Source organism: Thamnophis elegans, chromosome 14, assembly GCF_009769535.1.
Source record: "Thamnophis elegans isolate rThaEle1 chromosome 14, rThaEle1.pri, whole genome shotgun sequence".
In the NCBI taxonomy this organism is placed as follows: domain Eukaryota; kingdom Metazoa; phylum Chordata; class Lepidosauria; order Squamata; family Colubridae; genus Thamnophis; species Thamnophis elegans.
In genome coordinates this window covers 36183837-36324517 of record NC_045554.1, presented here as the reverse complement: position 1 = coordinate 36324517, position 140681 = coordinate 36183837, and the positions used below count along the sequence as shown (strand labels likewise).

Genomic DNA, 140681 nt, shown 5'->3' with positions numbered 1-140681 from the left:
GTTGTGCTTGACTGACCTTCCTTGACAGGCAGCAACCTTTGTTGTTGTTGTTGGGGGGGGGCTAGTATTGTCTGTACTGGCAGATAAGCTCATTTTGGGTGTGTTTTGGGATCTAGAATTTTTGGCTTATCCATGAGTACATTCAGTATCTGGTTTCCCACCATAAAATAACTGTAACACGCTCTACATGGGCTGCCCCTGAAGAGTGTTCGAAGACTTCAGTTAGTCCAGAACGCAGCCGCAGAGCAATTGTGGGTGTACCTAGGTACACCCACGTTACACCTATCCTCCGCGAGCTGCACTGGCTGCCCATTGGTGTCCGGACACGCTTCAAGGTGCTAGTCGTTACTTTTAAAGCCCTACATGGTATCGGACCTGGCTACTTGAGAGACCGCCCTGCCATTACCTCCCAGAGACCATAGATCGCACAGATTAGGCCTCTGGATTCCATCTGCTGGTCAATGTCGGCGCGACCCCCCGGGGGAGGGCCTTCTCTGTAGCTGCTCCGGCCCTATGGAACGATCTCCCCATTGAGATCCGGACCCTTACTACCCTTCCGGCCTTCCGCAAAGCGACTAAGACTGGCTGTTCCGGCAGGCCTGGGCTGTTGATTCCCAGCCCCATCTTAAGTTATGAATGTTGACGAATTTTAATGTCTGTATTCTTTGTATGTCCCCCCCTCCCACTTCCCTTTTTTACCTGTAAGCCGCCTGAGTCTTCCGAGATTGGGCGGCATACAAACCAAATAAGTACAATACAATACAATACAATAAGATTGTTCTGGTTCTCAACCTTTAAGCCCTGGTTGATTCAACGGCTACTGCTCTACAGTAATAGCACTAGCACAATAGCACTTAGAGTCAAGTGCTCAGAAAGGAACAGGTTCAGAAATAAAGGGGAAAGCCATCAAAACGGAAGGCCTGCCGACTTCGAGGAAGAAAAATAGCCCTCGACTTACAACAGTTCGTTTAATGACCGCTGAATGGCACTGGAAACAGTGACTTAATGACCTTTTTTCACACTCACGACCGTTGGACCCCATGGTCTCATGATCAAAATTCAGATGTTTGGCATTTGACTCTATTTACGACGGTTGCAGGGCCCTGGGGTCACGTTGATCCCCTTTTGCGACCTTCGGACAAGCAAAGTCAATGGGGAAGCCAAGATTCACTTAGCCACCGTGACTAGCTTAACAATTGAAGCAATTCACTTAACAACGGTGGCAAGGACGTCGTAAAATGGCAAAATGACAAATGTCTCACTTAGCAACAGCAGTATGGGCTCAATTGAGGTTGTAAGTCGAGAACTGCCGTGTTTCTCTAAAAATAAGACCAGGTCTTATATTATTTTTTCTCCAAAAGACATTAGGGCTTATTTTCTGGTTAGGTCTTATTTGGGGGAAATACGGTACTAATTGCATCCGTCTGGCTGATGACCTTAACTGGGGCTTATTTTTGCGGTAGGCCTTATATTACGAGCATCCTGAAAAATCATGCTAGGGTTTATTTTCCCGTTGGGTCTTATTTTGGGGAAAACAGGGTATATACCACTTTACGGGGCTTTATAGCCCTCTAGGAGGTTTACAGAGACAGCCTCTTGCCCCAAACAATCTGGTCCTCATTGACCCACCTTGGAAGGATCAACCTTGAGCCTGGTGAGATTCGAACTGCCAAATTTACAGTCAGCCTATTTCCCCCAACAATCTGGGCCCTCATTTTACCCACCTCGAAGGATGGAAGGCTGAGTCAACCTTGAGCCTGGTGGGATTCAAACTGCCAAATTGCAGGCAGCCAGCTCAGCAGAAATATCTTGCAGTATTGCACGCTAACCACTGTGGACCAAAGAAGGAAGAAAGGAAGGAAGGAAGGAAGGAAGGAAGAACAATAGCAATAGCACTTAGACATATACTGCTTCAAGACCTCTTTAAGCAGTTTACAGAGTCAGCCTCTTGCCCCAAACAATCTGGGTCCTCATTTTACGAAGGCTGAGTCAACCTTGAGCCTGGTGAGATTTGAACTACCAAACTGCAGGCAGCCGGAGGCAGCAGAAGTAGCCTGCAGTACTGCGGCTCTCAATGAACACAATTTTGACACCCCTGGCGTAGGGTAAGTTTTCCACACCGTGCCAAGGTTGTCAACTGAACTCTGGGCAGGTCAGTGAATTCAGACAGGCAGGTGAGACAGTCGGCAGCAGGAGGAGGAACAGCTACAATTAGGCGCTCTCAGGCACACTTGGTCTTGCCAAGGCAAAGGGGGCAGCTCTGGAGCAGGAACCAAGATATTGCTGAAAAACAGGTTGGTATTCTCCGGAGAACTTGAGGATTCTGCACCATGATTCCCAGCACGTGATTGCAGATTTCTTTGGAAATGTCGCCCCGCAAGTAGAAAACATGGAAATGTGGTCCTCGCTGGAGAAACAAGATGAAAAAGGTCCCAGAAAGATAAGCGTGCTACATGTTTTTACACCCAACATGAGAAAAGACTTCAAAACCAACATTATAATGGAAGCTTGTATGTGCCACAGTAAGAACAATTCACCAATGGAATAGAACAGTGGTTCCCAAACTTGACAACTTTAAGACTTGGACTTCAACTCCCAGAGTTCTCCAGCCAGAAGAGCTAGCTGGAGAATTCTGGGAGTTGAAGTCCACAAGTCTTAAAGTTGCCAAGGTTGGGAACCACTGGAATAGAAGTTGCCTTCAGAAGTTATGGGAGCTTCATCATGGAGACTTTCTACATTTAGGCAAGAAAATGAAATGCAGTATAGGTGGTACCTTGCTCAACAGTAGTAACTGTGAAAGGGATCTTGGAGTCCTAGTGGACAACCATTTAAATGGGAGCCAGCAGTGTGCAACAGCTGCCAAGAAAGCCAACCCAGTTCTAGGCTATGTAAACAGAGGGATAGAATCAAGATCACGTGAAGTGTTAATACCACTTTATAAAGCCTGGTAAGGCCACACTTGGAATACTGCATTCAGTTCTGGTCACCACAATGTAGAAAGATGTGGAGACTCTAGAAAGAGTGCAGAAGCAAACAAAAGGATTAGGGGACTGGAGGTTAAAACATATGAAGAACGGTTGCAGGAACTGGGTATGTTTAGTTTAAGAGAAGAAGGACTAGGGGAGACATGATAGCAGTGTTCCAATATCTCAGGGGTTGCCACAAAGAAGAGGGAGTCAAACTATTCTCCAAGGCACCTGGGGGTAGAACAAGAAGCAATGGTGGAAACACAATCAAGGAGAGAAGCAACTTAGAACTGAAGAGAAATTTCCTGACAAATCAGTGGAACAGCTTGCCTCCAGAAGTTGTGAATGCCCCAACACAGAGTCTTTAAGAATGTTGGATAGCCATTTGTCTGAAATGGTATAGGGTTTCCTGCCTAGGCAGGTGGTTGGACTAGAAGACCTCCAAGGTCCCTTCCAACTCCTCTATTGTATTGTAAGGACTGGACTGCCGTCTGTCAGAAATGGTGTAGGGTCTCCTGCTTGTGCGGGGGAGGATGGGTGAGTTGGACTCAGAGTGGGTTCCTACCAGTTCGCACCTGTTCGGTAGAACCGATTTGTCAAATCTACCGAACCGGTTAGAAGAGGTTCTACCAGTGGACCCGAAAACAGGCCACACCTACAGAAGAGGTTCCAAATTTTTGGAAACCTACCACTGGTCCTTGGATAGGATTATTCTACACTATCATGCTCCTATTTATAAAACTCAGTGCCTCTGTGAAAGGTAAGGATGACTCCTGCGTTTGTGGTGCAATCAGAACATTGCGTGTGTTGAAGTTGTTTTAACGCAAACCAAAGATGCCTTTTAAAAAACAAGTTTACATCATATTCTGATGCATGCCAGTGCTGTGTGGGTAATTTAAGTGGTTCTGACAAGGGTCGTCGGCATCTTCATATCCGGTCACATGGGGCAAGCCACTCCCATCCAGTCACATGGACAGCCAGCCACTCCCACAAAGGAGCCACACCCACAGAGTAGGTTCGAACAATTTTTGAAACCCACCACTGGTTGGACTAGATGGAATGCTTAGATCTGGCCTGCGGAGCCATCCTGGAAACAGCAAAGGACCAGCCCAGTGTATCTGCCAGGAATATAGAGCTCAGGAAGGCTGTGCGTGGCGCCCCTTCCCCACCTCCATTTTCTCTGGCAGAGCCCTAGCAAAACCACTAACAGCCAAACAAAAGGGGAAATGTCTCCCCTTTTGCACTTGAGCATGCAAGAATGGAGAGGGGATGATAAAGGGAAAGAGGAAAGACAAGAAAAAGAAGGGAAGATGGGAAGAGAGCAAGGAAGGAAAAATAAGAAAGAGGGGAAGGAAGAAGAAAGGAATGAAGAGGGAAGGAAAAAGAAGAAAAGGAAGGGAGAGGGAGGGAGAGAGGAGATTATAATGAGAATGAATGCCTCAGACATGAGTGATGTCAAGCTGGCCAAAGCCCCCCTATCCATCCCCCCCTGAGGTCAACACAAGGTAAAGGTTCCCCTCACACATATGTACTAGTGGTTCCCGACTGAAGGGGTGGTGCTCCTCTCTGTTCAAAGCCAAAGCCAAACGTGGTCATGTGGCTGGCATGTCTAAGCATTGAAGGCGCACGGAACGCTGTTCGCTGTTACCTTCCCACCAAAGGTGGTCCCTATTTTTCTACTTGTATTTTTACCTGCTTTTAACTGCTAAGTTGTCAGAAGCTGGGACAAGTAATGGGAACTCACTTCATTATGCAGCGCTAGGATTCAAACCGCTGAACTGCTGACCTTTCTGATTGACAAGCTCTGCGTCTTAGTCACACTACTGATGCCTAATGATCTCTCTTGTCCTAGTATACCAGTCCTGAGTATCTGTGTCAAAAGAACGCTTATAGCAGTTTCTGAGTTTCTCGTTCAGTCCCCTAATGCAGAGGATTTGCAATCAGATGATGGGAAACGGTGCCTTTTTTCCCACCACTTGGGTGTCCTACCTGATATCAGGATATTTTGACATGAATCCCAACACTTCCAGGCCAAGCATAGAAGGGTCCTTGACACTGAGGATCTGCTGCAGATCTGCAATGACTTTGAGGGAAAGTTTGTCCTCCTCCAAGCCCTGGGATGAAATGAACCGTGTAGCTCAGAGCCAATACCTTCACTTACTTTCAAAAGACAGCAAAACTCAACGCTGAAATCTCATACCCGCAAAACAGAAGTTTGAAAGGGATGTAGGGGAGAATTGCAAAAATGCAATCAAGCAAGACTGACAACAGTTGGCGTAGACCAAAAGAAACTAGAACCAAGTGTCCATGCTCTAGAAACCGTCAACTAGAACAGTGTTTCTCAACCTTGGCCACTTGAGATATCTGGACTTCAACTCCCAGAATTCCCCAGCCAGCATTCGCTGGCTGGGAATTCTGGGAGTTGAAGTCCAGACATCCTCAAGTAGCCAAGGTTGAGAAACACTGAACTAGAATGTCTATGGAGATTCTCAATCATCCAGGTCATGGTTTCCCGAAGGTGCTTTTTTTCAAAAGGCAACTGGACTTCTTTGGGTTTTCTTTGAAGACGTTTTGCTTCTCATCCAAGAAGCTTCTTCAGCTCTTGAGAAGACGCTGAAGAAGAAGCTAAAGAAGAAGCTGAAGCTTCTTGGATGAGAAGTGAAACGTCTTCAAAGAAAAACCAGAAAGTCCAGTTGCCTCTTGAAAAAGCAGCTTTGGGACAGTCAACCAGAAATAAAATTGCACATACTTATTTATTGGATCATCGAGTAAACGTTCAGATACATTTGGAATCACAAATGTGATTCAATTACTTCTAGTTGCCTGATTTTTATACCATGGATATTTCATTGGGTTCCACCACAATACCATGAAGCCCTTATCCGCGGAGACATAAGCGTGAACCCTAATCCGCGCCGTCCGAATCGCTAAAGCAAATGCGACCTTACCGCACTGACATAAGGGCGGAGGGCAAATCCGTGCCTTCCGAAGCACTCAGCACCCTAAACCTAACCCTAACCCTAACCTAACCTAAACCTAACCCTAAAGCAAACCCTAACCTAATCCTAACCTTAATTTAAATCGGCTTTCTGCCGCCGCGCTGTTTTAAAGCGCCCTTCTGTCGCCGCGCTGTTGTTGCGGCGGTGATGACGCACGGTAATGACGTCGCGGCTTTAGCGACGCGGTTTTAGCACCGCTGTTTTGACGAGCGTGGTTTTGTCGTGCCACGATTTCATTGTAGTTTATTTTGGTCTATGCCTGCTGCCAGTCTTCCTTGATTGTAGTGGCTACAAATCTTTTTTTTTTTTTTTTTTTTGCAATTCTCCCCTACACCACGTCTGTTTTGTGCTCTGCGATTGCAGTGTTGAGTTTTAGTCTATTTTTAAAAGGGCATAATTAAACCATGCAGAACTGAACCAAGAAAACATTTCTGCTTAGATTGCCACACAGGTTGTGTAGTAGTCATTCACCCTTGCCTTTGTTGGGGCCAAATTAGTCTGTCTTTCCCCAGAGATTCCCATCCCCCCCTTTTTGCAGCATTTCTACCCAGCCTGTAGAGTTGTTTCCCCCCTCCCCCTCTCTTTCTCACCAGGGCACAGAAGAGTTCCTTCAGCTGAGAGGTATCCTGCAGCATCCTTGTGGACATTCTGGTCCTCTCCTCGGCCGATCGACACGTCATCCGTTTCTGCAAGAGGGACTTCACATATTGGCTCATGACCAGATGTTCAGCTTCTGACAACAGGTACTGAGTGGGCATGAGAGGAGAATGGGGGAAAAAACAGGTGCAATGTTTCTGGATCCATTGGTGAATATGTGCCCTCCAGGGGTGGGCTTCAAAAATTTTAGCAACGGGTTCTCTGCCCAATTGCTGGTGGGTGTGGACAGAGTGGGTGTGGCCTAGTTGGCCTCCTGCACCACGGTGGGGGCGTTTTTTTCCCTCCCCGCACTCCGGAGCCTTTGTTTGAGCCTCCGGGAGGGCGAAAACGGCCTCCCCAGGCTCTGGAGCCCCTCTGGAGATCTGGAAATGGGCCCAGAACTTCTGATAGGCCTGTTTTTCACCCTCCCCAAGCCTCCACACATGTCCTGCACTTACCTGCATCCAAACGGGCTGTGTGGGGTCTCCTGGGAGGGGAGGGTAGTGGGGCCAGCCAGGAGTGGGATTTAAGGGTTCTCCAAACTGCTTAGAATCTTAGCTAGAGGTTCTCCCTATGAATCCCCAGTAGCCCTCCCCCGGTGCCCTCACTAACTAACCTGGATTGTTCTGAGCTGAAATTTAGGAAACGTTGCTTTAGGGTCATGATTTGTGTCACGTTCTGAGCATGCGCTAAAATAAAGAATTTAAGCGGGAAGCGCTCGACACCTGATTGGCTGGTTGTTTGACAGCTCCTGTATAAAAAGGGAGCTGTCCAAACGAGCAGCGCGCATTCCTGTCTAAAAGCCGTTCTGAAGTTAGCCTGTATTTGTCAGGGAATAAAATTTGTTAGCCTTTATTCCCGTCTCCGCCTCAGTTCTTCTGGCTACCCACAGTCCTTTGGTACACACCAATTTGTATGAAAAAAAAAAAGATTCTGTCTTCACTCTTGGCATTTCCAGATAGGACAACATGGGCACCTACAATGCTAAGATCAGGGGTAACCTTTGACTGAATTTTAGGTATCCCTCTGCACGTCATCAATGATGTCTCTTTCTGTAGAGCTTGGTGAGAGAGAGAAGGGCATGTGAAAAATAGGGCGTACGGGGGGAAAAAAGATTATCTAAAAGCGGGAAGGAAAGAATCAGAGCTGGATTGCTGCCGGTTTGGCCCAGAACGGGCGAATTGGTAGTAGTGGCAGTGGGAGGCTCCACCCACCTGCCTGGACACTTCTGCACATGCGCAGAAGTGTTGCGCGTGCGCATACACGGGAGCGCACCCAAACCGGTAGTAACAAAATTGACAACCCACCACTGGAAAGATCGATTGAAAAAAGGCGATTTCCAGCTTCCCTCCCCCCTCCTCTGTTCCTCACTGCTGGTTTTTATCCCCTCTGTCATACGGTATCTTACAGATTATCTTTGCAGGAATTCAATTTTGTATAGAAAAAGTCTTTCCACTTTAATTTGGAAGGATTAAAGGCAGCATTCAGTGACATCCTTGTTCCCCTTTCTCTCATTTGCAATGTCTAGACTCTCCTTCATTCAGCCGCGGTGGCGCAGTGGTTAGAGTGCAGGACTGCAGGCTACTGCTGCTGCCTGCCGGCTGCCTGCAATTTGGCAATTCAAATCTCATCAGCTCAAGGTTGACTCAGCCTTCCGTCCTTCAGAGGCGGGTGAAATGAGGACCCAGATTGCTGGGGGCAAGAGGCTGACTCTGTAAACCGCTTAGAGAGGGCTGTAAAAGCACTGTGAAGTGGTATGTAAGTCTGCTATTGTTAGTACCCTCCGTCCCTCCCTTCTTTCCTTCCTGGCACAGGGGTTAGAATGCAATATTGCAGGTGGATTCTGCCCATAACCAGGAGTTCGATTCTCTCAGGTCTCAAGGTTGACTCAGTCTTCCATCCTTCCGAGGTGGGTAAAATGCGGACCCAGATTGTTGTGGGGAAGAGGCTGACTCTGTAAAATCGCTTAGAAAGGGCTGTAAAAGCACTATGAAGGGGTATATAAGTGCTATTGCTATTTGCCTCTTGTCTTGCTAACTGACTGATCTGCCATCGGGCTTGTGATGATCTCAGGATGATGCTCACCCTGGGATTTCAGTAGTGGACAGATCTTCATCCCCATCCCTGATGTTCCCAGCGATGGCCAGGATCTTACCATGCTGACAGGTTTGTGAGTTCTGCCGAAACCTTCTGCATGCTTGTCAATCACCTCGCAGATGTTGTTCGTCAGCTGACAGTCATCCAGCAGCCACTGGCGGAGGGCAACTGGGCCAAGAGTGGCTGGAACAGACCAGAAGAGACAACAAGTCTTCTCTCCTCTAATAGTTAGAGGAGCTCAGAACAGCATGCCAAGTAGCAAAAAGAGAAGAAGATGCTGGTAGCTTTTAATAAAAGTTAGTCTGCAGCTAGTCCTCAACTTATGACCCCAACTGAGCCCAAAGTGTCTGTTGTTAAGGGACATCTACTAACTGAGTTTTGTTCTATTTTACAACCTTTCACACCACCGTTGCTAAGCAAATCACCGCGGTTGAGAAGTTAATGACCCGGTTGTTAAGTGAATCTGACTTCCCCCTTGATTTTGCTAATCAAAAGGTTGCAAAAGGGGACCACGTGACCTTGGGACACCCAGCGTCGTAAGTGTAAACCAGTTGCCAAGTATTGGAATTTGGACGTAAGTGTGAAAAATGGGCATAAGGCACTTTTTTTCCACTGCCGTTGTAATTTTGAACGATCACTAAATGAACTGTTGTAAGTTGAGGATTACCTGTATTTGAGATTAATGCTACTGTGTTTCCCCGAAAATAAGACACGGTCTTACTTACTTTTGACCCCAAAATATGCACTTGCCGTTATTTTTGGGGAGGTCTTATTTTTTGAGGTGCAGGAGTCGGCGAGCGTGGTCACCTCATGGCTGCTGCTGTGTTTAAATATTTTCAGGGAGGGCTTATTTTAGTGCATGCGCTCAAAGCCCGATTGGGCTTATTATACGAGGAGGGCTTATTTTCAGGAAACGGGGGGGGGGTCTCAATATGAGATGCAAGGCTATACAAGTAGACTCGAAAAGAGCAACCAGTACAGACAGATATAGAGGCCTAAAAACCCAATTGGTTTGCTTTGATCTATATTATAATGGGGCTCAGAGGTTAAAGATGCTGAGCTTATCAGCTAGAAAGCTGGCAGCCAGAGGTTCGAGACCCGAGTGCCCCATGACAGGTGAGTTCCTTTATTTATTTATTTATTTTATTTATTTATTTATTTTATTTATTATTTTTTATTTATTTATTTTTATTTTATTTATTTTATTTATTTTTTATTATTTTATTTATTTTATTTATTTTATTTATTTTATTTATTTATTATTTTATTTTTTTATTTATTTTATTTATTTTATTTATTTTTTTATTTATTTTATTTATTTATTTATTTGTTTGTTTGTTTGTTTGTTTGTTTATTTATTTGGAGTTTTTATATGCTGCCCAATCCCGAAGGACTCTGGGCGGCTTACAAGAATATAAAAAAACACATACGACAAACAATTTAAAACAGACACCCCTCATACATTCATTCTAGTCGGGGCCGGACCTCAACAGTGAGGTCAACAGCCCCAGGCCTTCCAGAATAGCCAAGTTTTTAACGGCTTTCCTGAAGGCCATCAGAGGGTATGGTCCGTATTTCCGAGGGAGCTGGTTCCGAAGAGTCGGAGCAGCCACCGAGAAGGCTCTCCTCTGAGGGCCCCAGCCGACATTGTTTGGCCGACAGCATCTGAAGGAGGCCCAATCTGTGGGATCTTACTGGCCGCTGGCTTACTGCCCCAGCTCCTGCCTACCTAGCAGTTCAAAAGCATGCAAAGCGAGAAGATAAATAGGTACCATTTCAGTGGAAAGTAAACTCTCTTCAGACAACGCTGGCTCTCTCCGCTAAGAATGGAGATGAGCATTGCCCCCTAGAGTCAAACACAACTGGACAGGGGGAAACTTTACATTATAACATGCATGGGAGTGACTGGATGAACTGTTTATATCAACATACAGCAGAGTTGGTATTTTGCCAGTTCACCCTAGTTCGGGCGAACGGTAATGGCGGCGGGGGAGGTCTGCCTACACACTCAGGCATCATCATGGATGTTCTGTTCATGCGCAGAAGGTTCTGCACATGTGCAGAAGCACTGCGCATGCATGAAGCGAGCGTGCGCATGTGCGCGCTCCCGGTTCCGATCCAGTATCAAATGTAAGAGGATTTCATGCCTGACATCCAGTGAAATACACTTTTGACCATTGGTTTGTCTCACCCTTATTAAGGGTGCAGCTTTCGCTTCTGAAGTTTGGGGTATATTTGTATGAGGCAGCTGGAATCTGCTCTGTTTTCCAGCGGTTTGTGCCAGATGTGTAGCAATCAGTAACCTGGTTCAGGTTGCAAATTAAGCCATGAATCGTTTTATCATGGCATATCAAATGACCACTATTAGTTAGGTTCTCCAAGCACCCTAAGCCAGAACCAAACCCACGCTGTGCGAATGAGGAGTACCTTCAAGTCAGCCAGCATCTCCTCCTAGAAGTTGGCATGCCTTCTTCTGAGTCTTCTCTAAAGCCGCGTGTAGAGATGGTAGCATCCTGGCAGGCTTCGGGGGGCAACCCATTAGCACGCAAGGCTGAAATGGAGGAGCTGCCAGCAAAGGAAGAGAAATAATTAAGAAAGAGCCTTCTGGCTGATGGCTAAGAAGATGAAGAAAACAGGCCTGGACAATGGGGGAGGGAGGGAGGGAGAGAGGGGGGAGGGGAGAGAGAGACATGAGAGAGAGAGAGAACAGAGAGAGAGAGAAACAGGGAGAAGGAGAAAGATGAGAGATAGAGAGAAACAGAAAAGAGAGAAAGAGAAAGAAAGAAAGAAAGAAAGAAAAAGAAAGCGAGAGAGAAGATGATAGAGAAAAGAGAGAACACAGAGAGAAAGGGAGATGAGAAGATGAGAGAGAGAGATGAGAGAAAAAGAGAGATGGGAGAGAGAGAAGAGAGAGATGAGAGATGGAGAGAAACAGAAAAGAGAGAAAAGAAGAAGTGAGAGAGAGATGAGAGAGAAAAGAGAGATAGAAAGAGGGAGGAGAGATGAGAGAGAACAGAGAGAAAGATGAGAGAAAACAGAAAAAGAGAGAAAGAGAAAGAAAGCGAGAGAGAGAGAGAAAGAAGATAGAAAGAGGGATAGAGACGAGAGAGAGAACAGAAGAGAGAGATGACAGAGAGAAACAGAAAAAGAGAAAGAAAGAAAGAAAGAAAATGTGAGAGAGATATAGAGAAAGAGAGACAAAAAGAGAGAGAGAAAGAGAAAGAGAGGAGAGTGGTGAGGGAGGGAAAGAGAGAGGAGACAAGAAGGAGAAACCGAGAGAGAGAGAGAGAATAGAGAGAAACAGCGGAAAGAGAGAAAGAAAGTGTGAGAGAGATGAGAGAAAAGAGAGACAGAAGAGAGAGAGAGAAAGAGAGAGAGAGGTTGGGGAGGGGGGAGGGAGAGAGAGAGAGAGATAAAAAGAAAGGAAAAAAGAAAGAAAGAAAGAAAAGAAAGAAAGAAGAAGAAAGAAAGAAGTACTGAGTACCAGAAACGCCTTCAGGAATACCTGAGAGCCAAGCAGTTGTTGACAGTGGACAGCAATCTCGCTCTGTAGTACTTAGATGCTATGGGCTCTTGCTGATGTGCTCTGCAAAATTCCACCAGTTTCTCATACAGCCTGCAGGAAGGAAAGATACGTTTATCATGAGGGCCTTGCTCACCCAGAAGCCTTTGGTGCGTGCTAATCGTTCCTGACTCTAGGGGGCTGCTCATCTCCATTTCAAAGCCAAAGAGCTAGCACTCTCCGAAGACGTCTCCGTGGTCATGTGGCCGGCATGACTAAATGCCGAAGGGGCACAGAACGCTGTTATATTCCCACCAAAGGTGGTTTCTATTTTCTACTCGCATTTTTTAATGTGCTGCTGCTGTGGCCTAGAGGTGGAGCTCACCTTACAATCAGAAGGTTGTGAGTACGATCCTAGGTAGAGGCAGATGTAGGGTCTCCTGCTCGGCATGGGGTTGGACTAGATGACCTGCAAGGTCCCTTCCAACACTGTTAATCTGTTAGCTGCTAGGTTGGCGGAAGCTGGGACAAGTAGGGAGCTTACTATGTTACGTGGCGCTTGAGATTCGAACCGCTGAACTTCCGACCGTCTGATCAACAAGCTCAGCATCTTAGCCGCTGAGCCACCGGGTGGTGAGTTATAGGGGAGTGAAATGATCCATGCAGTTGTCATACTTCCAGCTTGCAAGCCAACCCCTTTCCCCACACTGATGTACAACCACCAATAAGCTGACGTTATGGTGGACAGGACCAAGATGGATCCAATTGCGAACTAAGTATTTTCAGAAACGAACTTTCAACTTGATTCAGCTCAGATGGCCTACTGGTTGGACCCAAAGATCCTTCTTCTACTGAGATGTTGAGGTTATAAAGGGCAGCACCATCCTGGTTGTTGTTGTTTTTTAATTATTGGCATACAAGATGAAACTAACCTGCCCAAAAAGGCTTCCAACTTCCCAAAGCCATTTCAAGGACTTTCTGCTGGAAAATACCAGAAATGAGCGATACCACTCTAACGTTTTCATCAAGCATCTGAGGTATGGGAAAGAGAGAAAAGAAGAACAGATGGGGGAATCAAACTCCTGATTTGGCTTCTACGATTAAAAATGTCTTCTTTGTTCAGCTAGTAAGTCCCTCCTTGCCTCCCCAGTTCCTCCTAACCTTCATGACGATGGTAGGCAGAGTAGTCTGGAAGAAGCCTTGATAGTCGGATTCAGGTTCTTTTCCACAAAGCCATTCCTCAAACTCCATTTCTAGAGCCTTCTGCATCCATTCTGCAATGCTATCCTACAGGAAGGAAACAAAATGGGATCAGGTAATCCCGAGCCCTTTGGTAGGAGAAAAGAATTTGCCTGAAACTTTTCTCATAGTAGCCTACAGACCAGTGGTGGGTTTTCAAAAATTGTTCGAACCTACTCTGTGGGTGTGGCCTCCTTTGGGAGTGGCTTGCCGCCCATGTGACCGGATGGGAGTGGCTTGCCGCCCATGTGACCGGATATGAAGATGCCGACGACACTTGTCAGAACCACCTTAAATTACCTCACACACAGCACTGGCATGCTAAGAATATGATGTAACTTGTTTTTTAAAAGGCATCTTTGGTTTGCGTTAAACAACTTCAACACACGCAATGTTCTGATTGCACCACAACGCGTAGTCCTCCTTACCTTTCACAGAGGCACTGAGTTTTTAAATATGAACATGATAGTCATAGACAAAGACCAGTGGTGGGTTTCAAAAAATTTTGGAACCTCTTCTGTAGGTGTGGCCTGCTTTCTGGTCCACTGGTGGAGCTCTTCTAACCGGTTCGGTAGATTTGACGAACCGTTCTACCGATAGGTGCGAACTGGTAGGAACCACCTCTGCTACAGACTCAAGTTCAATCACTCCTAAAGACATCCAGACCTCCTTCCGTGCCCACAGATGATTGGATTTTCCAAATCCTGACCCTGGTCTTCTAACTCACCTGCACTTTCCCCAGATAAGACTCTTCCAGAGAGCTTATTGTATCTGCTGGAAGCAGAGGGCCCATGGTTGATATGTCCACTTCAGGAAGCAGATCTGGGTGAGCCATCATTTCAGAACTGTTTAAAAAAAAGGAGGGGGAGTCAGGACCAAAAGGCAGAAGAAAACTCTTAGCAGTCTCCTTCAACATTCCAGGCTAGATTGGTTATAGTAAACCATGAGTAAAATTCTAATATGCACCCATGTTGGATTCCTTCTACTGAGACCTTACGTGTATATATCAGAGGTGGTATTCAGCGGGTCCTGACCAGTTCTGGAGAACCGATAGCAGAAATTTTGAGTAGTTTGGAGAACCGGCAAATACCACCTCTAGCTGGCTCTGCCCCCATCTATTCTCTGCCTCCCGAGTCCCAGCTGATTGGAGGGAATGGGGATTTGCAGTATCCTTTCCCTACCACATCCACCAAGCCATGCACACCAAGCCATGCCCATAGAACCAGTAGTAAAACAAAATGGATTCCCACTACTGCTCCAGAGGTTGCTGAATGTTAACTCTTGAGACCCAGTACACAGGGCCAATGGGGAAGGATGCTTGCAGTCACCCTTCAGCCTCGAAAAGACCATATTTCCCATCTATGATTCATGTGGGGATTCACTGATACTTCTCCCATGCTCTGTTAAACCTCAACTCTGGTTCATCGCACAAGAAGCAACTTCCTGCCCTTCCACCATTCGTATATGTGGATGCTACAATCATCAATGAGCCTTGGTGGTGCAGTGGTTAGAATACAGTACTGCAAGCTACTTCTGCTGACTGCCACTGCCTGAAATTTGGCAGTTCGAATTTTACCAGGCTCAAGGTTGATCAGCCTTCCATCCTTCCGAGGTGGGTAAAATGAGGACCCAGATTGTTGGGGCAAATACACTAAATCTGTAAACCGCTTAGGAGGGCTGTAAAGCACTGTGAAGTGGTATGTAATTCTAAGTGCTATTGCTAGTACCCTCCCTCCCTTCTTTCCTTCCTGGCACAGGGGTTAGAATGCAACATTGCAGGTGATTCTGCCCATAACCAGGAGTTCGATTCTCACAGGTCTCAAGGTTGACTCAGCCTTCCATCCTTCTGAGGTGGGTAAAATGAGGTCCCAGATTGCTGGGGGCAAGAGGTTGACTCTGTAAACCACTTATAGAGGGCTATAAAGCACTGTGAAGCAGTATATAAGTAGTATTGCTATTGCTATCAATTTCACTTCTAGATCTTAGCAATAGCAATAGCATAGCAGTAGACTTATATACTGCTTCATAGGCCTTTCAGCCCTCTCTAAGCGGTTTACAAAGAGTCAGCATATTGCCCCCAACAATCCGGTCCTCATTTTACCCACCTCGGAAGGATGGAAGGCTGAGTCAACCCTGAGCCGGTGAGATTTGAACCGCTGAACTGCTGATCTAGCAGTAGCCTGCAGTGCTGCATTTAACCACTGCGCCACCTCGGCTCCTCCTTCTTCCTAAAAAGGTTTTGGACTTCAGCACCATTAGCAACGGCACCCACCTTGGGTAGACATGGATTGCCCAGTGGAGGAAGCAAAGATCTCTTGTTTGTCTAGGTCCCTGGTAAGTATCGATGCAGGTGATGGGTGAGGCCTTGGTGGAACATGGTGGCGAAGGTCGTGAGGATGTTGTAATGAGGGGCAGCACTGGACCATCCAATCTTTCACGACGCGTAGTTCAGCCAGGATGCTACCCTGCAGAGATACCAAGTGGCTACTAAGCCCCTGGCCTTGAGTCTCCTTTGGCTCAGCCTGGAAAGAAGAAGCTACCACACTGTCTTGAATGACTCGGAAGAATTTCCTTCTCCAGTGTTTGGGCGTCCCGGGGAGGAAGCCATGAGGTTGGGACCTCAGCAGGATGACGGCATCTATATTTTCTTCTCTCTCAATGATCCGTACGGCTGACACCAAAAGAGATGGGTCCTCCAACACCAGTTTTGTGGCTCGGGCAACTGTGCGCCACAGGTGCTGGGCCAAGGCATCGTTCAGCTCCAGGAGACCTCCGAAGTAAGACTCAATGCTGGTCCGATTCAAGGGGCTGAGCAGGTTGCGGTTATGCACCTGGGACAGGATGCTATCTCGTAAATTTTCCAAGTCCATGAGCCCAAGATGAGCTTTCAAGAGGTTCTGGCTTTCTAAGAGACCGAAGCCTTCCGAAATGAGTTGAGGTACTGCAGGGAAGAAGAGCAGAGGTGGTATTCAGCCAGTTCTAACAGGTTCTGGAGAACCGGTAGCAGAAATTTTGAGTAGTTCGGAGAACCGGCTAATAGGCTGGCCTCGCTCCCGCTGCCTCCAGCTGATCTTCTTTTGTTGCCCTGAACAGGAGAATGGAGCTGGAAAGCAGGTTACTGAGATGGGGAGGGAATGGGGATTTTGCAGTATCCTTCCCTTGACACGCCCACAAGCCATGCCCAACAGAACTGGTAGTAAAATGTTTTGAATCCCACCAATGGAGAAGAGTAAAGGAGAGGCAGGGATTGAGTTTAAGCTTTCCAAATTGAACCTCTAAAAGGAAAGGAAATAAAGGTAATTGACAGTGGTTGGTCTACTGAACAGAGTATACATATTACTTTCCTCAATCCTTTAGAATGTCCAATCTTGGCAACTTTCAGACCTGTGAATTTCATCTGCCAGAATTCCCCAACCAGGCTAAGTTGCTAAGGTTGGTCACCCCTGCCTTAGAAGAAAAATAAATCATCACCTAGAAAGAGAAAATCGCAAACACAGTAATTAGCCGTTCCCTTAACTTGGCCACGATTCTTGGTTTCACGCCCCCTCCTTCCATCCTCACTTTTTAACTGTGACATTTCCTACAAAATGTTGTATTTCTTCATGGCAGGCAATTAGAATTTCTTTTTGTAAATTATTATTTTTTAAATCAGCATATAGTTAAGTTGGCCCTTTAATTTCATGTTAGATTTCCACCTTTTTTGGCAAACTTGATATAAAAGCGGCAGATGAACATTGGGCTCCAGTGGAGAAATTCATTCTCGTACTTTTAAAATTGTACTTAAATTTGCACTGATCAAGACAGCAATGAAAATAATAAAGAACAAAGAAGGAAAAAAACAGAAACCGTGCCGGTATAAAAATGACTTAGGAGTATATAAACTTCCATTCCTGGTTTGGGGCAAGCATTTAAAATATGCACATGCAAAATTTTGGAGGCTGAAATTTGGTCTTTGAATCAAGAGTCTCACTCTGGAAGACCGTTGGGGCTAAAGAAGATTAAATATCATGTTAAAGGTAAAGGTTTTCCTCGCACATGCGTGCTATTGTTCTCGACTCTAGGAGTACTTATCTCCGTTTCAAAGCCAAAGAGCCAGTGCTGTCCGAAGACGTCTCCATGGTCATGTGGCTGGCATGACTAAATGCCGAAGGCACACGGAATTCTCTTCCCTTCCCACCAAAGGTGGATCCTATTTTCTACTTGCATTTTTACATGCTTTCCAACTGTTAGGTGGGCAAAAGCTGGGACAAGTAACAGGAGCTCACTCCATTACACAATGCTAGGGATTCAAACCGCCAAACTGCTGACCTTTCTGATCAACAAGCTCAGCGTCTTAGCCACTGCACCACCGTGTCCCTTACAAATGTCATGTTACTGACATTTAATTGAAACCAAAGTAATAATAACATTCAGTTAGTAAGACTATTTCTTCTATTCTTAACATTTCCCCCTTTCTGAGACAAATGTATACATAATACAGGGACTATATCAGGAGTGGTATTATTTACTTTCCCTACCCGGTTCACAAATGTGAGCAAGCGTGCCCATGCATGTACTTTGTCTTTTGTGCTTGTGCTGTGATCATGTGTGGCTTGAAAATGTGCCTAAATAGAATGGCATAGAGCTGGGGCAGGTAGAAAGGTGCATGGGCCCACCCGCAATTTCCACTACCTGTTCAGGTGAACTGACCCGAACTGGCTGAATACCACTTCTGGACTATATGTGAAAGGAATTAAATCTAAGGTTTTTGTGGGGGCTAGGAAGAGATCCAGAGTATTATGCTTCTGCATTAAGGCTTTCCCCACCTGGCATGAATTTATTGCCTGGCATAAAATTTTGCAATGGGTTTTGGAAGCAAGATGGTGGGATCCCGCAGTGCCCAAGTCACTGAGAAAAGCTGGGGCAACATCTGGACCACTGCCTCCAGCTGGTCATGTTCCGTGGCCAGTTCTCGTAGCTCCTGCAATCTCGCAAAAGAATCAATGCATGACGTGAGATCCTTCTGAATGGTCCCCAGGGCTTCCTCCACGTGTTGGACGTCAATGAGGGCAGAATGCAGTTCCTCGAGGCCTGTGTTCATTCCTTCCAGATAGGACTGAGCGGTGGACTGGAGGCGAAGCCAGAAGTAAGTCCTCACAGGTAGTCCTCGACTTACAACACTTCGTTTAGCAACCGTTCAAAGTTACAACGGCACTGAAAACAGTGACTCAGGGACATTTTCACACAACCGTTGCAGTATCCCCATAGTCACGGTTCACCGACAAAAGGGTGCCCGAAAAAGCGCGCCCGACTAAATCGCGGTGACAAAACCGCGAGTTCTAAACCGATGAATGAGCGCTAAAGCGCGCCGACAACAGCGTGCCGACAGAAGCGCACTCTAAACCTAAGCCTAAGCCTAAGCCTAAGCCTAAGCCTAACCCTAACCCTAACCCTAACCCTTACCCTTACCCTAACCCTAATCTAACCCTAACCCTAACCCTAACCCTAACCCTAAATCTAACCCTAACCCTAACCCTAACCCTAACCCTAACCCTAAACCTAACCCTAAATCTAACCCTAACCCTAAACCTGACCCTGACCCTGACCTTAACCCTTACCTTAACTTAAATCAAGCTTCTATCGGTGCGCTGTTGTCGGTGTGCTGTTGTCGGCACGTTGATGACGTCGCGATTTTGTCGGCGCGGTTTTGTCGTGCGCGCATTTGTCGGGTCACGCATAGTCACGTGGTCACGATTCGGACACTGGGCAGCGGGTTCACACTTATGACAGTTGCAGTGTCCTGGGGGTCGCGTGGTCCCCTTATATGACTTTCGGACAAGTAAAATCAATGGGGAAGCCAGATTCTGTTCACAACTGCAAGCGATTCGCTTAACAACTCTTGACAAGGAAGATTGTAAAATGGGATTACATTCATTTAACAACTGTCTTGCTTACCAACAGAAATTTTGAGCTCAGTTATGGTCGTATGTCGAGGACTACCTGTACAGTTTATGGGCCCTGTAAAAGACAGGCTTACATTTCCTCCTCCTCTTCCCCCGCTTTTGCCTCTATTTATTTGTTTATCAATTTTGTGTCACACCCATCATATTATGTGACTCCAGATGGTTTAATTTTAGAGTCCCTGTTTATAAACTGCCAGGTTTTTTTTTTTAAAGAGAAAGGTATATGTAAGCTCACTGTAGGTAATAAATAAATGTGTTTGACGATTCGATCCCAAGAATAAAATTAAATGGATAAGGAGTTTGGGGGGGGGATTGTTGTGTGAGCACCCAGTTCCTGCCAGTATTAGAAAGTTTTGGAAAGATTCTCCATTAGAGAAATTCTCGTCTTAATATAAAATTATGGCTAACTTCAAAAAGGATTCAAACAAACTGGAGCAGGCTTGTTCCCAAAAAGGCAATAAATATTAGTTGGAATATAAGCTAATTCTAACTGGAAAGACTGACGGAATAAGCTATTCTTAGCCTGAAAGAAAATAAAACTCAATACAGATCTTATTTAGCAATTGCCTCGTTTATCAACTCTTTGCTGTTACAATGGGATTTAAAAATAGTCTTATGATTAATCCTCACATTTGCGACCTTCGCAGGTCTCTAAAGCAAGGGGAAGCTACAGTAAGATCACCAAAACCAATTTCATTTAGCAACCACTTTATTTAGCAACCGAATTGCTGGCTCCAAGTATGGTCACTATACAAGGACTCCAGAGGTGGGTTCCTACCAGTTCGCACCTATTCGGTAGGACCGGTTCGTCAAATCTACCAGAGGTTCCACCAGTGGAGCCGGAAAGCAGGCCACACCTACAGAAGAGGTTCCAAAAATTTTGAAACCCACTACTGCTACACACACACACACACACACACACACACAGAGAGAGAGAGAGAGATGAGAGAGGAGAGAGATGAGACGAGAGAGAGAGAGAGAGAGAGAGAGGAGAGAGAAAGAAGGAAGGAAGGAGAGAAATAAAGAAGAAATAAAGAAAAAAGAAAGAAAAAGAGTGAGAGAGAGATGAAGAAAAAAGGGACAGAGAGACAAAAGGAAGGAAAGAAAGAGAGAGAGAGAGAGAGAGAGAGAGAGAAAGAAAGAAAACACATGGCCGGCAAGCCACTCCCACCAGGTCACATGGCCGGCAAGCCACTCCCACAAAGGGGCCACACCCACAGAGTAGGTTCCAAAATTTGTTGAAACCCACCACTGAAGGACTCCCTGCCAGGGGTGGGTTGCTCCTGGCATTAACTGCCGGTTGTAGCACTGATGAGGTTACCTATTTGGGTATGAAACGTCTGCAGAAAACAAGCAAGCTCAGAGAGCACCAAGACCCCCACAGTCCTCCTCCTCTGCACAAACCCAACTCCTTTCTAGCACTGATGAGATTACCCAGTTGGGTAATGAATCGTCTGCAAGAAAACAAGCAAGCTCAGAGAGGACCAAGGACCTCAAGATTTGATGAAATTACCCTGCCACGCTTTCCTACCTTGATGCGGGATTCGATGAACCTGTTACGCTGCATCTCCCGAACCTGGTACTGCGGAAGGCTATCCAGCTTGTCGGGTTGGTAAAACACCCCTGATGCCCACTTCAAGGCAGCCCTCTTGCCAGCTTCTCTGCTTTTTCCAATTCTGGCCATTCTCCCACTAAGGCAAGAACAATGAAAGGAAGTAAAATTCCAGGCAGTGGAAATGCTTCATCTAAGGATGCAGAAAGGAAACGGGAAACGAATGCATAACTTTGCCAGCTGGTGGAACGTGGGCTCTGGCTTCCCCAGACTTGAAAGATCTCTCTGGGAGGGGCTCCTTGCTACACAGAGGAGGTTGGGGATTTTAGGGAGCTTTGAGGGAGAAAAAAGTGATTGTAGAATTGGAGTTATTCCCACTGTGGCAAAAAGGCAATGGAAGTGGAGCCTCTCAAAACCGTTCAGCCAAGTTGGTCCCCAAACAGAATGAAATGATAGACAGGAGCATGGAGGACCCTGTGCTGTAGAACAGGGGTACCCAACCTATGGGCCACAGCCCACTAAAGGCCCATGGCCTCTTGGCCACCGGGCCACATGATTGGCTTGTGTTAGCGTCGCTAAGTTGGGAAAGTGCTGAGGAATATCACGGAAGAAGCCCTATCAACATTGAATCATGAAGAAGTTGTGGGAGCTTCAATCCCTGGAAGCTTCAAGAAGAGACTGGAATGCCCTCTGTCAGAAATGGGGTAGGCTTTCCTGTTTGGGCGGAGATTGGACTCGATGACCTACAAGGTCCCTTCCAACTCTGCTATTCTGTTAAAACGTGGTGTTACAATCAACACCTTGGATTACACACCCGGCTCAGGCTGAGTTGTCCCTAAACCGACATTTTTAAAAGCGAGATGGAGGGGGATTTGTGGAACCTCGCCAAATTAAAGTAGGTTGGACTTTCTGCTCCAATATAAACCAGATTCCAGGTTTGACCTGGCTGCAAACCACAAAGTTTGGGAATTGAGTTCCTGCGTCGTCCCCCTGTAGGAATAAAATGAGCCTTTGGCTGCGACAGCTGCGGAAAGCGTGAAAGGAAGGAAGAGAGAGATGGACGACGTAAGTGGGTGGCTTACGTATTGGGCTGTTGCTTGGTAGAAAGGATTACATATCCCATGCTGCTGCCCTAAAAATAAAAATCCCCCTGCCTTCATTTCTTTCTTTCTTTTAAAGAGTTTTATTATTTTTTCGTTACAAAAATAAACATTCCATTTCCTTCTGCAGTGTGTCATCTGGGTACAAACATCTCTGTGCAACTTCTTTCCTCTTTTGCCACATCTTTCACCTTCATATTAACATTATTTCTCTTAAGTTTCGTATTATAACATATTGAGCATTAAAACGTTATGGAACTCTCAATTCTTCTTAATATCTTCTAGTAATAATATATCAACGTTAAACATCATTATTCTCATCATACACATACTAACAGTTTTCATCTTCATTACATCTCCATCTAAGTGTATTATCTACTCATTTTTTTTAGCTTTCTTCATTTCCAAACTCCTTTTCCCCCACCTCCAACCTTTGGTAAAATACTTCCCAAATCATATAACATTCAGTTTGCTCTTTCTCCTTAATCCCCAGCCTTCGTTTCTCAATTGTTACCTCTGGGACGAGTGGAATTGCTCTCCTTGGCAGACATCCCCATGACTTCAATGCAGCAGGATCCCTCCGGCTCAAAGCTTAGGACTGGATGGGGCTGAGCAGAGGAAGGCGATCCAGTGAATAGCGTTTCCGTCAGTTAATATCCTCACATCTCCTTGGGGGGGGTTGCTCTGTAACACTGAAGCCCAAACCCTCAGGATGTTGGAATAGGAAGGCGGGGAAAACAGCAAATCTACCGGTCAGTTTCATTCTTTGGGAACGCAGATGAAACAGCACAAAAGAGCTCAGTGCATCAAGGCGCTGCTGGCGTTTGACCACAGCAAGAATCCGTGCATCCTGCTTGCCACGATCCAGAGAGTTTTCTTATTCTGCTCTGCCTGTAGATGCAATTTCTTCGGGAACATTTTGTTTTTATTTTGAAACATTCAAGTCAACTAATGCATTATTCAAGAGGCTGCATTGTTGGATGATGGCAACTCTGGAGCTGAGCTAATGCATCCATAGGGGAAAATTGTAAATTTCCTTCAAAGGTGCTTTTTCAAAAAAGGCAACTGGACTGTTGTTTTTTCCTGAAGGAAGTAAAAGAAGATGACATTTTGCTTCTCATTCATCAGTATAGACCGGAAGTCTTAAGTGATGAGTATTTGAGTCTCTCATCTGTAGCTCTATTTTGTTCTGTTCTGTGCTGTTCTGTTTTACTCTACTCTACTCTATTATCTTCTGCTCTATTCTATTCTAACTTTAAAAAAAGTTTTTTATTAAACACAAATTAAAACATTGGACATAGTGTAACCGTCCTTTCAGTGTCTTAGCCATACATACTAGAATATAAAGTTAAATATTATAACCACCATTCTGATTTACAATTGGTCTATTCAGTATTTACAAATATAAGGATATCGTATTTCCATCCACGTTGCTTTGTTCTTGTCTTATACATTTTCACTGTTATGATTTCATACATAATTCTAATCCATTCTATAAATCTTGGTCATTGCTTATTTTGAGATTTTCCTTTTTTGTTCCATCCATCAATAAAATTTATCCCAGATCTTATAATATTCTGATTCGTCTGTTGTTTAATTCCCACATCAATTTATCCATTTCGGCACAAATCAGAATTTTCCTAATTACTTCCTCTTCTTGTACCTCTATTCTGTTCTGTTCTGTTCTGTTCTGTTCTACTCTACTCTACTCTACTCTACTCTACTCTACTCTACTCTACTCTACTCTACTCTACTCTACTCTACTCTACTCTATATTCTATTCTATATTCCCTTTCATTATTCTATTCCACTTCTATTCCATTATATTCCATTCCATTCATTCAGCTTCTTGGATGAGAAGTGAAATTTTTTCTTATTCTTCCTTCAGGAAAAAAACAGTTCCAGTTGCCTTTTTGAAAAAGCACCATTGAGACAATTATGACCTGGATGACTGAGAATCTCCATAGACATGTAAATTTTGTCACGTTTATCAAGTCATGGGATATGTGTCCCATGTGCTTTATCACCAAATATGCTTATTTCTTCTCAGACAGAATCATGATGTGCTCCTGAAAACCATGTTGGTTTCCTCCTTTCCATTCTTGATAAAAATTTATTCATGTTCTTTTCTGAAAAATCCCCCAGGGATCATCAGTCACAGTAGATTCTAAACCAAAGATTTGAAAATGTCACAGCATTCGTCAATTACAAGGGTAGAGTGGTCGATGCCGAGTTTAGCCCAATGTAGAAACATCCCATATATGCCTACTTTTTCAGGAATAAGCACATTTTCCTGGAAGCAGAGTGCTTTCCAATGTATTTGTTCCCAGAATCTATATAACACTAAGGTTGCAAAAATTAACAGGGTAAAGAGGTGATACTTTATGTGGAACTATTACCGTACATAGCAATAATAATTCCCAAAGAGATTTCTAAAACAGCAATATTTTTCAAATCCAATATCTTATTCCCTGAAGGTATTTGCATCACAGCAGAGAATACTCTTTGGAGTTTTGTATTTCAGCTATCCCCAGAAATATGTTCTCCTCTCCTCTCTTTCTCTCTCCCCCTCCTCCCTCTCCCCTTTCACTCTGTCTCTGTCTGTCTCTGTCTCTCTCTCTCTCCCTCCCTCTCTCTTTCTCTCTCCCCCTCCCTCCCTCTCCCCCTTTCACTCTGTCTCTGTCTCTCTCTGTCTCTCTCTCTCCCTCCCTCTCTCTTTTACTCTCCCCTATCTCTCTTTCTCTCTCTCTCTTTCTCTCCCTCTTTCCCTTCCTTTCTTTTTCTCTCTCCCATACACCCACAACATCCACACCCTGTTAGTATGCATGTTTTTCAATTATCAGTGTTCTCAGACATTAGCTGTTTCCGGCTGACTTGAAGATCAATAGTTCCAAGCCACGGAAGTCTGATTATCTGACTAGATAGCAGTGCAATTCAGTTGCCGTCTGAAACCTAATTCCCAGATAACTCTTAAGGCGGTGTGTTTGTGTGTGTGTGTGTGTGTTGTGTGTGTGTGTGTTCAAACTTCATTTCATTGAGGACCGCAGCAGGGTTGTTTGATCTTGCGGGGCTGGGGTGCGTGAGGCCAGGGTGGGCATGACCAGCTCGATGTCACTTGTGTTGGGGGCGCCTGTGTTGGCCCAAGTGCCCTGCCAGCGAAAACAGGTTCCCAAGCTCCGTTTTCAGCTGCGACAGCCTCCTGCATCCCTCAGCCAGCAAAAACACATGTAGCCCTTGAGCTCTGTTTTCACTGGTAGAGGACCGCGGGCCGGTCCTTCGCTGTTTCCAGGGTGGCCTCGCGGGCCAGATCTGGGCCCAGGCCTTGAGTTTGACCCCTGCTCTAAGGCAATTCACAAGCTAATTATTTGGGTTGCATTTCAGGGTGTGAAACAGAGCTTTGAAATATAAGAACGGTCTGGAAAATAACGCAGGGATCCCTATGTAGAAGGGGCTTCCCTGAGATTATTCACATATCGTGTGGTTCTGTTTTGGAGCTTTATTAATTCGGATTGATTAAATTATTCTGAGAAAAAAAGCATTTTTGACTTATATCCTAATAGAATGCATGGGATTGCATATCTGGTGTCTTGATAAAAAGGGAGGGAATTTGCAGAGGTTGAGCAGGGTTGACTGTCTCAAAGTCACCGAGCTGGCTTTGTGCTTAAAGTAGGACTAGAACTCAGGACTTCTGGGTCCTATACAGTGGTGGGTTTCAAAAATTTTGAACCTACTCTGTGGGTATGGCCTCCTTTGTGGGAGTGGCTTGCCGGCCATCTCTCTCTCTCTCTCTCTCTCTCTCTCTCTCTCTCTCTCTCTCTCTCCTCTCCTTTTGTCTCTGTCCCTTTTTCCTTTTTTTTTTCATCTCTCACTTTTTCTTTCTTTTTTTCTTCTTTTATTTATTTCTTCCTTTCTTTCTCTTTCTCTCTCTGTGTGAGTCTGTGTGTGTGTGTGTGTGTGTGTGTCAGTGGTGGGTTTCAAAAAATTTTGGAACCACTTCTGTAGGTGTGGCCTGCTTTCCGGGTCCACTGGTGGAACCTCTTCTAACCGGTTCGGTAGATTTGACGAACCGGTTCTACCGAATAGGTGCGAACTGGTAGGAACCCACCTCTGGTCCTATATCTTTACCACTACATTATTGCTTTCTTTTTTTGTATTTGTTGTTTTATTTACAACTATTATTGTTTTTTTAAATTAATTGTACCTCAGTGGCTAAGACGCTGAGCTTGTCGATCAGAAAGGTCGGCAGTTCGAATCTCTACTACAGGTCTCCTACGTGAGCAGGGGGATTGGACTAGATGACCTCCAAGGTCCCTTCCAACTCTGTTACTGTTTACTGTTTTTTTTTGTATTAATTGTATTATTTTATTTTTTTCACGCTTTGCAGTCCACATAGTCTTGCCAGCTATGCTGATCCATGTGTGTGTGTGTGTGTGTGTGTGTGTGTGTGTGTGTGATGAGAACTGTAATACAAAGCAACTGTGCTGGCTGGGGATGATGGGAACTTTGCCAGTAGCAGCCACTCACTTCTCCCCGATCAATAATTTGCAAAGAGGTTATGTTATGTTTTGATTATACGTTAATGAAAAATGAATTAATCATATAACATATAATATATAACCTATATTAATATAACATATAATAACATATAATGAGGACTATATGTTAATGAAGAATATGTTAATAAATAACTATATGTTAATGTTGGGGCATGCATAAGCGCACCAGTGTGCCTTCCGTCCCTGTCCTAATGTCTCCATTGATTTGTCCCCATTTCCTGTGTTCTTATTCATGCTATTCTTAGTCCTGTTATCTTGTACATGAGTGAGAAACTAAGTAAACAAACAAACGAACAAATAAGAATAGGTTGGAGAGGATATGGAAAACACTTTTTGAGAGACATTATTTATTATTTTTTAATACAGAAATGCAATCCCTTTTGATGTAAAGAAAACACTGCAGCAAGTTTTCCATAAAGAAAGCTGAAGTTGGCATTGTAAAAAAAAAAAAGAGAGAGAAGAATTTGCAATGAAGGGAGGGCTCCACCGTGTCTGTTCGTCTCCTGGCCAGTAGGCGTCGCTACACCCAGAGAGCATTCGCCAGCCATCTCTGCCGGCGGAATGCCGCGCAAGAAAACCAACCAAGAAAAGCCGGCTGGAGGGGGGGCGGAGCTTGGAGAAGAGGGCGGGAAAGCCCCCCCTTCTTTCAAGATGGAGCGCCTTGGCTCCTCCCCCTCCCGTCATGCCCCGCGGCGGCCGGAAGCGGCGGCGGCGGCAGAGTGGACGGGGGGCCCGCGACGGAGTGAGCGCTGGGATCCGCACACCGGCGGCAGGTGTGAGCCGTCCGGATGGCGGAGTCCGGACCGCAGCCGCCGGGCGGCGCACCCAGCCGGCACGAGAAGAGCCTGGGGCTGCTCACCACCAAGTTCGTCTCGCTGCTGCAGGAGGCCAAGGACGGCGTGCTCGACTTGAAGCTGGTGAGCCGGGGGTCGCTGGGGAGGTGAGGGGGGGGGGAGGGCAGGACTCTCGCCTGGAGAAGCACAAGTCACCCTCCTATCTCCCCCTCCCCGAGGAGAGGCAGCCTGCCCGCAGGTTTGCATGTGTGTGTGGACTACAAAGCCCATCCGCCTGCTTGGGGGGGGGGCTGGGGGAGAGGAGGGGGAAGGGCAGGATCCTCGCCTGGGGAAGCACAAAACCCCCCAAATCCCCCTCCTCGGGGAGAAGCAGTCGGTCCGCAGGTTTGCAGGTGTGTGTGGACTACAAAGGCCATCCGCATGCACCCGCGGGGGTGGGGGCTGGCAGCGCTCTCAATGCCTTCCCCGGCCAGGAGAGCTTTGGGCAGCTTCAGCTTCCAGGGAGGGGACTGTCTCCCCACCCCATGTGGGTCTGTCCCCCCCCCCCCCCCCCGCTGGTGGTCTTCTCTCCTTCCACCAGCTGCGAGGCGAGGACTACAACACCCATCTGCGGCCGAGCCTGGGGAAAAGAGGCTGCCACCTGGGGTGCTAGGGGATTGCACAGCCGGGCGAGAGAGCAAAAGAGCATCCTCAGCCTGCTAGGCAGCATCCTTTGCCCTGCATGTGTGTGGCTTTCTTGTGTGTTGCACGTGTGTGCGGTCCCTGCACATGCTCCCTATTTGGTCACATTTGACACACGGCTTCTGTTTGGAGCATGACTCAGACATTTTTGGGGGGGGGGTGCGGTTGGGGTCTTCCACCCCATCTCTCCCTCCAATGAGTCCTTCCTTCCTTCTGGCTTGCATCCTGTCTGTCTGTCCGTCCATCCATTTATCTTTCCTTCCCTCCCTCCCTCCTTCCTTCCTTCCTTCTGGCTTGCATCCTATATCTGTCTGTCTGTCTCTCTGTCTATCTATCATCATCATCATCTATCTATCTATGTAATCTTTGTCATCTATCATCTCTGTATCTTATCTTTCTAATCTCTTATCTGACTGGTTATCTATCTATCTATCTATCTATCTATCTATCTATCTATTATCTATCTATCTATCCTTCCCTCCTTCCTTCTTCCTTCCTTCCTTCCTTCCTTCCTTCCTTCTGGCTTGCTGTCTGTCTGTCTATCTATCTATCATCTATCTATCATCATCATCTATCTATGTAATCTTTGTCATCTATCATCTCTGTATCTTATCTTTCTAATCTCTTATCTGTCTGGTTATCTATCTATCTATCTATCTATCTATCTATCTATCTATCTATCTATCTATCCTTCCCTCTCTTTTCCTTCTTCCCTTCCTTCCCATCTCCTTCCTTCCTTCCTTCTGGCTTGCAGTCTGTCTGTCTATCTAGCTATCTTTCCCTCCCTCCCTCCTTCCTTCTTTCCTTCCCATCTCCTTCCTTCCTTCTCTCATCCAGCATCAGTAGGGCAACGGGGTGGGGGAGATGGCGTTCAGCTTTTTGTCCTTACTTTCCCTCCATTCTGCCAGCTGGTGGGAGCCCTTTCTTCCCCTTTTCTCCCCCACCTCCCTTCCGCTACCTGGGTGCTTGCAAAGGCACGACCTCACCACAGTGGCTGTGTTTTGTGTACAGGGCTTTCTTAGGCATGCTTGGGAGGGTTTAGATTTCTGCAGAAGATTTGGGGGGGGGGGGAAGAGTCCCAAACTTCTTGAAACTAAGGACATTTGGTAGCAAGGCACAGCAGGGTTTTCCCCATACATAAGAAACCTAGAGCAAAGTCCCAGGCAGGAAGTTGCTTTTGTGCTGTGAACCACAACTGAGGTTTAACAGAGCATGGGTGAAGTATCAATGAATCCCCATGTGAATCATAGATGGGAAATAAGGGCGACTCCGAGCATCCTTCCCATTGGCCATGCGGATTGTGTCTCAAGAGTTAATGTTCAGCAACATCTGGAGGGCTGCAGCTGTATAGTCCTCTGTTGGATAAATTAACAGCAGCAACCTATGGTTCCTACACAGAATGGATAGTTCTCGACTTTTGGATCATAGTATAGTCTTTATTGTCGTACAAAATGAATACAACGAAATTGGTTACACAATCACAATGGAGCTCATCATTTCTATTGCTAAGTGAGACAGCGAAGTGAATTTTGCTCCATTGGCAACCTTTCTTGCCACAATGAAGTGAATCACTGCAGTTCTTCAGTTAATGACACGGTTGTTAAATGAATCTGGGTCTCCCCCCCCTTCTTTTTTTGCAACCGTCACAAGTACGAACCAGTTGCCAAGCATTTGAATTTTGATCACGACCACGGGGATGTGGCAGTGGATAGACTTGTGAAAAATCCTCATAAGTCACTCTTTTTCAGTGCTGTTGTGACTTCAAACTGTACAACTGTTGTAAGTCATAGGACTATATGTATTTATTCCAAAAGGAAGCAGTGATTGGAAGTGTTGCTACAGCATTTATACATATCACAGCAGTACAGTCTGAGGAGTTGTTTATTTAGAACAGCGGTGTCCAAACTTGGGAACTTTTGAGACTTGTGGACTTCAACTCCCAGAATTCCCCAGCTACCTTGTGGGAGTTGAAGTCCACAAGTCTCAAAAGTTCCCAAGTTTGGACAGCCCTGATTTAGAAGTAAGCTCACCTACATTCAGTGGGATCTACCTTTAAGGAAGTATGGACAGGCTTTTGTCAAATCCAAAGAGAAGGAATGTTACTTCTCCTGCAGTGAAAACAATTCTTCGGCATCATAAAAATGCATAAATCCTGTACATGGGTATTTATCTGTGGGTCATTCTTGTTCAATTGAAAAAAATGTGCTGTGAATAGCCATGTGCAGGATGGTGCTTTCATCTAATATATTGCAGGAAATTTAAAAATGGGTCAAAGTTCACTAGCCCAGCACTGCCATTACAGTATTTATCTATATAGGCAAAATGAAAGAGAAATGATTTAACCATGTCAAATAATGAAATAAATTTGCAGGAAACAAGAGCAGAGGCATGCAGTGGCCTAGAGGGGAGCTCTCGCCTCACAAACAGGAGTCTGTGGGTTCAATCCTAGGTAGAGGCAGATATTTCTCTCTCTGGGCACAATGAGAATATATCTGTTGAACAAAGCTCCGCGTTGGCGACAGGAAAGGCATCCGGGCAATAAACATTCGGCTAGCTCCATTCAGTTGCCTAGACTCCACCCTGCAAGGGATCATGGGGTCGTTAGATGATGATGATGCAGGACACAAATTAAAATGGAATGCAAACAAATAAAGAGAAGGCCCAAGAAACAAGATTGTGAGCCATTCTTGATTAGCAACCATTGTTGATGAATTGTCGAAGCAGTAAGCACATTAGCCTAATCTGAACAATAGTTAATTTTTGCATAAGGCGCTCTGTTTTTACAGTTGTAGCAGCCGCTTTGTACAGTGTTAGATTTGGTGATGAGTTTGACAGTTTCACCCCACAATAACCATTCATGAAAGAGTTTGGCACTTTTCAGTTTTAAAATAGACTGTCCTGAGCAATTGAGAAAGTTCACAAACAGGGTGTGATGTAATTAACACAGCTTTTGTGTTGTGACGGTCCAGGTATTTTTTTTTTTTTTTAACACCGTGGTACTTTTGAACTCACCTCTTTTTTGTTGGTTCGCCTTTGCAGGCAGCAGATACTCTGGCAGTGCGGCAAAAGAGACGGATTTATGATATTACAAACGTCCTCGAGGGCATCGGGCTAATCGAGAAGAAATCGAAGAACAGTATTCAGTGGAAGTGAGTAGCAGGAGACCGAAGCCCTGACACTAAACTTCCATTGGAACGGCTGCAGTTGCATCCATCGTTAAACAGTCGGACGGGTGAATCAGAACAATTTCTCTGAACAGCTGCAGGGTGTCTGTGAAGTTTCTCAGTTCTCAGTCATCCAAGTCATGGTTGTCTCAAAGGTGCTTTTTCAAAAGGCAACTGGACTTCCTTTGTTTTTTATTTGAAGACGTTTCACTTCTCATCCAAGAAGCTTCCCCAGTTCTGACTGACTGAATTGAGTCAGAACTGAAGAAGCTCCTTGGATGAGAAGAGAAACGTCTTCCTTAAGGAAAAACCAAAGTCCAGTTGCCTTTTGAGCAAGCACCTTTAAGACAGCTGGGGTGTGTATGTGTTTCCCTGAAGCTGGCTTTGGAGGAACTTTATCAGTAACTCTCCTGAGTGACTGTAGATATACATACATACATACATACATACATACATACATGTTTCGTGTTGTAACGGCCTGGGTGGTGGGTGGGGCTTCTTTGTTGGCTGGTTTCCAGATGTCTGGTAGGCGGGAAGTATCGGCATGTTTATTCATGTTGTGGGGTGATACCTCCCGCCTACCAGACATCTGGAAACCAGCCCCAGTCAACAAACGAGCCCCACCCACCACCCAGGCCGTTACAACACGAAACAACAACGGACACAGCCAGCACAATCTACCAATCATGATACAACCACACAACCAATCATTCCACTTACTGAAACAAACCCAGTACACCACACACACACACAGCAAGTTTCATAGAAAGACGGCAGCTCCGCCCACGCTTTAAGCCCAAAACTCAGCCTGAAGATGGCGAGTGGGACTTTGCCGAAACGTTGCCAAGACAATCTCAATTTTACACGGAAAAAGACCCGAATACAACAAGACCAGCATACCTACACCCGTGAAAATCTACGAAAACGCACACATGCACCCTCTGGTCACGAACATAATTCGCTCCATAACTTGGGTCACAAATCAATTTAGTCATGACCCAAACCTAATTTAGGAAATTTGGCGCTTATTAAAAAAATGGTGTGGAAGGGGAAATTGGCTGAGAAAAAAAAATCGATCTTCCAGGGATGAGAACTTTTTTAAAGATTTTTTTCTTTTCTAGCAAAATATTTTTATTTTTTTCATTTTCATTTTCATACACTCACATATATACTGTGCATAGCCAACACCATACAGCATTAAACAACAATCGCAGCTATTCCTCTTGTCAACAATACCCCAGAAAATAGAAACCCAATATACCTCTTCCACTCTCCATACACCTCTTTCTTCCATCCCCTCCAACTTTCTATCTTCCCTCCATCATCCCCCTCTACCCTACTTCCCCTCCCCCTCTACCTCTCCTTTCCCGATCCACTCCCTCCTTCCTTCTCACCTTCCCTCCCACCCTCTCCCATAGGGATGAGAACTTTTGAGACTTTTACTACCGGATTTTCCCACCCACTCGGGGAAAATATGAGGCAGAAGAAGAACTCTGAAAAGGGTCTTTGAGTTCTCTCTTGGGTGCATTAAATGTGTCACTTAATTCTCTCTGAAAAGATAGAACTAAAACAAAGAAAACCTGTAAAAGTTTCCTTCTGCGGGCAATGTGTGTGATTAAAATGGCCATTTGTCTCTGGTATCGGATTCTTAATACGCTGTGGAAAAGGCCGATCCCTTGATTTCTCTTGTTTTCTTGGCAGAGGTGTGGGGCCTGGCTGTAATACCCGAGAAATTGCCCACAAGTTGATTGAGTTGAAAGCAGAGATTGAGGATCTAGAGCATCGGGAACGAGAACTGGAACAACAAAAGATGTGGGTGCAGCAAAGTATCAGAAATGTCACCGACGATGTACAGAACAAAGAATATCCTTGGAGTCTACTCTTGATTCTTCCTGCCTTCGGGTTTCTTTGAAGCTAAAACGCAGGTCTTTTCTGATGATTCTGCTCTGGCCTAACTTTATGGTTCTTCCTCCCGGATATTTGAGACGGCAGTGCCCAGAATTCAGTCATGTTGCCTGGGAATTCTGGAATTTGCAGTCTCAGAGTGAGAGCATCTCTCATCTTTATATCATTGACTAGCTGATAACTCGGCGTTGCCCGGATATTATTTATAAGAGGAAAATGTCCGGACCAAACGTAATTCTAATGTTGGATTTTCCCCCTTACCAGAGGGAGTACTGGTGAAGCCGTTACCATGGCAACTCCACTGCATTGTACAGTAGAAGCCATTTTAAGGCACAACAGGCTATATCTTAATAGAACACATACTCCCAAGGGGTTATGAGGGTGTCTTACCTCCATAATATTTTTTTTTCCAGAGAGTAGGTCATCTATGTACCAAGTTTGGTTGAAATTGCTCAAGGCATTCCAGAGTTATGCTAGAACATATACACACACGGAGCCATTATATATAGCTTTAAAGTGCCGGTGTGGCTTTCCGCCATAGAGCGGGACACGGGGCTTTGGGGGTGGCTTCGGCGGGGGGGGGGGGGAAGAAGGGGAAACCCGCGGCTAGGCAGTCCGCTCATATACGCGCGCCCCCGGCCACACACTTCCCCCTTTGCAAAAGCGGGGAAAGCAGAGCCAGACCTGAAGGCCGTTTGAGGGGGTTAAAGAGAAAGCGAGGGGCTGGAGAGGAGCGGGGTGCAGCGCTTCTTACCCGGCTTGGATAGGCATGGATGGTTGGGGGGGGCTCCCAGCTCAGTCCTCCTCCCTCAGCGGCCTCTGAGTCAGGGCGGAAGGACGCCGGAGAGACTCAGGCAAGCAAGCCGTGCAGAGCACTCCCGAGAAGCAGTGGCACAAGGGGCGCCCCTGCCGCCTTCCAGCCTCCCTCCATCCGTCTCCTCCCAACTCGCAGGGCAAAAAGAGGGTTTAAAGGGATTGGCAGGTGGCAAAAGAGAAAGCCGCTCCCGCTCCAACGTTCTTGGTTGCAAAAGCGGGGTGGTCCTCTGGGCGTGTGCAGAGTGCCGCCTTCATTAAAGCCAAGTCGGGCCGAGTTTCCTTTTTTTTTTAACTGTGAGGCAGTTTAACGGGATGGAGTGGCTGCACTGAATCGTGAGGGCGCACGCACGCCGCTGTCTTTAAAGCCATGCCGCCACACCGGCCATACAGCAGGACGTGTCCCACTCTGGCGGGGCGCGGCGACATGGCTTTAAAAAATAGTGTCAGCCCGCAAGCCAACAGAGGCGGATAAAACATACATACACACACAAATTAATTACAATAATACAAATTACAATGACTTACAAATTACAATAATTTTGAATTCCTCCCTCCGAGTCACATACCTTTTCCAGCTGTGTCACAGAGGATTTCAACTCTCCTCTTGTCTGCCATGATGAAAATGTAAAAAATGTAAAAGGAAAAAGGCAAGAGCTGCTGAACCAGGTTGGGTTAGCTGCTGCCCAGAGTCCCCAATGGATGACTCTGCTTCACTGTTTTAAAAAAAGCCTCTAAAAAAAAGTGCCCTCTGCTGGAGGAGGCAAGAGAACCCTGTGCCTCCTCTGCATAAGGAAGTTTTCGCCTTTTAACCCTTGTTTAACTCTGCTCAAGTGATCATAAAGATAGACTAAAGGAGGCACGTGGTTTCTCTCGCCTCCTCCTGCAGTTAAGCACTAAGTAGAATAATCCACTGTAACTCTGGCAGCAACTAACTCAGCCTTTTTCCTTTTAATTTTTTTTTCTTTTCATGATGACAGTGGTGAGGCCCTGCCTCCCCTGACTGCACGTCCCTTATATATATATATGTGTGTGTGTGTGTGTGGTGTTTTTATTTGGCACAAATATAACAAAAAGGCAACAGTAAAAATATTGGGTTTCTGTCGTGATGGACTCTTGTGACGAGCCGATTGACAGATGTTGGAAAGCAGTTAGCTTCCTCCCATAATTGGGGCTTACCAGGGGTTGTGACACTAATACATATATATATATATATAATATATATATATGTATGTATGTATGTATATATGTATATATGTATATATGTATATATGTATATATGTATATATGTATATATGTATATATGTATATATGTATATATGTATATATGTATATATATATATATATATATATATATATATGTTTTTGTGTGTGTATGTATGTATACACACATACATACACACACCAATGTATGTATACATTGGGATTATATATATATAATGCCATTTGTATAGGACAAGTTTTTTTATGCAAGCTATTTCTAATAGAAATGTTTCTAGCAGGTAACCTAATTTGCACAGGATAACAGAAAAACAGCTAACGTCAAATTAGAAAAGGCTCTTTTATTCCGCTGTCCTAATAACATGAAATAATAACGCTCCTTGTGTTTCAAATTAGTATCCTTTTTCCTAGGATTGAGACTTTGGGGTGCATGCTACATGTTTGTTTGTGTATGTCTATCTTGGAATGGCAGAAAACTACTGCTGATTTTCAACAATCCAGGTTGTGAGTTCAATCCTAGGCAGCGACTGATGTTTTATCAAGGCACAGAGAGTAAATATCTGCTGTGAACTCTGCATAGGCCACTGGAAGGGCATCTGGCCAGTAAATGCTCAGCTCTGTTCAGTCGCCCTGACTCCATCCCGACAAAGGGGATTTACTGGGTTACAGGGCCGTAAACAGAAGAAAAAATACTGGGTGGGGAGGGGGGGGGGATAATCTTGCAGAGTTTCAGAGGCAGTTGGTTTTTCCCTTAACTTCAGGAACATTAGCATATGTGACAGATGAGGATCTTTGCAAGTGCTTCCCAGGTAAGAATGGCGCGTCACTTCATCCCTAAAACCTCTGCCTAATGTAATCCCACCCTTGCCAAATCTTCATAAGAAGCTGGTCCTTCCCTGGATCAACGTACTTTTGATTTGCATTGTGGGTAGAATTGGGAGTGTGGGAGATGGGAAGAAACTTCCTGGCAATCAGGGACTGAAAACATCGTGCCCAGCTGGCGCGGAAGAACTGAGCAATGCACAATCTCGTGTTGCTCTCTGCTTGGCTCTGTTTCCTGAATGCAGCCTTTTGGTTTCTCGTTACAGGCGACACTCTGCTGGCCATCCGGGCTCCATCAGGAACCCAGCTAGAAGTTCCTGTCCCTGAGGTGGGTGTTGATGTTTGAAGATGCTAGCAGAGAGCTCTCTTCAAGTCAGCTTCGATGATCAAGGGTAGAATAGAATAGAATTCTTTATTGGCCAAGTGTGATTGGACACACAATGAATTTGTCATTGGTGCATTGGTACATAAAAGAAAACATATTTGACAGGTTACAAGCAAAAAATGAAGAGGAGGAAGCCCTCTGCAAAAAGTTACCAATCGAACATGGCATTCCAGAAACACTCAGTTGATAGTTAGATACAATCAAGAGCAATCTGATCTAGCTCACTTCCTGGGGAATCAAGATGCAAAAGGAAGACAAGAAAGTTAAGAGGGAAAAAAATGGAGACTAGAAGAAGAAAAACAGCAGTGAAAAAGAAATCAATTCAGTAATCCCAGCCACATGAAGGATTACTCCCAAGGGAATATTGCTGTGATAGAAATACGCTGTATTTTTCGGAGTATAAGATGCACGTTTTTCTCTCAAAATCTGGGTGCGTCTTACACACTGAATTCAGCATTTTTGACCTCCCGAAACTCTGCCCCCTTCACCAAAAGGCCGTTAATAGCCTCTAGAATCCTTGCAGAGTGCTCCTGGGGGCTGGGGAGGGCAGAAATGAGCGAAAAACGGGCCTTTTTTTTGCTCAATTTTGCCTCCCCCCAGCCCTCAAGAGCACTCTATAAGCTTCCTAAAGGTTATGCATTCAATTTGTTTGACAAAAAACAGGCCCGTTTTCACAAAAATAGGCCATTTTTTGCTCATTTTTGCTCCCTTCTGGAGCACTCTACAAGCCGCCTAAATGCTATTCATGCCTTAAAAAGAAACGGGCCCGTTTTCACGAAAAACGGGCCATTTTTGGGAGGACTGCAGAGTGGAAAAACTTTTTTAGAAAATTTGCCTCTTCAAACCTTGGTGCGTCTTATACTCCGAAAAATACGGTATTTGGCTGGGAGGCAAGATTTCCCAACAAGAGCAACATGGGCTTCCAACTCCCAGAGTTCCCCTGGCTGGAGAAGCATGGGAATTGGAAGTCCTTGCATCTTAAAAGTGGGGAAACCCTGGCCTAAGGGGTCTTAGTGGATACAGTTCTGTGCAGACCACGTGTTCAAATTCCCTAGGGTCTCTAGTTAAAACAACGGCCTGCTCTAAGCAGGGGTCTGCAACCTTGGCAACTTATGGACTTCAACTCCCAGAGCTTTGCTGGCTTAGGAACTCTGGGAGTTGAAGTCCATAAGTCTTAAAGCTGCCAAGGTTGCAGACGCCTGCTCTAAGATGTCTGGAACTGTGTTAAGCTCTCTCACACACACACACACACACACACACACACACACACACACACACACACACCTATTCCACTTGGCACTCTAGGCTACTTTAATCCACGGAGCATGTTGCTGAATGTGGGGCTCAACAAATTGTGAGGGCCCTCTCTTTTCATGGGGACAGAGAAGGTTTTTTGGGGGGGGGTGTCACCTGAACATGGAGAATACCTGGAGAAAGAATTCCATACTGACATCGATGGCTTCCTTTCAGTCTTGTGTGTTCCTCCGATTGTGATGACACCAGATAATGTTGTTGCACCAACATTGTCTTCATATACTTGCATCCATGCAACCTCTCTTTTTCTTCCTCTCTAGGGCTTAAACGGCCAGAGGAAATACCAGATCCACCTGAAGAGTAGCAACGCTTCCATTGATGTTCTTCTAGTGAACAAGGATGCCTGGAGTTCTCCTCCGGTGGTGCTTCCTGTCCCTCCCCCCGAAGACCTCATTCAGTGCCAGCCAATCACACCCTCCACAAAGCCATCCGTTGCCCCATCCCAAGAGACCTCTCTTCCCAGCGGTGCCCACCCTCCTGTATCTGTACCCAACAGCACGCAAGACCACAGATCCCCAGTGCCCAAATCGGCCACCGGGACAGGTGAGCTGTTCAAAGGGACGAGTGGAAAGCACAGAATTTGTTAAGTTTAAACGCACATTTTAAAGTGTGGACCGGTAGCTACGCTATTAACATTGGCTGACTCAGAAACTTTGGTTCCCAGGGCACCTCCAGAAGGTGAGGCTGATCATGGTTAAATTAGGTTAATTTTATAGAAACCGTCACAATGAAATCAAGGGCCAAATTTAGGAACCATGCCCTGTTTTCCTTGCCACTGTATAAACCAGTGGTAGTCAACCTGGTCCCTACCGCCCACTAGTGGGCGTTCCAGCTTTCATGGTGGGCGGTAGGGGTTTGCTGTAACTCTGCTTTATAAATTTTATAAAGTAAAGTTACTTCCCTACTTTATAAATCACTATTACTGTGGAACCGGTGGGCAGTTAGAAAATTTTACTACTAACAGAGATACAAAAGTGGGCGGTAGGTATAAAAAGGTTGACTACCCCTGGTATAAACCTTTTATCCTCATTTGAATCTCTGCTATAGCCAGAATCTGAGTTTTAAAAAAATCACATAATGGCATGTCCTTCCTTAGCAGGAAACAAGCACATTGAGCAAAAAGTTTGTTGTTGATACTTTCCTATCAAAATAATGAAATCTTCTCTAGAAGGTCCCTTCCAACTCTGTGAATACAATAGAATAGAATAGGAAAGAAAAGAATAGAATTAGAATAGAATACAATATAGAGAATAGAATAGGAAAGAAAAGAATAGAATTATTTTCTAAAGCACTAGAAGGCAAGACAAGAAACAATGGATGGAAACTAACCAAGGAGAGAAGCAACCTGGAATTAAGGAGAAACTTCTAACAGTGAGGACAATTAACCAGTGGAACAACTTGCCTGCAGAAGTTGTGGGTGCTCCATCAATGGAGGTTTTTAAGAAGAGACTGGACAGTCACTTGTCTGAAATGGTATAGGGTCTCCTGCTTGAGCAGGGGGCTGGACTAGGACAGCGGTCACCAACTGGTGGTCCGCAAGAAAATTTTGATGGTCCGAAGAAAAAATATGTGCATTTTTTTATATTGCACTAAATACCATTTATCTTTTTAAAAAATCATATTGGTGATTTGCGGGATTCAAAATTATGAATTTAGTGGTCCCCGAGGTCCGGAAGGTTAGCGACCCCTGGATTAGGAGACTTCCTAGGTTCCAGCTCTATTCAGATTGGTTGAACTTGAAGTACTTTTCCTGACGGTTGCTATGAGCTTGCCAGCTGCTTTTCCCCAGCTGTGTGGAACCCGTCCAACACAACAGGCCATTGAGTGGCATCCGTTTAAATAATAATTTATCTTTAGTTTAGTTTAGTTTATTTGTCTTATATGCCGCCCACTCCCGAAGGACTCCGGGCGGCTCACAATAGACAAGGGAAGGGGGATAAATAGACAAAGACAACACTTTAAAAAACGCAACATTCACAATTTCCATGGGGCTGGATGTTTCACAAAGCCCCCCAGCCTGCTGGAGCAGCCAGGACTTGGGAGCTTTGCGGAAGGCCGGGAGGGTAGTAAGGGTCCGGATCTCCACAGGGAGGTCATTCCAGATGGCTGGAGCTGCAACAGAGAAGGCTCTCCCCCGGGGAGTCGCCAGCCGACATTGGCTGGCAGATGGGATCCGGAGGAGACCAAACCTGTGAGATCTAATCGGTCTATGGGAGGTAATCGGCAGGAGGCGGTCTCTCAGGTACCCAGGTCCGATGCCATGTAGGGCTTTATAGGTAACGACCAGCATCTTGAAGCGGGTCTGGAGACTAATGGGTAGCCAGTGCAGCTCGCGGAGGATAGGTGTGACGTGGGTGTATCTGGGTGCACCCACAATTGCTCGCGCGGCTGCGTTCTGGACTAACTGAAGTCTTCGAACACTCTTCAAGGGCAGCCCCATGTAGAGTGCGTTACAGTAATCCAATCTTTCCGCCACCCTCTTTTCCCATTGCAGAGACAGGCACCGCGAACGCAGAATCAAAAAGCAGTGGGGAGCTGGAGTCGCTTACCCCTTCGACTGTACCGGCCAGCCCGCCGGCTGGGCTTGATACGCAGCCTCTTCAATCCTCTGCCTTGCTGGACAGCAGTTCTGTCCTACCCAGCTCCTTTACCTCTTTTGAACCAATCAAGTCCTTCCCCACAGAAAGTAAGTGCTCTGATTTCTCAGCTACCGGGTGGGCGGTTGCGATGGATCAAAACAGACAGAACCAGTGGCTCTGACCCCTGCATTGTACTTCGATGGGCTGCTTTCCGTTCCAAAGTCGTTGGGTGTGTTTGACTTTGCTCCTTTGCTGGCTCCTTTTCTCAGAAGACCTGATAAGAGGAAGTGATCAATAACCAGGAGAAACGAGCTGTGTAGATCCAGTGTTTCCCAACCAGGACGACTCTTAAGCTGTGTGGACTTCAACTCCCAGAATTCCCCAGCCAGCATGAATTCTGGGACTTGATGTCCACACAGCTTAAAAGTTGTAAAGTTGGGTGGGAAATAACTGGGGTAGACAGTGGAAATCTCAAGAGTGATATAAAAACAAGAACTCTTAGCAGACTGCGGTTTCTGGAATGGTATCTTGGCCTTTTTCCTACCTGGGCTCCCGAATACGTTGGAATTATTGCTTCCAGAATTCCTATTCCGATGGGGAATGGCAGCCCCAAAGGACTTCAGGTTGGAAACAGAGCTGGCCTGTGCCACAATAATTGCATTGGTCTTTAAGATGTGCAACGTTTGTTCTTTTTTTGTTTTCTTTTTCCAGTACTGGAATTTCCCAAAGAGCTTTCAGAAATGTTTGAGCCAACCAGAGGTGCGTTGCTAGTGTCCCTGTAGCAAACCTTGTTCGTGCTTTGCCTTTTTTTCTTTTTTCTTTTGGAAGTTCAAAAAAAAAAGTCAGGCTATTTTAAGCAAACTTGAATCAGGCCCTTCCCTTGTAGAGTAGCAACAGAAGGAAGCACTTTTCTTGGCTTGCGTCTCCTGCGCTGGTTTTCTGCTTGTAAGGAAGACTTCTACCTGCTGAAAGATTATAAAACCTTTAAACCTGTTACTGAAAGGACATTTCATTTGGTTACCTGCGTAGACCAAATCCCCCGGGGAAAGGAAGCAGTAGCTGCTAAATATGCATTGCTTTGATGTTGCTCGTGCAGGAGCCTGCAGAATCTGCCCAATTACTCACGTGACCCGTCAAAACCGCGGTCCACAAAAGCGCGATCGACGAAAGCGCGCATTTGACGTCATCACAGCACGACGAAAAAAATTAAAAATTGAAATAACAATAAAATTAAAGCAAGCCGATTCACATAAAGGTAAGGGTTAGGGTTAGGGTTAGGTTAAGGGTTAGGGTTATGTTTAGAGCGTTAGGGTTACGTTAAATTTTACGTTAAAGGTTAGCGTTAGGTTTAGCGTTAGGTTAAGGGTTAGGTTTAGGGTTAGATTTAGGCTTAGGTTAAGGGTTAAGTTTAGGGTTAGGTTTGGGGGGGTTAGGGTAAGGTTTTCGCTTTATTTTTACATTTTTCCATCACAGCGCGATGTTTTCGTTGCGCTGTGATGACGTCAAATGCGCGCTTTCGTCGACCGCGATTTCGTCGTCCACGGTTTTGTGGTGGAACCATTACTCATACGTAGTCAAGAGAGGAATGAATTATGAGGCAGAAGAATCTGGGCTGGAAGAATAACCCGTCAAATTTGGGGCACGGGGGATATTTTTCACGCATGTAATGTCTTACGCATTCTTTTTCCTCTTCTTCTTCTTCCCATAGAGTGCGTGAATTCCGAGTTGCTTGAAGAGCTGATGTCATCTGAAGGTAGGACTGCATTTCTTCCAACTCCCAAGTTTAGAGTGAAGGCCCCATCAGATAGCAGAGAAGACTAGGGAACGCAGCTGTTACTGTGTTTCCCCGAAAATAAGACAGGGTCTTATTTTCTTTTGACCTCCGGAATAAGCACTTGGCTTATTTTCAGGGAGGTCTTATTATTAAGGTGCAGGAGGCAGTAAGCATGGTCACCTCATGGCTGCTGCTGTGTTGCAATATTTTCAGGGAGGGCTTATTTTAGCGCATGTGCTCAGAAGCCAAATTGGGCTTATTACCCGGGGAGGGCTTATTTTCAGGGAAACAGGATAAACATCTGCATTGTTTTAGTTGACCATGGCTGGCTGGGGAATTCTGGGAAACGCTCATCTTAAAAGTTGGCTGAGGTTAAGCAAGATTGGGCTCAAGAGGGTGGGATTGCCGAGTCGGAAGAGGGCCCGGCTTCCTAAGCTTCTCCTTTTCTCTCCCGGGTAGTGTTTGCTCCTTTACTCCGCCTCTCCCCGCCTCCCGGAGACCACGACTACATCTACAACTTGGACGAGAGCGAAGGGGTGTGCGATCTTTTCGACGTCCCGATTCTCAACCTCTGACTTTGACTGACGGGATGGACTTTGGGATACGGATTCTTCCCCCCCCCCAACCTTTTTTTTTTAAAGAAGAAATCTGTATCGAGGGAATGTGGGGGGCGGGGGGGGAACACGCCCCCAACTCTTCATTTTGGATTTTTTTTTTGTCTGCTAGTGCTTGAGTGAAACACAGCTGCTCTGATCTAGACCGAAAAACCAACGAGGAGGAGACACTCGTCTCCAGCTTTTTTTTTTCCCCTTTCCTTTTCTTCCCTGGCTTATTTTAGTCCATTCCTTGTCCTTCCATGGATCCTGGATGGGCCTCCTCCTTCCCTCCCAGGCACCTGCTTTTGAACCTTGCCGAGCAGCAAAAGCGCTTCCTTGGGTCCGCACCCCTCCCTCCCCCTAGCCTGTTTTGGCATCCCTGCACTGCTGGGGGCACTTTGCATTCCCCCCCCCAATCCTTCCTTCTTCCTTTCTGGTTACCAACATTACAGCCGAATCGTAGCCAGGTGGTTTTTGGGAAAAATGCCACCTCTGGCTTCCCCTTTTTTTTGGCTCGTTTGTAGAATTCAAACACCGGGGCGTTCTCTCTCTAGGCATCGTCTGCTTGTGGCATGATGGAATGCAAGCATCTCAGCCGCTCTCAGGATCGGTTCTAGTTTTTTTTGTTTGTTTTTTAATGTGCTTAGAAGTGGCGTTTCAAGTAACCCTCCTGGTGCATCTCTTAACACAAAGCACGAAGCCCCTTTCCCCCTTTAGAGGGTGTGTGTGTGTGCGTGCGTGTGAGTGAGTGCGTGTTTTTAAGGTGCCAGTTTTGCACAGTCACTTTTCCCTCCAAAGAGTCAGAAGTGAGAAAGGATTTGTAAAAAGGGCGTGCAAAAACCAAGCCGGGGCTTCAAGCAGATGGCGCTCAGCGCAAAGCCCTCTTTTGCATACCCATCCTGGGTTGTCATCCCGTTCACCCTCCCCGTTTGCAGCTGTGCTGCTTCAGCAAAGGAAGAGCTGGCTGGGGGCTAAATTGGGAGGCTCTCAAGATCCCCCCCCCCAAACGTCTCCATCGGGACCCGCCGATGAAGGCGATTTAGTCACACCTAGTGAAGTGAGTCTCGATAGCGTGTCCTCCTCCCATAGCCGCTAGAATAGGGCTTTCCCGGATGCGCTGGGGATGCGGTTTCCCTTCGCGATACGCTAGCAGCATGACGTCGCCGGTCCTGTTGACGCAGTCCTTCTCTTTGGAACTCAACCATGACGTGCCCCTTTCCCGCATTCTCTCCAATACGCTCCGTCAGGGTCCTCTCCTGATCCTTGGGATGTGGAAGCAGCCCTCGCTTCCCCCTTCCTCCCCTCTGCACTTCCCAACATCCTCCCCCTTGAAAGCCATATCCTTTTCAACGCCCGTCAGCCTCCGGGTTACGCCGTATGCAAACCCCGAAGGCTTTTGCGGGTGCTGCCCCAGTGACCCAAAGCCCACCTCCTGCCATGTGGCTGGTAGAGCGGGCAGGGTTTTGATCCGAAGGGGGGAGCTCACGCTCTCACATCCCAGCCCTTGTAACGACCTGGCTGAAAATCTCTGTTCGATGGGGACTGAATGAAGTGTGCTGCTTAGAATTGCGGAAAGGTTCGTGTGAGCGGGCAGGCCTGATCCTGACATCCCCTTCCCCCTGTAATCAGGGAATGTTTCTAATGTCATTAGGGAGACCTAGGCAAAGCTGCTTCCCCCCCACCCCCGTTTCCGGTATCTCAACCTTGACAGCTATTAAGATGGGCGGACTTCCACTTCTGGAATTCCCTAGCTAGCCCTACTGCCTGGGAAATTCTGGGAGTTGAAGTCCCCCCCCCCTCCAATCTTCAAGCTATCAAGTTGAAAACACTGGGCTCTAAAGGATCCACAAAAGCGACTTTTGACTTTTTCTGGATAGGAAATAGATCTAGAGATTTTTCACCACTCCAGGAGCATCTTTCTCGGCCTCTAGGCACAGGACTGTCAAACAAACAAACAAACAAACAAATAAAACCCTCTGGAGCCCCTGTTCACCTGAAGTTTCCTCTTCCAGGATTTCTGAGCTGTTCGTCCAGCTCTTGTGTGGTCATCCTGGACGAGCCATAGGAATTCCTTCCCTGCCTCCATTGCACCCCCTCCCTGCCTATATCGTACGTGGTTTGGGCCTGCTCTTCAGCCGCCGAACCTTCGTTTCTCTTGGCTGTCGCCTCCTTACGCCCGTCTGACCCCTTAGGTGACATTCCCCCAAAGGATGCATGGAGGAAATGTTTTGGGGGTGTGTGGAAGGGAGAGAAATGAGTTTTGATTCATATAAAAAGATTATTTTTATACTTTTTTGCAGCAGAAGAAACTTGCCTGTAATATTTGTACAGTTTTTTTTTTTCCTGAGTGAATAAACCAACTTTCCAAAGCTTCCGGCCTATCGTGTTGTCAAAAAGAGGGCATTTCGTACCCTTCGTTGTACATCTGCCACCTTGTGATGCTAAGGGTTTGAACTACAAAATGCCCTGAGTGGAGATTGTTTTAAGAGTTGGCATCTGACTGCCGGGGTCTTCCTTTCAGGTAGATTCTTTGGGTCCCAGGTGGGTTTATTGTTAGTACTGGCAGGTGAAAGGCAGAAGTGCGATCCCACATAAGGACCGTACAAAGATTTAAAAAGTGCCACCTGCTTGGATTGAAAACAACTACACAAGCCCTTAAAAAGAATTCCAGAGTTGATCTACGTAGCACCAGATCTGGGGTCCAATTTGATGTACGATCAAACCAGCAATTACTACAAAACACACAAACGAGGCTTTTACTACACGTATTGGCCCCGAGTGATGGAGAAAGAACAGTCATTGATTTTGATTTGATTTGTTTGTTTATTATTTATAGGCCGCCCTTTTCCCTGAGGGGACTCAGGGCGGCTTACAATTTGTGGGGAGGGGAATACAGGACAAGACATGAGACAATACATAAGTAAAAATAGAACACAACATTCATTCATCATTCGGGTGGGGACGGATTAGAATCTTTATCCCCAGGCCTGACAGGATAGCCAGGCCTTGAGGGCTGTGCGGAAGGTCTGGACGGTGGTGAGGGTGCGAATCTCCACGGGGAGGTCGTTCCAAAGGGTCGGAGCTACTACTGAAAAGGCTCTCCTCCGCGTAGTTGCCAGTCGACACTGACTGGCGGATGGAACTCGGAGGAGGCCTAATCTGTGTGATCTAATAGGTCGTAGGGAAGTAATTGGCAGGAGGCGGTCTCTCAAGTACTCAGATCCACTACCATGGAGGGCTTTATGGGTGGTAAGTAGCACCTTGAAGCGCACCCGGAGATCAACAGGTAGCCAGTGCAGCTCGCGGAGGATAGGTGTTATGTGGGCGAACCGCGGTGCGCCCACAATCACTCGCGCGGCCGCATTCTGGACTAGCTGAAGTCGCCGGATGCTCTTCAAGGGCAGCCCCATGTAGAGCACGTTGCAGTATTCCAGCCTAGAGGTCACAAGGGCCCATTGCATCCAGAACACATCAAACGGTGGAGATAGCAACAGGATAAAATACCCTCGCCCAAATAATGGTTTATTTTGGGGAGGGTATTTTTTCTGCGTCTCAGTCTTTCCCACTTGACTTGTTCTGGATGCAAGACTCTTGTAGTATATAATTGTAGTATAGTATAGAGCCAAGGTGGCGCAGTGGTTAAATGCAGCACTGCAGGCTACTTCAGCTGACTGCAGTTCTGCAGTTTGGCTGTTCAAATCTCACCGGCTCAGGGTTGACTCAGCCTTCCATCCTTCTGAGGTGGGTAAAATGAGGACCCGGATTGTTGTTGGGGGCAATATGCTGACTCTGTAAACCGCTTAGAGAGGGCTGAAAGACCTATGAAGCGGTATATAAGTCTAACTGCTATTGCTATTGCTATAACCTTTATTGTCATTGTACATCATGTATACAACGAAATTGGTTTTAGCCTCACTGGTGCAATCCATGACAAAAATTACAAACAACATAAATAGCATAAAGAATAATCGCTATGCAAGTAATTAGAAAAAAGAAAAACTAATCCTACATTTCCACGTGCGCGTGGAGTGATTGTGGTTGTGTTTTAAGACTCTGACAATAGAAAGTTATTTTTAAAACCTGTTTTGTTCGGCTGGCTATGCTTCAATGTCTTCTGCCTGATGGTAGAAGTGAGAAGAGACACTGCCCGGGGTGGGAATCATCCCTGAGTGTCTTCCTTACTCTGCTGAAGCAGGAGACCTGATGATGTCAGAGGGCAACCAATGGTTTCTTGTGCTGAATTGATCATTCACCGTAATGCCTTCCTGTCTGCAGCAGTTAAATCAGCGTACCAACATAATGCAGGACGTGAGGCAGGGGTGGGTTTCAACCGGTTCGCGGCAGTCCCCGCGAACTGGTTGGTCGGCGAACCCAGAAGTAAGTAACTTCCGGCAACGGCGAAGGGCCCACCCGCCCGCTCGCGTTCCTTACCCGGTTTTGACAAGTTCGGCACTTCCACGCATGCGCAGGGCGCATACAGCGCCTGCGCGATCCTCCAGGAGCAGCTGGAGCATCGCACAGACGCTAGTACGCATGCGTGCGCTGCGCGCGTGCACGAGGACACCGCCGGCCCCGTTCCAACCGAACCGGTTGGAACGGGGCGAGAAACCCACCCCTGACGTGAGGACACTTTCTATCATGGACCGATAGGAAGAACCAATCGTGTCTGGCTCCCATCACCAGGCACAATATTAACACCTCTACTGAAGGATCCCAAATACATCGTAATTCCTCTCTTAACTCCTCTTTGTGATTTAGCAAAACCCAACATACCTTCGGTGGCAGTGATGCTGTTGAAGAGGAGGTATCCTCTCTCCCTTTGTTTTTGAATCGGGGATAAGCGTCTGCCTCACCGATGCCTCTGATTCGCATGTTCAGAAATGTTTTTTGATGGGCCTCGTTGACATCTACAGTTGTCCAGGGTTGGAAAAAGCCAGAATTGGAATTTGCTTCTCCAAATGGCTGACTTCCTTAGTCATCTCCATGCTCATGGACAGCGGAGCCTCTCCTGAAGTGGAAATACCAGAACTGGCATTCACCAGCTTAGCCATCGTGGGGATATGAAAATGCTCCAGTGTGGGACTCACTGGGAAGACTGGAGAACCTCGAAGGATTGTGGCAAGAAGAGGAAAAGTTCTTTGCAAGGCATCTGAAGCCCTGCAAAGAGACTATCAATGGAGTCTGTGGAAAGTCTGTGACTGGCACACGGCAAGCCAGCTGTCCGTGTTGTTCCTCTGCCAGCCAGAAGCCACATCTGTTGGCCAGTCTAAATAGTTGCCAGGGATTGTTTCTCGGCCCCCTCTTCCTTCTGGCAAAGGGCCAAGAGTTGAATTGTCTTAAGGAGAAGGTGGGCATCGGAGTACAGTTCCAGGATGGAGCAGAATGGAGAATTTGTGGGGAAAGGAGAAGAGGGAGCTAGCCTGGGGAAGGGTCCACACCTCTTTGATGCAGCTGAAGAAGCAGCCATGAGCTCGCTGGACCGACTTTCCTTGGACAGTTCACGTAACCCGCTGAAAAAAAGCCCAAGACTACAGATATTGCTGGCAGGACTAAAGCCCAGAATTTGCATTTCATTGAATTACAATTTCATTTTAATGTATGCCTATTAGCATACATTCAAAGTGACAATAAAGTTATTCTACTTCTGTTTTATTCTGTTCTCTTCTACTCGATTCCTTCTCTACTCTTATTCTATTCTACTCTACCCTACTCCTATTCTATTCTATCTTTTCTTTTCTATTCCATTCTTTCCTGTTCCATCCCATTCTACTCTACTCCTACTCCTGCTGCTACTCTACTCTTTATTCTATTCTATTCTACTTTACTTCTCCACTCTTATTCTACTCTACTCTACCCTACTCCTATTCTATTCTACATTTTCTTTTCTTTCCTATTCCATTCTACTCTACTCCTACTCCTGCTGCTACTCTACTCTTTATTCTATTTTATTCTACTCTACTTTACTTCTCCACTCTTATTCTATTCTACTCTACTCTACCCTACTCCTATTCTATATTTTCTTTTCTATTTCATTCTTTCCTATTCCATTCCATTCTACTCTACTCCTACTCTACTCTACTCTATTCTACTTTACTTCTCCACTCTTATTCTATTCTACTCTACTCTATCCTACTCCTATTCTATGTTTTCTTTTCTATTCCATTCTTTCCTGTTCCATCCCATTCTACTCTACTCCTACTCCTGCTGCTACTCTACTCTTTATTCTATTCTACTCTACTTTACTTCTCCACTCTTATTCTATTCTACTCTACTGTACCCTACTCCTATTCTATTCTACATTTTCTTTTCTTTCCTATTCCATTCTACTCTACTCCTACTCCTGCTGCTACTCTACTCTTTATTCTATTCTACTTTACTTCTCCACTCTTATTCTATTCTACTCTACTCTACTCCTATTCTATGTTTTCTTTTCTATTCCATTCTTTCCTGTTCCATCCCATTCTACTCTACTTCTACTCCTGCTGCTACTCTACTCTTTATTCTATTCTACTCTACTTTACTTCACTCTTTTTCTATTCTACTCTACTGTACCCTACTCCTATTCTATTCTACATTTTCTTTTCTTTCCTATTCCATTCTACTCTACTCCTACTCCTGCTGCTACTCCTACTCTACTCTTTATTCTATTCTACTCTACTCCTTCTCCACTCCTATTCTACCCTACTCCTATTCTATTCTATTCTACATTCCCTTCTTTCCTATTCCATCCCATCCTAATCCTACTGCCTTCCCTTCCATCGCATCGTGGCGGTCTCAGCCCCTTTTTTGGGAACCTCGCTGGCCGCCCCGGAGCTTCCTCCGCACGTGCCGAACGGGCGCAACAGGCTCTGGCCAAGGACCCAGCGCGTCTGGCGGGCAGGCAGGTTCGGGCCAGCATCGCTCGGAGCGGATCTGGCGAGGGAGCGCCAAGGCGGAGTAGAGTGGGCGCCTTGGCGCTCCTCCGCCGGCCAGCCCGCCCGTCCGCCCTTCCCGCCTCCCTCTACCCAGGGGCGGAGACGGCCGTCCTCCTTCGAGGGCGGGCAGCCTGGCCGGCCACCGCCCCGGAACTGCCGGAGCGCCGAGCGGGAGAAGGACGGCGAGCCAAGCGGGGTGGCTGGGTGGGCAGAAGGCGGCGGCGGCGGCGGCTGATGCGTCGCCCGTTTTCTTCGCCCGTTCCCTCGCCTCTGCCCAGCCCCGCTTCGCCAACAGGCGCCCGCCCTCCTCTCCGCGCCCGCCGGCCTTGCGGGAGCCTCTTTCGGGCCGGGGCCGCGGCGGAGGCTGCTGCTGCTGCTGCTTCCTCGCTTAGAGAGCGCTGCTGGCTTCCCAGCCCGAGTCCGGCCAAGGATGCCCGGAGGGAGCCCGAGCTAAGAAGCGGAGGCGGAGGGGAGCGGAGAGCTGCTGGCGGACGCGGAAGAGGACTGTGGGATCCGAGGGAAAGTTTAGGTAAGGGGGGTGGGCAAAAAAAAAAAGCGAGATCGGGCAGGCTTTGAAGTTTTTCGGCTCCTCCTGGCAAGGTCTGGCTTCCCTCCGAAGTTTTGCTCCTCTTTTCGTCCCGGTAAGACGGGGAGGAATCGAAAGCGGGCATCGGTTCTCTCTCTCTCTCTCTGTTTTTGCTAACTCAGCTTTCCTTCCCCGCGAAGCGCCCGGCTGCTCTCAAGTCACCCGTGGAGCCCTGCGAGGTAGCCTGGGCTGGAAACGTCCAAGGTGAGCGCTTGCAAGAACTAAAAGGTGAGCTAAAGGAGGTGTGTGTGTGTGTGTGTGTGTGTGAGAGAGAGAGAGAGAGAGAGAAAAGAGAGGGAGAGAGAAAGAGTTTTGAACAGGGTGAGGGTCAAAGGGATTGCATGCATTTTTTAATTTAAGTGCTGGATTTTTTTAAAAAAAGAGAGGTTTTTTAAAGTAATTGAGATTTTTTAAAAAGTTAATTGAGATTAAGTTTGAGTAAATTGAGATCGACTAAGGGGTTTTGGGGTGTGTTTGGGTGTGTAAGTTTTGAACAGGGTTGAGGGTCAAAGGGATTGCATGCATTTTTAATTTAAGTGCTGGATTTTAAAGTTGATTGAGATTTTTTAAAAAATTTATTGAGATTTTTAAAAATTAGTTGAGATTTTTTTTAAGTTAATTGAGATTTTTTTAAAGTTAATTGAGATTTTTTAAAAGTTAATTGAGATTTTTTTAATTGAGATTTTTTAAAAGTAATTGAGATTTTTTTAATTGAGATTTTTTTTAAGTTAATTGAGATTTTTTTAAAGTTAATTGAGATTTTTTAAAAGTTAATTGAGATTTTTTAATTGAGATTTTTTAAAAGTTAATTGAGATTTTTTTTCAAGTTGAGATTTTTTTTAAGTTAATTGAGATTTTTTTAAAGTTAATTGAGATTTTTTTAAAGTTAATTGAGATTTTTTAAAAGTTAATTGAGATTTTTTTAATTGAGATTTTTTAAAAGTTAATTGAGATTTTTTTTCAAGTTGAGATTTTTTTAAGTTAATTGAATTTTTTTAAAGATAATTGAGGTGTTTTTTTTAAGTATTCAGTGATGGCTGTAATATAAGATGGATGTACTGTACGGGATGGCAGGAAAGCAATCTCGAATACATTACTATATTTTTAGGGGAAGAATGGAATTTATAAATGTTAAAGGATAATGTATAACACTAATAATATTTATGAGAAATGTATATTTGTGAAATGTATGTATGCATGAGTAAGAAAAATAATAAACTTTTCCAAAAACTAAAAGTGTTCAGTGATGGCTCAGCCTTCCATAAGGCGCTGGGTGGAAGAATGCCAAGCACGCCAGCCAGTTCTCCATGGGATTAAGAGGAAGTGGCTTGAATCATCCAAATGACAAACTCTACTTTTAATCATTAAGCAAGGGTCTGTTCCTAGAATTAGATCTATTTGTGGGTTTCTACTTAACTCTCCACCCCTTCCGACTAATAAATCCTTCTCTGCAGTGGCGCCTGTCAGACAGATGTGATTTTGAGTGATTTTTCCTCTTCCTCCTCCCCTCTCTCTTTTTTCGCCCCCACCCAAAGTTGCATGCAAAGTTCTGGGAACAAGGGAGCAATGATGGTTTGCAAGTAAAGCTGTGGAGCATTTCGAATTTGATTCTTAAAAAAAGGCACCCCGATCACGTTTGGTCAGCAACTCTTTAAAGCAGCTGAGTCTTTTCCCAGGATTGGGCCTCTTATGTCAGGGAAGGCGCATTGACCATGCCTCTCGACCCCACTTCAACCATGCAAGGGGAGAGAAATCTCTAGAGATTCTCCGTCATCCAGGTCAGGGTTGTCCCAAAGGTGCTTTTTCAGGAGGCATCTGGACTTACTTGTTTTTCTTTAAAGACGTTTCGCTTCTTATCCAAGAAGCTAGCAATAGCAGTAGCAATAGCAGTTTGACTTATATACCGCTTCATAGGGCTTTCAGCCCTCTCTAAGCGGTTTACAGAGTCAGCATATCGCCCCCAACAACAGTCCAGGTCCTCATTTTACCCACCTTGGAAGGATGGAAGGCTGAGTCAACCCTGAGCCGGTGAGATTTGAACAGCCGAACTGCAGAACTGCAGTCAGCTGAAGTAGCCTGCTTCTTCAGCTCTGACAGGATGGTGGGGAATAGAAGCATATAAGCATATAAGCTTATTAAATTACGAAGTACGAGAAGGATATACACTCCTTGCAGACAGCTGGTCATTTGCATCCTTCTAGAGGGTCATTGAGGCCACTTGGAGTTTTTCTGTGTCTTTAGGATCACCTGAGTGATGCTCCTGGTTCCTATAGTCTTCACTTTTTCCTCTGGAAATCCATTCCTTCTCCCACACCATTCAAAGGCTGTTGATCCCAAATTGTATAGCTAAAAGTCTGTAGAGAGTCTCAGTCATCCAGGGCAAGGTTGTCCCAAAAGTGCTTTTTCAGGAGGCAACTGGACTTTCTTGTTTTTTCTTTTGAAGACGTTTTGCTTCTCATCCGAGAAGCTTCTTCAGCTCTGTCTGGATGGTGGGGAATGGAAGGATGTATACTCCTTGCAGACAGCTGGTCATTTGCATCCTTTTAGAGGGTCCTTGAAACAGTTGGAGGTTTCAAAGGGTGTTCAACCCAAATTGAATCTGATGACTGAGAATCTCTACAGACTTTTTAGTATAGTATAGCCTTTATTGCAGTGGTGGGATATGACCGGTACACCCCAGTACGGGCATACCGGTTCCTGCTGGGAGCACCAGGTACCGATCCGGTACAGTGCTCCGGAGGGTCCACCCACCTGCCCATCCTCCTTACTGGTATTTGAGCCGATCGGGGCTTACGCGTACAGAGTGTACGGCGCCTACGTGACGCTCCGCTGAGTAGCTGGAGCATCACTGGCGATCAGTACTCATGCGGTGTGCGTGCATGTGGTATACGCCCAGCCCCATTGTATCATCCTGGTTGCAACAGGATACGGAACCCATCGCTGCTTTATTGTCATTGTACATCATGCATGCAACAAAATTGTTATCAAATATCTTAAATTAAGATATAAAATATCTTAAGGGACGCGGCGACTCAGTGGCTAAGATGCTGAGCTTGTCAATTTGAAAGTTCGGCGGTTCGAATCCCTAGTGCCACATAACTGAGTGAGCTCCCATTTCTTGTCCCAGCTTCTGCCAACCTAGTAGTTTGAAAGCACGTAAAAATGCAAGTAGAAAAATAGGGACCACCTTTGGTGGGAAGGTAACAGTGTTCTGTGCGCCTTTGGCGTTTAGTCATGCCAGCCACATGACCACAGAGACATCTTCCGAAAGTGCTGGCTCTTCGGCTTTGAAACGGAGATGAGCATTGCCCCTTAGAGTCGGGAACAACTAGCACATAGGTGCAAGGGGAACCTTTACCTTTATCTTAGCAATACATTTTTCCTTTGCCTGGATAGCATATGTGATGAGGGACCTCTGCATGCTTTCGCAGGAAGGACCTCCCGGTCAACCTAGGGAAGGGCTGACCATGCCACCTTCCAAAGATGTGGTCAAAATCGCTGTGCAGATGATGGGGGCGATTCCCCAGCTCATCGAACTGAATCAGGTAAAGGATCCTGACATCCTTTTTTTAAAAAACCCATTTGGCACATGGAAGAATCGTTGCCAGCTCAGAGGTGCCCAATTTTATTCTCCGTGCACCGGCTCGGCTTACGGTTCAAATCATGTGGAAACCCTCAACATGCCATTTATGTTTAATTACAGGCTAAACCTCTGTCAGCAGTTGTGAAAGAAGTCTGTGAAGTGTGAGTAGCTGTTCTTTTTATTTATTTTTTTGCTTTTGCTTTTGTAGCAGATCAGCAGAAAAAGTCTGAGACTAATTCGTAGGGCAGTTTCGGACGGAAGCTGCTGCTGGCTGCCAGATGTTTGCAAAAACTGACTGCCTTTTCCCACGCCTGCTTTAAGTTATGGGAGATCTGCCTGCTTTCTGTTTCATTAATACACTTTAGCTTTCTTAAACTTGAATGTTGAACACATCTTCAAGTTGTCAAAGTTGAAAAGCACGGCTATATATCAACGAAGACCCCAAACTACTGATAGCAGCCATTTATCCAGATGTTTGCCCCTTCACCTCCTCTTCACTCCCTTTCACTCTTTCTTCCTCTCTATCTTCTCTTCCATCCTCCTGCTGGAATTAAAGGTCTTTACTTGTCCATATAATAAAAGAACAACAGAATTGGAAGGGACCTTGGAGGTCTTCTAGTCCAATCCCCTGCTCAGGCAGGAAACCCTACACCATTTCAGCCAAATGCTTGTCCAGTCTCTTCTTCAAAACCTCCAGGACTGGAGCCCTCACAATTTCTGGAGGCAAGTTGTTTTACTATGAGGGAATTTTCTCCTTAGTTCTAAGTTGCTTCTCTCCTTGATTAGTTTCCACCCATTGCTTCTTGTCCTGCCTTCACGATGCTTTGGAGAATAGATGACTCCCTGTCCTTTATGGAAACCCCTTAGATATAAGAACAGTGCTATCATATCGTTCTTCGTATGTTTTAGATGTGTTTTAGATAAGAGAAGGTGATTTGTATCTGTGAAAGAATAGAATAGAATGAATAGAATTCTTTATTGGCCAAGCGCAGGGGTGAAATTCAGCAGTTTCTGACGTATTCTGGAGAACCGGTAGCAGAAATTTTGAGTAGTTCGGAGAACCGTCAAATACCACCTCTGGCTGACTCCGGAGTGGGGTCGGAATGGAGATTTTGCCGTATCCTTCCCCCAGGAATGGGGAGGAAATGGGGATTTGCAATATCCTTCCCCTGGAGTGGGGAGGGAATGGAGATTTTGCCGTATCCTTCCCCTGCCATGCCCACCAAGCCATGCCCACAGAACCGGTAGTAAAAAAAAAATGAATTTCATCACTGGCCAAATGTGATTGGACACCCAAGGAATTTGTCTTTGGTGCATATGCTCTCTCTGTAATAAAAGACAAGATACATTCATCATGAATCATAATGTACAAGACTTAATGATAGTCATAGGGTACAAATAAGCAAACAAATCATACTAAGAAACAATCAATATAAATTGTAAGGATACAAGCAACAAAGTTACAGTCCTGAAGTCATAAGTGGGAGGAGATGGGTGATAGAAACGATGAGAAGATTAATAGTAATAGTAATGCAGACTTAATAAATAGTTTGACAGTGTTGAGGGAATTATTTGTTTAGCAGAGTGATGGCATTTGGGGAAAAACTGTTCTTGTCTAGCTCTTTTACATATTTGCAAGGGAGAGAAGAATCAATTTTACGAATTGGAAACCCATGGTAAAAGAAATGAAGTTTAATTGGCAGTTAGTTCAATTAGTACGAAGAGTTATTTTGTCTTCACTATTCCCTGTTTTGGAGTGTGACTTCTGGTTTGTACACACAGCCTTGTGTGCTGCCTGCACAACATGTTTATGGAGGTAGGAAACCATCTCTAGGAACTGGTAAAGGCTGAGTAGGCTGTTGCACAGAATTTTACACCCCCAGTCTGGGTGTGCATGTGTATATACACAAATATAGGCATGTATAATTTCTCCTTAATTCCATCACCCTTCCCTTTTTTGTGAGGGTCATGTTCCTTTCAAGTAAACACAGAGTTTGATTAAACCTTATAGAAAACTTAGTTGAGTAGCAGAGGAAACATTTGCATGATTCAGACAATTTATCTCCTTGAAGATCCAGGTTTTTTCCTGGGAGATTGAAACACCCAATTGTTTTGGGGGTTTTTTTTTGGGGGGGGGGAATCTCTGTACCCTGGCAAAACTCCAATTGTTTGTCTCTAACATAGGTGGAACCTGAATAATTCCGAGCGCTATGCTCTGCAATACGTGGATGGCCAGCAAGCCTACATTACAGAACTGGTGAGTGGATTTGAGAATGAGTGGTGTTTTTAAAAAAATGCCTGCTGTTCTAACCGAGGCTTCCCAAGAGCAGGAAGCAAACACCTTGTCCCGACAAAAAACCCTTTTATTAATTTACTGTGAATTCTGCTCATTCACATCCAGCAAAGTCTTTCGAGGGAGGATTTATAGTCACAGACCTTATCTGGCTTGGAGAGCTGCCAGGATGATATCTGCAATACTTGGCAAAGAGTCTCGGAGAGTCACAAACCAATGAAGAGAACTAATTGTTTCCTGCAAACTCCACTCCCCTTTCACTCCTCTTTTATTTCCTCGAGGGGGGGGGAGGCATTCATGGTCCACCTGTGGCTTCACCCCCAAGTCAACCCCTGTTCTTTAGCTGTTCTCTTCGTCTGGCAACTCTGCACATGCGCACACTGGGAACAGGCTCCAGCTGTTCATCTGCCTCATGCAGATGTCTGACTCTGAAGCAGCTGATAACTGTCATATGGCCCTGGCCCCCTCTCTGCCTCCAACACAGAGCCCTCCTCAGAGCCTTCCCCAGACTCCAGGACTGGCCCATATTCCTCCCCAACCTCCTCACTGTCTGAATCTGCTGCCAGCTCCGCTAGCCACTGGTGGTGGTGGTGGGGGGGTACAACACCTGCAAGGAAGCAGATTCCTTGCCTGGCCAGGAAAAAAAAAAGATGGACATTGAATGATTACCATAAGTAAAACAATTTTCCCTGCCTTTTATTTTTCAGTTCTCCTAGAAGGCTAGTTAAAATGTTAGCAAGATAGAAATTTGGAAGATTGATTTGAACTTTTTCCTCCCCAGTTCATCTTTGATTGCTTTTATTCAGTATTTTGAGATTTTGACTATGCAATTTTTTTCTTGTGTTGTTTTGTTAGAACCGTGGAGAAATTAAGAATGGGAGCATCCTGCAGTTGACAACTGCTCCGGTAGGTCCTACTGTAAACAGGAAAGCATTCCGAATTTTATCTTTGCTCAAGGACAACGTCTATTATAGAAGCTGTAGATTGCAAGCACGTGATTTCTGCATGCTTTCCCCCCATTATTTTCAATATATATTGGGCTTTTGTCATCTTGCAAATATTGCAGACTAATCATTAGAACAAAACGAGATAACCCCTTTGCATCCTGCTGGCTCCTCCATTTACGCACATCCTTAGGGTGATGATGCATTATTTTATTTTACTTTTTGCAAATACAGGAAACGAGAACGTTTTATCGTTGTGTTATAAAATACTTTCAGAGCGAACTTTCAGACGCTTGCTTCCCACTCGGAAGGTTGAGAGTTCAATCCAAGGCAGTGACGAATGTTTCTCTATCTGGGCACAAAGAGAAAATATCTGCTGTGAACTCCATGTAGGTGTCAGGAAGGGCATCCGGCCAGTGAATGCTCAGCTCAATCGTCCTGATCCCACCCCGAAGCAAGACATCATAAAACGAAAAAGAAAAAAAAAGGATACTTTCACATGAGGCTTTTATTGTAAAATCATGCAATTTCCTCCATTGATTTTCATTTTTTATTTTTAATGATTGGATAGAGAATGTTGATGGCCAAAGACCATTAATTTCTTGTCACGGTAGCTCTTAACACATATTCCGACTGCTTCTTTCTTCCTTATTTGGAGGAAATTCATAGGAAAGTAAATAGTGACTTGCTAAAGAACGCTTTTAAAAAAAACCCACCCACATCCTGGATACTATTTTTGCCTTCTATTTATATCAATACTTTTTGATTGCTTTTTCTTTTTGCTACTCTGGCTAAATTTCACAATCCTTGCTGTTTAAGGTTCCAGGGCTTAGCAGCAAAATATTCTTATGCCCATTTCAAAGGCGGATCACAGAAGCAGCAACGAGATGAGCTGCGGTTGTGTTCCTTTTGATGTTTTGACACGGCTTTCCTCAATCTAGATCCCTCCAGATGTGTTCGTTGGGAATCTTAGGACTTGCCCTCCCTACACATCTGAAAAATGTGAACTCAGCAGCAGTTGCTTTGATGTAACTTTTGCTGTTGCCTTGAGTCAATTCTTGATTTCATTTAGTTATTTTTTGGGTGGGGTAAATCACCTTGATGCAAATGCATAACTTACCTAAGGTAAAGGTTCCCCTCGCACAGATGTGCTAGTCATTCCTGACTCTAGGGGGCAGTGCTCGTCTCCGTTTCAGAGCCAAAGAGTCAGCGCTGTCCGAAGATGTCTTCGTAGTCATGTGGCTGGCATGAGTAAATGCTGTTCCCTTCCCACCAGAGGTGGTCCCTATTTTTCTACTTGCATTTTTTTACATGCTTTCGAACTGCTACGTTGGCAGAAGCTGCGACAAGTCACGGGAGCTCACCCCGCTACGCGGCACTAGGGATTTGAACTGCCAGATTTTCAAATCGACAAGCTCGGCATCTTAGCCACTGAGCCACTGCGTCCTACCTTCCTACGATTCCCCCAAATGTGATGCAAATATATATATATATACCGTAACTAGAGGTTGTGCTGATATTGAGAGAGGAAAAAAGGAAGAGGATCTGTAAACACTTTATCAGCAGATAAGGCAGCTTGCTACGGACTTATCACACCCACCGGGATTTTCAGCCTGAGGGATGTGCAAACAAATTGGGAAAAAGAAATCCAGAAGCATCCGAGGAGACCTTCCTGGGCTTCATGAGCTCACCAATAAAAGGAGGGCTGGGGGATTCCTATCTCGCTTCTCATGCTTTTTGTAATCGGAGGCTTATTTCTTGTTGTTTCAACTCATTTAAAGAATCCTCCTTCCTTGATTGTGCTCTGCAGTTAACCTGGCAGCGTGGATAAATGCTCTTTTAGTGGCATTCAATAATTGCCGTTCATTGGATCAACAAGGATTTTGATTCTGTGGGAAGAGCTGAGTTACCCCTCTTTCCATACATTATTTTAGAAAACCTTATAAAACGCCTTTGCGTTTTATATCAGCATATCTCAAGGACCACTCAAATGAGAAATATAAACTGGAGTGGAGAAGATGGATTGACTATATTCAAAATAAATACGAGACTAAGAAATTCCAGATAGTTTATGACTGAAGAAACAAGGAATGATATAATCTGTTTAGAGTTAGCCTAACAAAAGAGGAGTTAAAGCTCAAATGAAAGATGATACTAACTTTCTTTAAGTTTATTTTAGAAAATCTTTGTTAAAGATTTATACTCTGTATTTGTTCTGGGAAGTCGGGGGGGGGGAGGTTGAGGGGGGGATTGGGTTTGGTTGGGAGGGGGGGAGGGGAGGTAAATATTTGTAAAAGCCTTTTTTTTTTCAAAAAAATTCAATTAAAAAAAAAAGCCTTTGCGTTTCCCCCCCACTCCATGCCATAAAATAGCCATCAGTATAGGTAGCCTGTTTCCCCCAAAATTAGACCCAACAGGAAAATAAACCCTAGGATGATTTTTCAAGATGCTGGTTATATATGCCCTACCCCCAAAATAAGCGCCGATTAAGATCGTCAGCTGGACGGATGCAATTAGTGCCGCATTTTCCCGAAAATAAAATGTAACCAGAAAATAAGCCCGAATGCGTCTTTTGGAGCAAAAAAATAATAATATAAGACCCAGTCTAATTTTGGGGGGAAACGCGGTAGTTCTCGACTTGCGACCACAACTGAGCCCCAAACTGGTGTTGCTAAGCGAGACAGTTGTTCAATACATTTTGCCGCAATTTACAACCGTCCTTGCCACCGTTGTTAAGCGAATCACTGCAATTGCTAAGTTAGTCACGCGGGTGGGTAAGTGGATCTTGGCTTCCCCATTGATTTTGCTTGTCAGAAGGTCGCAAAAGGGGTTCAACGTGATCCCCGGGCCCTGCAACCGTCGTAAATACGAGACAGATGCCAAAGGTCTGAATTTTGATCACAAGACCATGGGGAACCAACGATCATAAGTGTGAAAAAAGGTCAGAGGTGGGTTCCTACCAGTTTGCACCTATTCGGTAGAACCGGTTTGTCAAATCTACCAGAGGTTCTACCAGTGGACCCGGAAAGCAGGCCACACCTACAGAAGAGGTTCTAAAAATTTTGAAACCCACCACTGCTACACACACAGAGAGACAGACAGACAGACTGACAGAGAGAGAGAGAGAGAGAGAAAGAAAGGAAGAAATAAATAAAGAAAAAAGAAAGAAAAAGAGTGAGAGAGAGATGAAAGAAAAAAGGAACAGAGAGACAAAAGGAAGGAAAGAAAGAGAGAAAGAGAAAGAAAGAAAACACATGGCCGGCAAGCCACTCCCATCAGGTCACATGGCCGGCAAGCCACTCCCATAAAGGAGGCCACAGCCACAGAGTAGGTTCCAAAATTTGTTGAAACCCACCACTGAAAAAGGTCATTAAGTCACTGTTTCCCAGTGCCATTCTAGTGGTCATTAAATGAACTGTTGTAAGTCGAGGGCTATTTTACTTCCTCAATGTGGGTGGGCCTTCCATTTTGATGGCTTTTTTTCCCCTTTCTCTTCTGAACCTGTTCCTTTCTGAGCAACATGACCAGAACTGAATGCAACAATATTCCAAGCGTGGCTAAATCATCCTCTTTGATTTCCCCCAAATATCCCCTGGCAGGATCAAGAGGCAGCAAAGTTGCATGGGGGTATTCAAAGCAACAGTGTGGACGTGAAGACCAATTCTTTGAAGAAGTTGGCAAGCCTGTCGCGGGATGTGGCCTTTGCCCAGGAGTTTATTAGCAGAAATGGCCTTAATCAGCTCTTCCTGATTGTGGAAGAAGATAATAAGTGAGTATCTTCAAGGCGGAAGGGTGCTTCACTGCTGCTTTTGGCATGAGTTTGCCTTTTCACCTCTTTCTAGGATATTTTCTGCAGCTCCTCAAGCAGTGGTAGTATTCAGCCGGTTCGTATCGGTTTAGGCCAGTGGTTCTCAACCATCCCAATGCCGCGACCCTTTAATACAGTTCCACATGTTGTGGTGACCCCCAACCATCAAATTGGTGTCTCGGTTCCTAAGACCATCGAAAATATGTGTTTTCCGATGGTCTTGGGCGACCCCTGTGAAAGGGTCGTTCGACCCCCCCCCCCAAAGGGGCCCCAACCCACAGGTTGAGAACCACTGGTTTAGGCGAACTGGCAGTGGTGACTTGAGGGTGGGGATGGGCCTGCTCTTGCCCTGGCGCTATAATGTCCTTTTTAGCCACGTTTTCTAAGCCGCACGCATGTGTGGAAGCCTCTTGTGTGAGCAAACGCCTGCATGGAAGGTGTGCGTGCACTTGAGTTTTCAGTGCACAGCGAACTGGGGGTAAAATTATGTGAAACCCACCTCTGTCCTCAGGTAGCTATGGGGTAGACAATCCATGGCATACAAATGGAATCTGCTCTACAGCAATGCCCTGAAGGCGATTCCTGGAGCCAAGTGAAACATGAAAATGGCTGCGATGTTAAGAACTCCGCTGGTTTTTAAGCTTTACCTCCATGGAGAACAGGTTGCACATTTCCCTTCCCCCCAAAATGTTTTGGTTTTCATGTGGCTTTGTCCACAATTTTCATGCTGGACCCCCCATTTTTTATTGAGTTCACCTGGCTCCAAAACCTCCAAGGTAACCTTGTTTTCAACGCCATGCAAATGCATGCATGCCACCTGCACCAGCAAAGCACATGTACAGAAGGCACGGAACCTGTACAGGCTCACATTTGCGAACCAGTGGCAAACTTAAGTAAATCCCACCACTGGGTGCCACCGTCAGCCAATAATCCTTACGGATAAAAGGAACTGCCCGTCCAATTGAGTTCCAGGAAGGAGGCGCCAATCCATTTGGGGTTTCGTGAAAATTGTGCATCTTAGCTCTCTTCTCCACGAAGTTTCCTCCGTTTTCTCTTTATAACCTGAAGTTGTGAATGAATAATCATAAGTTTCAGGGATCCAACTCTCCCCTGTGACTAGAGTGAGTTATGCAAAAGGTACACACCAGTGGTGAGTTCCAGATCCCGTTGCAATGGGGCCGAGCATCCACCACATGCATGCGTGCATGCGTACTTATCGCCCGCAACACTCCAGCTGCTCAGCGGAGTATTGTGCAGGAACTATACGCTCTGTGTGCACATGCGCAGAAGTCCCGATCGGTTCAAATACAGGTAAGGACGGCAGGCGGGCGGGTGCACCCTCCGGAGCACTGTACTGGAACGGTACCTGGTACTCCCAGCAGGCACCGGTATGCCCGTACCGAGGCATACCGGTCATATCCCACCACTGGTACACACTTATAATACAGCAAGCATTTCTCAACAACAACAGTATTGTGATGACCCTTGAGTTTTTCCTTAGAGTAGTCCGCCACATCTCTTTCTGCTTCCTTGGCCTTTTTTCCCTCCCCGGGGATGTTGGCTTTTATGGAGACATTTCCTTTTTCTTCTTCTTCTCGTTTGTCCCTTCTCTCTCCTCCCAGGTTCCTCTAATGCATCCTTCCTATGGTTTCTGGGTCTGAGTCTTCCACCCGCCCTTTGGCTCTTACCCTGTTTGCTGTCTGTTACTCCAGTACAGGGGAGGTTCTGGCGTATACCCTGAAGGCCTTTGTGGAGCTGATGGAACATGATTTTGTTTCCTGGGAGACCCTCAGCCCCACTTTCATCAAAAAGGTAAGGGTCATGATACACGGAAGCAGGCCCTGTTTTTCCAGAACATCTGGCTTCTAGATTTCTCTTCAGAAGATGGTCAGGATTTAGTGGAGGTGCAAAATCAAGTTTGGCAATGTGGACTTCACAGACGTTTCTTTTTGCGTTTATAAGATCCCTCTTCTCTTTCTCTTTCTGTCTCTGTCTCTCTCTGTCTCTCTCTGTGCGTCTTTCTTTGTCTCTTTCTCTCTGTCTGTCTCTGTCTGTCTCTCTTTGTGTCTCTGTCTCTCTCTCACACACACACACCTCCCTCTTCTTCCTATCTCTTCTTTCTTTTAAAATGAGTGAAGAGGAAGTTAGTGTATTACAAAACCCCTCTCTTAAGCATCAAATTTATTTTCAAGACTGTTTCCGAATCACACCTAGGAACAGTGGCTGACTACATCCATCTATCTGTGGATCTATCTTCTGATCTATCCAGTTAACCATATCTTATTGGTGTGTTTACAAAGTGAGTTGTAAATCTTAAGCATTTAGAAAAGCACCGTAAACGTGTCAAAGTAAGTAGCACAGGAAAGCTTTTTTAAAAGCTCCATCTTTCACTGTAAAATGGGGCACTTAAAGTCACGTTATGCAACATGTGCCAAGGAATTTTACTTCAATTAACTATTATGTGTTGATCCCCCCCCCCTTTTGAATTATCACTGTTGTGGTTTGGCTGACACAAAAGACGGAAAGACTTTGAGATGGGAAGTGATGTGGGAATCCTACAGGAAGATCACAGGCAGCTAAAGGATCCTTTAAGCGTATCTTAGATCCACTTCCAGGAGTAGAGAAGCTTACCAACATTTCTTTAGCAAGGATCAGTGTGCCTAGTCAAGTTCTGGAATAATTAACTTGATGTTTTCCAGGATTAATTCAATGGAAGCCAAACAGAAACTGTATATTTCCAGGAGCGATCTAATTTTCTAGATCACATCGTTTGCTGAGAATTTCTCAGTGTTCACAGACTCTGTGATGCTTAAGAATCAAGACTGCGGTGGCTTCAAAGCAAGAAAACGATTTGTCACAACTGTTTGTCAGATGACTTCCTGCTTAGCTTATACAAAAGCTGCCCAAGGGATTTGACCAATAGGATAGGATAGGATAGGATAGGATAGATAATGGAATGGAATAGAATAGAATGAAATAGAATAGAATAGGGAATGGAATAGAATAGATAATGGAATGGAATAGAATAGAATGAAATAGATTAGATTAGGGAATGGAAGAGAATTGAATGGAATAGAATAATGGAATGAAATTGAATAGAATAGAATGAAATAGAATAGAATAGGGAATGGAAGAGAATTGAATGGAATGGAATAGAATAGAATAGATAATGCAATGGAATAGAATAGAATGAAATAGAATAGAATAGGGAATGGAATGGAATAGAATAGATAATGGAATGGAATAGAATAGAATGAAATAGAATAGAGTATGGAATGGAATGGAATAGAATAGATAATGGAATGGAAGAGAATAGAATGAAATAGATTAGATTATGGAATGGAAGAGAATTGAATGGAATAGAATAGATAATGGAATTGAATGGAATGGAATACAATATAATGAAATAGAATAGATTAGGGAATGGAAGAGAATTGAATGGAATAGAATAGAATAGAATTCTTTATTGGCCAAATGTGATTGAACACACAAGGATTTTCTCTTTGGTGCAGATGCTCTCAGTGTACATAAGGAGAATAAAATACATTCATTAAGAATAAAAAGATACAACACTTAGTGATAGTCAAGGTTACTAAATAAGCAATCAAATCATACTAGTAAACAAATAAAAACAATATAAATTGAAAGATACAAGCAACATAATTATAACCATAAGAGGGGAAAAGACAGATACCAGAAGAATCATAGTAATACAGTCTTAGTAAATTGTTTGACAGTGTTGTGGGAATTAGTTGTTAAGCAGAGTGATGGCATTCGGGGAAAAACAGTCCTTGTGTTTAGTTGTTCTGGTGTGCAGTGCCCTACAGCGTTGTTTTGAGGGTGGGAGTTGAAACAATTTATGTCCAGGATGTGAGGGGTCCGTAGTTATTTTCACAGCAAATATGTCAATTTTTAAAAAAATGAGTAGATATCATTCACGATTGAGTGCCAGCCGTGGTAGAAAATTACAACTCTTATTGTTGCAAAGAAGGAAAGAATCAGAGCAACTAAGTGAACGAAGGTATCAATCCCTCTCAATTTGTCTTAATGATCTGTCATCTGTTCTTTGCTGTAGATTGTGAGTTACATCAATATCAGTCCCCTGGATGCTTCTATCCAGCAGATTTCCTTGGCCATCTTGGAGAACATGGTGCCCACCAGTCGGGCTCTTTTTGAGCTGGTCAAGCAACAAGTGACTTTGGATCGCCTCATTGCCCTCTTGCAAGTGTAAGCATAGGATGAACCGTAAGGAGCAGATTTCCAGCAGTCCAACCTCCAAAAAACCCCACAACCCACAAGATTCGCAAAGGGTCCTATTGTTTCCCAGCAGTGGGTCTCATTTACTGGCAGAAGTGGGGAGAAGTCACACACAAAAAATTGCAGAACGAAATGCAGCATTTTAAGGTTACGGCTGCGACGTTCAAGCATTCTGCCTGTAGAGAGGGACTGCTGATGGTGTATCCACATCTGTCAATCACCTGCAGTTTTGGGATCATTACCATCTCCCAGATGTGGGGTTTCCAACACCACACACCCCTCCCCCCCCAAAAAAAACCGCCATATTTTTCGGAGTATAAGATGCACCGGAGTATAAGACGCAGCAAGATTTTGAAGAGGCAATTTTTTTTAAAAAAGTGTTTGCACTCTGCAGACCTCCCCACAATGATCCGTTTTCATGAAAACGGGCCTGTTTTTTGGTCAAAAAAAGGGCATGCATAGCCTTTAGGAGGCTTGTAGAATGCTCCTGGGAGCCTTGGGCGCAAAAACGAGCAAAAACTGGTCCGTATTTTGCTCATTTCTGCCCTCCCAGCCCCCAGGAGCACTCCATAAGCCTCTTAAAGGCTCTGCACGGCCATTTTGGTGAAGGGGGCAGTGACAGAGCCGGCTGGCGGGGCCTTGGAGGAAGGCCTTCTCTGTGGCTGCTCCGACCCGAATCAGCTGCCCCCAGAGGTCCGGACCTCACCCACCCTCATGGCCTTCAGAAAAGCTGTTAAAACCTGGCTGTTCCGGCAGGCCTGGGGCTGTTGACCTTATTATGTAGGGTCCAGCCCCAATTTGAACGTATGCGTGTTGGAGAATTTTTAAATTTTTTATTTCTATTTTTTGTTTGTTTTTCTTTTCTTGTTCTGTGTAAGCCGCCCGGAGTCCTCCGGGATTGGGCGGCCTATAAATCTAATAAATTAAATTAAATTAATTCTGGAGGCAAAAAAATGCTGTATTCAGTGTATAAGACACACCCAGATTTTCAGCCTTTTTTTTTGAGGGAAAAAGGTGTGTCTTACACTCTGAAAAATACGGTATTTGTGGGAGTTACATGCCCCAAAATTGGGATTTCCACCAGCTGCAGTGTGCTGATCCCTCTCTCAAGTGGGCGATGGTAATGTTAAGGCCCTCCCAGCGTCATCATGCTGCCTTGGGAAGTAAGGGAATCTCTTAGTGATCACGTTGAGAATCCTTGGTGAGGCTCATGGAGGTTATGGGGAAACCCAAGCCTTCCGGTAGCATCGCACTCGTGTCGGAAGCCCCACGGTGCTTTCAGGTTGAAAGGATTAGCTCCGCCATGGCGAACCTATGGCAAGCGTGCCACAGATGGCACGTGGACATTCCCCCCCCCCCCCGTGGGCACATGAGCCGTCGCCCAGCTCAGCTCCAGCATGCATGCGCGGGCCTCCCACCCGCCAGCTGACTTTCGGGATTCTGCACATATGGGAGATCCGAGCGCCTGCACGGATGGGGCCGGAGGGGTCATTCACACATGTCGGGTGTAGGGGACACTCCGTGCCTCATTTTTGGTCCCAGGAGGCTTCAGGGAGACCTGCGAGGCCCAGAACAGGGCCTGGGGAGTCAGGCACAAGTGCGAGGGTGTGTGTGTGTCACGCACATTCACCGGAGGGGGGAGCATATGGGGGTGTCGTGTGCTTGCGCAGGGGGGGACGGGGTGCATCACATTGTGGCTGTGGGCACGTGTGTACGTGCAATTTTGGCACGCCTGGACAAAAAGGTTAGCCATCACTGGATTAGCTGGTGATACTGCCATTGCCTGGGGACGCCTGGGGTGTGGCCTCCTTTCCTGTCCATGGCAGAAGCTGAAGTGAAGGACGGGAGCCCATTCCCACCCCACGGCAGTGCTTGGGTCTCAAACACGGCCTTGCTAACCTCAAACCCAGCTTCCTAACCTTGTGAGCCTCTGTGCTCCTCTAACCTCCTGGTGTAAGATGTAGTCTAACTTCTGGCTTTCTCCCCCCCCCCCCTCTGTATTAGAATGAACACACAGCTGCAGCTCAAAGCTATGGCGCTCCTGATTGCTCTCCTCCTCAATGCTGGCGAGGCAGAAAGAAGGGTAAAGCAGACTTTCTAAGTCTCCTATCTTTAGATTTACCTTTGCCCATATTTGCATAAAGTCTGCCCAGCCAACCTGCTAGAGAAGGATGGCCTGGTAGAGAAGGTGGTAGGGTTGTCTCACTGCCTGCTTTCCATTTCTAGGAGATGATGGACTATCTAGGGGAGAAGAACCTCCGGCAATTTATCCACAAGGTGGGCATGGAGGTGGCATCTTCCGTTTCCGTCCCCCGAGCTTCTTTGCTTCTTCCCACCTTGGCTGCCAAGTCTTAACTTTGAGAGGGTCTCTGTGCTCGATCCTCACCTGCCGCTTCTGGGCGTAACGCTTTCACCTCTGTAGAGAGGCACGTTGGTCCTTGCTGCGCCCTACATTAGGAAAGGAGATGCTTGCTCCCAAGGGGGATGATGGGGTAGAGTCATATTTGTGCCTGTCTTGGACTCCCCTTCAGAACATTGTCCACGCTTCGGACCCGATTGCGGATGAGATGGCTCACTACCTCTACGTCCTGCAGTCGCTCACACTCAACCTCCTGGAGCGTCGGATGAGGGCCCCCATGGACCCCTATTCCCAGGTCTCTTCCCTTGTCTTGAGTTCCCCTTCAGGGGTTGTTTGTTGGGTGCCTTGGGGTCAGTTGCCTTCCTCCTCCGCCGACTGGAACATCTGCTTATTTTTGATGTGCAGGAACAACGGGACCTGCTCCAGTCTTTGCGCCATGCTGCCTTTGTGTCCGAGAACGAGTCTTCCGCTGGCAGCTACAACACCGAGCGTCGACACTCGCTTTGTGCTAAAGAATTCCGCAAGCTGGGCTTTGTGGTGAGTTCTGCTCAGGTGCTTTGAAGCGGATTAGATGCCGGAAGGGGCTTTTCATGGTGAAAAGCTTTCTTCCATCCATCCCTCCTTTCCTCTTTCTGTCTCCTTCCTTTGCTTCCTTTCCTCCCTCCCTCCCTTCTTTCCTTTCTTTTCTTTTCCTTTCCTTCCTTCCATCCATCCTTTCCTCTTTGTCTCCTTCCTTTCCTTCCTTTTCTCCCTCCCTCCCCTTCCTTCCTTCTTTCCTTCCTTCCTTCCATCCATCCATCCTTTTCTCTTTCTGTCTCTTTCCTTCCTTCCTTTCCCTTCCTTCCTTTCCTCCCTCCCTCCCTTCTTTCCTTTCCTTCCATCCATCCATCCTTTCCTCTTTCTGTCTCCTTCCTTTCCTTCCTTCTTTTCCTCCCTCCCTCCCTTCTTTCCTTTCTTTTCCTTTCCTTCCTTCCTTCCTTCATTCCACCCATCCATCCTTTCCTCTTTGTCTCTTTCCTTTCCTTCCTTCCTTCCTTTCCTCCCTCCCTCCCTTCTTTCCTTTCTTTTCCTTTCCTTCCTTCCATCCATCCATCCATCCTTTCCTCTTTGTCTCCTTCCTTTCCTTCCTTCCTTTCCTCCCTCCTTTCCCTCCCGTCCATCCATCCATCTTTTCCTCTTTCTTGTTTTATTTCTTTTTTTTTTTTTTTGTATTAAATGTTTTATTCATTTTCATTTTCAATTTTGTACATTCACTTATATACGGGATATTTGCAATAATAATAATATAATAGTAAGAAAAAAAAAAAACAAACCCCAACCTAAACACAACTCATAAACCCAACCTATCACTTTCATACACCCCTTCTTCTCCCCCTCCAACTTTCCTTTCTCCCTCCAACGATCACCCCTCCTACTTCCCTTTCCCCTCCTATCTTCCTTTCTCGCCTTCCTCACCCTCCTTCCCCTCTCATCCTCCTTACATTCCCCTCTTCCTCCCTCCTTACTTCTCCCTCTTCCTTTCCTCTACTTCTCACTATGGTGCATTTCTCTATTAAAAAGCAATAAGAAAAAAAAAGAGAAAAATAAAAAGAAAAGATAAGGAACAACAGTATACAAGTGTATTCTTCTTATTCTATATATTGAAACTATATCTCCACCCACCCACCCACCCCCAATGAACCCCCCTCCCTAACCCCCTCCGACTTCCCAGGTCACACACCCGGCACAGTTCAGTACCATTCACCTTCAAAATATCTTATTAACAATAATAATGAAAATAAAATAAAAAGAACACTCCGAAAAAGAAAAAAAAACAAAAACAAAAAAGTGAAAAAAAAAATTGAAAAATCTTTTGCATTATGCTCAGCCTCCCATCATTCTTAAAATTTAAACAATGTGAATCATTCCATTTATATTTTGTCCTCGTCCCTTACTTCTTTGATATTTACCCCCATCTTCCTGTAGACTCTCCAGATAGCCTTTCTTAACCTTATATTCAAATATTAGTTTATACAAAAATCAATTTATCTTCATACTTTCGCTACTCATCTTCCTATCCTTCGTTTCACGTCTCCATTCCTCCCAAGCCCAAATTGCATAAGATTAGGATCTCGCTCTTCACTTTAAAATCCTGAGCTTTTTATGTTATACTTCAGACATGTAAATTCGTAAAATGTGTGCCCAAAATCCATACCAGTTCGTTCAATCCCAAGATCCCTTCATCAATATCCCGCTCCACCTTCCTTTCTGCCCCACTCTTCCCAACTCCATTCATCCCAAACCGCAATTCAAATAAATCTTAGTCCCCACTTTCCTCACAGAAAACACTTCATGCGCAGTTTGGATTGAAATTCAAATAAGTCTTGTAAAAGTCCCGTATAATATCTGTCTAGAATAAGCAATGCTTCTTTCCATTCCTCATCAGTACACAGCTTTACCATTTCATACCAAACAGAAATCCTAAAGTTTTAATCAGTCCAAAAGCTTAGAAAGTATTTTAAAGACGTCGCTGGGTCTATATTCTTTACTCTTCTGCCCTTCCGGAAAGAAAAGGCAACCCTCTGCCTTATAACCACGTGTCCCGCTGCTTTGAAAATATGACTGAATCCTCAGTTTCCGCTCTTCTGCCTCTCCAGTAGGGGGAGAACAACTCCCTCCTTCTTGTAACCAAGTGACTTGCTGCTTATCTTTCCTTCACCTTGTCCTTCCGCGCTTCCGAGTGAGTCAAGAAGCCCCGCCTTCAGAGTTTTATAATAAAAGTCCCGAGCTTCCGAAACAGAATTAATACGAAATCTTTGATTTTCAAATGTAACTGTGATTCCAACTGGAGCTTCCCATTTATACTTTATTTGACGATTTCTAAGTTCTTGGGTTAAAAAAGTATAACCTCTCCTTGCTTGCAGCATCTGGAGCGGGATCTCTTTAAAGACAAACAAATCATGGCCATCTATTCGGAGCCTGTTATTGTAAAATTTTTGAGTAATCGCATTTCTGGATTCTCTTGTGAAAAAGTATATAATTATGTCTCTTGGAAGCTGTCGTTGCTCTGCTACACGCGAATTCTGGCGATAGATTTTTCGAATATTCCAATCAAAATTGAGTCCCGGACCTCCCACCGCTTGGCTGAAAGCTTCTACAAACGTCTGTTTCAAGTTCTCTCCTTTCTTTTCGGGCAGTCCTCTAACTCTTATTGCAGACGCCTTTCTGTTATAATTTATCATTGTAAGTTGTGTTTGAGTATCTGTAATCTCTTGTTGTAATGCTTGGATATTAGAAGTCAAATTAAAATTAGCCCCCTCCAAAGTTTCCAATTTCGTCTCCATTTCTTCAATATAATCTGTTAAAGTAGACGTGACTTCAAACATATTCGCATTTATCTGGGCAATTTTGGTCTGTATTTTATCGCATAAATCCAACACAAATTCTTTAATTTCTTTTCTAAAGTCATTAATTATTTGAAAGAGAAGCTCCTGTGTCAAAGAATCTCCAGTAGATGGCGTAGGAGACAAAGGCAGCGATTTGGTAACAAGTTCTTTAAGCACAAGGGGGGAGGATTTTTTTGCCTGTTTAGACCTGGGAGACATTATAGATAAAATCTGAGAATAGACAGATAAACAGTGTCTTCAGCTGGTCAGTTCTCCATAAATTATTTGTAGATTTTGCTCATTAATGAGTAGCAGTCTCCGGGGAAATAAAGCCAGTTAATTACGTCTTCAATCACCAACACAGTAAAAACGCCATTTTGTATCCCAATTGCGCAGAGAAGTTCAAAGGAAGAACAAGGCTGGTGTTTAGATAGTTAAAAAAAAAAAACACATCACAGAAGTGAGACCCGCTCGTATTATCTTAAAAACAATTTATCATTGTCCTGAGTGTGGGAGTCGGCTGTCTAGGGCTGCAAAAAGGCAGCTGCGAAGAACTGGCTGGAGATAAGAGCTCAGTTACGCTGGGTCTATTCTCCGTTCGCAGCCCAAAAAAAAAAGGAAAAGGGCTGTGAACTACGAATAAATCCTAACACCTGAGCTTCTGCCTGTCCCTTTCTGCCAGAAAGGGATGATATCTATTGATCTTAATTAGATATACAGACCAGTACTCTAAGAGGGGCTCCGTTGAGCTCCTCGGCGACAGGCTCCTCCCACAGGAAGTCTATCTTTTCCTCTTTCTGTCTCCTTCCTTCCCTTCCCTTCCTTCCTTTCCTGTCCTTTCCTTCCTTCCTCCTTCCCTTCCTTTCCTTTTCTTTCCTTCCTTTCCTTTTCTTTCCTTCCTTCTTTGACATGTATGTTGCCCATTTTGCCTAGAGATGACTGAGTGGTTTACAAACATTAAAAGTCAGCAAAACAAAATAATAATAATAATAATAATAATAATAATAATAATAATAATAATATGCAATTAAAAGATGGGGGAAAAGGTGCAAGATGCACATGGAGGATGGTGGGATCTTCTCTTACTCTGTTAATCACCTCCAGTGTGAGGAACTCCAGCTGGGGCCCCAGCAATGGTGGGATTCAATCGGTGTAACAACCAGTTTGCTGAGCGCACGCAAAGCGCACTCATTAAGTTTGAATATTTACCTTCTACTGCAGTCCCGGTGAGTAAAACAGCTGAGACAATCCTCTCTGCCACGCCTATCAGCTGGGTTTCAGAAAGGGGAATATAGGTCAGGAGAGTGCAGGGGCGAGCTGCTTGATCATCAGAGCAAACCGGTTCGTTCTCAGCTGATGGCCGGAGCTACCAGTTCGCCTGAACTGGTCCAAACCGGCTGAATCCCATCCCTGGGCCCCAGGCCACTGGCAGAGTCAGGTCTTCAGGTCCTTCTGGAAGACTAAAAGAGTGGGTGTGGATCTCGCCTTGGGGGGCACAACGTTCCAAAGAACAGGAGCCACGCCAGAAAAGACTCTTCTCTTGGTCCCTGCCAGCCGAAATCCCTTGACTGGTGGGGTCCGCAGCATGCCCCTTCTGCCAGTGTGGAAGGGCAGGCCAATCCCATTGGCGGGAGATGCTTTCTCAGATAGTCTGGACTCATGCCATGAAGGGCTTTCAAGGTAATAACCTTCTAGTGGCCAAGGGCTACAGAGTGGACAGATTTTGGTGCAAACGTGAGTGGGGCTACAACAAATTAAGTACATGTTTTTTTGAAGTACTGTAGTAGTAGAAGAGGAGGCAAAACTGGAGGGCGGAGTAAAACATGTCATCGGTTTAGAGTCATTGCATTGCCACAAGACACGCAAGCCCATTCCTTACCTAGCACCAATTTACCACTGATCATTAGTTGACTAGATTCTTGTGTCTAGGTACCGTGTTTCCCCCCAAAATAAGACAGGATCTTATTTTCTTTTGACCTCTGAAATAAGCACTTGGCCTTATTTTTTGGGAGGTCTTATTATTTTTGAGGTGCAGAAAGCAGCGAGCATGGTCACCTCATGGCTGCTCCTATGTTGCAATAGTTTCAGGGAGGGCTTATTTTGGGGGGAAGGCTTATTTTAGTGTATGCGCTCAAAATCCCGATTGGGCTTATTATCCGGGGAGGTCTTATTTTGGGGGGAAAAGGGTAGCAATAATAATAAACTCTTCTGTGCTAATAATCCTGATAATTTGCACCTGACAGTTATGGAGTTTATTGACATCAAGGCCGTGGGAAACGGGAGTTGCATCCTGTATGAATTTTCCCACCTTGCTGACTAACCTTCTCTTTCAGAATAACAGTAACCCTGCGTTGGATTTGCACCGGACTCCTCCGGGGTTGCTTGCACTGGACAGCATGGTCTATTTCTCCAGGCATTTCCCAAATGCGTACAGCAGGGTAAGACATAGAGGTTTTCCTGCTAATGCAGCTCCTGTGCCTGCTTCCTGGATTTCTTCTCTAACAATAAGAAGCTCTGGGATTAACTAATAGGATTTGCACTCAGAGTACCAATAGCATTTAGACTTCTGTACTGCTTTACAGCGCTTTTACAGCGCTTTTACAGCCCTCTCTAAGCGGTTTACGGAGTCAGCCTATGGCCCCCCAACAATCTGGGTCCTCATTTTACCCACCTCGGAAGGATGAGTCAACCTTGAGTTGGTCAGGATCGAACTCTTGGCTGTGGGGCAGAGCCTGCAATACTGCATTCTAACCACTGTGCCACCACAATGTCTTCATAGTATGTCTGCTTTTGTTTTTTTGCTTTGTATTCTGCCCTAAGCATTAGTCTTCTTTAACCTTTACATCCTCCGATGTATTGGACCCGGAACTCTCAGAATTCCTAGTCAGAGTGTTGCTCTTGGGAATTCTGGGAGTTGCAGTTTCAAGATAACTGGAAAGCTTCCTGATGGGTTGAGGTTTTAAACTAGACCTTGGTTGGTCTTCATAATCTGACCTAGGCTTCCCAAGAGCATGAAGCCGACTCCTCATCCCGATAAAACCTCTTGTATTTAGGTTAAAGGGAATTCCTCTCCACAAAGTCCTGGCCAACAGTCTTTCAAGAGATTTCACAACTACAGACCTTTATCAGGCTTGGAGAGCTGCCAGGCTGATATCTTCCAAACGCCACGCTGTAGCAGCAATTACTTGGCAAGAAGTCAGGAACAGATCTTCACCCGAATGAATTGAACTAATTGTCTTCTGCAAACTTCCCTCCCCTTTCGCTCCTCTTTATTCCCTCTGGGAAGGGTCAATCACTGTCCATCTGTGGCTTCACTTCTGAGTTGACCCTTGTTTCTTAGCTGTTCCCTTCTCCTGGCAGCTCTACACATGTGCACACTGGAAACAGGCTCCAACTGTTCTTCTGCCCCACTGATATCCGACTCCAAAAGCAGCTGATAACTGTCGGACGGCCCTGGCCGCATCTCTGCAAAACTTGGCAAGGAGTCTTGGAGAATCATGAACCAATTAAGCGAACTAATTGTCTCCTGCAAACTCCACTCCCCTTTCGCTCCTCTTTTATTTCCTCTGGGAGGGGCCATTCATCGTCTACCTGTGGCCTTACTTCCAAGTCTACCCCTGTTCTTTATCTGGCTTGTAGAGCGGACAGGCTGATAGCTGCAAAATTTGGCAAGGAGTCTCGGAGAATCATGAGCCAATTAAGCAAACTAATTGTCTCCTGCAAACTCCCCTCCCCTTTCGCTCTTCTTTTATTCCCTCTGGGAGGGGCCATTCATCATCCACCTGTGACCTTACTCCCAAGTCGACCCCTGTTCTTTAGCTGTTCCCTTCGCCTGGCAACTCTGCGCATGCGTACACTGGGAACAGGCTCCAGCTGTTTGTCTGCCTCACTGATGTCTGATTCTGAAGGCAGCTGATAACTGGCATATGGCTCTGTCCCCCTCTCTGCCTCCAACGCAGAGCCCTCATCAGAGCCTTCCCCAGACTCCAGGACTCACCCATGTTCCTCCCCAACCTCCTCACTGTCTGAGTCTGCCATCAGCCGTGCTAGCAGGCCACAACACTTCATGACATTTTACATCCAGCAGGTTCTAATATTGACCTTTTTTTATCTTAGTTTATTCTTGAGAACAGCAGTCGAGAAGATAAACACGAATGTCCGTTTGCTCGGAGCAGCATCCAACTTTCCTTTATGCTGTGTGAGATTCTTCATGTAGGGGAGACATGTGAGTATTCGCTTCTAGTCATCCAGAATGTGTTGACACAGTGGTCCTACGAGGATCTTCTACAGCAGGTTTTTCCAACCTTGGCAACTTTAAAACTTCCCAAGAATTCTGGGAGTTGAAGTCCACAAGTCTTCAAGGGATAGCTTCCAGTGGTGCCTGAGGAATTCTGGGAGTTGAAGTCCACAAGACTTAAAGGGATAGCTTCCAGTGGTGGCTGAGGAATTCTGGGAGTTGAAGTCCACAAGACTTAAAGGATAGCTTCCAGTGGTGGCTGAGGAATTCTGGGAGTTGAAGTCCACAAGACTTAAAGGGATAGCTTCCAGTGGTGGCTGAGGAATTCTGGGAGTTGAAGTCCACAAGACTTAAAGGGATAGCTTCCAGTGGTGGCTGAGGAATTCTGGGAGTTGAAGTCCACAAGTCTTAAAGTTGCCAAAGTTGGAAACTCCTGTTCTACAGTATGCCAAGAGAAGATGGGATAATAAGAGCAGGTCACCTGTTTCTCATCCCTGGAAAGTCATCCTGTTCCTGGGACTATTGAATAAAATAGAGGTTGGCAGGAAGTAATTTTGGATTTATTAGCTGGTTTTTTTTGTGTTATTGGACTTAGAAGAAGCCCTGATAGATTGGTAAGAATTGGATGGTGAAGTGCGTCTACTCTGCTCTCCATCTTTATGCACTGATCTGTTTTTAAAATTACATATTTTAATTGAAAATGGCTTTGTTATCTCACAGTTCAGCTACTATAGATTTTTGACACGTGTTTTTGTTGTGTTACTTTTTTGTAAGGGCTTTTGAAAATTGGATTCCTTCCCCCTCCAGGATAGCAGAAGCAAACATAACTTCTCCCATTCTAAATTATACTGTTTGTTTGAAATTAAAAACCATGGGGTGAAACAAGTAATAGACATCTGTGTAAAAGAAAGAAGCAATAGCATTTAGATTTATATGCCACTTCATGGTGTTTTACAGCCCTCTCTAAGCAGTTTACAAAAATCAGCATATTGTCCTCAACAATCTGGGTCCTCATTTTATTGGACCTAAGAAACATGGAAGGCTGAGTCAACCTTGAACCAGTCAGGATCGAACTGCTGGCAGTCGGCTGTGAGTTAGCCTGCAATACTGGATTCTAACCACTGCGCCACTACGGCCCATTCAAGTATTCTGCTAATTCTCTTGTTGCAGGCTCAGAGACAGCCCAGGCTTTCTACCCCATGTTCTTTGGCCAAGAACACTTCTTTGATGAGGTTTTCTGTATTTGCATCCAGCTGTTGAACAAAACCTGGAAGGAGATGCGAGCTACTCAAGAGGATTTTGACAAGGTAAGACCCAGGTGGATTGCAGCGAGATTTAAAAGGGACCGTTTGGCTGATAGGTTCTTGAGCTGCACGGTTTTCAGTACAGGGGACTGAATGTTTTTCTTTACCTTTTTAAGTGGTGTTGGATGTCGGTCTGAACTGGGCTGAAAGAGAGGAGTGGTAGAATAATGGCATTCATTGGGGTCTCTGCCTGATCTCCTCGGATTAAATGCAGTCCTCTGCCACTCAAAACTGACAGTCTTTGCCCTATCATTTGCATGGTGGAACAATCTACATTATCCATTCATTCATCTTTGCCCCATCATTTGCATAATGGAAGGATCTACATCATTCATTCACTCACTCACTCATTCATCTTTCCCCCTTCATTTGCATAATGGAAGGATCTACATCATTCATTCACTCACTCACTTACTCTGCCCCATCATTTGCATGATGGAACAATCTACATTATTCATTCATTCAATCAATCAACCAACCAACCAATCAATTTCTATAGCCACCCATCTCAATCCAATGGACTTTTTGGATAGAATAGAATTAGGAATTGGAATTGGAATAGGAACAGAACAGAACAGAACAGAATTCTTTATTGGCCAATTGTGATTGGACACACAAGGAATTTGTCTCCAATGTAGAATCTCTCAGTGTTCACACAAACAACAAAGTTAGGTAATAAATCATAAATCATAGCTACAATCATTAATCACAAGATACAAACAAGTGATAAATCATAAGGTACCAATAGGAGAAGATAGTAGGAGAGATGAGGAGGAGGAGGAGGAGAGCAGTATAGCCTACTTTTGTCAACCCAATTGACTTTTTGTGATGAGAGATGGTGGTGCAGAAGACACACCTGTGCAGGTAACTCTATGGATCTTCCTCCAGGTCATGCAAGTGGTTCGGGAGCAGATCACACGAACCCTGGCCCTGAAGCCCACTTCGCTGGAGCTCTTCAAGAGTCGAGTGAACACCCTCAACTACAGTGAGATCCTGCGTCTCCGGCAGACAGAACGCATGCATCAAGAGGAAATTCTACCTGTCCCTGTCCTGTGAGTAAGGAGGCTTCCAGCTGTATCTCTAATAGTTGTTTGTGTGTGTGTGTATGCCTGTGCAAGAGAGAGGGGGAGAGAAAGACACCTCCCTAGAACATGTAAGACTGAGCTCTATTCAAGTATTGCTTGCCATCATGCAAAGAGGAATCACTTGAATTGCTTCCATGGACTTCCCCTTTTCAGAGATGGACACCTTGTCATTGAGATGGAAGACTTCACTCAGTTGCAGGAAGGATTTTGTGCTGCGTCAAATATTGCTCTTTCTTCTTGGCTTGCTCTCTGTTTTTATTTTCCAACTAGCCGATAACCTGGCATTTATTTATAGGGGGAAAGTGTCCAGACCAAACCTAATTTCTAATGTTGGATTTTCCCCCTTGTGGAGTACTGTGAAGCTGTTACCATGGCAACTTCCACTGCGCTGTACAGTAGAAACCATTTTAAGGCACAACAGGCTGTACCTTAACAAAACACACATCCTGAGGGGTTTTAGGGGTGTCTTACCACCACAATATTTTTCTCCATAGAGTAAGTCATCTTGTGTACCAAGTTTGGTTGAAATTGTTCAAGGCATTCCAGTGGATAGATGCTGCCTTTTGATATGTCCCTGGGGTCCTTTCAAGGAAGGGCAATAAGATGTCTTTTAAATAAAAGAAACCATGATCATTTTTATTTTCAAGAGAGCTTAATGCTGTGCCCTGGGTTGTGTACCTGTTACCTGAAACCTAGTGTGAAAATAAAGCAGCATAACATAGAAAACACTCCACTAAGGCAAAAATCTTCAAGAGTAATAGCAATGCAAAATAATAATAATAATAAACAGCAATAAAACAGCCATATTCTAGAAATACGGTATGCATTACAATTTGCATTCTAATGGACTTGTTTTTAATCATCTGTATTTGTGTTTTTTCTTTGTGTGTTTATTTTCTTTGTGGTGTTTATTTTAGAAGGTAAGCTCACAGAGTGTCCAGTGTGAACTGAAAGATTGTGGGGGCGGGCGTTAAGGTGAGGTAGAAATGCTAGAAATAAGTAATGTGCTTGGTAAAACAAGATGGCTGCCTTCCCAAGGAAGAAGAATGTTGTTTTCCTTCGGCTTTTTGGCACCAAGTGCAAAGACTCTCTCTCTTTGTGGCCATGCTTGTTCTGAAATCTGGGAATTGGACTCTACTTTACCTGGGATACCAGTTTTAGAGAAAGTCCTTCAGGTAAAGAAAATTCTAATTCCATTGGAATGTCACTTTCGGACCTGACATAACTTAAACCTCTAAATCAGGGGTAGTCAACCTTTTTTATACCTACCGCCCACTTTTGTATCTCCGTTAGCAGTAACATTTTCTAACCGCCCACCAGTTCCACAATAATGGTGATTTATAAAGCAGGGAAGTAACTTTACTTTATAAAATTTATAAAGCAGAGTTACAGCAAACCCCTATTGCCCGCCATGAAAGCTGGAACGCCCACTAGTGGGCGGTAGGGACCAGGTTGACTACCACTGATCTAAATAAAAATTTGGCTCTATTTATTGAGAAAGGTATAGTTTTAATAGAGATCAGCTGTACTACAGTATAGCAAAGCCAGAACTGAGAATCACGCACGCAAATTCCTAAATTCTACTTTTCTCTCCCTTAACTATCACTTACTGCCCACCAACCAGGTTCAGGCAAGATGTTTTCATAATGGCATGTGACTCCTTCCTTTTTCCAGCTGGGTGACCTTGAGGCAGCCTCTCGAGGAGATAAAGCACTTACTTTCATTTCCCCAAGCATTCCGCCCTGCAGTGCATAGCAGCGAAGCATAAGCAAAACAGAGGGTGGAAGCTGACAGTCACCAAGCCCACGTGACAAAAAGCTGTGCTCCATTTTCTGCTCCAGGGAATTGAAGGAGCGGCTGAAACCCGAACTCATCAAGTTGATCCAGCAGCAGAGACTCCTGCATCTTTGTGAAGGGACGCTTTTTCGCAAAATTAGTAGCCGCCGTCGGCAAGGTAAGGCACAAGTCCACAGGTTTGAGCGGGGCGGGTGGAAAAGAAACCTGTGCCTTGAATATGACCGAGGAAAGGAGGGTGTAAGTGCTTTGAGACTTGCGAGATTAAGTTCCGGTAACCTTAGAGTAGAGGTTGTGTTAGTACTTGTGGTTTGTGCTTCTTGTCTGGGCTAATTCAAAGGGCTCACATCAGTTTTGCGAGACTGAAAAGCAACTTTACCCCCCCTTTGCTTTTGCTTTTAGAAATCTAAGGACGGATGTTTTCTGAGATGCTTCCCGCACCCTTTTTTCTTCTGTGGGCTCAAATACCGTTTTTTGTGACACTTTTTTTCAGCTGTCATAGCTCAGAAGAGTCACTAAAGGAACCGTTGTAAAGTTGAGGGCTGTCTATAGATCCCTCTTGGCCTCAAAAGCCCCCAATTTTCCAGACAAACAGTAAGATTTGGAAATACATGATTTCTAAGTCATTAAATGTCCCCGGGGGAATGAGAGAAACACGAACCGTTTGGAATTCCTAATATTTTGCGTCATGAATGCCATTTGCTAGGAAAGGGTGCTGGGAGGGAAAGACATTACTTGGGAATGATTGATATTGAAAGATGGAGAGAATCTATTATGGGCTTTGAATGTTTTTTCTTCTCTTTGGCAGATAAGCTCTGGTACTGCCGTCTTTCTCCCAACCATAAATTTCTCCATTATGGAGATGTGGAAGAAGGGGTCGAAAACCCACCAATTGAGAGTCTGCAGGAGAAAGGTGTGTCACAGTTTCCTCGTCATTTGTAGGCTTTTTTAAAATAATTTTTTATTTTTTATTAACAAACATGTAAAATACACACACACACAAAACCTAGACGTACACCACATTTACACAATACAATACGAACAGGAGCTTCCTGTTCTTTTTTTTTTTAATTGTTTTTATTTTATCAATTTCATATATACATTCACAATTATATGATCTCATAACATAATTATTAATAATATGTATTTATAACAATTTTTCCCTACAGTTGACAATATACTTGAAGATTGCTTTCTTACCATCCCATAGATCCATCTTATCTTACAACGGTCCTACTTCTTCTTCCCTCCCTCCCTCTTTCCTTCTCTCGTTTCTTCTCTCCTACTCTCCTTCCTTCCCTCCCTCCTTCCCCCTTCCCTCCTTCTCTCCTTCCCTCCTTCCTTCCCTCCTTCCTTCCTTCCTTCCCTCCTTTCTTCTCTCCTTCTCTCCTTCCTTTCCCCCTTCCTTTCCTCCTTCCTTCCCCCTTCCTTCTCTCCTACATTCTCTCCTTCCTTCCCTCCCTGTTCTTTCTAATAGCAATTATTATCAATTGATACCGCTCACGTTATATTATTTCCCCTTCTATTGTATTTCATTTGGATTTCACCATTCTGAACCCTCTTATTTTACTCATAACTATTATTTTTTTAGTTTTGTTATATTCCTTCATTGATTCTTGTTTCTTTCCTCCATCCACCTATGCCATTTATCCCATATCTGGTAGCATTCTGATTCTTCTTTTCCCTGGATTTCTTTAGTTAGTTTGTCCATTTCAACACAATCCATAACCTTTCTTATTATTTCATCTTCACTTGGAATTAATTTGTTTTTCCATTTCTGGGCAAAGGCAATCCTTGCTGCCGTAATTATATGTAGTATTAAATACTGGATTTCTTTTTTGTATTTCGCAGATATTATTCCTAATAAAAAAAACTTCAGGTTTCCATTCTATTTTAACCCCCGTTATTGCCTCCAGCCAATTTTTGATCCTTTTCCAAAAAAATTTAGCCTCCTCACAAGTCCACCATAAATGGTAATATGTTCCGTGTATTGATTCGCATTTCCAACATTTTGGGGAGGTATTTTGTTAAGATTTTAGCTAACTTTGTTGCTGCAGGTGCCATCTGCAAAACATTTGTACTGGTTTTCCTTGTATGCAACCTTTTGTAGGCTTATTTATCTCACCTTTGCTCCTGGGATGGAAAAGCAAGGCTACCTGGTTTCCCTGTGGCGCCCACAAAGAGGAAGTCGTGGAAAGATTGGGGTGCTAAGTTTGCTCCCGAATGCTTTCCTGATTTAAGATCTTGTCTTTTTCAGGTTTATCATTCTATGTGGCTAGTGCAAGGGTCGGCAACCTTAAACACTCCTTAAACCTTAAACATTCCTTAACAACCTTAAAAAGCCACAAAGGTCCTAACTGGAAGCCCCCCCCCCCCCCCCCGCGCCCCCTGTTCAATTCTGCAGCAGGCCGGAAGTCTGGTTTCCCCACCACAGGGCATCCTTTTTCGTCTACCTGTCCTAACCGAAAACCCTATCAATTGTGAAGCTGACCGGAAAACCCGCCCTTTGCCATAGAGTCTCCTCTTGGCACAGCTTGCTTCTCTCCCCCCTCCACAAAACTGGAAGCTCCTCTCAAAATTGTGGTGCCGATTGGAGACAGGGAGCCGCAGCAGAGGGATGAAAGACCCACATGCGGCTCCAGAGCCACAGTATCAGCTCCAGCCAGTGGTTTCAATAGCCCTTCGGAACCTGACATGCAGGTTGCTGATTCCTAATCTAGTGAATTTCCCTTTTTTTTTAATGGATTTGATTGTTTCCTCTTGGAAAGTAATAGCAATAGCACTAAGACATACAGTATATACCTCTTCACAGTGCTTTATAGCCCTCCCTAAGCAGTTTACAGAGCCACCCTATTGCCCCCAACAATCTGGGTCCTCATTTTACCCACTTCGGAAGGATGGATTTCTTAGATTTGAGGTTTTCATATTTCCTCATTGTTCTTCAAATCTTCTTCAATCTAGGTAGACTTTAACCTGCAAATTACTTTTCTCTCCAGTTTCTGTGGCTGACATGAAAGCGTTGCTGGTGGGCCGGGAATGCCCCCATACCAAGGAAAAGAGTTCGGGCAAGCAGAATAAGGTCAGCCAATGTCTCACCTGCGCTGGGAGGAACTCCTCCACTTAAACCCCTTGCACCCCCCCCCTCCGAAAAACAAGATTGAAAATCTGGCTCTACATATTCAACAGTTGCTGGAGACTTCAGAGAACTTGCAGCCTGTTCTGACCCAGGCTTCCCCAGCAGCACGAAGCCGATTCCTCGTCCCGATACAAAACCTTTTATTTAATTTACAGTGAATTCCTCTCCAGCAAAGCCTTTCCTCTCCCACAGTCTTTCAAGATAGTTCAGAGTTATCGACTTTTATCAGGCTTGGGGAGTGGCCAGGCCGATATCTTTCAGACGCCGCAATACTTGGCAAGAATGCAGGAATGAACTAAGTGTCTCCTGCAAACTCCACTCCCCTTTTGCTCCTCTTTTATTCCCTATGGGAGGGGCCATTCACTATCCACCTGTGGCCTTACTCCCAAGTCGACCCTTGTTCCTTAGCTGTTCCCTTCATCTGGCAACTCTGCACATACGCACATTGGGAACAGGCTCCAGCTGTTCATCTGTCTCACTGATGTCTGACTCTGAAGGCAGCTGATAACTGTCATACAGTTCTGGCCCCTCTCTGCCTTCCAACACAGAGCCTTCCCCAGACTCCAGGACTGGCCCATGTTCCTCCCCAACTTCCTCACTGTCTGAATCTTCTTCCAGCTATGCTGGTGGGCCACAACACAGCCATTGGGTAGAGTCCCTTTCTAGACCAAGGACTTTGGCTTAGCTTTGCATTGAGGTTGATTGTGATGATTGTTACTGCTGTTGTTTGATTTTTGCCCCTGGTAGTTTTTTTCTTTTTGGTGAAGGAAAGGTGGATAAGTAACTGTAATGAATAAAATGATGGAAGAGCTAGATCTTGCTCATCCTTTAGTGTCTATGGAGATTCTCAGTCATCCAGTCATGGTTGTCCCAGATGTGTTTTGCGAGAGGCAACTGGACTTTCTGGTTTTTCCTTGAAGACGTTTCTCTTCTCATCCAAGAAGTGTAACGGAGGGAGCTCCCGTTACTTGTCCCAGCTTCTGCCCACCTAACAGATCGAAAGCATGTAAAAAATGCAAGTAGAAAAATAAGAACCACCTTTGGTGGGAAGGTAACAGCGTTCCGTGCACCTTCGGCGTTTAGTCATGCCGGCCACATGACCATGGAGACGTCTTCAGACAGTGATGACTCTTTGGCTTTGAAACAGAGATGAGCACCGCCCCTTAGAGTCAGGAACAACTAGCACATATGTGCGAGGGGAACCTTTACCTTATAGACTGAATACAAGCGTTTTTGGGCTCCCAAGCCCTCTACGTGTTGCATTTTTGCCCTCCCAGACTCCCAAAAGCACTCTGCAGGCCAAAAATGGGCACGTTTTGACAAAAATGGGCTCTGCGGAGCACTGCAGAATGCTTCTGGAGGCCTGGGTGGGTGAAAACACGACACGTGGAAGCCAAAAACTATTTTTTTTCTTATTTTCTTCCTATAAATTTAGGTGTGTCTTACAGTCCGAAAAATACGGTACTAAGACTGTGTCTGAGTTCCTGCCTCATATTGACTCCCTTAAAAAAAAACCCAATTCCATTTTCAACCAGGCTTGTGTTTTGCTGATCCGGTTCATAAGTTTTGAATTGCCTTTCCTTCTGCCAGCAATAGTTCCTCCATTAACCATCCTGCTTTCTCTCCCCTCCCTCAGGATCTTCTTGACCTTGCATTTTCCATAAGTTACGATGTCGGAGAGCATCTGAATTTCATTGCCTCTACACGTTATGAGGTGAGCCACTGCAGGGAAACCGAACAGCCCAGCTGAGTTATCAAGAATGCCCCCAGGTTCTCTATGCCAAATGAGAAAATAGCTTATGGGAGATTCTGCGCCTGAAATAAAAGGGAGACACGTATCGACCTTCTGGGGAAACTCATTCTTGTGGTTTAGTTTTGTCACGTTGCAAACTTTGAAGCTTATGAAGAGATGGGAATTTTATTTGTTTGTTCATTTGTTTGCAAAATGTATTAGCTGCCTATCGTGCCACACGGTAACTCTGGGCGACTTACAATATTAAAAGATAAAACTGCATAATTTATAATAATATAAGTGCAATAGTATAAAATCGACCTAATTAAAGGCTGCGGGGGGTGGGGAGAGGACTCTCTGAGCCGAGCTTCCTCTGAGGCGACCCCAGGGTTGCCCTCCTCCCCTCGGCCCACCCTCTTCACCCCATGCCCCGCCGGCTCTGGGTGCAATTGCTGCCTGCTCCTTGAAGCTCAGTCGGGATCCAGCAGCCTTCCTGGATCTGAGCCTCTTACGCCTTATGGGCCGTTGGGCAACTATGCAGCTGATACCTACGGGGCCATCCCACCAGCACCACCATATCCATTCCCTGCAGAGACTGGACCAGGATATTTCCCAATAATTGGCCTTGTATTCCAACTCTCAGGCTGGGGGGTGAAATTATACGCCCCTCAGACAGGGTTCGCAATTTGGGAATCCTCCTGGATCCACAGCTGACTTTAGAACACCATTTGTCAGCTGTGACCAGGGGGACATTTGCCCAGGTTCGCCTAGTGCACCAATTGCGTCCCTACCTGAACCGGGAGGCACTCAGAACAGTCACTCAAGCCCTTGTGACCTCAAGACTGGACTACTGTAATGCGCTCTACATGGGGCAGCCCTTGAAGAGCATTCGGAGTCTTCAGCTTGTCCAGAATGCAGCCGCGCGAGCGATTGTGGGTGCACCTCGATACACCCATGTTATACCTATCCTCCACGAGCTGCACTGGCTGCCTATTGGACTCCGGATGCGCTTCAAGGTGCTAGTCGTTACTTTTAAAGCCCTACATGGTATCGGACCTGGGTACTTGAGAGACCGCCTCCTGCCAATTACCTCCCTATGACCAATTAGATCCCACAGATTAGGCCTCCTCCGGATTCCATCAACTAGTCAGTGTCGACTGTCGACCCCCCGGGGGAGGGCCTTCTCTGTGGCTGCTCCGGCCCTGTGGAGATTCGGACCCTCACCACCCTTCAGGCTTTCCGCAAAGCCGTTAAAACCTGGCTCTTCCGGCAGGCCTGGGGCTGATGAGTTCCCAGCCCCACTCGAATTGTTGCGGCTGTTGATGAGTTTTTAAATTGTTTTCTGTATTTGTTTTGTCTTCTTTGTTTTTTGTACTCCCCCTTTTCCCTATTTGGTTTGATAGCCGCCCCGAGTCCCCTCGGGGAATAGGGCGGCATACAAGTTTAATGCAATCAAAATCAAAATCAAAAAATATACCACTCCAGCTAGTTCACAGCCGCACAACTATCTCAATACTACCTAATTAAAACTATTCTGGGAATATTCAGTCAAGGGAAAACTGCGGATGTAATTTATATTACAAGAAAGTGTTCCATCCTTTCAATTTGCTGAAAATTGTATCTTCACCCATCAGCTTTGCTGTTTTGTTTTTTAAAAAGATATATTCTGGTTTCTGCTCCTGACTAGCTAGGTTTTGGCCCTGGCATTGAGGCCATGCTTGACTTGTTCGCTTTGGTATAATATGGAACTTGCTGATGATGGTTTGCCTGCTATAGTTGAGAACTGGGCAGGATTTTTAAAGGTGGGAAACAATGGGTTGTGGAAGGCCCGGCCCTCTCCCCTCTTATTCAAGAAAGTAAAGACTTGTGAAACTTGGCATTTCAAAGGAAATCTTTTATTGGAAAAGGATTATAGCAGGGCACGTTCAAAGCAGGCTCTGAGGTCCCTCAGGGAGTACAATTAAGAATAAAGGAATTTGAGACCCCTCCCAACAGTCCGGTATGGATTCAACCAATCCGCAAATGTGAAGATGGTATTGTACCAGCCGCTCTGAGAAAGATAAGACAGCTTTCTCAGGGCCATCTTCCGGCTCTGCTGTTCACATGCCTCCCACCCTTACATTACCCGAGAGGCAGGGGTGGGTTTCTCGCCCCGTTCCAACCGGTTCGGTTGGAACGGGGCCGGCGGCGTCCTCGTGCACGCGCGCAGTGCGCGCATGCGTACTAGCATCTGCGCAATGCTCCAGCTGCTCCTGGACGATCGCGCAGGCGCTGTATGAGTCCTGCGCATGCGTGGAAGCGCAGAACTCATCAAAACCGGGTAAGGACCGCGGGCGGGCGCGCCCTTCGCTGTTCCCGGAAGTTACTTACTTCCGGGTTCGGCGACCAACCGGTTCGCAGGGACTGCCGCGAACAGGTTAAAACCCACCCCTGCCGAGAGGTGAGAAAAAGCCAAACAGTGGAGGTGCCAGGCAACAGTTATAAATCAGGCGACAACTTGTGTGAGCCCGGCCACTGTAGCCCTGGTTCCAAAGAAAAAAATGTCTTGATCTCCTTCAATGTATTAACTGAAGGGGGGGGGGGACTGACAATATCTGATGAGATTTATCCCTCTTTCCCCAGTTCTGCTTGTGGACCGATGGACTGAATGTGCTTCTCGGCCGGGAGATGGTCAGCGAAAGGATGCGGAGCGAACTGGATATCTTGCTGTCAATGGAGCTCAAGTTGCGATTGTTGGATCTGGAGAACATTGCCATTCCGGATGCCCCACCCGACATCCCAAAGCCTCCCAGCAACTTAAATTTCTGCTACGACTTTACCCATATCGAACAGTAAGGGTCTGTCCTTGCTGTCCTTACCACACAGTGCTTCCCCCCCACCCCACCCTCCTCAAGCAGGATCTGCACACACCACTCTACGAATTCACGGGTTCAGATCACCCGGAAAGCCGGATCAGAAAAAGGTGGCATGGAAATTCCCTGCTTTCATCCCACATTGTTCCAATTGCTTTCTCTGTTGTTATCTTTCGCCAAAGTAGCATTTACTGGCGACATCAAAGCCGGGCAAACCACAGGTAAACCAATGCTGTCCAAACCGCATCTTGTCAAAGCAGGGTTTGAAGATGAGCGGTGACCACGGATTGCCTAATTCAGACATTGCAACAAACGAAGCGAGGCCAAGAGGAAGGAGTAGGGCAGCTTGTGGTTTGCTCACAGCCTTCCCAACCAAGCCCTGGTTGAGGGTGCGTGTTTTTTTTGTTTTTAAATCTAGAAAATCAGTTCTTGGAATTAATGCTTCCGGATGCACAATTTTATGGGGCTTCCTTCCAACCGAGGTGCCATCAAAATCTGGAATGGGGAATAGCTTTGCCCGGGAGAGAGAGAGACAGAGAGAGTGAGAGAGGCTGACAGAGAGGGCTTAAGAATAGAAAGTGAGCACTGTGAAAAGGGGAACAGAGAACTGAATAGCCACCCACTCACTCACCACAATATTTGTTTCTATGAGCTACCGTGTTTCCCCGAAAATAAGACAGGGTCTTGTTTTCTTTTGACCCAGAAATAAGCACTTGGCCTTATTTTCGAGGAGGTCTTATTATTTTTGAGGTGCAGGAGGCAGCAAGCGTGGTCACCTCACGGCTGCTGCTGTGTTGTAATAGCAATAGCAATAGCAGTTAGACTTATATACCGCTTCATAGGGCTTTCAGCCCTCTCTAAGCGGTTTACAGAGTCAGCATATTGCCCGCAACAACAATCCGGGTCCTTATTTTACCCACCTCGGAAGGATGGGAGGCTGAGTCAACCCTGAGCCGGTGAGATTTGAACCGCTGAACTGCAGATAGCAGTCAGCTGAAGTGGCCTGCAGTACTGCACCCTAACCACTGCACCACCTCGGTAATATTTTTGGGGAGGTCTTATTTTCGAGGGAGGGCTTAATTTTAGCACATGCACTCAAAAGCCCAATTGGGCTTATTATCCTGGGAGGTCTTATTTTCGGGGAAACAGGGTAGCATCTGTAACTGGTGTTCAAAAGTTGCCTGTAAGAAAAGACACACACCTGTACACCAAAAACAAAACAAAAAAAAAATTCAGAAGGGAATTTACCTGCCACCTAGGTTGGCTTGTACTCTGCAGAGACCTCATTCTGCAATCTTTAGCATTATCCCTACTGTAAAGGGTAGCCTTATAGACTAAGGTTTGCCCAACAACACTTCAGACATGATGAATGCCACAACCTGCCTCAACCATGCAATCACCTTAGCTTTTGCATACAGTACAAGCTAACAATCTCAGTTGCTGCCTGTGTGGGAGCTGAGGGAAAGGGCTGGTGGCTGTTAAGAGCATGCAAAAGAGCAGACAGTCCTATTTCTCATCAAGCCGAGCCTTGATCTCAATCCCAGTGAGACCAAGATGGCCATTGGCTTCAGCGGCCTGAAACCATAAGGCTTCCAAGGGCCGGTTATGGAGGAAGAATGAGCTTTAAGTTGGTTTCAGTTTCAGAAATGGGTATCTGAGTTCTCTCTGCTAGCTGTTTTCCCCCCCTCCCCCAAGGTTTTTTTGGAGTTACTGTATTTTTTGGACTATAAGATGCACCTTTTTCCTTCAAAAAAGAGGCTGAAAATCTGGGTGCGTCTTATACACTGAATACAGCTTTTTTTTTTGGCTCCCAAAACTCTGCCCCCTTTGCAAAAATAGCCATGCATAGCCTTTAGGAGGCTTCCACAGTGCTCCCGGGGGCTGGAGAGGGCAGAAATAGGCGAAAAACAGGCCGGTTTTTGCTTATTGGGGGGGCACCCCCAAGGAACACTCTGAAAGCCTTCTAAAGGCTATTCATGCCCTCTTTTTTGGGAAAAAAGGCCCCGTTTTCACAAAAAACGGGCCTTTTTGGGGAGGTTTGCAGAGTGCAAAAACTTTTTTTTAAAAAATTTGCCTCTTCAAAATCTTGGTGCGTCTTATACTCCGAAAAATACGGTACACTTCCCCGGGGAATTGCACAAGGGAATTAGACATGTGGAGTGGACAGATGGTGGTGGATTAGAGATGGTGGTGGATTTCCTCTGTTTTCCTTGTGTCTGTTCTCCACCCCTTCCTACTAAGCTTGTGTGGTTTCAATGCTGTCGAATGCCTTTTGGTACGTTTCGCACTTTACACTTGGCCCCTCTCGCTGTATAAGGATAGGAGGCAATCCGGTGGTGTCCCCAATCTTTCCAAGCAAAGGGGGATGTCATGTTCAAACCAGGAGCACAATTAGCTTTAAGGGATCCATTTAATATTTTTTTTACTCATGATAAGTTTGCAAGTACGATGTACGGTACGGGGGAAGAGATTCCCGACGATCTCTCTTTCAAAAACTTCTTTTTAGGGTACAGTATATTCCTTGCTACTTAACTGTCGGTACTGAAGCTTTTGGACAAGTGTCAATAGTCTCGATTCTGCTCCAAGAATAGTTGGGATTCTGGATATGCCACGAAACATGCCATTTTTTAAAATTGCTTTTCCTTATTCCAGTGGCCACCTTGTTCTGTGCCTAAGCTGGGTACAGAACCTTTGGGGGTCTTAATAGGGAAGAGTGGGGGATGAGAGGTTGTTTTGCATCCCACAAGGGATTAAACCTGACCATGGTTGGGCAGCTATGCAACTTTAAGACCTGTGGACTTCAACTCCCAGAATTCCAGAGGCAGCTGAAGTTAGAATTAGAACAACAGAATTGGAAGGGACCTTGGAGGTCTTTTAGTCCAATGCTCTGCTTAGGCAGGAGACCCTATAACCATTTCAGACAAATGGTTGTCCAAACTCTTCTTAAAAACTTCCAATGTTGGAGCATTCACAACTTCGGGAGGCAAGTTCCTCCACTGATTAATTGTTCTGACTGTCAGGAAATTTCTCCTTAGTTCTAGGTTGCTTCTCTCCTTGATTCGTTTCCATCTGTTGTTTCTTGCCTTAACTTCGGGTGCTTTGGAGAATAGCTTGACTCCCTCTTCTTTTCTGGCAACCCCCGAGATATCGAAACACTGCTATCAGGTCAAGTTGGAGTTGAAGTCCACGGGTTATAAGGTTGCTTTATAGCAAGACAGTCTACGAAGCTCAGCCTGAACCTAAGATTTTCTTGATGGCCGAGGATTGGAGCTTTCCCCCTTTAACTGACCAAGGACAAAGGCTCTTCGGCATCACTCTGTAAATGACGGGATTGTGACTAAGGGAAAGGCTTCGTTTGATAGAATAGTACTGTAGCCTTTATTGTCACTGTACCTCATGTGTACAACGAAACTGATTCCTTCATTTGTTTCCCTTAACCTATTCTGAAAGGAAATGTGGCAGTTCTTGTCTTATTTTATGTACATTCGATATATGTGTGATGTATTTTTTTTCACTCTCCCCACAATAGATGTGGAGTTCATTGCACTGGATCAGAAAATTCATTTTTTAAAATGTCTCCTTGTAGCTCTTTGTGTACGATTTAGTCTTGCACCGTGAAAACCCTTCATAGGTTACGAACAAACCGTGTCTGCTCCAATAGAGGTACTCCTTGACTTAAGACCCACAATTAAGGCCAAAATGTCTGATGCTGAGTGGAAACATTTAAGTGGAATTTTACCCCTTTTACGACCTTTCTTGCCACAGTCGTTAAAGTGGATCTTAGGGAGTTGCAAAGTTAGTTAACATGGTTGTTAAATGAATCTTCGACTGTCCCGTTCACTTTGTCAGAAAGTCACATAAGGGGAAATCACATAACCCAGGGACACTGCAATCATCATAACGACGTTTGCCAAGCATCCAAATTTTGATCACATGAACACGGGGAGGAAGGGGGGGGGTGCCGCAATGGTCGTAGGTGTGAAAAACTGTCATAAATCGCCTTTTCCAGTGCTGTTGTACCTTTGAAAGATCAATAAATGGCCTGTTGTTAAGTTGAGGGTTACCTGTAAACCGTTGAAAAGGGATTCCTGGGCAATCCCCCCCATTTTCTTCCTGCTCAGATGATTCTACTGTAATAAATTCACTGTGGTACTTACTACCTTGGGCATAGAGGACATTAATCATTAAAAAAAAGAGGAAGAACTACCTTTATGGCTTTGTTTGATTGCATATAGTTGCAGTTCCTGTATGGAGCACAGAAACCGGCCCAGCGAGAAGTTTGATCTCCCCCCCCCCCCCCGTTAGAAAAAGAAACGATTGAGTAGTAACCTCTTACGCTACAATGGCAGATGGTTTGGGAATATTCTGTAGCCTAACATGATTTGGCTTGCCAGCAGAGCTGGTGGCAGACTCAGACAGTGAAGAGGTTGGGGTGGAACATGGGCCAGTCCTGGAGTCTGGGGAAGGCTCTGACGAGGGCTCTGTGTCGGAGGCAGAGAGAGGGCCAGGGCCTTCCAAGAGTTATCATCTGCCTTTGGAGCCAGAGATCAGTGGGGCAGAAGAACAGCTGGAGTCTGTTCCCGATGTGTGCAAGCGCAGAACTTCAGGAGAAGGGAACGGTTAAGGAACAAGGGCCGACTCGGGAGTAAAGGCACAGGTGGACGGTGAATGGCCGCTCACATAGAGAATAAAGAGCAAAAGGTAAATGGCGTTGGCAGGAGACAATTATTTCGATTAATTTGTGTGAAGATTTGCTCATGATTCCTTGCCAAGTATTTTCTTGTACAGCAGTTGTGTTTGGAAGATATCTGCCTGGCAGCTCTCCAAGCCTGATAAGGTCTGTGGTTGTAAATTCACCCTTGAAAGACTATTTGCCAGGACTTTGCTGGAGGTGAACGAGAGGCATTCACATGAGCTTAATAAAAAAGGGGTTTTGTTGGGACAAGGAGCCTGCTTCGTGATTTGGTGAAGCCTAAGTGAGAACACATGGGCCTTCTGTGGAGAATTATTGCTTGTGAAACAGAAAGAAATGTAAAAAAGACAAATTGACAAATTATCTTTACTGGGAATCAATAAATTATCTGTAGCAAAATAGCTGGCAAATAATTTTTAAGAGTACGTAAGTAAGAAATAAGCCTTGCAGGCATCAAGATCAAAATGGTTGAAACCTGAAGACAATTCTCTGCTCAACACTGACTTTTTCCATTAGATCATCATAAAAGTTTGGGGGATTTAAGGGGGAAAGTTACATCTTAATTCATTTTATGCCTCTGCGGGCATCATAGCAGGTGGTGTTAGGATATTACTATATCTGATAATATTAGAGCATCTCTAACATCATTAGATATAGTAATATACTAATACCATCTAATACGATGCCCACCATCCCTCTCTTTTGTAATCTCAGGTTTGGGTAGATTTACCTTATGGATCAAAACTCTGAAATCTGTTGAGTGCAGCCAGTGGAGTTACAGTGGCTCTCACAAATAGCTGCTTGCTAAGCAGAGTACATAATTCAGGACTGTTTGATCGGCAGAGAATCAAACTCAAACATCTTTTGGTGTACCTTCCGAGTTATATTCCCCCAAATGGTCATTAAAAAGAGAAGGGTTTTAAAGTTGTAATGGTCAAACGATGCCATAAACCTCCAGCAAATGTGTCCAAGGAAGATGAACAGCTGACAAGAGAGAGGGGGGGAGAGTAGCTCCATTGGCTGTGGCGGAAACTTGGGAAGGGCAAAGTCAGGCTGGGCAGAACAGGGGGAGAGGTAGAACAAGGGAGAGATGGTTCAGATGAAGACCAAGGCCCACCTCCTCCTCATCCTAGGGCACGCAGGGAAGAACGGAGAAGAGAGCAATGGGTTCCACCACAAAATCGCGGAGGACAAAAGCACGCTCGACGAAAGCGCGCATTTGACGTCATCACAGCGCGATGAAAACATCACGCTGTGATCGAAAAATGTAAAAATAAAGCTAAAACCTTACCCTAACCCCCCCAAACCTAACCCTAAACCTAACCCTAAACCTAACCGTTAACGTAACGCTAAACCTAACGCTAACCCTTAACCTAACGCTAAACCTAACGCTAACGCTCTAAACCTGACCCTAACCCTTAACCTAACCCTAACCCTAACCCTTACCTTTATGTGAATCGGCTTGCTTTCATTTTAATTTTATTTCAATTTTTAATTTTTTTCGTTGCGCTGTGATGACGTCACATGCGCGCTTTCGTCGAGCGCGATTTTGTCCTCCGTGCTTTTGACGGGTCACGGAGCAATGTGGGTTGCGTGGCTGACAAGAGAGGAAAGGGCCCTGATTCCCTTCACAAGGCACACCTGGGGATGGAGTTTAAAGGAGAGGCAAATGGGAGGGGCGGTTGCTGGGAATAATCCCTGAGTTCATTTGGTGTTCTGCTTTATCTGAATTCCTGGCATCCTCGCAACTGGTTTGATTTACTGCCGTACTACTTCACATCTGGAACTCCTTATCTTGCTTGCCCTGCCAGATTAATTACCTTATCTTGCCCTGTTGGATTTATAGTTGGAAGTTTTCTGCTTACAACGTTTGGATTGAGGTATTTTCAGCCAAAGGCTGTTACAGGTTTGTTGAAGAACTTTTCTCCATGGCGGTGAGTTGAAAGGGACGTTGGGGGCACAGTTGGTGTTAATAAAGGGAGCAGAGGTGGGTTTCAAAAATTGTTGGAACCTACTCTGTGGGTGTGGCCTCCTTTGTGGGAGTGGCTTGCCACCCATGTGACCGAATGGGAATGGCTTGCCGCCCATGTGACCGGATATGAAATTATGAATTAGTACTTAGGTCGGTCCAAGTAGCTATTCAGAAACTCTGGCATTGAAGCATGCAAGTCTTAAAGCTGTCAAGTTACAAGATCCTTACCAGTGGTGGGTTTCAAAAAATTTTGGAACCTCTTCTGTAAGTGTGGCCTGCTTTCCGGGTCCACTGGTGGAACCTCTTCTAACCAGTTCGGTAGATTTGACGAACCGGTTCTACTGAATAGGTGCGAACTGGTAGGAACCCACCTCTGAAAGGGAGTCATACCGGTTCTCTGGCTGTGTTGCCTTTGTGCCACACCCCGGGGTCATCGCAAGATGTGTGGGAGACCATTTATCACGTGGTTCACAATTTCCCTTCTTATTTTTGTGGCAGTGGGCTGTTAACTAGTAGGCCTTTTCTTTTTAACTCTTGTGGTGCACAAAGCTACCTTTCAGGCATGATTTGAACGTGGATCCCAGTGCTGTTTTGTGGAAGGAGGCATCTGGCAGACCTCGGGCTATTCTGGATTATAACCTGCAAGGGGTCTGTGGATGGTGAAACCAAATACATAACTCTTAGCCAAGATGAGGGAGTTGGGTTTAATAGCCTGCTTTGTCCTTTGCCGCAAACTCCAAAGCACGGATAAGATGGCAGCCCTGTTTTATATCTCTCTCACACACACACACAAACACACACACCGCCCTCTCCAGGTACACAAAGTGAGTCCCGGGCTTAGGAAGACGAGATGGATGCTATCGGAAAAAGTTGCTTTTTTTCCCCACCCTGTTTGCAAGAAGAAGTCAGTGGGACCTCTCGCTGTGTCCGAACTGTCGAAGGATGCTTTGGTATCAGTGAGGAGGGCAGACTTTGAAAGCAGAGGCAAATCCAGGTTTCCTCCAAAATTGACAAAGGGACCTTTTAAGGATTAGCCGCTAAGAATGTACTTATTCCGTCTGCGTAGAGGGAATTCACAGCCTTTAGAAGGGACAAAAAAAAACAAAAAAAACCACCCTTCTCTGGCTATATCAAAGTTGGTATGAATAACAAGACTTGTCCTGCTGTCTTGTCGGGATTACCACTCCCAGCATTTACCTCATTTCAAACTCTCGGAGCAAATAAATATCTTCCATTCTGCTTGTTAGAATACTGAAATTGCTGGTCTTGCTGAATACCTTCTGGAAAATAGTCTCGGGACCTGTCTTCACTACCATGGAAGGTGGGCTTTGCTTCCTGGATGGGGCGTTAGGAGGCCACAAGATCGCAATTCATTTTCAGCCAGCGGGCAAGAGGCTCTCTAGGCTGGCCTTCCCACCTGGATGGAGAAAGGTTAACCAAGGTGTCTAGGCTCACAACAACCCACAAGGGTTCCTCAAAGGGTGATGGAAAGGTCTGCTCCACCCACAAACCGTGACTGGATGCTGGTGTTGCTCTGAGGGGGAAGCTGTGACTGGAAGCGTTCCACGTCGGCCATGTTGATCTGGCTGCACATGGAGATATCCAAGGACTTCAGCAACTGGCACTTCCGACCGATGGACTTCAGGGTCCTAGAAAGGGGATACACCTTTACACGTTGGTCTCTGATGTTCTCCACCCACCTCCGTGAAGAAAGCTCTGCTGTAACCTTGCCATCCCCGTCTCCTTTGTAAGATCATGTCTACAGTGAGGGACTCGCGGTTTGTATTCGCCAGAGAAAATGGGCATGGCCCTTTGCAGGGGGAAAGGTTTCTCAACCAGGGTGTTGTGGCCTGCCAGATTTGGACAGTGAGGAAGTTGGGGAGGAACATGGGCCAGTCCTGGAGTCTGGGGAAGGCTCTGAGGAGGGCTCTGCATTGGAGGCAGAGAGGGGGAGAGAGCCCTATGCCAGTTATCATCTGCCTTCAGAGTCAGACATCAGTGAGGCAGGCGAACAGCTGGGGCCTGTTCCCAGTATGTGCATGCGCATTGTTGCCAGGTGAAGGGAACAGCTAAGCAACAATGGTCAACTCGGGAGCAAACCCACAGGTGGACGGTGAATGGCCCCTCCCACAGGAAATAAAAGAGGAGCGAAAGGGGAGTGGAGTTTGCAGGAGACAATTAGTTCATTCCTGTATTCTTGCCAAGTATTACGGCGTCTGAAAGATATTGGCCTGGCCACTCTCCAAGCCTGATAAAGGTTGGTAATTGTGAACTATCTTGAAAGTGTGGGAGAGGAAAGTCTTTGCAGGAGAGGAATTCACTGTAAATTAAATAAAAGGGGTTTATCGGGACGGGGACTCAGCTTCGGGCTGCTGGGGAAACCTAGGCCAGAACACAGGGGTCTGCACCCACCCAGGCCCTGGACCGCTACTGGACTGCAGACCATCAGGAACTGGGACACCAAAGTGGCAGGCGAACGCCTGAAGCTTCATTTGCACATACACAGGTTTTAGGTTGAGCGTGTGGAACTTTCCCCCTCAACCTATGGAGATACTCAGTCATCCAGATCATGGTTGTCCTAAAGGTGCTTTCTTTCAAGAGGCAACTGGACTTTCTGGTTTTCCGTTGAAGACGTTTCACTTCTCATCTAAGAAGAAGCTTCTTGGAGAAGCAAAATGCCTTGAAAAAAGCATTCCCCTCCGCTTGCCGAAACTACCGAAGCTGCTACCAATAGAACCAAAAAAGGTTGGGGACCCCCCCCTGTTCTAAAGAATTTTAGAAGGTCAACTGAGGAGCCTTTGGATTGGGAGGCCCCAAAGCATTCGGGGCTGACCCATCTCTTGCAAACTTCGCTCGCTTACCTGGGCGTCAGCTGGTTGCAGCCAGAAAGAACGAGATGCTGCAACCTGCACAAAGATTCAGCTGCCTCGGCAAAGCCTCCGTCCGTCAGGTTTGTGCAGTGGCTCAGCGCAAGGTGCTCCAAGCTCCGGCAGTTGCGTGCAACAGCGAGGAGGCTGGTGTCGGTGATGTTCGGCACGAGGCTGAGGGAGAGGTAGCGAAGATCTGGGAAGCTAATAACCTGGAGGGGAAGCGCAGAACCAAATCCTGCATGAGGAGCAAGGCATACATCAGGCTGATAGGAAATCACCCCTTTTCTCAACCTTGGCAACTTTAGCTGAGCTGCAGTGGCGCAGTGGTTAGAGTGCAGTATTGCAGGCTGCTTCCGCTGACTGCCGGCCGACTGCAGTTTGGCTGTCAAATCTCACCAGACTCGGAAGGATGGAAGGCTGAGTCAACCTTGAGCCTAGTGAGATTCGAATTGCCGGGAGTCAGCAGAGGCAGCCTGCAGTACTGCATTCTAACCACTGCGCCACCACGGTCCTTGTCCCAAGATCTGCTTGCTCCAACCCAGGAGGCTCTGTACCTTGGCTATGCTCATGTCCGTCAGCTTCCCGCAGGCGGTCAAATCCAGCTCTTGCAGACGGGTCAAGGCGTTCAAAGAGGTTTGGCGCTGCTCTTGGGCCTTCTGTTGGTTGAGATGAATGACCATCATTTTATCCTGCTCCAGAAACTGGGGTGGGGGCAGGAAAAACCCCATGTTGCCAAAGTTCCTGCTGAACTTAGGGCCAGCATCTTTCTGTCAAAGCAAGGTCGGGAAGGGTGGGTAAAAGGAGCCGAAACCTTTCTCGGTTGCTTAGATGGCCAGGTCGCCTTTCCCACGCTCAGGTGTGCTCTAATGGCCACGTTGGCTGGGGAAGTGGAAGTCCACGGATGTAGTGGACATCCAGGAAAGGACCATAATGGAGTATGATACAGGACCACTGATGCTAGGCCTCCAAAACACAAAAAGGGAATTGGCGGTTTGCAGGCCGCTCCTGTGGCTATTTCAACCTCTCCTCACAGGACAACTTTCCCACCATCACCGTGGAGGACAGCTCTTTCTCTCAGTTAGGTTATGTAAACATTTTGGGTGCTTGTGCTACCAAAACACATGCTCACTGTTGTGGCCCGCCAGCATCCAGGGGATCTGGTAGCAGATTCGGACAGTGAGGAGGTTGGAGGGGGGGGGGGGGACATGGACCAGTCCTGGAGTCTGGGGAAGGCTCTGACGAGGGCTCTGCGTTGTTGGCAGAGATGGGACCAGTTATCGGCTGCCTTTAGAGTTGGACATCAGTGAGGCAGAAGAACAGCTGGAGCCTGTTCCCAAGTGTGTGCATGCGCAGAGCTGACAGGAGATGGGAATAGCTAAGGAACAAGGGTCGACTTGGGAGTAAGGCCACAGGTGGATGGTGAATGGCCTCTCCCATAGGGAATAAAGAGGAGCGAAAGGGGAGGAGAGTTTGCAGGAGACAATTAGTTCAATTCATTAGGGTGAAGATCTGTTCCTGACTTCTTGCAAAGTATCGTCTGCTACAGAGGGGCGTTTGGAAGATATTAGCCTGGCAGCTCTCCAAGCCTGATAAAGATCTGTAGTTGTGAAATCTCTTGAAAGACTGTTGGCCAGGACTTTGCTGGAGAGGAATTCACTTTAAACTAAATAAAAGGGGTTTTATTGGGACGGGGAGTCGGCTTCGTGCTTTTGGGAAGCCTAGATTAGGACACTCACCACCCAATAAGGTGCTTGGCCATTAGACAAAAAAAGTCTGTGTTTATGAGGTGAGATACACCAATTAATCAATGGAACAATATGCCTCCAGAAGTTGTGAGTGCTCCATCACTGGAGGTGTTCAAGAAGAAACTGGACGTCTATTTGTCCGGGATGACATAAGGTTTCCTGCCTTGGGGTTGGGAGTGGAAGACCTCCAAGTTCCCTTCCAGCCCTATGACTCTATGATTGAGTATTTCTATGACTGATGTCCTCTCACCTCTTTGGCGCTTTCATGCTCCTTTCTGGGCTCCTCGATCCCCAACAAGCCCTCGTCGGTCAGTTCTTTACACCAAGCCAAGCGGAGGACAGTTAAGCGTAAAAGACTGGAAGTGATGGCTTGGACACTCCGGTTAGAAAGCGACACGCAAGACGACAGATCCAAAACCTGAAGGTTCTTGCTTAGAGCTTTGGCCAGAGAGAGCACAGTGCTGTCCTGCAGAAGAAGAAGAAAAGTTCTTCTCAGAGGGGGCATTGCTGCGTGTGAATTTTTACCTCAAGCTGGGAAGATTCACATACAGGTAGTCCTTGACTTAGGGACTGGTCAAAGTTATGATGGATTCTAGCAAAGGCACTTAACAACCTGAATTTGAAATTCCAATGTTTCCCCCCTGGTCCTCCCCTGCAGTCATTTGTCTTCCAGGTCTACATCAAACTTTAAACTGCCGGAAGGAAGCCACCTTCTTGGCTTCATCACTGGCCAAAAATAAGTCCTTATCAGTACATGTTTTTGGTAGTAGCCACTGTAGTAGTGGATTGGCTGCAATCTGTCTCTACATTCACCCTGCAGTCTGCATTACAGCTATTTAGAGCTCCCGTGGTTACAGGACCTAAATTTTCATCTTTCCCTCCCCAGAAACTAGTGTTTACTTCCAGTTTTCAACAAAATACACCACTGGTGAAATTCAATTTTTTTTTAACTACCGGTTCTGTGGGCATGGCTTGGAGGGCAGGGCAGGGGAAGGATATTGCAAAATCTTCATTCCCTCTCCACTCCTGGGGGAAGGATACTGCAAAGTCTCAATTCCCTCCCCACTCCTGGGGCCAGCCAGAGGTGGTATTTGCTGGTTCTCCAAACTGCTCAAAATTTCTGCTATCGGTTTTCCAGAACCTGTCAGAACCTGATGAATTTCACCCCTGAAATACACCCAATGGCAAATAAAGAGTTTGCTTAATGTTGACTTGATGACTACCACAAAAATGGTCAATATATTGGGTGATGATGGTTGTGCGATGACCTGCTTTACCCCGACATAACGTAGGATTAAAATTGAGGGCTCCATTAGGCTCTTATGTCTAGGACTACCTGGATTGCATTAAGCCAAATATTTAACCATGGTTTAGTGAAGAAAGCACCAACACAAGATCCACGTTATATTAAGCTAAAGCCAAAGCCGTGACCCGTCAAAACCGCGGTCGACAAAAGCGCGTTCGACGAAAGGGCGTACGTGACATCATCACAGCGTGACGAAAAAAATTAAAAATTGAAATAAAAATAAAATTAAAGCAAGCCGATTCACATAAAGGTAAGGGTTAGGGTTAGGGTTAGGGTTAGGGTTAGGTTAAGGGTTAGGGTTAGGTTTAGGGTTACGTTAAGCGTTAGGGTTACGTTTAGCGTTAGGTTAAGGGTTAGCGTTAGGTTTAGCGTTAGGGTAAGGGTTAGGGTTAGGTTAAGGGTTAGGGTTAGGGTTAGGTTTGGGGGGGTTAGGGTAAGGTTTTCGCTTTAATTTTACATTTACCGCTCACAGTGCGATGTTTTCGTCGCGCTGTGATGACGTCACGTACGCGCTTTCGTCGAGCGCGCTTTTGTCTACCGTGGTTTTGTGGTGGAACCGCCAAAGCAGCTCATTATGGCTTAGCACAGTGTGTGTGTGAACCAGCGGTTGACTCATACCGCTGACCTCAAAGAAATCAATTAAAGAACCATCACAGAACTTACCCTGACTAATGAACAAAAGGCAACCTTCAAAGATTTTAGCTTGGGAGGTGTTGTGTTTGTGCCAAAAGCTTTCACGAGCTCAGTGCAGCTGACCAGACTGCATTCAGACACATCCAAGCTCTGGAGATGCTTCAGGTGCGATATTCCCTGGAAGCCAGCATCAGTCAGCCGCGGGAGCTTCCCCAGGCGCAGGCACTGGAGTGCGAAAAGCCGGGAGCTGATGGCCAGGCCAGCCTGGTCCGAAAGCTCAGAGCAGCCGCTGAGGTCCAGGGTGGTCAGATGGGGCTGGTGCTGACACAGGACACTGACCGCCTCATTGGTCAGATCCCGGCAAGCCTGCAAGATGAATTCCTGCAGCTGCAGGTTCCCCACTTGCACCAAGGTCCTCATTGCCTGGCCGTTAATGTTGGTGCCGCTCAAATCCAGAGACTTCACGCCAGCAGCTCGCCGGCCAAGAAAGTGTACGAGGTTGCGGAAAGACAACAGGGCCGAGGAGTTGTAGTTGTGGGAGCCGCTGTAGCTGTCGAACTCAAAGGTAAGGTGGCAGCGGGCCAGGGCCAGCTTGGCCAGCTGTGGACAACAGCTGGTCAGGCGGTTGAAAGTGAGATCGGACAAGTACCTTACGCTGGACATGTTCAGTTCCTGCAAATTGGCTAGCGCTTCTTGGGCTTGCAATAAGATCTCTTTTTTGGAGAGCAGGGTGCCGGACATGAAGATGCTGTTGCAACCGCTCAGGTCCAGGGCTATGAGGTTGGGGCAAGCCAAGAGGAGCTCCTCGAAGCTGGCTTCGGTCAGGCAGCTGCCGTTCAGGCAGAGGCTGCGCAGGTGGGGGCCCAGGTAGTTGGCGGTGCATTTGACGACGTCGCGGGAAGTGGTAGAGCTGTCCAAGTTGGCCATCTTGACGTTGTATACGTGCCTTTGGGCCAAACCCCGGATGGTGCCCAGGGAAGCAGAGGTAGCTGGGATGTTGTAGAGGACATTCTCCTAGAATTGAAGCAAAGCAGGGTCCATCATGGGGACATGCAAGCAGCCCTCGACTTACGACCATTCATTTAACCACAGGTCGAGCAAAGCCTGGGAAAAAAGTGACTTACAAGCCCGTCGTTGAAGTCGCAGCGGCTGCACCACTCCCCTATGGTCATGTGACCGCATTCCAGGCGCTTGGCAACCAGCTCGCGTTTCCAACGGTTCCCGGGGTAATGGGATCCTGATTTGCTGACTGTCCAAGTTGACTTCCAAACAAGCAAAATCAGTTGGGGGAAGCCAGATTCAGGGAAAAAACCCACGATTCGTTGAAAGATTGCGAGATTCGTTTAACACATATGAAGATTTCCTTGATAGTCATAATTAAGATGGCCATAAAAAAAACCCTGTCTACTCATGGGATGACTCATTTTACGACTGCAACAACTTGCAATGGAAAATTGCAATTCCCCATTGCGGGTTTTCAGTCAAGGATGGCCTACCTTCCCAAGGAGGCCAATTTGATATACCGTACTTCCGAATCGATTGCCAATATCTTTTTGATGTTTGGAGTAACGTTTTATAGAGGAAGAAGGGTGGTTTTTGGATCCCCTTCTTTTAAAGAGGGGAGTTTGAAAAGGAGATCTGGGAAGTGAAACACTCTTATTCCCATTCTTCACAATCATGTAAAACGAGCCAAGCTTCCCCGCTGTAACGTAACATATTAACATATGTGGATATGCATATTAATACCCACCACAGGGGTGGGCTTCAAAAATTTTAGCAAGGGGTTCTCTGCCTGGTTGCTGTGTGGACATGACCCTGGTGGGCGTGGCCTAGTCAGCCTACTGCATCATGGCGGGGTGGTGGTGGGTGTTTTTGCCCTCCCCGTGCTGTGGAGGCTTTCCTTGAGCCTCCGGGAGGGCAAAAACAGCCTCCCCAGGCTCCGGAGGCCCATTTCCAGCCTTCCTGAATTTCTGGTAGGCCTGTTTTTTGCCCTCCCCGAGCCTCTGTGTGCGCCCTGCACTTACCTGCATCCCAAACAGGCCGAGTGGGGATTCCTGGGAGAGGCAGGGCAAGGTGGGCAGGGCGAGCCAAAAAGTGGGATTTGGGGGAATCTTAGCTAGAGATCCAGCAGCCCGCCTCTGCATACAGTCACTGGCAAATTGGAAGGCTGGGATGATACTCCCAAATCAGTAAAAAAATGCCCATTCTGATACAAGGGAGATTTTCCAAAAAGGGGATTGCCTTTGGAAGGAATAGAAAGCGTAGGCGAATGTGTTGAAGCCCACAAAGGTTTTACCTGTCGCAGAGAGTCTAGGGCTGCAAAATACCAGGTTCGGTCAACCAAAGACGCCTCTTTTCGATCAGAGATAGGTAGAAAATTCAAGATATAAGTGATGACCTGTAAAGGAGAAAGCAGAGGCCAACTTAGTTGTTCAAACTGGGAAAAGAATCATTTTATCCAACGGGAAACGTCATCTAAAAGTTCTTTTTTTAACATGTTTTATGTGACGTTCAGAATCTGCTGAATTTCATCACTTTTTTTTCAGTGCGGTTGTAACTTTGAACGGTCACTAAACAAACTGTTTGCAAGTCAAGGACTACTGTATTCTTTCCAGAATTTAAAATGACACCAACTGAATCACTGCACAGAAGGCTTCAGATACGCCAACGTTTTGACCATTTATTGCCATCAAGTCCAATGCTTTCTGATGCAAAGACAGCCTCTAATTTGCATCGACATTTTGACTAGTTGAACAATATGTTAACTGTTAGAAAAGGAAACATCCGATTCTCTTCTGCTTCGGCTTAATATAGCAAGAGTAAAGTTAATTTCAGATATTTGTCTGATGGTAAACCATGTGGCTTAGAAGAAGGAAGTCTTCTGCAAATCTTATTATCCACTTTTTCAGTTTCATTTGCTCATAAAATGCCAGGGGTTGCTGACCTTTACAAAGAGCCAGATGTGATAAAGCTTATAAAATAGTAAATAATTTACTGTAATTGTCTCTGCACAACAACAAGCCATTGTACGTGTGAACAAGTATTCTGAGAACAGCAGCTATTATCTATAAGAAAATAATTCAATTACAGTACTTGTTTGTTTTATCTGGATTGAAAAAAAAAGCCACCATATCTCCTTCTGGTTTGAGGTGGATGAGTTTTTATGCTTACCTACGTTGGGGGCAGTGGTGGGTTTCAAAAATTGTTCGAACCTACTCTGTGGGTGTGGCCTCCTTTGTGGGAGTGGCTTGCCGCCCATGTGACCTGATGGGAGTGGCTTGCCACCCATGTGACTGGATATGAAGATGCCGACGACACTTGTCAGAACCACCTTAAATTACCTCACACACAGCACTGGCATGCATAAGAATATGATGTAAAGTTGTTTTTTAAAAGGCATCTTTGGTTTGCGTTAAAACAACTTCAACACACGCAATGTTCTGATTGCACCACAAACGCAGGAGTCATCCTTACCTTTCACAGAGGCACTGAGTTTTATAAATAGGAGCATGATAGTGTAGAATAATCATATCCAAGGACTAGTAGTGGGTTTCAAAAAAAATTGGAACCTCTTCTGTAGGTGTGGCCTGCTTTCTGGGTCCACTGGTGGAATCTCTTCTAACCGGTTCGGTAGATTTGACGAACCGGTTCTACCAAATAGGTGTGAACTGGTAGGAACCCACCTCTGGTTGGGGGTTTGCCATAAACCTATTCTGATCTAGATAAGATGTCACCATCAAAACCAACATGTATTTTGAGAAAAAATTAAAGTAAGCTATAAGCCACAGTTTACAAGTTACAGCCTATGTAACTTAGAACTACAGTTGGACCCATGCAACTGGAAATGGCTGAAACAGACAATATCCAGTTTATTTTAGTACCATGCAATAAAAACCAGTCAGAATTTTTGTTAATATGGTGAATTATAGAAACAACTGATAGTTAATATGGTGAATTATAGAAACAACTGTTAGTCTATCTTCTATCTATCTAGTCTTAAATGAATGGGTTTATGAAGCTTTGAACAAAGAAATAAAAAAAAAATGTTTAGCAGTGTTTTAAGTTCTATAAAATCATTTTCCAAAGCAACTTTTTCAAGGAGTGGCTTTCATCCCAGAAAAGCTGTGTTTGTTTTAAAATATAAAGACACATTTTCAAAAGCAGTTGTGCTCAAAAAGGCAGCAAGTTATCTCAATGGGAAACGGAAAAAAGGGGTGGGGTTTTTTTTTTGTTTTTATATATATGTATCAGTGATGGGTTTCAAAAATTTTTCGAACCTACTCTGTGGGTGTGGCCTCCTTTGTGGGAGTGGTTGCCAGCCATGTGACCTGGTGGGAGTGGCTTGCCAGCCATGTGTATGTTCTCTCTCTCTCTTTCTCCTCTCTCTCTCTCTCTCTCTCTCCCCTTCCTCTCTCTGTCCCTTTTTCCTTTTTTTCTTTCATCTCTCTCTCACTTTTTCTTTCTTTTTTCTTTTTTCTTTTTTTATTTCTTCCTTTCTTTCTCTTTCTCTCTCTGTGTGAGTCTGTCTCTCTCTGTGTGTGTGTGTCAGTGGTGGGTTTCAAAATTTTTTGGAACCTCTTCTGTAGGTGTGGCCTGCTTTCCAGTCCACTGGTGGAACCTCTTCTAACCGGTTCGGTAGATTTGACGAACCGGTTCTACCGAACTGGTGCGAACTGGTAGGAACCCACCTCTGATATGTATGCAGTGCAATGCTGAAATTCAAAAATTTCCCCTACTGGTTCTGTGGCCGTGGTTTGGTGGTCATGTGAACTGGGTGGGCGTGGCTACACAACTGACTCACACACAATGTAGAAGCAGCTGGACTTCACACAAAATGGCCACTGCAACAAGCAGGCACCTCACAGACAATCAGGCACAGCTGATAGGTAGTAAAAAAAATGCTTTAAAAAGTTTTTTAAAAAAGTTCCCACGATTGCCCTGCCCAGCTGATTGTCTCATAGCTGATCCTTGGAACTTTTTTTTTTTTACTTTTTAAAGCATTTTTTTACTACTAGCTTGGGCGAACCGGCCCAAACTGGTAGCATTTCACCCCTGATGCAGTGACATGTTTATTAAACGTTTTGAGGGGAGTGCTACAATGCACTTCAGGAAATGAGGTCTGGATTGGGGTTGGTTTTCTTTCTTTAGAGCAGTTTCAGTTACGTGATGAGAGTCTGTGGCCAAACCTTGCAATGACAAAATGATTACCGTATATACTCGAGTATAGGCCGACCCGAATATAAGCCGAGGCACCTAATTTTACCACAAAAAACTGGAAAAGTTATTGACTCGAGTATAAGCCTAGGGTGGGAAATGCAGCAGCTACCGGTAAATTTCAAAAATAAAAATAGATACCAATAATGTTTTTGAATATTTATTTCAAAGAAAAACAGTAAACTAGCGGTGTATTCAATGAAATACTTCACTCACCTCATGATGCTGATGTCCCGCTGTGATGATGATGTCCCGTGCAGCCGCGGGAGCAATGTCCCGCCTCCTATGACACATGGCACAGTGATTCCTATCATTGGATCACTGTACCAGAGGAGGTGGGACATCGCTATGTGGCTGCTTGCCATAACAAGGAGGAGGTGGGACATCGTTGCAGAGCGGCAGGAGGGGGAGGAAGGGGAATCATAAGACAGCCCTGCATTACATTAGAACGTGAGGAGGGGGGATGGTGCGGTGCGCGCTGCGCGGCAAACTGACACAGAGGGAGGGGAAACTCACAGGGGCGCCGGGCCATTCACGAGCCTCACCCAGCGGCATGGCCCCGCCCCTTTTTCTCCTCCATTTCGGGCAAATTTTTCACTGACTCGAGTATAAGCCGAGTCGGCTTTTTTCAGCCCAAAAAGTGGGCTGAAAAACTAGGCTTATACTTGAGTATATACAGTATTTTCACGCTAAGTTCCTACAGCGACATCAGACAGTTTCAGATGGAGTAATTCAGTGTATCACCTCCATGCCTTCCAAATAGGATTTTATTACCCACTTAAACATTCCAGTTCCAGACAGTTGTGTATCTGTCCTAGGAATGTGGTCATAAGATCTACTATTAGAGAAAACTGTTTTTTTTTAAATTAATGTGGCTATCAATCTTTACTCATTGCTTGATCCTGATGCCCTGTTTTGGGTCATCCAGTTACCTACGCCTTGTTGAAAGGTGAAAATTATCCTGTTGTTTAAACACGACATAAGCCAATTTTCATGTACAAACGGGGATTCTTTCATTTAAAAGGGTTTCCAATGCAAGAACAGAATAAACGAACTCGCAGCAGTAAGTATATATATCTAAACTATGATAACGATTGGAAGAATTTCACTTTGATCAAAGAAACTAAAAACAAAAATAGAAGGAAATATTAATAGCTCAGGATTGAATAGTACAGTCTTTGGTACTCTCTGAGTTTGATTGTTTTCTTGCAGACATTTCACTACCTAATTAGATAAAATCATTAACCTAGTGAGTGTGATTTACTCCCTGTTTATATATAGTATATTGCCTTGCCAGTATTGGTAAGGATGTGGTTTTCTCCTTGGCCATTCTTTGAATAGGATATTCTCTTTTGCTTGACTGTTGGTCTGGTTTTAATCCCTGCTTATCTGGGTGTTGGTTGCTGGAGAGGATGTCTTCTGATCTTTTCGTTTCCTTCTTAACTTTATTATCTCTTTTAAATGGTCTATAAATGTGATTTGTCTCTTTGTGTTTATAAGTTGATTACAGACTTGTTACAGGAATTCACTAGTGATTTTGGATTTAGCTTGATCTAGGATTCTCATCACAGTTTCCCAATTTAAACTATGGTTGATTCCATTTGTTGTGAAATTAATTAATGAGTTTTCATTGTGTCTAGTGATTGCTGGTTGATTTTCAGAAAAGGGGAAAGGGGGGGGAGAGTCAAGAAAAAGAATTGGGTATCTTGCACTTATTGCTCAAAATCCAGGCTTTCAAATTCTGCTTCAAAGTACTGTGAAAGTGTGAAGAAGTTCCATGAGCGACTAACAATAACAAAATGTAATGTTTACTTGAATGCAGTCAATTTTGTATCATGTAGTTTTAACTCTTGATCAGGAATTCCAGGATATTTTTTTTTAAATATTTGGGGAAAAAAATTGAAGATCCTAGAAGTTTGAAAATCCATCCCCTCGGGCATAACACAATTTATTTGGTTTTGGTATACCACATTGTGTGAACCTACTCACTTGTTGAACTTGATGCGTTCCAGTTAGGATCAATTATTATACATCAATTATTTTTATTCCTCAGCAATTAAAAAAAAAATAGTAGGAACTTGGTTGCCCAGGGCAAGGAATCTCTTGTCAGCCCTGTGTTGGTTCTGCATAAAATAGAATAGAATAATAGAATTGGAAGGGACTTTGGAGGTCTTCTAGTCTAACCCCCTGCTTCAGCAGGAAACCCAACACCACCACTTCAGACAAATGGTTATCCAACATCTTCTTAAAACGTCCAAAGTTGGGGCATTCACAACTTCTGCAGGCAAGTTGTTCCACTGGTTAATTGTTCTAACTGTCAGGAAAGTTCTCCTTAGTTCCAAGTTGCTTCTCTCCTTGATTAGTTTCCACCCACAATATCCTCTAAACCTTGCTATTTTCTTTTTGAAACCCTATGTGGGTCTCACACTTTCTGAATCACTTTTCAGGAACAGATGTCCTTGCTGCTAAAGAAGCAAGAATCTGAGTGGACCCAAGGTTATTTTAGAGCCTAGGAAGAGCAAATACACAGTTCCTCATTTAGGCAGTTCAAGATGCATCTTAAAGCATCTGCACATAATTATCTCCTAAGCATTTTGTTCAGCACAATCACGTTTTCCTCCTTCAGGACTCTGCACTGCAGTTTTCCCCCCAAGCATTAAAAAAAAAATCAAAAACATTGCTTTATATAACAATCCCAGCCACGGCAGCCAATAATCCTCCTTGCTCCTTTTAAAGCACTATTTAGCTCCTTGCTCCTTTTACAGCACTATTTAGCTGCAGCCCAGCTCCTCAGGTTTCATATCATAAAATACCTTATGCCACCAGACTTGAAATATTGGACTTAGACAACTTAGAACTTCGCCGCCTTTGGTCCCACCGAAGCGTAGCACATAAAATTATCTGCTACAATGTGCTACCTGTCAATGAATACTTCAGCTTCAACCACAACAACACACACAATAGATACAAACATATGGTAAACCGCTCCAAACTTGATTGCAGAAAATAAGACCTCAGCAACAGAGTGGTCAATGCCTGGAATGCTCTACCTGACTCTGTGGTTTCTTCCCCAAAACTTTAACCTAGACTGTCTTCTGTTGACCTCATCCCATTCCTAAGAGGTCTTTAAGGGGCATATATAAGTGCACCAATGTGCCTACCATCCCTGTCCCAATATTCCCTTATATTTGTATTCATTTCATGTATTCATAATCATGTTTATACTTATATATGTTATCTAATACATGTTTGACAAAATAAATAAATAAGAATAAATAGATAAATAAAATCCTGCAGTTGGAAAGGAGGACCCCCAAGCATCATCCAGTTAGTCCAACTTTGGGCAGCAACATCACGATCCAGGTGGCTGCCCTGCCTCTTCTGAAGAACTGGGCGCGATGGAGAACACACCACCCCTGCAAGGTAGGCTGTTTGGCTCCCCTGCGCATCTTTCACCGTTAGGAAGTTTTTTCCTTTAGGGGGATGCAAAACGTAGGAACCTGCGAATTATGCACGCGGCTAAGATCAAAGAAGGAAAAGGATGATAACCCGGAGGATGACAAATAGGACATTTAAGGAACAACCGCGAAAAAATGCTAGCTCCTGACACGCGTTTGCAGACACGCCCGGATGCACCTACGCGGTTCAAGTACGAAGATCAAAGAAGAAAAAGGATGAAGAGAAATAGGAAGAGAAATAGGACATTTAAGGAGCAACCGCGAAAAAAATGATAGCGCCCGACACGCATTTGCAGACACGTCTGGATGCAAACACGCGAGTCGAGTGCGGAGCGCAGTGCTGAGCAAACCTGGCAGGGCTCCACATGAGCAGCATACCCGCGTCCTTGGCCGCCCTTACCTCTACGGGCAGCCTGCAGGTGTCCATCGCCGGCCGGAGGTCATAAGATGAGCAAAACACAGATGATGCAGAGCCGCCTCCAACGGCCGGCCCCGCCCACGCCCCGCCCACCAGCTCCTCCCCCGCGTTCTACGATCCCCAGGGCGACGGCGCGATGCTTGTCGGGAACTGTAGGCCTTCCAGAGGAAAGCGTTTCTGGGCGGCGCTGATGTGACGCAAATGCCGCCGCGCCGGAAGCCTCGCTGGTGGTGAGTTGGTGGTGGACTTGCCTGCGTGCCCTGTAAGGCTGGCCGGGGAGTCGCCATGGCGGTGAGTCGGGCCTGGGGGGGACGGGATCAAGCCTGGGCGAGCGGGGGGGGGGGGGGGGGAATAGTTAAATCAAGACCGAGGAATGGGATAATTTTTAATTTTATTTTTAAAATATGGCCTTTTATTCCCCCCCTCCCAGCCCAAAGGAAAGGTAGGAACCAAAGGCAAAAAGCAGATATTTGAAGAAAACAAGGATACACTCAAGTTCTACCTACGAATCATCCTGGGGGCGAATGTAAGTATGGGGCGCTGGATCTCGGGGGTGGAGGGGGGGGGAGATGAGCCAGGGCAGCCTGCTTATTTTTGCTCAGGGAAGAAGAACAGAACAGAATTCGTTATTGGCCAAGTGTGATTGGACACACAAGGAATTTGTCTTTGGTGCAGAAGTTCTCAGTATAAATAAAAAGACAAGATACGTTCGTCAAGGATAATAAGGTACAACACTTAATGATAGTATAGGGTACAAATAACCAATCAGGAAACAATCAATATCAATATAAATCCTAAGATACAAGCAACAAAGTTACAGTCCTGCAGTCATAAGTGGGAGGAGATGGGTGATAGGAAGGAAGAGAATAATAATAATAATAATACAGTCTTAGTAAATTTGACAGTGTTGTGGGGATTATTTGTTTAGCAGAGTGATGGCATTCAGGGGAAAAACTGTCCTTGTGTCTAGTTATCTTGGTGTGCAGTGCTCTATAGTGTCATTTTGAGGGTAGGAGTTGAAACAATTTATGTCGAGGATGTGAGGGGTCTGTAAATATTTTTACAGTCCTCTTTTTGACTTGTGCAGGGTATAGGTCCTCAATGGAAGGCAGTTTGGCAGTAATTGTTTTTTCTGCAGTCAACCAAAACTGTTGTCATCATAACTGGTATTATCCTAAAAGAGGACCTGATCTGGGGAGCTCACATTGCAGCGCTGGTCAAAAGGGCCCAGCAGAGATGATACAACCTGAGACTTCTCAGGAAACAACAACTGAATGAAAAACTGCTGGTGACCTTCTACCACTGCACCATAGAGAGTATTTTAACTTACTGCGCCTGTATATGGCTTGCCAATTGCACAATGGCAGATAGGACAGCGCTCCAGAGGGTTAAAGTCATTGCCCAGAGGATCATTGGTTGCCCTCTCCCCTCTTTCGAAGAGCTTTATATCTCCCACTGCCTTAAGAAAGTTCAAAGCATTCTTAAAGATCCATCTCATCCTGGGCACCTCCTTTTTTTTAAACTATTACCATCTGGCAGATGGTACAGGATAATAAAAACAAGGACAAACAGGCTGAAAAACAGCTTCTATCCCAGAGCGATAACTATATTGAATTCTACTGTATAGTGCAATATTAATGCAATATCAGGGGTTTTCAATTCAATGGCATAGAATGTGAAGGATGTGCTTTTTTGTTTTATTTTTGTAGTTTTCTTATGTATGATGTACACGGAAGCTGGCATTTAATTTTGTTGTATGGGGTGCAATGACAATATTAAACAAAAAATTTAAAAAAAAAAATCTTAAAAGCTGCAGCTATAGCTCCCCCCCCCCGCCCCCATTGGGGGCAGCAATAGCTGCTCAAGTCCCAGTCCACAAAATCCTATTTTTGAAGGTAAAAAGTGGAGTTGAAGTTTGATTGGGGGACTTAACTATAGATGGAGCAATGGTGGTGTAGTAGTAATGCAGTCTACATCTGCCTGCAATTTGGCAATTCGAATCCTCACCAGGCTCAAGGTTGATTCAGCCTTCCATCCTACCGAGGTGGGTAAAATGAGATCCCAAAGTGTTGGCAGGATGCTGACTCTAAACCACTTAGAGAGGGCTGTAAAGCACTGTAAAGTAGTATATAAGTCTAAGTGCTATTGCTAAATTTTGTCAATCCTGGCAACTGGAACATGAGATCTTCAGTTCCCAGAATTCCCTGGCCAGCATTGCTGGGAGTTAAAACATAGAACATCATTGGAGTTGGAAGAGACTTGGAGATTGAAGTTCATACGTGTTAAAGTTGTCTAGTTTGAGAAATGGCTTTAAACAAAGAGCTCAATGTGTCTTCCTGTTTCGCTCTTATTTTGATATCGTTTCCTTCCAGGCCATTTACGGAATTGTCAATCTTGGGGTCTTCTACATAACAGCCACCATTTGGACGTGGGTGAGTTCTATATATTTTCAGACTGTCATTTCTTTGGAGTCAGGGACTGTCAATCTGTGTTGCACACCGAGAGTTTGGGGGGGGGGGGCGTGGAAGGTTGATTCAGGAGTGTTCTTTGTGTTTCACTCCTTTCTGCAAAGAAAGAAGTCTTTATCGACCTGTTTAAAATATTGGCTAGGAGAATATTCATATTCAACTGCCATCCCTCTGTCTTCACCAATTCTCCACAGCTGAGATTCTGTATCATGTTTGTAAACTTGCGGGCAGGGGGTGTTCTGACCTAGGCTTCCTGAGAAAGCATAAATCACAATCTTAGTCCCCAAAACTCTCTTTTATTTATACTATAAATTATGGCCATTCACAGCCCACAAGGCTTCACAAACTATGTGAAGATTCTGACAGATGTCTGCTCGAGTTGCCACAATCTTTCAGGGGAATGTTGATAAACACCCACCTTATCTCCCTGGGAATGCTGTCAGAGACCTAATTGCCAAATGCAGAGCAAGGACAAATTTAGTACAGAGTCAAACAGAACTTTTCAAAGCTTGAACTGACCAGATGAACTAATTGCTTCCTGCAAAAGCTCACCTCCCGTTTGCTCCTCTTGTATGTCTTATGAGAGGGGCCAATCATCTCCAAGCCTTACTCCCAAGTCGACCCTGTTTTCTTAATTGTTCTTGCCTTCTGGCAGCTCTGTGCATAAACACACTGGGGACAGGCTCCTGCTGTTCTTCTGCTTCACTGATGTCAGACTCTGGAGGCTCTGGAGGCAGCAAATAACTACCAGATGGCCTCGGACACAGAGCCCTTGTCTGACCCTTCCCCAGATTCCAGGACTGCCCTGTGTTCCTCTCCAATCTCCTCCCTGTCTGAATCTGCTGCCAGGTCTCTGGTCGCTGGCGGGCCACAACAGGAGGCTCCACATGTAACCATCAGTAAACCATTCTTCCATTACAGCTGTCTTAATCCTTAACAGAAGTGTTTGCATCCAGTTGTGCCCAGTAATCCTGGTTAAAAAGATTGCATCAGCTACAAAATATGTTTCTCTTCATGTCTATCTTTGCCAAGTACAAACCTTTGTGCGCTTCTCAAACTTTGTGTTCTTCACTGAAGGGGTATCTCCAAAGTATCTCCGAAGGGTTTTACTGATTTTTTTTTCCTGGCTGATTTTTATATCCTCCCTTTAGGTTGCCTTTGTGTTCAGCTTGATGGTCTATGGGGCCAGCTACCAATCCATGAGGTCAATGGCCAAGCCTACTTTTGGAGAGGGCGGCAGCCTTGCCGATGGCGGGATTGATCTGAATATGGAGCAGGGAATGGCAGAGTGAGTGTCAACACTACCTAAGTCCAGGTGAGCAGATCCTGCTGCCTGAGCGCATACGTAGTTTTCCTTCATAGCTGTTCTGACCTAGGCTTCCCCCAAAAGCCGAGTCCTGGTCCCAACCAAACCCCTTTTATTAAATGAATGTGGATTCCTCTCATTCACATTCATCAAGGCCTGGCAAAGAGTCTTTCAAAGGACTATTTGTGACCACAGACCTTATCTATCTTGGAAAGCTGCCATGGAAATATTTTCCAAATGAGGTGCTGTGCAAGGAAAGACTGGGCACAGAGTCTCTGAGATTCAGGGACAGATCTTCACACTCCTGAAACAAATCTAACGACGGAACGAATGAATTGCTCCCTGCAAAAGCCCACTCCCCTTTCGCTCCTCTCTTATTTCCTATGGGAGGAGCCATTCACCTTCCACCTGTGGCTTTACTCCCAAGTCGACCCTGATTTCTGAGTTGTTCTTTTCTTCTGGCAGCTCTGCGCATGCGCACACTGGGAACAGGCTTTAGCTGTTCCTCTGCCTTACTGCTGTCTAGCTCCGTGGGTGCCTGATCACTGCCAGACGGCCTCGACCCCGCTTCTGCCTCCGACGCAGAGCCCTCACCAGAGCCTTCCCCAGCCACCAGGACTGGCCCATGCTCCTCCCCAACCTCCTCACTGTCCGACTCTGCTGCCGCCTCTGCTGGACACTGGCGGGCCACAACAATAGCCTCAATCAGTGGAGGGACACACTGGTCCCAAGGCCACCTGCATCTCCTTGTGTGTGAGACCTCCCCAAAACACATTTTTAATAGAATGGTAATTTTTAACATTACATAAATTATTAAATTGATAACAGATGGATAATTGTGTTAACAATTGGGTTCCCGTATTCACTGAGCTTGGTTGTTTTCTTGCAGATGTCTCATTACTAATCGAGGTAACCTCATCGGTGTGCACGGGAGAGTGGTGTTCAGCAAACTCTAACCCTAAAGCAGTCTGTTCCATTGCTGAATATCTTCTACCACTAAAAACATATCTTCTAATGTTCAGTTGTGATCAACATCCCTGCACTTTCTGCCTGTTAAGTCCAGTCCTGCCTCTTGGAATAAGCAGATGAGAAATCATCTGCATCTTCTGTGTAACTTCAGATATTTGATAATAACTCTCCAGTCTCTCTTTACAGGTAGTCCTCAACTTACGACCATAATTGGGAACCAGAACCTCCACTGCTAAGTGAGGGCGATTGTTAAGTGACACGTGCCCGGTGTTATGACCCCTTTTTGTCAGGGTTGTTCAGCAAATCAAGGCAGTTGTTATGTGACTCATGTGATCATTAATGCAAATTCAGCTTCCCCCGTGGACTTTGCTTGACAGAAAACAGCTGGGAAGGCTGCAAAGGCCATCCCAGGCCATCTCCCTGGGATCCTACAGTTGTAAATGCATACCGGTTGCCAAGTGCCCAAATTTGGGTCACACAACTGTTGGGATGCAGTGATCATAAGTTTGAAGACAAACTGCAACTTACTTTTTTCAATGCCGTTGCAACTCAAACAGTAACTAAATTTAGGGTTGTAAGCGGACGACTGCCTGTAGTTTTCTCCAGATTCATCATTCCTTAATGGTCCCTAAATCATTCTTCCTAGGACTTTATTCAACACTGTTTGCTTTCAATTGTTAACAATAATAGAGCCAGGGTGGTTAGAGTGAAGTACTGCAGGCTACTTCTGCTGACTGCCAACTGCCTGCAATTTGGCAGTTCGAATCTTACCAGGCTCAAGGTTGACTCAGCCTTCCATCCTTCCGAGGTGGGTAAAATGAGGACCCAGATTGTTGGGGGAAATACGCTGAATCTGTAAACCGCTTCACAAAACCACACCCACAGAACCAGTAGTAAAAAAAAATTGAATCCCACCACTGCTCCAGATGTTGCTGAATGTTAACTCTTGAGACCCAGTCCATGGGGCCAATGGGGAAGGATGCTTGCAGTCACCCTTCAGCCTTGAAAAGACCATATTTCCCATCTATGATTCATGTGGGGGTTCACTGATACTTCACCCATGCTCTGTTAAACCTCAACTCACAAGAAGCAACTTCCTGCCCTTCCACCATTCGCATATGTGGATGCTACAATCATCAATGAGCCTTGATGGTGCAGTGGTTAGAATACAGTACTGCAAGCTACTTCTGCTGACTGCCAGCAATTTGGCAGTTTGAATCTTACCAGGCTCAAGGTTGACTCAGCCTTCCATCCTTCCGAGGTGGGTAAAATGAGGACCCAGATTGTTGGGGGCCATAGGCTGACTCTCTCAACCGCTTAGAGAGGGCTGTGAAGCATTGTGAAGTGGTATATGTCTTAAGTGCTATTGCTATCTCAAACGGATCGCAATAATCCAGAAACTGGTCAGCAAATCCATGATTTCTTAGCATAACTTGAGGCCAAGCCTCTTCTCTGTCTTTTAACCAGACGGTTGTAGTGCTTTTCTCTCTCTTCCCAAGTCAATCCTGTTCAGGCACAGTCTACATTTTTGATCCTCCGTACCCTTTTTTAAGCCAGTCCTTTTCATTTCTGGAATGGAACGTAGGAGAACAATAGAAGACGCTGAGACTTTGATCTTCTGCTCTAATAAAAAATCAGCCTTTTTTTCTTTCCACCCTCAGGCATCTGAAGGATATGATTTTGCTTACCGCCATTGTCCAAGTGCTCAGTTGTTTTTCCCTCTATATGTGGTACTTTTGGCTCTTGGTAAGTTTCTTTTCTTACTTATTTGTCCACAGTGCATTCTTCCTCTTTCCAGCTACTGTATTTTTCGGAATATAAAATGCTCCGGAATAAGCAGACGCACCTTAGTTTTTGGGAAGGAAAATAAGAAAAAAAAAATTCTGCCTCTGCCTACCAGCATCCATTGGTTTTTCCTCTGGCTACTGTCCTTAGCAAATAGCCTTCTCAGCTTCAGCACATTAGCCCAATTCAGCATGAGCAGCTGATTGGCAGGTGGATCAGCCTCGTGGAATACCTCCAATCAGTTGTTCCCAGAGGTGAACTTTAGCAACAGGTTTGCTGGTTGTGAGGACCCAGATTGTTGCGGGGGGGGGGGGGGGATGCAAACTCTGTAAACCACTTGAAGAGAGCTATAAAGCACTGTAAAGGGGTATATAAGTCTAAATGTTATTGCTATTGCCACTGACTCAGCCTTCCTTCCTTCCGAGGTGGGTAAAATGAGGTCGCAGGCGGTTGCGGGCACGAAGCTGACTTTGTAAATCACTTAGGGCTGTAGAAGCACTGTAAAGCGGTATATAAGTCTTATTACGATTGCGAAATGGGATGTAATTCCTTAACTACCAAAACCTGAGCCGGGCTTTCCATCCTTCCGAGGTGGATAAAATGAGGACCCAGATGGTTGGGGGCACGAGGCTGACTTTGTAAACCACTTAGGGCTGTAGAAACATTGTAAAGCGGTGTATAAGTCTAAATGCTATTGCTATTGCCACTGACTCAGCCTTCCATCCTTCCGAGGTGGGTAAAATGAGGTCGCAGGCGGTTGCGGGCACGAAGCTGACTTTGTAAATCACTTAGGGCTGTAGAAGCACTGTAAAGTGGTATATAAGTCTAAATGCTATTGCTATTGCCACTGACTCAGCCTTCCATCCTTTCGAGGTGGGTAAAATGAGGACCCAGATGGTTGGGGGCACGAGGCTGACTTTGTAAACCACTTAGGGCTGTAGAAACACTGTAAAGCGGTATATAAGTCTTATTGCGATTGTGAAATGGGATGTAATTCCTTAACTACCAAAACCTGAGCTGGGCTTTTTTTGCCTGATGCTCAGCTGTAGCAACTTTGCTTGCGGCATGCCTTAGTAGGACTCCCTGTTTTTTGTTCCCTCTTGCAGGCTCCGGGGCGAGCGCTCTATCTCCTTTGGGTTAACCTTCTGGGTCCTTGGCTCACCGCGGAATCACCGGCTGCCAACCAAGAGCCCAATGAGAAGAAACAGCGCCGGCAAGAACGCCGGCAGATGAAGCGGTTTTAAGCTGCGCTCCTGAGCGCAAATGTCAGGCCACCTCGGGGTCTGCTGTTTTATCAGGGATTTGAACCAATCGGAAAACATCAGGGGATTTTGTTTTGCCCCCTCCTTTGCTCTTCCCCTGACACCTGTCCATCCTAAGGCTACATGCTTGCAATGGGAGGAGTCCGGGGGGGGGGGGGAGACCCCCAGGCAAATCGTTTCACTTCTTTTTCCGCCTTAGGGCAGAGGGAGGGGGACCGCGGGGAGAGGGCTGCCGATGTGTAAATACCTTTCTCAAATGATGCTGTAATATGAATCGGACGATGAGGGTCTTTCAGTGTTGGAAGCCAGGACGCATTAAAGAGACAGCCGCACGCACAAAACGTTTGCCCTGCGAGGGCTTGCAGTTTGCGTGGGTTTCCTTTGGTCTTTTCACTGACTCTCCTGCTTTCGTGATCGTTCCGGTTCAGACCATCTCCCCAATCACGACAAACCCTCTAGGCGTCACCAACTTTTCGGACCTCCGGGGACCACTAAATTCGTAATTTTCATAAGTACATGAACACTGGGGGAAGATCCTCTTCCGTTTCCTGGTGCTCCCCGGCACACACACTCCTGTTTCGGCACTCAGTCGCCGAAAAGGTTCGCCAACACTGACCGACAGCAAACCCCACTTCTCTTTAGCGCTGATGACATCTAGCTTGGTAACGAAACGTCTTCAAGAAAATAATCCAACTCATAGAGCGTCAAGGATCCCACATGAATTACAAATATTTTCTTTTGATCAGAAGTAGAGTAACTAGTGAAGAAATGATGAAAAGAAGCCAGCAGGCTGTGTCCATTGTTCAAAACCCCTTTTTTTGTGGTTCTGGAAGTCTTCTCTAGCCACACATGCCAAAAATATGGGGGTGGGCGGGCAAAGTTGACTGTTGCATTGAAACAGGACATACCCCTTTAAAACATACAAAACATATAACTAGCCTTGACACTGCGCAGGATGGTCCAGATTTGCCATCAGTGATCTGAAATCTATAGACTTAAAAAAGCTGCCCACCCATGTTTGCCAGTTCTCTCCCCCCCCCCCCTTGCTTCCCTACGGAGGACCAGAAAAAGCAGGAAATGAGAATTTAGACTTGGCAAGAAGTCACATGGGAGATAGCATCTTGCTGCAGTCAAGAAGGGAAAATATTGGAAGTTTAACAAGGAGGAAGTTTATTCAATTAAAATGAACCTGATTTTTGATCTGCCAAGCCCAGTTTCGTGTTGTAAGAAGTTAGCATCCACCCCTCTCCTAGGAAGAAGATACTTTAGGAAATATTAAAAAGGAAGAATATTTCTCCCTAAAAGGGGGGCAGAAACTCAGCCCCCACCTCCCACCTTTGTCAATGGGCCGTTAAAGCCTGAGCCAGTCTATTCTACATAACAAAAATCAATCTCCTTCAGGCAGAGCCATAATAGGAATTGACCAAAGCCTCTTCATTACATCATTCATCACCCAGCAAGGCTCAACCAAGTCTGGGACACAGACAACCTACAAAGTTATCCCTGCATGGCCCCATGGGAGTCTGACAACCAATCAGAATACAAGCTCAAATTCAAAAGCCCAGAGAGGGCATAAAATCCAGGAACTCTCGGCATCTCTTCCCTTTTTGCCCAGGATCTCAAGCCATGTGGTCCTGTCCACCATTAAACCATCTTTCCAAGTAGCTTCTGTGTTTCCAGTGTCTTTCCTCCCCACTTGCAACTGAACCCAGATGGACATTTCTTCCAACAGTGTATTCAACTAAAATACCCTCCTCTTTCCCCCTTAAGTTCACGTCGTCATATTTGTGTGTCTCTCCAGTTTATTGCGATGGCTTATCTGGGGTTTGTCTTGAATGGCTTCCAAGCTAGTCTAGAAAGGAAGTCTCTCCGTTCCCTTGTTTTCAAAATGTTTTTCGCATTAGACTCCTTCCTGCATTCTGGATTTCTTCCAGTTGTTCTCTTCTGAGATGTGTTGCTGTTTGTCAGCCAAGCCGGTTTGCAAAAAGGCCGAAAAGGGTGGGGACTTGGTGTTAAAAAAAAACTGTATTCCTCAGCCTGCTGAAGTCGGATCCTGGATTGCGAAGTGAAAAATGCAGGTTTGAAGACCAAATCTTGCACTTTTTTTTTTTTGAGGTATTTGCTGAGGAAGATATCCGGGCAGAAATCCATCAGTTCGGATTATGTTGCCAGAACGGCAGTGGAAACTTTTCTATAATTTAACGTAAGTACAGTTTGTAAGAGCGTTGGGGATGTTGAGAGAGAAAATTCAACCTATTGCATTAAGTTAGAGGAAATGGCTTCTTTTGTAAACATTGAACATCTGGCATCCTTGTCAAGATTTTCTGCTTCTGGCTTCTATAACCTGCCTTTCAAAACGGGATATACTGTTAGAAACCTTTACTGTTGTATTTTGGTAGATATGATTCATACTTCAATTTTTACTAAACCAGGGAGCAATTTCTGGTATATGGGATGCTTAGCAACTGAACTAAATGAGAGGAGAATTCTTCAGTTTTGGATGGAAAGAGGCTACTTCCTGGAATCAAAGGTTGTGTTATGTTCAGAGATAAATGTAATTTTTTTTAAAAAATATTAGTCTTCTAAAGCTGGAGTCAAAGGACTATTATCCTGTTCGTCTGAATTAGCAAGTCAAATGGGAAAGCCCCAAAGGAGAAACAGGAATTCCAATAGCGAAGCTGTCACTTTGAATGAGAAGTGAAAATGGGACCGAACCTCGCCACCAAAAACCAGAAGCCACAGCCGCTGGGATTCTCAGATGACCATTCTAGGGACGAGAGCAGTTTTTCAACCAGTGCGGACATCTGCTGGCAAACTTTTGCATGCCATTTGGGGAATTCTGGGAGTTGGAAGTCTGCACATCTTCAATATATATATTCCAGTAGAGGGACACTTTTCAGCTTGACTGGCATGTTGAAGAAGAATAGAATAACAGAGTTGGGAGGGATCTTGGAGGTCTTCTAGTCCAACCCCCTGCTCAGGCAGGAAACCCTGCACCACTTCAGACAAATGGTTATCCAACATCTTAAAAAATTTCAGTGTTAGAGCATTCACAACTTCTGGAGGCAATTGTTCTGATTAATTGTTCTACCTGTCAAGAGATTTCTCCTTAGTTCCAAGTTGCTTCTCGCCTTGATTAGTTTCCACCCATTGCTTCTTGTCCTGCCTTCAGGTGCTTTGGAGAACAATTTGATTCCCTTTTCTTTGTGGCAACCGATGAGATATTGGCACACTGCTATCATGTTTCCCCTAGTCCTTTTCATTAAACTAGACATACTCAATTCCAAGGGATGCGGTGGCTCAGTGGCTAAGAAGCTGAACTTGTCAATCAGAAAGGTTGGCAATTTGAATCCCTAGCACTGCATAGCGGAGTGAGCTCCTGTTATTTGTCCCAGTTTCTGCCAAAGCAAATAAAAAATACAAGTTGAAAAATAGGGCCCACCTTTGGTGGGAAGGTAACAGTGTTCCATGCGCCTTCGGCATTTAGTCAGGCTGGCCACATGACCACGGAGACGTCTTCGGACAGCGCTGGCTCTTCGGCTTTGAAACGGAGATGAGCACTGCCCCCTAGAGTTGGGAACGACTAGCACATATGTGCGAGGGGAACCTTTACCTTTATATTCCAGTATCCTTAGGAGAAATGTGGCAAGCAGAACCCCATCATGGCTGAGCATTCCAGTTTCATTGCATTTATTTTTTCCCCACATTTTAAAAATCTTATGGTTTGGGGATGCTGAGCTGCTCTTGATCCCAGCTGGGAGTGGCTCCTTTTATTTTTAAAATATATCTTCTCAGCCATCAAAGGAAGTTTCCTCACATCATATTCATATACAGGAATCTAAGGGCTTACAAGCCAGAACAATTAATGTCTCTTTTTCTTGCTCCCATCCTGGTTTGTATTTTGCAGCCGGCTTTGTTTCTTTTGTTTTTCTTGTATTCTTGCTTTTAAATGCTTTTAACAATTTGCAAGCGGGCCCAGTTATGGAGAAAATCTAATGTTGTGGTTGCAAGCAGTAGGAAATGTTCTGGATGGCACCAAATTGATCAATAAAAAAAACAACAACTACCCAGTCACTGAGAGTCAGGCGTCACATACATTTAATAATTATTATCTATTATTATCTATTAATTATTATTATTATCATCATTCTCTAAAATGACCTGTCTATAATATCTTGGTAAGGCCACACTTGGAATACTGCATGCAGTTTTGGCCACTACCATGTAAAAAAGATGTAGAGACTCTAGAAAGAGTGCAGAGAAGAGCAACAAACATGATTAGGGGACTGGAGGCTAAAATATGAAGAACGGTTGCAGGAACTGGGCATGGCTAGTCTAGTGAAAAGAAGGACTAGGGGTGGCATGATAGCAGTGTTCCCATATATCAGGAGCTGCCACAAAGAAGAGGGAGTCAAACTTCTCCAAAGCACTTGAAGGGAGGACAAGAAGTAATGGGTGGAAACTACTCAAAGAGAGAAGCAACCTAGAACTAAGGAGAAATTTCCCGACAGTGAGAACGATTAATCAGTGGAACAACTTGCCTCCAGAAGTTGTGAATGCTGCAACACTGGAAGTTTTTAAGAAGAGATTGGATAACCATTTGTCTTAAGCGCTGTAGGGTTTCCTGCCTAAGCAGGGGGTTGGACTAGAAGACCTCCAAGGTCCCTTCCAACTGTTACTCTATTCTATTCTAACCTGGGAAACGGATCAAGTCAACTACCAGGTATCCGGCATGAACAGTCAAACAATGCTCAAACTGAATCTCCTTGTTGCCTCTTTCTCTTGGATCCCAGGGAGATAAAAGAAGGCTTTTTTTATTATTTTGCTACTTTTGCCTCCAGAAGTTGTGAATGCTCCAACACTGGACGTTTTTAAGAAGATGTTAGATAGCCATCTGTCTGAAGTGGTGTGGGGTTTCCTGCCTAGGCAGTGGGTTGGACTAGAAGATCTCTAAAGTCCCTTCCAACACTGTTATTCTATTTTGTCTGGTTATTTTGCGTTTATATATATTCTAAATTTAAGCCAGAATCAACTGATCCCTTTACAGCAATAGCAATTAAGACTTATATACCACTTTGCGGTCCTTTACAGCCCTCTCTAAGATGTTTACAAATCCAGCATATTAACAGAGTTTGAAGGGACCTTGCAGGTCATCTAGTCCAACCCCTTGCCCAAGCAGGAGACCCTACATCTGCTTCTTGTCCCCAACAACGTCCTACCTGCTAATGACTACTTTTATTCAACTGCAGTAACACAAGGGCTATCAATAGATACCAACTAAATTAATACGTTCTAATCTTGATTGCAGGAAAAAACGATTTCAGCAATAGAGTAGTAAACGTGTGGAGCATCCTAACTGACCCTGTTGTTAATTCCTCTAACCTGATACCTTTTATCTTAAGCTGTCTACCATGGACCTTGTTTCTTAATAGGTCCCTAAGGGAGCATCTATAAGTGCACCAGCATGCCTACCATCCCTGTCCTACTGTCCCCATTTATATGTACTCTTTTTATGTGTTTACGGCTATGTTTTGCTTATTTATATCCGTTTATTTGTGCCATTTGTTCGTCTGTTTTCATACTTGTTTCCTTATACTTGTTGACAAATAAAAATAAATAAATTAAAATAAATACAATTTGGGTCCTCATTAGCTCCATAAGAAGAGGAGAGAGGATTATGCCAGGTGCCTGTAATTAAATCAGGATTAAATCAGGATTAAATTAAGATTTATACCTGCAAGAGGAAACACTCACACCTCTCAGTGTAGCCCGCGTGGGGCAAAGCCGCTCAAGCGCTTCCTGTCGAACCCAAGAAAGCGGAGTCCCGAGGGGGCGTGGCTTGGCGCGGGGGAGGGTTGAGGCGCGGCTGTGGGCGGAGAGGGGCGGAGCTGGCTCGCTCGCTGTCCCGGCGGTCGCCATGGAGACGGGCCCCGCGGCCTGACCCGCAACGAGGAGCCTTCGGTCCGCAGGGCCCAGCCTGAGGTAGCGGGCCCCTCCCGGCATGAGGCGGGTGCATGGCCGCCCCGAACCACCGCTGAGCTGGAGGGGGGAAGGTGAGACGAGGCCGGGCCGCCCCTCGCCCGCCTTGTTGGGAGGGGGGTATCGAGGGAGCCGTTGGAGGGGGGGAGACCCTCCTCCCTGCGGATCTTTCCTATGGTTTTCTCCCCCTAAAATGCTCTCCCCGCCCATCGTCCGCAGCACCCCGTCCTCTCTGGCTGGCTGCGGACGATGGGCCGGGCACCCAGGTTCCTGAGAAGAAGGACGTTCCCGTCTTAAGGAGAGAGCCGGGCGGTTCCCGGGGGTGGGAAAGGAGTAAAGGCCGGGTTGGGGAAGGGGCTTTTCGGGAGGAGGAGGAGGAGGAGGGAGATCCCGGCCAAGGATGGGGATCTTAATGGGGGACCCACGGCGGGGGTGTTAAAGCCTTCAGGGTGAGAACATAGAATAACAGAGTTGGAAGGGATCTCAAGAGGTCATCTAGTCCACCCCCCCTGTTCAGGCAAGAGACCCTCTATCACTTCAGACAAATAGTTTTCCCGTCTCTTTTTGAAAGCCTCTGGTGATGGAGCCCTCACAACTTCTGAAGGCAACTTCTGTTCCCTTGGTTGATGGCTCTCACCCTTAGGACATGTGTCCTTTAGTCCTCAGTTGCTTCTCTTTCTTTTTGGTTAGTTTCCATCCTTTGTTTCTTGTTGTGCCTTTTAGGTGCTTTGGAAAATAAGATTGACCATCCTCCTTTTTTTTTTTTGGAAGGAGCCTTTCAAATATTGGAACGGTGTTATTTCATTGGGCTATTTTATTGTGAGCTGGGAGCGCTGTTTTGTTGTCAGTTTTATTGGGAGATGTTTGGCAAAATTAATTAAATAAAAAAAAGGGAGGGGCATGGTTGAATTTGCTTTTTCAATCCTATCGGCACTTCTCTAGATAAAAAGAGAAAGATAATTTTAAAAAGTATCATCACCAAAAAAGAAAATAGAAAGATCGCCAGTATTGTACAGCCGGGGCAATTTTTTTTTCTGTGTCAATTTGAAACAATCTCAAAATTTCCACTGGAAAGAGCACATCAAATGGGTGATTTTCTTACCTTTCTGTAGTTGAAAAGATTGTGCCAGTTTGATGAAAGGTGGATGTCTCAGCTCTCTTCTCTCTGAGATCCTCTGTTTTTTTGCTGTAGAAATCCCTTTTTAAAACCGAAATGGCCTCCCTCTTTCAGCCGCCCCTTTCTCATTCTTGGCAACTTTAAGATGGGTGGGCTTCAACCAGTCCACCGAAATCTATTAAGTGCCTGATGGGAGTTGTAATCCAGCGCAGGTCGCCCTCCACTTACGGCCACAGTCGAGCCCCACAATTCCCTTTGCTAAGCAAGGTACTTTGGGTGAGTTTTGCCTCGTGGTGCAAAACGTTCTTGCCGCTTTTGTTCAGTGAATCACGGCAGAAGTTAAGCGAATCTGACTACACACACCCAACACCCATTGACTTTGCTTGTTGGAAGCTGGCTGGGAAGGTAAGAAATGGTGATCCCATGATGTTGGAACACTACAACCGTCCATCATAAATAGGAGCCAATTGCCAAGCATTTGAATTTTGACCGTGTGGCTTCAGGGATATTGCAATGGTTGTTAATTGTGAAAAAATAGTCCCAAGTCACTTTTACAGTGCCTTGATAACTTCAAGCGGTTATCTAAATGAATGGTTATAAGTCGAGGATTACCTGCAAATGGGAAGGAGGCTACCATGGAGTCTTCTTGGCTGAAAAAAAAAAGCTCTGGTGTTGATGGAATTTCCTTACTGGTCTCAATATGGCTTTTGTGGGAACTTTGCACTTAATACAGTATTTGGCTTGTGGATTCATAAGGATTCCTTGCTTAACAACCACTTGCCCAGGAACTTTGTTCTGACCGAGGCTTCCCAAGAGCATGAAGCAAACTCCTTGTCCCGACAAAAAACTCTTTTATTAATTTACTGTGAATTTTGCTCCTTCACATCCAGCAAAGTCTTTCAAGGGAGGATTTACAGTCATAAACCTTATCTGGCTTGGAGAGCGGACAGGCTGATAGCTGCAAAACTTGGCAAGGAGTCTCGGAGAATCATGAGCCAATTAAGCAAACTAATTGTCTCCTGTAAACTCCCTTCCCCTTTCGCTCCTCTTTTATTTCCTCTGGGAGGGGCCATTCATCATCTACCTGTGGCCTTACTTCCAAGTCTACCCCTGTTCTTTAGCTGTTCCCTTCTCCTGGAAGCTCTGCGCATGCGCACCTTGGGAACATGCTCCAGCTGTTTGTCTGCCTCACTGATGTCTGCCTCTGAAGGCAGCTGGTGACTGGCCTACAGCTCTGGCCCCCTCTCTTCCTCGGATGCAGAGCCCTCATCAGAGCCTTCCTCAGACTCCAGGACTGGACCATGTTCCTCCCCAACCTCCTCACTGTCCAAATCTGCTGCCAGCTCCACAACAGACTCCACTAAATGAGTGGGACTTACAATCAAGTCTATAATACATGCTCAAATGCATTTGCATTTCCCTTCCGAATAGGGAAAAACTCACCACTTTTTATGACACATAGGCAGCTAATTTATCAGGGAGGAGCTTCCACATTTTCTTGGCCTGGCACAGAAATTGTTGTTCTGGAAGGTACTTAACTGGAAATGCAGAAAACTAGATCAGTCCCCCCATTGTATGGACAATTCTTTATTGAAGTGGAAGGTGTTGCTTAGCCACAGGATCTCATTTTCAAATGAACAACAAAAGAAGCTAATCAAAAACAGCTTCTTTGCATGAAACTGCCATCAATCACGAAGAACTGAAACATGCGTGCGTAATGCTGGTTTCCTTTAGAAGAGCCTACTGTGTGCCAATCTGGCCACTGAAGTTTTTAACAGATTAACAGAGTTGGAAGGGGCCTTGTAGGTCATCTAATCCAACCCCCCTCCTCTCCCAGTTATTGGACAATATGCCCTTTTTAGGTTTTGTAGCCCAGTTTCAGTTTTTAGAATATTACAGTCCCCACCCTTTAGGAATAGGTAGGATTATTATAATGATAGCAATTTGCAGGCAATGAGTCAGTCCCGCAAACTATTCCTCGGTGGGTAAAGGTTATGTAGGACAAAGAGCCCTGTGATTGATGTGATTGTTTTCTATTCTGTTGGATTGTTTTGAAAGCAAATAACTTTTTTATGGTCTGAAGTGGAATTTAAGCTTTAGGCCAAGCAAATAGAGACACACTTTTTTTTCATATTCTCCAAAAGGTTTCAATTGTTCTGATTTCACTTATCTTTATTATTTTTGCTTGCAGAGAAAGAGACTGGACCTTATGAGAACACTTTAAGAACTACATGATTGGATTAAGGGAGGCCTGAACTGCAAGATTGAGGCAATTATCTTCAGGCTGGGGTAAGGGGAGCCCATATGATTTGTGGCACTTTTCCAGTCTTGCAAGTTTCAGTTAATCTAGATTTAAATTGTGATGTGATGTGTAATGTTTCCCTGGGCTTTCTGTTTGCGATGTATATCACATATACAGTATAGTGGCGTATTGAATCTTCTGTTTTTCATTCAGGAGTTTCTTAATGAAAACATACTGGATGTATTTAAACGAAAATCATTTTTGCCTGGCACACTTTGTCCTGCAAAGAGCCTAATGCTGCTTCTCTTTATGGTTATTTCTTAAAGTTTGAACATTAAAAATGGAGTTCATTTCAAAATGACTTTTGCCCCATCAAATAGGCTGTTGTATAGGGATGTTGTGGCTCAGTGGCTAAGATGCTGAGCTTGTCGATCAGAAAGGCAGTTTGGCGGTTCGAATCCCTAGTGCCATGTAACGGAGTCAGCTCCAGTTACTGCCAGCTTCTGCCAACCTAGCAGTAAAAAACCATGTAAAAATGCAAGTAAAAAAATAGGAACCACCTTTGGTAGGAAGGTAACAGCATTCTGTGCACCTTCATCGTTTAGTCATGGCAGCCACATGACCACGGAGATGTCTTCAGACAGCGCTGGATTTTCAGCTTTGAAACAGAGATGAGCACTGCCCGCTAGAGTCGGGAACGACTAGCACATATGTGTGAGGGGAACCTTTACCTTTACCTATAGGCTGTTGTATTGTAATGAAACAATTTCCCTACCTCCTCCAGTGCACATGCACACGACATGTAAAGTTGAGCCACTGGGGAATGTGGGAAACGCCACTTGAGGTATATATGTTCAGAGCAACAACTTCTGTAGACTTCATTTTCAAAGGGTAATCTAGCAGCTGGCAGTTCTTGGCAATTTAGTTCTGGCCTAGTTCAGCCTCCCAGGACAGGCTGTGACAGTTTTTACTCTGGCCAATTGTGTTGCCTTTTCTAAAAAGCAAAACTATTTGGTGTCTAGTGTTGCATTGTGCTCCCTGTGATCTTTTGAGACTCTTTCCTGCACACATTGCTCCACTTGCAAAAAGGTTTGTATTTTAAATATGCTTTCTGTAGCTTTTTCAGTGAAAATATGTTTTTTTCTTACTCCCCCTCTTCTCTCCCGCAGATGAACATCTGCAATAAACCACCTAACAAGACAGCGCCAGAGAAGACTTCTGAAACAACTTTTGAAGTTCAGTCGCAGCAAGCCAGGAGAAATGGCTGGAGTTGGCCTCCACACCCCTTCCAATTCGTTGCCTGGTTACTTTTCTTCTTCTTTGCGCTGGTTGGTTTTGGCATCCTTGTGCCTCTCCTGCCCCTTCGCTGGGTACCTGCTGGGTACATTGTATCCTTTATGTCTCGCAAATATAGTGGTACCAAATCCGTGAGGGCACAAATGGTGGAAAACGTTTCTTAAATGTTCCCTAAAACTTTCATTTAGGAAAAGTGGGAAAACGTTGGTTCGTAGAAACCGCCAGTGCTTCTGTCACCTCCTCTCTGCTTTCCCCCCATTTTGTGCAGCTGTTGTTTTTAAGCGGTAGTTTCCCTTGTCATAATGAATAACCCGTGGTCCTCGACTTACAACAGTTCGTTTCATGACCGTTCAAAGTTACAACGGCACCAAAAAAAGTGACTTAGAACCGTTTTTCACACTTAACGACCGTTGCAGCAGCCCCATGGTCACGTGATCAAAATTGGGATGTTTGGCAACTGACTCATATTTATGACTGTTGCTGTGTCCTGGGGGGTCATGCGATCAAATGTTGCGACCTTCTAATAAGCAAAGTCAAGGGGGAAGCCGGATTCAATTAACAGGCAGGTTGTTAACTTAACAACTGCAGTGATTCGTTTAACAAGTGTGGCAACAAAGGTCCTAAAAGGGGGCAAAACTCATTTAACAACTCTTTCGTTTAGCAACAGAAATGTTGGGCTCAACTGAAGTCGTAAGTCGAGGACTATCCGTATACACAATGCTGCTTCTGTTAACAGTTCCTCTTGCCATCAGAATACCTTTCGTGACCTTTTGTCCCTCCTGTGCCTTTTCTGGGCTTCTGTGAAGAAGCCATAATTTGCATCTTTCAAGCTATCTGGCATCAGTTTTTCTTTTTCTTTTTTTTTTTAAACGAAAGGGTTTTTAACCTTGGTGGCATTTTTTTCTGTGGCTCCTTAAAATGTGAACGTCGATAAATCTCAGAGAGAGGAGCCTTAACTGCGCACACTTCAGTGTCCCGGCGTCTTCTTTCTCTGCCATGTAGTAGTTCACCTTGCCGCAGTTTCCATTGATCCAGCCGATGACAGTGTGCGAAAGAAGAATTACCAGGGGCCCCTGAGCGCCTTCAATCGCAGCCAGCACGCTCATGTCATTGAAAATCGTCACTGTCACATCTGTGATGTTGATGTGTGAGTTACTTGTTTTGCCTTCTTTTTTATATGAGTTCTGAGTTAACTGCACCGATTCCGTTCCCAGGCAAACCATCAGTGCTAAAAACATGAGAGAAAACTTCCGAGTATTTTGCAGCTATCGGTATTGTGCCTTGATTTACTGCCACTGGACCGTAATAGAACTGGCTGGATTCACATGACATGCTGAACATAATGTGGCTTGTTTGGTTTTGGTTAAGTGTGTTATGTAAACACCGACAATGTGTTTTGTAAACTGTGACTTATGCCTTCGTCTGTTGTATGAACCAGTCAATTGTGTTTATTCAATAAGTCATGATTAAACAAACAGTTTAGCATAATAGATGACTCAACCATGACCTTGTGAATTGAATAACCACTTGGGGTCTTAAACAGTGCACACAGCAGTGCTCCCCCCCTCCCATCTCTGCATCTTATCCTCATCAATAATATACAGTAGCTACATCCATGAATTCTTAAATTAACACTTTATTCAGCTCTTTCTTATTAGATGCCAGGTAGCTAAATTGCGCTAGTCAGTATGGTTGACAAACTTTTGTAAGACTTGCTGTTCCCATAATAAATTATCATTCCTGCATTGATATTTTGATTACAAGATCAAGATGTTTGAAAAGTCTAACTCAGAAGGGGAGGAAGATGGAAGGAAGAAGGAGAGAAAGAGAGAATGAGAGAGGGTAGGAAGGGGAAGAGGAGGAGAGGAGAAGGAAGGGAAAGGAGGAAGGAAGGAAGTAGAGAAGGGAGGGAGGGAGAAAAGAAAGGGAGAAGAAGGTGGTGTCAAAGCAGGTGAGGGATGGTAAATAAAGCAACCCAAATGAAATATTATAATTCTATAAATGGAATGACAAATGTATAAGAACCATGAATGTAAAAAAAAGAATAATAACTCTGTGAATGTATACCTAAAATTGTATATAGAGAACAAAAAATAAAAAAACTTTATATGGAAAAAAAAGAAGGGGAGACTTGGTAAATGAAAGACAACAGTAAATAAAAGGACATTGTTCTCAAACTCCCATGTATTTTAGTAGAATTATTCTACATGTAAGAAGAGACTTAATTGGAAACAACATTCATTAGTTTGTTCTTTCCTCTCTTTTTTTGGTGCACATCTAATTTAACACCTCAAATTAATCCGGGAAAGCAACTGCAGAGTATAATTAGCTCCATTTTTTTCTCTCTCCCTGTTTTATTATTAGGAGCTCCAGATCAAAACATTGCGGGTCCTGTAACAAATGTGTATGTGGCTTTGATCATCACTGCATGTGGCTCAACAACTGTGTGGGAGAGAGAAATTATTGGTATGGTCTTGTCTATCACACATTAGCCCACTAAGCAAAGCCTGGGAAGGTTCATTGAACAAATCTAGCACCTTTTAAAAATCTGAAATCTTTCAGACTTCACAGTCTAAATACCTGTTTTCCATTTTCAAATTGCATGTTGTTATAGGGAATATACTTAAGATCATAGTTAGAAATATATAAAGTATTCACCTACTATTTGGAAGAATATATAAAGTATACACTTACTATTTCAAAGAGCCGTCTAGAATCTTGGAGCATTGGGACTTTTAGTCTAGCTGCTTGTTTTGATTCCTGCCTGAGATACATGGATGTCCTGCTGGTTATTTGGCCAGTAAAACTAAGTGTTGTATTCTTCGTCCAGTATTGAGATAAACTCTGTTGGATGTGATAAAAATGATTAGTTACGTGTAGATTTCTCAAATTAGAGTTCCACTCTAGAATATGCTAAACTGTAGATGTCTCTGGCTTTTATGAGGGTCTTTACTCTCTTCTGCTGAGCTAGATAAGCAAAGAGGTATAGGAGAGTCAGGCAGGAGTGTGGTCCTCCTGCCAGGGTTCAGAATGGCACCGTTTCTTTGCCAGAGATTCTCATTGCTAAATGTGACAGCCATGCCTGAAAATTAATTTCTCTTGTGTTTCATTGTGAAGGTGGCTAAAGGGTCCTCTGTTTTCTTGACAGGCTGTTTCTGAACAGTGTAATATCTGCCATCCTGGGCCTTCTCCTAATCCTACTTGTTGCTTTCTATGTCTTTGTTCAATTCTTCCTTGATCCCATGAAGTTACGCACCGGACATCACTTTGAAGGTACCCTTCTACAACCTGCTTTGTCTCCTTTGATCTTCTTAGTCAGAAGCACCCATGTTGATAAGTATCTAAGTTATCAATTACTGTTCTATACTTGTTTCCTAAGAAAAGATATTCAATTATCTCAAATATCTAGATAATTGCCCAGTGGTTTGAGAACCCATTCAAGTGATTTCCACAATTACAGACTGATGAAGGTTCAGCTCCTCCTCTATTTTTTGTCTGTTTTTGTTTTCTAGACTGGAAGAACCAAACAGATGTCTGGTTTGTGTTCCTTCCTGTTGCTCCACTTAAGACAAAAGCGCCTGCAATCTTGTCTTTGGCTGGTCTGCTGATAATTCTGGGGTTACTGACTCTGTTCCTGTTGGGCCACCTATTAGTCTTCCATATTTATCTGAGTAGGTACCACTTTTTTCTGGTTTTCCTTCTCACTTCAATTAAAATATTAAAATTAATATTAAATCAATACTAAAATTAATATTAAATCAATACTAAAATTAATACTAAAATTAATATTAAAATTAATACTAAAATTAATATTAAAATTAATACTAAAATTAATACTAAAATTAATACTAAAATTAATATTAAAATTAATATTAAAATTAATATTAAAATTAATATTAAAATTAATACTAAAATTAATACTAAAATTAATATTACATTAAAAGAGGCCTGTGATGTCTACAGAATATCTACAGATATTCACATCCTGGACATAAATTGTTTCAACTTTTACCCTCAAAACGATGCTATAGGGCATTGCACACTAGAACAACTAGACACAAGGAAAATTTTTTCCCCAAATGCCATCACTCTGCTAAACAAATAATCCCCACAACACTGTCAAATTATTTACTAAGACTGTATTACTATTCTTCTTCTCTTCCTTCCTATTTCCTATCTCATCCCACTTATGACGATAACCATGTTGCTGGTATCTTTAAAATTTATATTGTTTTATTTGCTTCCTAGTATGATTTGATTGCTTATTAGTAATTAGTAATTAGTATGACTATCACTAAGGGATGGCGAATCTTTTCGGCTCTGAGTGCCAAAACCAGAATGTGTATGTATATGTGCCGGAGCTCTGGAAACCCAAAGACCAGCTGGCCTGCATGATGATTTTGGGGCATTTTTCAGGCATTTTTTTGGCCGTTTGGGAGGATTTTTTAAAGGTTGTTTTCCAGTGTTCCAGCATCAAGAAAGACCAGCTGGCCAGCGCGCACATACCTGTTTTTGGCTGGTTTTTGGGCCAAAAAAAACTGGCCCGAAAAACAGCCTGTTTTGGGGTTGTTTTTCGGGCCATTTTCAGTCTGTTTTCCAGCGCTCTGGTGCCCACAAAGACCAGCTGGCCAGCGCGCATGTGCACGCTGGAAACCAGGAGGCGATGATCCACGTGCCCACAGAGAGGTCTCTGCATGCCACCTTTGACACACAGGCCATAGTTTTGCCATCACAGCCCTATACCATTTCAGACAAATGATTGTCCCTTCTTAAAAACCTCCAGTGTTGGAGCAACCCAAACTTCTGGAGAAAAGCCGTTCCACTGATTAATTGTTCTAATTGTCAGGACATTTCTCTTTAGTTCTAGGTTGGTTTTCTCCTTGATTCGTTTCTCTCCCATCATAGCATCTTACTTCATGTCTTGTTCTCTGGATTTTGAAGTGAATTAAATCTTCTCTCCATCTCTTTAGTGTGGCACCGAATGACCACCTATGAATATATTGTCCAGCAGCGTCCTCCACAAGAGGTGAAGGATCCTGAGAAAGAGCCAGAATTTTACCCTCCCCCAACAAGGCCCATTCAGGCAAGGCTGCAGCTTTTGTTTAAATAAAAATGTGATTTTTTTACATATCCAGCATGCAATATGTTCATAATATTTCTTTCTAACATTGCTTTAATTCTGTTATCTGTAACGTCTGGAGTTTATGTATTTTCCCCTGGTAGAAGACAAGAGTGAGGCTTACAGATTTCATGCTGTTATTATGAGGGCTAGTGCAAGAGGATAATCATTATTTTTTTGTATTATAGCAATACTATTATACGATCATAGTATCCATAGAGATAATTTCTTTGAATTTTGGTGATCTGTCCTGACTACATCTCAATAGAGCACAATGTGCTTCTTGGAATTCAAATTGGCCTTACGGTCTAAAACAGGGGTCGGCAGCCTCAAACACTCAGAGAACCACTTGAACTCATTTCCCACTGAAAAGAAAACACCGGGAGCCACAAAACCTTTTTGACATCCAAAATGAAGGATAACACTGCATATATCGTTTTTTACCTTTATGCTATGTATAAGAAAACTACAGTGTGTTGCATTTATGAAATCAATCATCTGCTACAGAGAAAATACATTTTTATTTCTGCATGCAACAAAACCATTTTGAACCCACCACCACCCCCCCAAAAAAAGATGGGTTGAAAAGCTCAGTAAATCACGTGCTGGCGGGTGTCGCACATTGGCGGTTGTGACGGAGCTGCAGCAGAGGGATGAAAGAGCCACATGCGGCTCCAGGGTTACAGACCCCTGGCCTAGAATGTAATCCAGTTATTTGGACATGTCGAGATCTTCAGCACCCAGTGAGGGCATATAGCAATGCTGGCTCATTCTCTTTGTTAGGTGAACAGTTGAATAAGCTATTGCCAAATTGAACTGAATGCCAAATTCTTGACACCTAAGCAAAGCTATTCCTTAGCTAAAACTGACTGGCTAAACCACTCAGTGATTTGTGAAACTCTTGATATTGTTGCTCCTTCTTCAAACATTCCATTTTTATCAAGTGAAATAGAAACTGTAAACAGTGCAGTACTTTGTTTCTAGAAGCACAGAGGTAGTAGCATACATGGACTTTGCTACACCCTGGAACCTACTAAAGGCTGAGATTAAGTGACTGGCTCAGGGCCTCCCCACCAACTGTGTATTTAAGCCATGTTTCCCACAGTCCAAGGCCAACACAATAAGCACCGTATCTTTCTAGCGCCTTTAAAGATCACATACAAATATGAAGTTGCTTCTTTAAAGTGTGGGGTGCATCTCCTCGGGGTCAGGAGCAAGTTGGAGGGGAAAGAGGTCATTTCCCCACCTCCCCCCAACCGTCTGATAAGGGCTGCACAGGCAATGCTCCTCATTTTGTCTGTGCAAAGGCTGCAGCAGGCCCTTACTAAAATAGCTTGTTTGTTTCAGGATATGCAGTTTTATGCAGGGAGTCTTGGATATACCAATCCTGAGATGCAGGTGGAGAATTCACCAGGATTACCACCTGGGAGAGAGTAAGTAGAATGAAGGCCAACTTCCTTGAATTGGTTAAAGTGGGTGAGGTGTCTTGGATTGACAGCAAGTTTATATTAAATGTGATTTTCTTCACTTCTTAGGAATCAGAACAGCTTTCTTAACAGTAAATCCAAATGAGAATTTATATCTCTGTTTGGCTTTTGTTGATAAGAAGAGGAAATAAAACCAAATCAAGCAGCAACAGTAAGAGTAGAATTCAGCAGAAAATATTGCAATTAAAAACAACATTAAACGCCACAGCAAAGCAACATTGAGCGGCCTAGATTTTGCAAGGAAAAGGATTTATAGATTGATAATGTTTAGGGCTAAATCAAGAGTGGCCAAGCTCACGGTCTCTCTCTGATCCTCCACCACTTTTTATTTGGCCCACATACTTACTCCATTGGCCAATGGATCCTCTTCCTCCATTTGCCAGTTTTGAAAAAGCAATATAGCTGGGAAGGAAGGCAACCTGAAAACCAGCATTTTTTCATGGGGCTTATTTGTACAACAGTAACAAAGAGAAGTCAGTTATTTGTACCAAAATGTTAACCATACCCAGCTGGGCAATCTTAAATAAGCAAGACCTTTGCAGACTTCACATCTTGGACTGTGGTCAAGGTAAATACAGAATTCGAATTCTTTCTTGACCAAGTGGGATTAGACACACAATTTGTCTACAGTGCATACGCTCTCAGTGTACATCACAACAATAGCGATAGGTCATTATCATCATCATTGTAAAAATACATTCATCATAAAACATTAGGTACAACCCTTAGTGATAGTCATGGATACTAAATAAGCAATCAGCATAAATCATACTAGGATACTTATGGAACAATTTCAATCAGATACAAGCAACAAGTTATAGTCATAAGAAGATAAGGTGATAGGGAAGATGAGAATAATGGGGGTAATACTGTCTGTCTAGATAGTTTGACAGTGTTGTGGGAATTAGTTGTTTAGCAGAGTGTTGGCATGTGGGGAAAATGGGGAATTGTGGAAACCGTAATAGGATTTTTCCCACTTCTGGTTTTTAAACAGAGTCCCTGTGAGTGATTTGAAATACTTTTTCCTTAGAATTCTCTTCATTGGGCTAAGTTGCCATTTATGAACTGAGCTATCACCTGACCTGCCCACTCTCTCTTGATTTCTATGTCTGTCTGCTCTTCATTCTTTTCCCAGCCCCTTTACAATCTCTCACATCAGGTTACTGGGGGGAAGCAACTCATTGTTGATAGGTGGTCAGATAAGCTAATAATATACAACCATCTTTATGGTCCACACTTAGAAGCTTTTCAGCTTGACTGGCATGTTGAAGAAGAATAGAATAACAGAGTTGGGAGGGATCTTGGAGGTCTTCTAGTCCAACCCCCTGCTCAGGCAGGAAACCCTACACCACTTCAGACAAATGGTTATCCAACATCTTAAAAACTTTCAGTGTTGGAGCATTCACAACTTCTGGAGGGAATTGTTCTGATTAATTGTTCTGTCAAGAGATTTCTCCTTAGTTCTAAGTTGCTTCTCTCCTTGATTAGTTTCCACCCATTGCTTCTTGTCCTGCCTCCAGGTGCTTTGGAGAACAGTTTGACTCCCTTTTCTTTGGGGCAACTGATGAAATATTGGAACACTGCTATCATGTCTCCCCTAGTCCTTTTCATTAAACTAGACATACTCAATTCCAAGGGATGCGGTGACTCAGTGGCTAAGATGCTGAGCTTGTTGATCAGAAAGGTTGGCAGTTTGAATCCCTACCACCGCGTATTGGAATGAGCTCCCATTGTCCCAGTTTCTGCCAACCTAGCAGTTTGAAAGCTTGTAAAAATGCAAGTAGAAAAATAGGAACCACCTTGGGTGGGAAGGTAACAGCGTTCCGTGCGCTTTCGGCATTTAATCATGCTGGCCACGTGACCACGGAGATGTCTTTGGGCAGCCCTGGCTCTTCGGCTTTGAAACGGAGATGAGCACTGCCCCCTAGAGTCAGGAACAACTAGCACATATGTACGAGGGGAACCTTTACCTTTTCCTTACCCAATTCCAGCAACCTTTCTCCATATGTTTTAGCCTCCAGTCCCCTAATCCTCTTTGTTGCTCTACTCTGCATTCTTTCTAGAGTCTCCACATCTTTTTTACATCGTGGTGACCAAAACTGGATGCAGCATTCCAAGTGTGGCCTTACCAAGGCTTTATAAAGTGGTATTAACACTTCACATGATCTTGATTCTATCCCTCTGTTTATGCAGCCTGGAACTGTGTTCTAAAGCCAATGCCCTTTCTTCTGTTTCAGCCTACCCAAGTTTTGTATCCACAATGATGGCATAGACAACAAGACCCTACCATCTTCTGAACTTCCAGATTTGCAGTCTGGAGACCAGCGACAGGTAAGAGAGGTGTGACTGAAGCTTAACCTGAGTGGGTTACATTACACAGTGACGTGATTGATTGTACCCCCTTGTCATCAGCAATTAACAATCTCTGATGGCTTATTGTGTTTGGCATTTCCTATTCCTATTCCATGCATGTTTGTTTATTTATTTGCAGAGTAGTTGTTACATGAGTTTTGGCTGTCAAAAATACAGAACTCTTTCTTTGTTGCCATTGTAAAAAATAAAGTTTTGGTGTTTTTAGCAATGTTACTATCCTTGAGTATTGTAGCAAAAGATACACACCGATTCTTTGCTCCTGTTAAGTCAAAACTATCTACCCATTTTAAAAAAGCCTTTATTTCAGAAATAGGAGAAAAGATGAAACTGCATTTTAAAATCAGTTTCACAACACTAATTGCAGCTAATGGCTCCTTGGCCATTTCAAGACGTGAGGACTTTAATTCCCAGAATTCTCCCCTTCACTCTTGAGTTCTGGGAGCTAAAGTCCACACATCTTAAAATTGCTATGGTTAAAAAAACAGTGTCGATATTTATAGATCTTTATCTCACCCTCCCTTCCCCATGCCGACCTCAGTAATCTAAGCTGGAAAATAGTGACTACTCCAAGTGAAGTTCTATAACTGAGAAAACACTTGATTTGCTAACCTGTCACATTTTGCTGAACCCAAAGGTACTTTTTCAAGAGGCAGCTGGGCTTTCTTTGTTTTTCCTTGAGGACATTTCCCTTCTCATCCAAGAAGCTTCTTCAGTTCTTTCTGGGATGAGAAACAAAACGTCTTTTAAGGAAAAAACAAAGGAAGTCCAGTTGCCTCTTGAAAAAGCACCTTTGGGACAGCCAAGCCCTGGGTGACTGAGAATCTCCATAGACATTTTGCTGAACCTCATCACAGTTCAAGGGGTAAAGTCGTATGTGGATGAAAATTGTCATTGAATTCATTCTGCAAAGCTCTCTGAGTGGCTAGATGGTATTTTAAGCTGTCTGCTTCATATTAAATTATCCTTGTAAGAATCCTATAAAGAAGAGTAGATGAGATAGTGTAACTAACCTTCATAGCTGGGTGGAAATTTGGCCTGGGTTTACCAACAACCATAATCAGTGTATTCTAGAGGTGGTACTCAGCAGGTTCTGACCAGTTCTGGAGAACTGGTAGCGTAAAGTAGTTCGGGGAACTGGTAAATACCACCTCTGACTGGCCCCACCCCCATCTATTCCCTGCCTCCCGAGTCCCAGCTGATCGGGAAGGAATGGGGATTTTGCAGTATCCTTCCCCTGCCACGCCTAACCAAGCCACGCCCACCAAGCCACACCACGCCCACTAAGCTACGCTCACAGAACCGGTAGTAAAAACGTTTGAATCCCACCACTGGTGTAGTCGTATTGATTCTAAATGGATGCCGCTTTGCTTTATTGTGTAGCTTCATAAGAAGAAGAAGAAGAAGAAGCGGAAGAAGTTGCAGAAGGTTTCCTCTTCTGGGTTGGAAGAAAACTCCAAGGGGACACTTGCCCCATGGACCTCCTTCCCAGTTTTACAGTCAGGTAAGATCAGCAGCCCAGAGATTCCATCCTCAAGGTCTCCTTTTGGCCTAACGAGAATCCTGGAGATTTAAATACAAAGCTGCCAAATGACCTGTGAACAGCCTTTGGGTTTTTTTTTTACAACTCAACTATTTCTAATAGCTTCGCCTGGGTAGCAGAGCAATGGTTCAAAACTCATTAATTTTCCCCTGGTTTCTTGCTACCACTCGCACGATCTCCAACAAGCCCCATTGCTGTAGAACAGGGGGTGTGTGGGGTCAAACTTGATTTTATTGAGGGCCACATCAGGGTTGTGTTTGACCTTGGGGGCTTGGCTGGGTGTGGCCAGCTTGATGTCACTCGTGTCAGGGACATCTGCAGTGGCCTGAACACTCCGCCAGCAAAAACAGGCTCCCGAAAACCAGGTTGCTGAGCGCAGCCCCCCTGAGCTCCGTTTTCACTGGCAGAGGGTGGCACGAGACCGTCATAGCCAAAAGTGTAGCGGCCCTCCCGAGTTCCATTTTTGCTGGCAGGGACACCTTGGGCCGGTCCTTTGCTGTTTCCAGGGTGGCCCCATGGGACAGATCTAGGCACCCCGGGGGCCGGATTCAGCTTGCAGGCCTTGAGTTTGACACCCCTGCTGTAGAAGGAGGGAAGTGACCATTTCTGCTGCCCTCTCCTCCCTTTCTTCTTTTCAGAATCGTCCATCACTACCGCCCCCTCTTTAACCGCCTCAACTTCCAGCCTTCACCTCCTTGCACCGCCTGGTCCTCCTAAAGCAGCCGTATCTACCAGCAGCACGGGTCCAGTCCAAGCCGCAGGTCCTCCGGCCGATTACCACTCCGAGTCAGCGGAGTCCATGGAGGAGATCCCCGTGGCTCAGACCCGTCTGGGGAGCAGCGCCACGCGTGGAGCTTCCAAGAGCGGTTCTCGGCGCCTTCCTTTTCCCGCCGTCTACACGAAGGGCACAGGGGAGAAGCACCGGGACTCCGGGCACGGCACAAAAGGCAAGAGCTCTCAGCCAGGCAGGGCCCAGCGAGCGGAAGAGCTGGAACTGTCTCCGAAGATCCCCTCCGTCTTTGTGAGCAGAAGTAGCGGGGAACCTCCTGTCCCCAATCTCTGGTCTGGCGAGACTCCGTCCGAACCTTCTCACAGAAAATGTTCCAGCAAGAGGCACATCGAGGATCAGAAGTACCACATTTGGGAGTCAAGCACTAGTTCCACAGCGGCCTAGATGCCTGGTAACCCGAGAGAGCTATATCAACCGAGAGAGAAAGCAATAGTGTGTGGCCTGATCACTCTCCAAATATATTGGTGTTCATGGATTTAATCTCGAGTGATCTGTCTGGCTCTCTGGAGCAGGCTGGTATTTTGCTTATTATTATTAATGCCTTTTGTTCGGGGTGGGGGGGAGGGAAATCGGGGCAATTCCTTGCCTGTGGCAGTTGGTGAAGATAAGTGCTTTGCTTCCGGAGGGCAGCCAAAGGGTAGAGTTAGCCATCTCCCTAACAGGCGTATCCAGGGCTTGAAGTTTTCAGGACCAAACTTCGTAGATGTTTAGTTTTGTCACCTGAGCTCTTATATAGACCTCGGCCGAGCCAACCTGCTTCCCTGGAGTTCTTTGGGAGTGCCAAAAGTAGCTCTCTTCTACCCGCTAAGCAGAGTAGGGAGTCGGAAAGAGCCTACTTTCCTCTGGGGAAGATTTCCTCTTAAGTGCTTGTGTCTGAAAGGAAGACACGGAAGGGGTTGTTCCCACATAGAGACCCTTTGCCTTTTTTCTCTGCTGCTTTTTCTTGCCTTGCAACGCAAGACCTCAGGCTTGGGGTTTTTTTTTTTAAAAAAGGCTGACGCGGAACCCTTGCGTAAATGCGGAGAGGGTCCGAGCCAGTTTCTTCCCTTGGGACAACTTCCCTTGAGAACCTCTTCGTTGGTAATCCAAAACCTTTGGGTGCATGATGGATCTCGGGTAAGAAGATGCACCACAAGGCCTCTCTTCGAGCCAGGAATGCAAGAAGGCAGTTGTCTGTTTCATGGCTCCTTGGACGTTTCGAGGTCCTTATTTTTTTTTTACTTTTCAGGAGAGACCGCACTCGGTATCCCAAAAGTTCCAGGTCCTTCCCTAAACATCTAGTTAAAAAGGATTAAATAGCAATCAATGGGAAAGACCTTTGCCTGAGATTCTGAAGCTACACTACTGGTCAGAATATAAGACTAGATGGACACATGATCTGGCCTAACAGAAGGTAGCTTCCAACATTCATTTAGCAATATTATGGAGCGCTTTGAACAGCTCTGTTCTCAATAAATATTTTTTCTATGCTCTTTGCTAAATACTTCTCCTTTTTTTTCCCTGCCCTGCATTTGCTGATACAAGAAGCAGTTTTGTCATCATAAAGGGACTCGAGATGGCCCCATTTATTAGCCCCCGAGCATAGCATTCCATGTGTGAAACTCATGACATAATTATTTTGTGGGTTGAAGGGAATGTTTGCATCCTTCCTCAGATCAGGACACTTTTTCAACTGCTCCAGTTCTAACTGCAGTAATGATTCTAATGGACCCGTGTTTCTCAACCTTGGCAGCTTGTGTTCTGACCCAGGCTT

General features: G+C 45.1%; 6 protein-coding genes across 13 annotated transcripts; 4 read left to right on the top strand and 2 right to left on the bottom strand.

Annotated features, from left to right (window-relative positions):
• Positions 1–2079: 2079 nt before the first annotated feature.
• LOC116517929 (exocyst complex component 3-like protein) lies at positions 2080–22590 on the bottom strand. Its single transcript, XM_032231117.1, is given in 24 exon segments — positions 2080–2257; positions 2259–2308; positions 2311–2382; positions 2385–2407; positions 4956–5080; positions 6556–6711; positions 8757–8857; positions 8860–8881; positions 11126–11150; positions 11152–11223; positions 11225–11263; positions 12204–12314; positions 13129–13232; positions 13362–13487; positions 14167–14284; positions 15712–15742; positions 15745–15786; positions 15789–15850; positions 15852–16380; positions 16657–16714; positions 18328–18546; positions 20913–21025; positions 21028–21072; positions 22548–22590. Coding segments are annotated over 24 exon segments (2322 nt in total). The 3' UTR covers positions 2080–2221.
• A 4707-nt stretch (positions 22591–27297) lies between these two features.
• On the top strand, positions 27298–42696 carry E2F4 (E2F transcription factor 4). Of its 2 annotated transcripts, XM_032231177.1 has the most exons (10): positions 27298–27506; positions 31104–31213; positions 32930–33091; positions 35933–35976; positions 36256–36317; positions 37949–38231; positions 40183–40374; positions 40979–41026; positions 41976–42020; positions 42501–42696. In XM_032231177.1, the coding sequence occupies exons 1-10, from the start codon at positions 27378–27380 to the stop codon at positions 42614–42616; spliced, it is 1191 nt and encodes a 396-aa protein (XP_032087068.1). In that variant the 5' UTR covers positions 27298–27377; the 3' UTR covers positions 42617–42696. The 2 variants fall into 2 exon arrangements, with proteins under 2 accessions (XP_032087068.1, XP_032087069.1); XM_032231178.1 differs by lacking the exon at positions 40979–41026 and having other exon boundaries at positions 42501–42695.
• A 7028-nt stretch (positions 42697–49724) lies between these two features.
• On the top strand, positions 49725–87592 carry ELMO3 (engulfment and cell motility 3). 5 transcript variants are annotated; one of them, XM_032230900.1, is made up of 22 exons: positions 49725–50080; positions 50278–50341; positions 53569–53682; positions 53841–53881; positions 55905–55977; positions 56869–56919; positions 60557–60726; positions 62478–62577; positions 64841–64992; positions 67027–67105; positions 67249–67299; positions 67554–67676; positions 67787–67918; positions 73080–73184; positions 74863–74971; positions 76154–76290; positions 77176–77339; positions 79214–79326; positions 79975–80079; positions 82163–82245; positions 83939–84016; positions 86657–87592. In XM_032230900.1, the coding sequence occupies exons 3-22, from the start codon at positions 53605–53607 to the stop codon at positions 86867–86869; spliced, it is 2157 nt and encodes a 718-aa protein (XP_032086791.1). In that variant the 5' UTR covers positions 49725–50080; positions 50278–50341; positions 53569–53604; the 3' UTR covers positions 86870–87592. The 5 variants fall into 5 exon arrangements, with proteins under 5 accessions (XP_032086791.1, XP_032086788.1, XP_032086790.1 ...); XM_032230897.1 differs by having other exon boundaries at positions 50278–50365; XM_032230899.1 differs by having other exon boundaries at positions 50260–50365.
• A 6314-nt stretch (positions 87593–93906) lies between these two features.
• LRRC29 (leucine rich repeat containing 29) lies at positions 93907–109252 on the bottom strand. 2 transcript variants are annotated; one of them, XM_032230249.1, is made up of 7 exons: positions 109178–109252; positions 102402–102503; positions 100136–101119; positions 98417–98632; positions 96976–97188; positions 96413–96630; positions 93907–95200 (listed from the first exon to the last, which is right to left on the bottom strand). In XM_032230249.1, the coding sequence occupies exons 1-7, from the start codon at positions 109202–109204 to the stop codon at positions 95026–95028; spliced, it is 1935 nt and encodes a 644-aa protein (XP_032086140.1). In that variant the 5' UTR covers positions 109205–109252; the 3' UTR covers positions 93907–95025. The 2 variants fall into 2 exon arrangements, with proteins under 2 accessions (XP_032086140.1, XP_032086141.1); XM_032230250.1 differs by having other exon boundaries at positions 96976–97077.
• Positions 109253–109386: 134 nt separating this feature from the next.
• On the top strand, positions 109387–117378 carry TMEM208 (transmembrane protein 208). Its single transcript, XM_032231325.1, has 6 exons — positions 109387–109486; positions 109626–109721; positions 111568–111627; positions 112815–112951; positions 115600–115684; positions 116830–117378. Exons 1-6 carry the CDS (start codon positions 109481–109483, stop codon positions 116965–116967), a joined length of 522 nt encoding a protein of 173 aa, XP_032087216.1. The 5' UTR covers positions 109387–109480; the 3' UTR covers positions 116968–117378.
• A 5492-nt stretch (positions 117379–122870) lies between these two features.
• ZDHHC1 (zinc finger DHHC-type containing 1) lies at positions 122871–140206 on the top strand. 2 transcript variants are annotated; one of them, XM_032231147.1, is made up of 12 exons: positions 122871–123038; positions 126273–126370; positions 127493–127711; positions 128591–128766; positions 129984–130085; positions 130768–130892; positions 131132–131290; positions 132590–132702; positions 134086–134171; positions 136463–136556; positions 137979–138099; positions 138777–140206. In XM_032231147.1, exons 3-12 carry the CDS (start codon positions 127493–127495, stop codon positions 139310–139312), a joined length of 1731 nt encoding a protein of 576 aa, XP_032087038.1. In that variant the 5' UTR covers positions 122871–123038; positions 126273–126370; the 3' UTR covers positions 139313–140206. The 2 variants fall into 2 exon arrangements, with proteins under 2 accessions (XP_032087038.1, XP_032087039.1); XM_032231148.1 differs by having other exon boundaries at positions 122882–122967.
• Positions 140207–140681: the final 475 nt, after the last annotated feature.

Coding starts and splice junctions, on each gene's coding strand:
- E2F4 (XM_032231177.1), top strand. CDS start 27,378: ATGGCGGAGTCCGGACCGCAGCCGCCGGGCGGCGCACCCAGCCGGCAC. Junction 35,977..36,255: donor TCTTTGCAAGTGCTTCCCAG/GTAAGAATGGCG, acceptor TTCTCGTTACAG/GCGACACTCTGCTGGCCATC. Junction 40,375..40,978: donor CAAGTCCTTCCCCACAGAAA/GTAAGTGCTCTG, acceptor TTCTTTTTCCAG/TACTGGAATTTCCCAAAGAG.
- ELMO3 (XM_032230901.1), top strand. CDS start 53,605: ATGCCACCTTCCAAAGATGTGGTCAAAATCGCTGTGCAGATGATGGGG. Junction 53,882..55,904: donor GTGAAAGAAGTCTGTGAAGT/GTGAGTAGCTGT, acceptor TCTCTAACATAG/GTGGAACCTGAATAATTCCG. Junction 67,106..67,248: donor CTGGCGAGGCAGAAAGAAGG/GTAAAGCAGACT, acceptor TTCCATTTCTAG/GAGATGATGGACTATCTAGG.
- LRRC29 (XM_032230249.1), bottom strand. CDS start 109,204: ATGGACACCTGCAGGCTGCCCGTAGAG. Junction 102,504..109,177: donor CCTGCAGGCTGCCCGTAGAG/GTAAGGGCGGCC, acceptor TCTCCTTTACAG/GTCATCACTTATATCTTGAA. Junction 95,201..96,412: donor TGCAACCAGCTGACGCCCAG/GTAAGCGAGCGA, acceptor TCCCCTTTCTAG/GACCCTGAAGTCCATCGGTC.
- TMEM208 (XM_032231325.1), top strand. Junction 109,722..111,567: donor GAATCATCCTGGGGGCGAAT/GTAAGTATGGGG, acceptor GTTTCCTTCCAG/GCCATTTACGGAATTGTCAA. Junction 111,628..112,814: donor CAGCCACCATTTGGACGTGG/GTGAGTTCTATA, acceptor TCCTCCCTTTAG/GTTGCCTTTGTGTTCAGCTT.
- ZDHHC1 (XM_032231147.1), top strand. CDS start 127,493: ATGAACATCTGCAATAAACCACCTAACAAGACAGCGCCAGAGAAGACT. Junction 127,712..128,590: donor GGGTACCTGCTGGGTACATT/GTATCCTTTATG, acceptor CGCACACTTCAG/TGTCCCGGCGTCTTCTTTCT. Junction 130,893..131,131: donor CACCGGACATCACTTTGAAG/GTACCCTTCTAC, acceptor TTTGTTTTCTAG/ACTGGAAGAACCAAACAGAT.